Source organism: Pseudophryne corroboree, chromosome 1, assembly GCF_028390025.1.
Source record: "Pseudophryne corroboree isolate aPseCor3 chromosome 1, aPseCor3.hap2, whole genome shotgun sequence".
Taxonomy (NCBI): domain Eukaryota; kingdom Metazoa; phylum Chordata; class Amphibia; order Anura; family Myobatrachidae; genus Pseudophryne; species Pseudophryne corroboree.
The window spans coordinates 365,802,392-365,946,570 of NC_086444.1; the positions used below are offsets into that span (position 1 = coordinate 365,802,392).

Below are 144,179 nucleotides of genomic sequence, written 5' to 3' on the forward strand. Positions count from 1 at the left end.
TCTGGAGGTCCGCAGATTCGGGATTCAGGACTGGGTCCTTCTAACCACGGATGCGAGCCTCCGGGGCTGGAGCGCAGTCACTCAAGGGGAAACCTTCCAAGGAAGGTGGTCATGTCTGGAAGCCGGCCTGCCCATCAACATCCTGGAACTAAGAGCCGTCTACAACGGTCTTCTTCAGACGGCCCGTCTTCTAAGAAATAGGGCCATTCAAGTACAGTCGGACAATGTAACGACGGTGGCTTACATAAACCAACAGGGCGGAACAAAGAGCAGAGCTGCGATGTCAGGGGTGCCCAGAATCATCCTCTGGGCAGAAAGACACACGTTGGCGCTCTCTGCAATCTTCATTCCGGGGGACAACAACTGGGAAGCAGACTTCCTCAGAAGACACAATCTCCATCCGTGGGAGTGGGGTCTCCATCCAGAGGTGTTCAAGGAAATAACAGACCTTTGGGGGTTACCCCAAATAGACATGATGGCCTCTCGTCTCAACAAGAAACTTTGATGCTATTGTTCCAGGTCGAGGGACCCACAAGCAGTGGCAGTGGACGCCCTGGTGTCTCTGTGGGGTTCCAGTCAGTGTAGGTGTTTCCACCACTCCCACTCATTTCTAGAGTTCTAAAGCTCGTAAGGAGAACAAGAGTTCAGGCGATCATCATTGCTCCAGACTGGCCAAGGCGGGCTTGGTATGTGGACCTTCTGAATCTCTTGCAGGAAGAGTGAGGCCTCTTCCTCTTCGGGAGGACCTGCTGCAGCAGGGGCCGTTCGCCTATCAAGACTTACCATGGCTACGTTTGACGGCATGGAGGTTGAACGCCTGATTCTAGCTCGGAAGGGCATTCCGAAGAAGGTCATTCCTAACCTGATGCAGGCTAGGAAAGGGGTAACGTCTAAACATTACCATCGTATCTGGAAGAATTATGTCTCTTGGTGTGAGTCCAGGAAGTTTCCTGCGTGGAGTTTCAACTGGGACATTTTCTCCTCTTCCTGCAAGCAGGTGTGGATATGGGCTTTGAAAACCTATGTGAAGAGGACTGCTCGTCACAGGAAATCGGACTCTTTGTTTGTCCTGTATGATCCCAAGAAAATTGGGTGTCCTGCTTCTAAGCAGACTATATCTCGCTGGATTAGATTCACTATCCAGCATGCTTATTCTTTGGCAGGATTGCCGTGTCCAAAATCTGTTAAGGCCCACTCTACTCGTAAGGTGGGGTCTTCCTGGGAGGCTGCCCGAGGTGTCTCGGCGTTACAACTTTGCTGAGCGGCAACTTGGTCTGGGTCGACCACGTTTGCAAAGTTCTATAAGTTCGATACTTTAGCCTCTGATTATCTGAAGTTCAGTCAATCAGTTCTGTAGGATCCTCCGCGCACTCCCTCCCGTTCTGGGAGCTTTGGTATATCCCCATGGTACTAATGTGGACCCCAGCATCCTCTAGGACGTAAGAGAAAATAAGAATTTACTTACCGATAATTCTATTTCTCGGAGTCCGTAGTGGATGCTGGGGTTCCTGAAAGGACCATGGGGGAAATAGCGGCTCCGCAGGAGACAGGGCACAAAAAGTAAAGCTTTAGGATCAGGTGGTGTGCACTGGCTCCTCCCCCCATGACCCTCCTCCAAGCCTCAGTTAGGATACTGTGCCCGGACGAGCGTACACAATAAGGAAGGATTTTGAATCCCGGGTAAGACTCATACCAGCCACACCAATCACACTGTACAACCTGTGATCTGAACCCAGTTAACAGTATGATAACAGCGGAGCCTCTGAAAAGATGGCTCACGACAATAATAACCCGATTTTTGTAACTATGTACAAGTATTGCAGATAATCCGCACTTGGGATGGGCGCCCAGCATCCACTACGGACTCCGAGAAATAGAATTATCGGTAAGTAAATTCTTATTTTCTCTATCGTCCTAGTGGATGCTGGGGTTCCTGAAAGGACCATGGGGATAATACCAAAGCTCCCAAACGGGCGGGAGAGTGCGGATGACTCTGCAGCACCGAATGAGAGAACTCCAGGTCCTCCTTAGCCAGGGTATCAAATTTGTAGGATTTTACCAACGTGTTTGCCCCTGACTAAATAGCCGCTCGGCAAAGTTGTAAAGCCGAGACCCCTCGGGCAGCCGCCCAAGATAAGCCCACCTTCCTTGTGGAATGGGCATTTACATATTTTGGCTGTGGCAGGCCTGCCACAGAATGTGCAAGCTGAATTGTATTACACATCCAACTAGCAATAGTCTGCTTAGAAGCAAGAGCACCCAGTTTGTTGGGTGCATACAGGATAACAGCAAGTCAGTTTTCCTGACTCCAGCCGTCCTGGAACCTATATTTACAGGGCCCTGACAACATCTAGCAACCTGGAGTCCTCCAAGTCCCTAGTAGGCGCAAGGCACCAAAATAAGCTGGTTCAGGTGAAACACTGACACCACCTTAGGGAGAGAACTGGGGACGAGTCCGCAGCTCTGCCCTGTCCAAATGGACAACCAGATATGGGCTTTTTTGAGAAAAAAACCACCAATTTGACACTCGCCTGGTCCAGGCCAGGGCCAAGAGCATGGTCACTTTTCATGTGAGATGCTTCAAATCCACAGATTTGACTGGTTTTAAACCAATGTGATTTGAGGAATCCCAGAACTACGTTGAGATCCCACAGTGACACTGGAGGCACAAAAGGGGGTTGTATATGCAATACTCCCTTGACAAACTTCTGGACTTCAGGAACTGAAGCCACTTCTTTCTGGAAGAAAATCGACAGGGCCGAAATTTGAACCTTAATGGACCCCAATTTGAGGCCCATAGACACTCCTGTTTGCAGGAAATGCAGGAATCGACCGAGTTGAAATTTCTTCGTGGGGCCTTTCTGGCCTCACACCACGCAACATATTTTTGCCACATGTGGTGATAATGTTGTGCGGTCACCTCCTTTCTGGCTTTGACCAGGGTAGGAATGACCTCTTCCGGAATGCCTTTTTCCCTTAGGATCCGGCGTTCCACCGCCATGCCGTCAAACGCAGCTGCGGTAAGTCTTGGAACAGACATGGTACTTGCTGAAACAAGTCCCTTCTTAGCGGCAGAGGCCATAAGTCCTCTGTGAGCATCTCTTGAAGTTCCGGGTACCAAGTCCTTCTTGGCCAATCCGGAGCCATGAGTATAGTTCTTACTCCTCTACGTCTTATAAGTCTCAGTACCTTAGGTATGAGAAGCAGAGGATGGAACACATACACCGACTGGTACATCCATGGTGTTACCAGAACATCCACAGCTATTGCCTGAGGGTCTCTTAACCTGGCGCAATACCTGTCCCGTTTTTTGTTCAGACGGGACGCCATCATGTCCACCTTTGGTATTTCCCAACGGTTTACAATCATGTGGAAAACTTCCCGATGAAGTTTCCACTCTGCCGGGTGGAGGTCGTGCCTGCTGAGGAAGTCTGCTTCCCAGTTTCCATTCCCGGAATGAAACACTGCTGACAGTGCTATCACATGATTTTCCGCCCAGCGAAAAGTCCTTGCAGTTTTTGCCATTGCCCTCCTGCTTCTTGTGTCGCCCTGTCTATTTACGTGGGCGACTGCCGTGATGTTTTTCCCACTGGATCAATACCGGCTGACCTTGAAGCAGAGGTCTTGCTAAGCTTAGAGTATTATAAATTTACCCTTAGCTCCAGTATATTTATGTGGAGAAAAGTCTCCAGACTTGATCACACTCCCTGGAAATTTTTTCCTTGTGTGACTGCTCCCCAGCCTCTCGGGCTGGCCTCCGTGGTCACCAGCATCCAATCCTGAATGCCGAATCTGCGGCCCTCTAGAAGATGAGCACTCTGTAACCACCACAGGAGAGACACCCTTGTCCTTGGATATAGGGTTATCCGCTGATGCATCTGAAGATGCGATCCGGACCATTTGTCCAGCAGATCCCACTGAAAAATTCTTGCGTGAAATCTGCCGAATGGAATTGCTTCGTAGGAAGTCACCATCTTTACCAGGACCCTTGTGCAATGATGCACTGATTTTAGGAGGTTCCTGACTAGCTCGGATAACTCCCTGGCTTTCTCTTCCGGGAGAAACACCTTTTTCTGGACTGTGTCCAGAATCATCCCTAGGCACAGCAGACTTGTCGTCGGGATCAGCTGCGATTTTGGAGTATTTAGAATCCACCCGTGCTGTTGTAGCAGTATCCGAGATAGTGCTACTCCGACCTCCAACTGTTCCCTGGACTTTGCCCTTATCAGGAGATCGTCCAAGTAAGGGATAATTAAGACGCCTTTTCTTCGAAGAAGAATCATCATTTCGGCCATTACCTTGGTAAAGACCCGGGGTGCCGTGGACAATCCAAACGGCAGCGTCTGAAACTGATAGTGACAGTTCTGTACGTTCTGTACCACGAACCTGAGGTACCCTTAGTGAGAAGGGCAAATTTTGGACATGGAGGTAAGCATCCCTGATGTCTCGGGACACTATATAGTCCCCTTCTTCCTGGTTCGTTATCACTGCTCTGAGTGACTCCATCTTGATTTGAACCTTTGTAAGTGTTCAAATTTTTTTAGATTTAGAATAGGTCTCACCTAGCCTTCTGGCTTCAGTACCACAATATAATGTGGAATAATACCCCTTTTCTTGTTGTAGGAGGGGTAATTTGATTATCACCTGCTGGGAATACAGCTTGTGAATTGTTTCCCATACTGCCTCCTTGTCGGAGGGAGACCTTGGTAAACCAGACTTCAGGAGCCTGGGAAGGGGAAACGTCTCGACATTCCAATCTGTACCCCTGGGATACTACATGTAGGATCCAGGGGTCCTGTACGGTCCCAGCGTCATGCTGAGAGCTTGGCAGAAGCGGTGGAACGCTTCTGTTCCTGGGAATGGGCTGCCTGCTGCAGTCTTCTTCCCTTTCCTCTATCCCTGGGCAGATATGACTCTTATAGGGACGAAAGGACTGAGGCTGAAAAGACGGTGTCTTTTTCTGCAGAGATGTGACTTAGGGTAAAAACGGTGGATTTTCCAGCAGTTGCCGTGGCCACCAGGTCCGATGGACCGACCCCAAATAACTCCTCTTCCTTTATACGGCAATACACCTTTGTGCCGTTTGGAATCTGCATCACCTGACCACTGTCGTGTCCATAAACATCTTCTGGCAGATATGGACATCGCACTTACTCTTGATGCCAGAGTGCAAATATCCCTCTGTGCATCTCGCATATATAGAAAATGCATCCTTTAAATGCTCTATAGTCAATAAAATACTGTCCCTGTCAAGGGTATCAATATTTTTAGTCAGGGAATCCGACCAAGCCACCCCAGCTCTGCACATCCAGGCTGAGGCGATCGCTGGTCGCAGTATAACACCAGTATGTGTGTATATACTTTTTATGATATTTTCCAGCCTCCTGTCAGCTGGCTCCTTGAGGACGGCCCTATCTATAGACGGTACCGCCACTTGTTTTGATAAGCGTGTGAGCGCCTTATCCACCCTAAGGGGTGTTTCCCAACGCGCCCTAACTTCTGGCGGGAAAGGGTATACCGCCCATAATTTTCTATCGGGGGGAACCCACGCATCATCACACACTTCATTTAATTTATCTGATTCAGGAAAAACTACGGTAGTTTTTTCACATCCCACATAATACCCTCTTTTGTGGTACTTGTAGTATCAGAAATATGTAACACCTCCTTCATTGCCCTTAACGTGTGGCCCTAATAAGGAATACGTTTGTTTATTCACCGTCGACACTGGATTCAGTGTCCGTGTCTGTGTCTGTGTCGACCGACTAAAGTAAACGGGCGTTTTAAAACCCCTGACGGTGTTTCTGAGACGTCTGGACCGGTACTAATTGTTTGTCGGCCGTCTCATGTCGTCAACCGACCTTGCAGCGTGTTGACATTATCACGTAATTCCCTAAATAAGCCATCCATTCCGGTGTCGACTCCCTAGAGAGTGACATCACCATTACAGGCAATTGCTCCGCCTCCTCACCAACATCGTCCTCATACATGTCGACACACACGTACCGACACACAGCACACACACAGGGAATGCTCTGATAGAGGACAGGACCCACTAGCCCTTTGGAGAGACAGAGGGAGAGTTTGCCAGCACACACCAAAAACGTTATAATTATATAGGGACAACCTTATATAAGTGTTTTCCCTTATAGCATCTTTTATATATTTCTAACGCCAAATTAGTGCCCCCCCTCTCTGTTTTAACCCTGTTTCTGTAGTGCAGTGCAGGGGAGAGCCTGGGAGCCTTCCCTCCAGCCTTTCTGTGAGGGAAAATGGCGCTGTGTGCTGAGGAGATAGGCCCCGCCCCTTTTTCGGCGGGCTCGTCTCCCGCTCTTTAATGGATTCTGGCAGGGGTTAAATATCTCCATATAGCCCCCGGAGGCTATATGTGAGGTATTTTTAGCCAAAAAAGGTTTTCATTTGCCTCCCAGGGCGCCCCCCTCCCAGCGCCCTGCACCCTCAGTGACTGCCGTGTGAAGTGTGCTGAGAGGAAATGGCGCACAGCTGCAGTGCTGTGCGCTACCTTAAGAAGACTGAGGAGTCTTCTGCCGCCGATTCTGGACCTCTTCTCGTTTCAGCATCTGCAAGGGGGCCGGCGGCGAGGCTCCGGTGACCATCCAGGCTGTACCTGTGATCGTCCCTCTGGAGCTAATGTCCAGTAGCCAAAGAAGCCAATCCATCCTGCACGCAGGTGAGTTCACTTCTTCTCCCCTAAGTCCCTCGTTGCAGTGATCCTGTTGCCAGCAGGACTCACTGTAAAATAAAAAACCTAAGCTAAACTTTTCTAAGCAGCTCTTTAGGAGAGCCACCTAGATTGCACCCTTCTCGGCCGGGCACAAAAATCTAACTGAGGCTTGGAGGAGGGTCATGGGGGGAGGAGCCAGTGCACACCACCTGATCCTAAAGCTTTACTTTTTGTGCCCTGTCTCCTGCGGAGCCGCTATTTCCCCCATGGTCCTTTCAGGAACCCCAGCATCCACTAGGACGATAGAGAAAATAGGATTTTGGTTACCTACCGGTAAATTCTTTTCTTGTAGTCCATAGAGGATGCTGGGCGCCCGCCCAGCGCTTCGTTTTCCTGCAACCTTTATCTGGTTCAGTACAACTTTGTTTAGTTATGTACTGCATTGTTACTTGGTAAGTAATGTTTCAGCAGTTGCTGAGTTTTTCAAGCTAGTTAGCTTGATGTGCCTTGTATGTGTGAGCTGGTAGGAATCTCGCCACTATCTGTGTTAAATCCTTCTCTTGAAGATGTCCGTCTCCTCCGGTACAGTTTCTAGACTGAGTCTGGTAGGAGGGGCATAGAGGGAGGTGCCAGCCCACACTCTCAAACTCTTAAAGTGCCAATGGCTCCTGGTGGACCCGTCTATACCCATGGTACTAATGTGGACCCCAGCATCCTCTACGGACTACAAGAAAAGGATTTACCGGTAGGTAACCAAAATCCTATTTTCAGGGCTGCCTTGCGCAGCCCCACCTGTTAGCTGCCTGCTCTGCAGGCACCTACTTACAAACTGAGCTCCAGTACCTGGAGGCGTGGTTATAGAGAAGACTGTGCAATGCATCCTGGTAACAGTCAAAGCTTTAGCCTGTTTGTGCCTCGGATCAAGATCCAACTCTACACCCCGATGTTATTCCCTGAGGAATACCAGTGTACCCCGCTGCAGAAATAGGATTTTAATTACCTACCAGTAAATCCTTTTCTCGTAGTCCGTAGGGGATACTGGGCGCCTGCGCAGTGCTTCGTTCTTTCTGTACGGTTACTTGTTTAACTACTGTTGTTTGGTTCAGTTGTTGCTGTTCCTGTTTACAAGTTTTTGTTAGCATGGCTTCCTCTTGTTCTGGTTGTGCTGGTTCGTAATCTCACCACTTTCCTTATCTATTTCCTTCTCTCAAAGTATGTCTGTCTCCTCGGGCACAGTTTCCTAGACTGAGTCTGGTAGGAGGGGCATAGAGGGAGGAGCCAGCACACATAATCAAACTTCTATAGTGCCCATGGCTCCTAGTGGACCCGTCTATACCCCATGGTACTAAATGGATTCCCAGGATACCCTACGGACTACGAGAAAAGGATTTACCGGAAGGTAATTAAAATCCTATTTTCTGCAGCGGGGGGTACACTGTGATTCCACAGGGAATTACCATACCTCCCAACTGTCGCGATTTTGGCGGGACAGTCCCGTTTTTCACGGTCTGTCCCGCTGTCCCACCCGCGGGTCGCAGAGAGGGACAGGGGGCATGACTAGCAGCTCTCTGAGCGCTGTTCATGCCACCATAATGATGAAACGGGGGCGTGTCTTGCAGTTGCGACACTTGCCGCAAGGTCACCCCCCCTTTCCGATAGGCCACGCACCCTAATTTTGGCCGCACGCCAAAGGCACGCGCTAATGTCCCGCCCTGCCTCTCTGCAAAGTTGGGAGGTATGAATTACATCCGGGTGTAGAGTTGAATCTTGATCCGAGGCACCAACAGGCTAAAAGCTTTGACTGTTCCCAGGATGCATAGCGCAGCCTTCTCTATGGGGGTAATTCTGAGTTGATTGCAGCAGGATTTTTGTTAGCAGTTGGGCAAAACCATGGCCCTCATTCCGAGTTGTTCGCTCGCAAGCGGATTTTAGCAGATTTGCTCATGCTAAGCCGCCGCCTACTGGGAGTGAATCTTAGCATCTTAAAAATGCGAACAATGTATTCGCAATATTGCGATTACACACCTCGTAGCAGTTTCAGAGTAGCTTCAGACTTACTCGGCATCTGCGATCAGTTCAGTGCTTGTCGTTCCTGGTTTGACGTCACAAACACACCCAGCGTTCGCCCAGACACTCCTCCGTTTCTCCGGCCACTCCTGCGTTTTTTCCGGAAACGGTAGCGTTTTTTCCCACACGCCCATAAAACGGCCTGTTTCCGCCCAGTAACACCCATTTCCTGTCAATCACATTACGATCGCCAGAACGATGAAAAAGCCGTGAGTAAAAATCCTAACTGTATAGCAAATTTACTTGGCGCAGTCGCAGTGCGGACATTGCGCATGCGCATTAAGCGGAAAATCGCTGCGATGCGAAGATTTTTACCGAGCGAACAACTCGGAATGAGGGCCCATGTGCACTGCAGGGGAGGCAGATATAACATGTGCAGAGAGAGTTAGATTTGTGTGGGTTATTTTGTTTCTGTGCAGGGTAAATACTGGCTGCTTTATTTTACACTGCAACACCACACCCAAATCTAACTCTCTCTGCACGTTATATCTGCCTCCCCTGCAGTGCACATGGTTTTGCCCAACTGCTAACAAAGATCCTGCTGCGATCAACTCAGAATTACCCCCAATATCCCCACCTCCAGGCATTGGAGCTCCGTTTGTAAGTTGGTGCCTGCAGTGCAGGCAGCTAACAGGGAGGGCTGCACTAGGCAGCCCTGAAAAGAGCATTTTGAAGAAAAGAAGACTTCAAGGGCCGCAGCACAGGTACTTAGAAGTGCTATATGTCAGTCTCCGGAGATGGACCGTGCATTCTGGTGTGGACACTGTGGCCGTACAGGGACCCCACTAGAACACCAGGGCAAGGGGCACAGGTCGGATTTTTTAAAATCTGTTTCAAATAGGCCCCGCAGTATCCAGTGGTGAAGTCCAGCAAGGGGATAAGGCTCTGACCTGTAGCCCCAGCCGCCATTTACTGCAAATGTTCCCGCCTTGGAGCTGCTTCTCTCTCTCCCTCACTCCCTGTCAGTGTTTGGGCGCCATTACACACAAGCTGAGCTGATTCTGGGACTGCTGGGCAATGTCTCCTCTGTAAAGCCGCCTGCCTCATCAGCGCTGTGCATTTACAGGACACTAAAGTATTCTACATGTCATTTAGACAGTGTTAGTTAAGAACAAGTGCATAACTTCAGGGTTATTTACTACAAGTACCCTGTGATATACATCCAGTCTTTACTGTGCATTGTTATATCTGTGTATATATATATATATATATATATATATATACACAGGCCCGGCGCTACCCGCTCAGCGAAGGGATGCAGTGCAGGGAGGCGCTGGGACGGAGAGGCGCTCCCCCTGCTCTGCATTCCTTCCCTGCTGCGCCGTCCTGTCCCCACTGCTGCTGCCACTGTATGACAGTGCTGTGTCTGTCACTGTATGACAGTCACTGGCAGCGGGCACCTGCAGCATGAAAAGCTTCCTCCCTCCCTTCCCCTCCCCTCCCCTCACCTGTGACAGCGCCGAGTACGGGACACAAGGGGGCGGAGCTACACGGGCCGGAGCTACACGGACCAGGCTGCTGTACAGAGGGAGACTGGCTTAGGTAAGTGGAGGGTGAGAGAGAACTTGAAGTGTGTATGTGACGTGTGTGTATATGGTGGGTGTATATATGTGTGAATTGTGTGAGTGTGTGTGTGTGTGAGGTATGTCTGTGTGTGCGCTTTATGGACGCTACTACTGGGGGGGCATTACATGTAAGAACGCTACTACTACTGGGAGGGGCATTACATATAAGGACGCTATTACTACAGGGGTGCACTACGTATAAGGACGCTACTACTACTGTGGGGGGCATTACATATAAGAACGCTACTACTACTGGGGGGCATTACGTATAAGGACGCTACTACTACTGTGGGGGGCATTACGTATAAGGACGCTACTACTACTGGGGGGCATTACGTATAAGGACGCTACTACTACTGTGGGGGGCATTACGTATAAGAACGCTACTACTACTGGGGGGCATTACGTATAAGGACGCTACTACTACTGTGGGGGGCATTCCGTATAAGAACGCTACTACTACTGGGGGGCATTACGTATAAGGACGCTACTACTACTGGCGGGGCATTACGTATAAGGACGCTACTACTACTGTGGGGGGCATTACGTATAAGAACGCTACTACTATTGGGGGGCATTACGTATAAGGACGCTACTACTACTGTGGGGGGCATTACGTATAAGAACGCTACTACTACTGGGAGGGGCATTACATATAAGGACGCTATTACTACAGGGGTGCACTACGTATAAGGACGCTACTACTACTGGGGGTGCACTACGTATAAGGACGCTACTACTACTGTGGGGGGCATTACGTATAAGAACGCTACTACTACTGGGAGGGGCATTACATATAAGGACGCTATTACTACAGGGGTGCACTACGTATAAGGACGCTACTACTACTGGCGGGGCATTATGTATAAGGACGCTACTACTACTGTGGGGGGCATTACGTATAAGAACGCTACTACTACTGGCGGGGCATTACGTATAAGGACGCTACTACTACTGTGGGGGGCATTACGTATAAGAACGCTACTACTATTGGGGGGCATTACGTATAAGGACGCTACTACTACTGTGGGGGGCATTACGTATAAGAACGCTACTACTACTGGGAGGGGCATTACATATAAGGACGCTATTACTACAGGGGTGCACTACGTATAAGGACGCTACTACTACTGGGGGTGCACTACGTATAAGGACGCTACTACTACTGTGGGGGGCATTACGTATAAGAACGCTACTACTACTGGGAGGGGCATTACATATAAGGACGCTATTACTACAGGGGTGCACTACGTATAAGGACGCTACTACTACTGGCGGGGCATTATGTATAGGGACGCTACTACTACTGTGGGGGGCATTACGTATAAGAACGCTACTACTACTGGGGGGCATTACGTATAAGGACGCTACTACTACTGTGGGGGGCATTCCGTATAAGAACGCTACTACTACTGGGGGGCATTACGTATAAGGATGCTACTACTACTGTGGGGGGCATTACGTATAAGGACGCTATTACTACAGGGGTGCACTACGTATAAGGACGCTACTACTACTGGCGGGGCATTACGTATAAGGACGCTACTACTACTGTGGGGGGCATTACGTATAAGAACGCTACTACTACTGGGAGGGGCATTACGTATAAGGACGCTATTACTACAGGGGTGCACTACGTATAAGGACGCTACTACTACTGGCGGGGCATTACGTATAAGGACGCTACTACTACTGTGGGGGGCATTACGTATAAGAACGCTACTACTATTGGGGGGCATTACGTATAAGGACGCTACTACTACTGTGGGGGGCATTACGTATAAGAACGCTACTACTACTGGGAGTGGCATTACATATAAGGACGCTATTACTACAGGGGTGCACTACGTATAAGGACGCTACTACTACTGGCGGGGCATTACGTATAAGGACGCTACTACTACTGTGGGGGGCATTACGTATAAGAACGCTACTACTACTGGGGGGCATTACGTATAAGGACGCTACTACTACTGTGGGGGGCATTACGTATAAGGACGCTACTACTACTGGGGGTGCACTACGTATAAGGACGCTACTACTACTGTGGGGGGCATTACGTATAAGGACGCTACTACTACTGGGGGCATTACGTATAAGAACGCTACTACTACTGGGGGTGCACTACGTATAAGGACGCTACTACTACTGGGTGGCATTTTGTATAAGGATGCTACTATTACTGGGGTGCATTACATATAAGGACGCTACTACTACGGGTGGGGCATTACGTATAAGATTAATAAGATTGTACTACATTGTGGCGTAATTTTAAATGGGGGTACTACTGTGTGGCCATGCCCCTTACTTGTGAGACCACAACCCTTTTCCCGGCGCGCGCTAAAGGAATATTGGAGGGCGCAAATTTATAGTTTGCAGGGGGGCGCCGAACACCCTAGCACCGGCCCTGTATATACATAGCTTTACTTAGTAGTCCAGTTACTTAGTCCAGTGCAGTTTTATTGTTGTTTGTAATAATTTCTGCATTGTACATGTCACTGTGTGTGCCAATAGCTGCTGTGTGGTCTCTATTCCGTGTATCTCACACATATCGCTATCCCTATATTATGTACCCTGAAGGGGGCTAAGTGCATCAGGGTTCTCATATGATATTGGGGGTCATTCCGACCTGATCGCTCGCTGCAGTTTATCGCAGCGCAGCGATCGGGGCGGATCTGCACATGCGCCAGCGCCGCAGTGGACGGCCGAAGGTCGTTGTTTCCTAGGGATCGCCTCTGCCTGATTGACAGGCAGAGGTGGTTGCTGGGTGGGAGGGGGCTGAATGGCGGCGTTAAGCCGCCATTTAGGGGGCGCGGTCTGCCAAACGCAGGTGTGGCCGGACCGTTAGGGCGGGCCGCGGCGGCTGCATGACGTCACACGCAGCCACTGCGACTCAGGCAACGAAGAGGTTCTCCCAGCCAGCCACAGGAGCTGGCCGGGAGTTACTCCTCAAATGCAAAAGCATCGCCGGTGTGCGATGCTTTTGCATTTCTGCCGGTGGGGGGGGGGGGCACTGACATGCGGGGCGGACTAGTCCTGTGCTGGGCGTTCCCCTGCATATCTGAGTGCCTGATCGTAGCTGTGCTAAATTTAGCACAGCTACAATCAACTCGGAATGACCCCCATAGTGTCTCACAGGATATACTATTTTGGTATTTTTCTCTGTGTGTTTCAGTCACCATATACCTCTTAAATTCTCTGTTTGTGCTCTGCTTTGCAGTCACACTATACAGGTTTTTTTTTTGTCAGGTTCCTTGTCTGCTTTCATTGTACTATTACGCCCTAAGGTTACGCTTACAAAAAATGTCTGCTAAACAGGGCGGTAGATCCATGGCTGATCCTGCACCATGCAGTGCTGAAGCCACGGATAGCTCGGAGGCAAACATTGAAGCTGAGGGTTCACGTACCGGGGGCTCTATACCCCTCAGTCAGTCTGCAGCACCGGGGGCACACCAAGACCCACCTTGGCCTGCCTTTTCTAATTTACTGACTACGCTAGTAACTAGACTTGCACCTCCTGTGGGACCTCCTGTGCCATTACAGCCACATATTGTCCCTGCAGTTAATCAGCCATGGGCAGATAATCTGTCCACTCAGTTACAGCAATTAAATCAGTCTTTGGCTAAACAAAAACCTAACAATCGCCCGCCTAGGACCAAGGGGTCCTCTAAGCGGGCCATTACCTCCTCATAATCCACACGTTTCGGATACTTCAGCCAATGAAGATGGCGCATATACTGACCCCTCAGACACTGATGCAGATGCCTCTGATGGGGAATCTATTACACAGGTAGATGTTTCTGTCCTCTTGGAGGCTATCAGACTGATTCTTCAAATTAATGATGAGGCAGAACCTCCAGATACATCTAAGAAACCTGATAAGTTCAAGCATCAGAAGGTTACTTAATTAGTTTTACCCCATTCTGACCATTTGGTTGACATACATCAGGAATCCTGGGAGTATCCAGGAAAGAAATTATCCCTGTCTAAGAAGATGCTAGCTCGTTATCCCCTCGCTGCAGAGTTAAGTAAAATTTTGGAAACACCGCCGCTGGTGGACTCACAAGTCGCGCGTCTGGTGGTGTCATCTGCTCTGCCTGTCACTACCGTCACCTCCCAGAAGGAACCGACGGACAAGCGTGTGGAGGGTTGCTTTTAGTCTTTTTACACTCTTGCAGGAGCTGTGCATAGGCCCATTATTGCGGCTTCTTGGGCTGCAAAAGCTATTGAAGCCTGGGTTCAGGAAGTTGAAGCGGAACTACCGTCTGATTTTCCTGATAATGCTAGACAGTGTCTTTCATATATTATTACAGCCTCTTATTATATTCAGGAGGCGGCATCTGATGCTGGTGTCCTGGTGGCCAAAGTGTCTACTATGTCCATCCTGGCTTGCCGGATTCTCTGGTTGCGGTCCTGGTCTGTAGATCTGAACTCTAAGAAGACCTTGGAGGTGATCCCCTTTAAGGGAAACATCCTTTTTGGGGAAGATCTCAACAAGATTGTTGCTGACTTAGCATCCGCTAAGACTGCCTTTTTGCCTAGTACTAATCCTTCGTTCCGAAGGCTAAAAGTACTTTCTTTCGCTCCTTTCAACCTCCAAGTAAAGCAAAGGGTCAGGCGTACCCGAAACAGGCTCGCAATTCTAAATCCACTAAGCCCAAACCTAAATGTTCCTGGGCTGCCCGTCAGCCAGCTTCCAAAATAGATAAGCCTGCTGCATGATGGAGCGGGACTCCTCCTGGGAAACCCCAGGGTGGGAGGCCAACTTCTGCGGTTTGCTCAGGTATGGTTACAGACCACTTGAGACGCCTGGGTAAAGGAAATCATCACTCACGGATACGCCATCTCTTTCAAGAAACGTCCTCCTCGACAGTTTTGCTCAACAAACATCCCTTCGGATCCGGTAAAAGCAAAAACTCCATCTGGTGGTACAATCCCTCCTGGACACAGGGGTGATAGTGCTGGTGCCTCTGACTCAGAGAGGCAGGGGGTACTATTCAACGCTGTTCCTAGTTCCGAAACCGAATGGAACCTCACGGCCCATTCTCAACCTCAAGTCTTTGAATATATTTGTGAAGGTTTCCATATTCCGTATGGAAACTCTTCACTTTATTGTTCTGGCCTTGGATCCCATGGACTATATGGTATCCCTGGACATACAGGATGCTTACCTGCATATACCTATTGCCATATCGCATCAGCAATACCTGTGGTTTGCTATTGGCAACCTACATTTTCAATTCCAGGCCTTACCTTTTGGTCTGACCGTGGCTCCGAGAATCTTCACCAAGGTCATGACGGCTATGCTCTGCCATCAGGGTATCAGGATCCTGCCTTATCTGGACAAATTATTGATCCTGGCGAACTCTCCAGAGGTTCTCCTCCATCATCTGGAACTGACGGTCCAATTCCTGCAAGCCCACGGGTGGCTCATCAACTGGAAGAAATCCTCACTGGTCCCTGCTCAGAGCATGGTGCACCTGGGGGCATTATTGGACACCCACAACCTACGATTGTTCTTGTCTCCAGAGAAAGATGTGAAGCTTCATGACAAGATAAGATGCTTCCTATCTCGCCCACGTGTGTTGATACACTCGGCAATGCAAGTACTAGGCCTCATGGTGTCGGCTTTCGATATGGTGGACTACGCTCAATTTCATTCCCGCCCTCTGCAGAGGTTAATCCTTTTCAAATGGGATGGCCTGCCTCACCGGATCAGGACTCAAATGATCTCCTTAACTCCGGAGGTTCGCCTGTCACTGACCTGGTGGCTACAGGACCAGCAACTGAGCAGGGGTCGTCCCTTCTGGGTCTCCAACTGCGTCCTTCTAACGACGGATGCCAGTCTGCGGGGTTGGGGCGCGGTGTTCGAGCAACACTCTCTTCAGGGTCAATGGACCAGGGAGGAATCTCTCCTCCCGATAAACATTCTAGAGTTGCGGGCAGTGTTCAATGCTTTGAAACTGGCCCTGCCTCTGGTACAGAACAGGTTTGTTCAAGTACAGTCAGACGCCACAACAGTGGCGTACATAAATCATCAAGGCGGCACTCGAAGCCGCATGGCAATGATGGAAGTGTCAAAGATTCTTCTATGGGTGGAACGCCATCTGCCAGCCATATCGGCAGTGTTCATTCCGGGGGTCATCAACTGGGAAACGGACTTCCTCAGTCTTCAGGACGTACACGCCGGAGAGTGGAGCCTTCATCTAGAAGTATTTCAACTCCTAGTGGACAAGTGGGGCCTACCAGATGTAGACCTGATGGCATCTCGACACAATCACAAGGTTCTAGTCTTCGGAGCAATGACAAGGGAATCCTCATGCAGCGTTCGTGGATGCCCTGGCAATTCCATGGAACTTTCGGCTGCCATATGTGTTTCCTCCAGTGTCACTCCTGCCCAGGGTAATTCGGAAGTTCAAGTAAGAAGGAGGATTACTACTTCTAATTGCTCTAGCGTTGCCCAGACGGCATTGGTTCTCAGACCTGCAGGGTCTTTCGATAGAGTGTCCTCAACGCCCAGACCTCCTCGTTCAGGGCCCTTGCGTCTACCAGGATCTGGCCTGATTGGCTTTGACAGCGTGGCTCTTGAAGCTTCAGTTCTGAGGGCCAAGGGATTTTCTGAGGCGGTCATTCAAACTATGTTGAAAGCCAGTAAACCGGCTTCGGCTCGGATTTATTATAGGGTCTGGAATTCTTACTTCACCTGGTGTGCAGCTAAGAATTATGATGCGTACAAGTTCAGTACTGCCAAACTTTCTGCTTTTCTGCAATAGGTCCTGGACTTAGGCCTTCGTCTGGCCTCCCTCAAGGTTCATATTTCGGTCTTGTCGGTGTGGTTTCAGAGAAAAATTGCGACTCTGCCTGACGTTCATACTTTCACTCAGGGTGTTTTACGGATTCAACCTCCCTATGTTCCTCCTGTGGCTCCTTGGGATTTGTCGGTTGTTCTGGATGCCCTACAAGAGTCTCCATTTGAACCTCTTGAGTCTGTGGACCTTAAGTGGCTTACTCTTAAGGTCTTGTTTTTGCTGGCTATTGCCTCTGCTAGACGGGTTTCAGATTTGGGTGCCTTGTCCTGTCGGTCACCCTTTCTGATTTTTCACCGTGACCGTGCGGTTCTTAGAACTCGCCCTGGTTATCTGCCTAAGGTGGTGTTATCTTTCCACCTTAACCAAGAGCTTGTGGTTACGGCCTTTACCTCTCCTGGTTTGTCCTCCAAAGAGCGGTCTTTGAATGTGGTATGGGCTCTCCGTATTTATGTGAAGAGAACAGCTTTGCTTAGATCTGATTCTCTCTTTGTTCTTTTTTGGTTTTCACAAACGTGTCTGGCCTGCTAATAAGCAGACTTTGGCCAGATGGATTAGAATGGTGATTGCACATGCTTATGTACAGGCTGGACTTCAAAGCCCATTCTACTCGGTCTGTTGGACCTTCTTCGGCAGCCCGCCGTGGTGCGACCCTTGAACAATTGTGCAAGGCAGCTACGTGGTTCTCAGTGAACACGTTCATAAGGTTCTATGCCTTCGATACTTCCGCCTCCCAGGTTGCCTCCTTTGGACGCTGGGTTCTTGTGCCCGCTACAGTGCATCCCCTCCCATGAGGAACTGCTTTAGGACATCTCCGATGTAATTCCCTGTGGAATCACAGTGTACCCCGCTGCAGAAAAGGAGATTTATGGTAAGAACTTACCTTTGTTAAATCTCTTTCTGCGAGGTACACTGGATTCCACAGGGCGCCCACCCTGACGCACTTAGCTTCTTTGGGTTTGTATGGCTTTAGCCACTGGTACCTTCTCCTGTTGTAAGAATGTAGTTGTATGTGGCTACTAACTGTTGTCGTCTCTCTTACCTGCTATTGCATTGTACTGGTTAACAAAACTGAGCTCCAGTGCCTGGAGATGGGGATATAGAGGAGGCGGCGCTATGCATCCTGGGAAGTCCAAGCTTTTAGCCTGTTGGTGCCTCGGATCAAGATCCAACTCTACACCCTGATGTAATTCCCTGTGCAATCCAGTGTACCTCACAGAAAGAGATTTAACAAAGGTAAGTTCTTACCATAAATCTCCTTTTTTGTGCACATACTTCATATGTGCTCAAAAGACCATCATCCCATGAAAATAATAAAGGTATAGCCATTTTCATACTTAAAACATATAGTAAACAGTCCCAGGTGAACATAACTGCTCTCAAAACGCCATCATCCCAGGTACATTTAAATTGATTTTTATACAATTTATAATACACAATTTATTACCAAAGTCTAATATTAAACCCTAAGCAATGTTATATATGTACATATTAGATATACCCTGCTATTATATTAGTTACCAGCCCATCAAAATGACAGTACTGTCAGCGTCGGCAGCTGTGCGCATCCCAAACGGAGCAAAACTTGAATTGCTCAGTCGTCCACCATCTAGTGGCCACCAGCTTGCAAAGCACTTGAATTGCCAGCATAGAGGTGAGGCGTAGCATTAGCCTTTTATTATACAGGATATTATAAATTGGACAATGCACTTTTTACTGCAAACTACATGGATAATATAAGTTACTTAGAGGGTCTGACAAACCTTGTTTAACTGATGTTTTTTTTTTTTTTTTGTTAAACTTGAAATGCTGACAATAATACTGACATCCAGTGTCTTGGAGGTGAACTGCAGGCTGTGATCATCCTATAGCACAACCCTTTTTTTTTCTCAACACGTTTGTGGCTGATTTTTTTAGCTCGGACTGAACAGAAGCCGCCGATTCCCTTTCCTCCCACGGGTTTGTCAGCTGCTGCGAGTCCCGGGTTATGGGACCGTCATGTCCATGAAGCAGACCGGTGATACATGGAAGCCCGGCGGGGCCAGCGGAGGAGAAATGAGCAGGTAGGTGATCTCTCGGGGGTTCACATGAGCAAGACATAGCGGGCCCAGCGGTAGTCGGGGCGGGCGGCTAACTCGGCTACATAATGCATCCCGTGTGTGCAGCCTGCCTGCCGCTGTGTGTGTGTGTAAGGCAAACCGCAGTGCCGGGGTGCTTGGGCCCGTGGGTGAGCCGCTGCCTCCGTCCACATGGAAGCGTGGTGACGCATGGAGGTGCCCGGCTGCCATCCCCGCATCACGAGCAGGCTGGCTGGGGGGGGTATTACTGGTGCGTAGGGATCGCAATGCCCTGCACTAAGTGCATGTGTTGCGCAGGCGGAGCAGGGGTTACTTGCAGCGCTCTCTAATGGCAGGCACGGGGGCTCTTAATTAACAATTGATAAAACTCGTTGCGTATGATAAATGGTGCTCCAGCCAATCATAGCCTAACTGTCATGTGTTTGAAAATTAACAGTTATGAGTTGATTGGCTGGGGCACCATTTATCATATGCAACAAGTTTTATCACTTGTTAATAAATAGGCCCCATGATATGTTGTGCCGCTTCCTGCCACCCTCCGCTGTCTCAATGCTATCCCTTGCAGGAGAATGAAGCCATGTGCATAGGACACAGTGTTAATGGGTATCCCGGGTCAATGCAACCCAGCACCCGTTTACTGCATAGGAAGAGGCGGAACATGGAGATCATCTCCAAGGGGTGTAAGGCTATGTGCACACTAGGACGACAACACAAATGATGCAATGTCATCAGCATTTGCCGATGCCCGTAGCGACGAATGACGGCAGGGGAGGAGCAGGGCCATGCTGCCGAATGCTGGCAGGTCTGACGGGGGATGTTGTGAGTGCGCATCGTCAGTGACATAGTGCATACACACTGGACAATACCGAATCGGGCACATCGTACACAATATCGTATGGTGTGTACGCACCTTAAGTGACATTAGTGTTATCTCAACAGGAGGTGTATTGTTTTACTGTAATATATTTTCTCTGACGTCCTAGTGGATGCTGGGAACTCCGTAAGGACCATGGGGAATAGCGGCTCCGCAGGAGACTGGGCACAAAAGTAAAGCTTTAGGACTACCTGGTGTGCACTGGCTCCTCCCCCCATGACCCTCCTCCAAGCCTCAGTTAGATTTTTGTGCCCGGCCGAGAAGGGTGCCCACTAGGGGCTCTCCTGAGCTTCTTAGTGAAAGTTTAGTTTTAGGTTTTTTATTTTCAGTGAGACCTGCTGGCAACAGGCTCACTGCATCGAGGGACTAAGGGGAGAAGAAGCGAACCTGCCTGCTTGCAGCCAGCTTGGGCTTCTTAGGCTACTGGACACCATTAGCTCCAGAGGGACCGAACACAGGCCCAGCCTCGGAGCTCGGTCCCAGAGCCGCGCCGCCGGCCCCCTTACAGAGCCAGAAGCAAGAAGAGGTCCGGAAAAATCGGCGGAAGAAGACATCAGTCTTCAACAAGGTAGTGCACAGCACTGCAGCTGTGCGCCATTGTTACTCAGGCACACTTCGGTCACTGAGGGTGCAGGGCGCTAGGGGGGGGCGCCCTGAGCAGCAATGTAAACACCTTGGCTGGCATAAATACACCACATATAACCCCCAGGGCTATATGGATGTATTTTAACCCCTGCCAGAACTCACCAAAAAGCGGGAGAAAAGGCCGCAGAGAAGGGGGCGGAGCCTATCTCCTCAGCACACGGGCGCCATTTTCCATCACAGCTCCGCTGGAAGGACGTCTCCCTGACTCTCCCCTGCAGTCCTGCACTACAGAAAAGGGTAAAAAAGAGAGGGGGGCACTAATTTGGCGCAGTTTTAATACTAACAGCAGCTATAAAGGGAAAAGCACATTTTATAGTGGTATTCCTGTCTATATATAGCGCTCTGGTGTGTGCTGGCATACTCTCCCTCTGTCTCCCCAAAGGGCTAGTGGGGTCCTGTCCTCTATCAGAGCATTCCCTGTGTGTGTGCGGTGTGTCGGTACGATTGTGTCGACATGTTTGAGGAGGAAAATGAGATGGAGGCGGAGCAATTGCCTATTATAGAGTTGTCACCCCCTAGGGAGTCGACACCTGAGTGGATGAGCTTATGGAAGGAATTGCGTGACAGTGTCAGCTCTTTACGACAGACAGTTAACGACATGAGACAGCCGGCTACTCAGCTTGTGCCTGTCCAGGGGTCTCAAACGCCATCAGGGGCTTTAAAACGCCCGTTACCTCAAATGGCAGACACAGACACGGATACTGACTCCAGTGTCGATGATGAGGAGACGAACGTGACTTCCACTAGGGCCACACGTTACATGATTGAAGCAATGAAAAATGTATTGCATATCTCTGATAATACAAGTACCACTAAAAAGGGTATTATGTTTGGTGAGAAAAAACTGCCTGTAGTTTTTCCTGTATCCGAGGAATTAAATGAAGTGTGTGATGAGGCGTGGGTTTCCCCCGATAAAAAACTGATAATTCCTAAAAGGTTATTGGCATCGTACCCTTTCCCGCCAGAGGATAGGGCACGTTGGGAAACACCCCCTAGGGTGGATAAAGCGCTCACACGCTTGTCTAAACAGGTAGCACTACCCTCTCCTGATACGGCCGCCCTAAAGGAACCTGCCGATAGAAAGCTGGAGAATATCCTAAAATGTATATACACTCACACGGGTGTTATACTGCGACCAGCAATCGCCTCAGCCTGGATGTGCAGTGCGGGCCTGGCGTGGTCGGATTCCCTGACTGAAAATATTGATACCCTAGATAGGGACAGTATATTACTGACTATAGAGCATTTGAAGGATGCATTTCTATATATGCGTGATGCACAGAGGGATATTTGCCGACTGGCATCAAGAGTTAGCGCGCTGTCCATTTCTGCAAGAAGAGGTTTATGGACGCGGCAGTGGTCAGGTGATGCGGATTCTAAAAGGCACATGGAAGTATTGCCTTATAAGGGGGAGGAGTAATTTGGGGTAGGTCTATCAGACCTGGTAGCCACGGCAACTGCTGGAAAATCCACATTTTTACCCCAGGTAGCTTCTCAACCTAAGAAGACGCCGTATTATCAGGCGCAGTCCTTTCGGCCCCATAAGGGCAAGCGGGCAAAAGGCGCCTCATTTCTGCCCCGTGGCAGAGGGAGAGGAAAAAGGCTGCAACAAACAGCCAGTTCCCAGGAACAAAAGCCCTCTCCCGCCTCCGCAAAGTCCTCCAGCATGACGCTGGGGCTTTACAAGCGGACTCAGGCACGGTGGGGGCCCGTCTCAAGAAGTTCAGTGCGCAGTGGGCCCACTCGCAAGTGGACCCCTGGATCCTTCAGGTGGTATCTCAGGGGTACAAATTGGAATTCGAGACGTCTCCCCCTCGCCGTTTTCTAAAGTCTGCTTTACCGACGTCTCCCTCAGACAGGGAGGCAGTATTGGAAGCCATTCACAAGCTGTATTCCCAGCAGGTGATTATCAAGGTACCCCTCCTACAACAGGGAAAGGGGTACTATTCCACACTATTTGTGGTAGCGAAGCCGGACGGCTCGGTGAGACCAATTTTAAACCTAAAATCCTTGAACACTTACATACAAAGGTTCAAATTCAAGATGGAGTCACTCAGAGCAGTGATTGCAAACCTGGAAGAAGGGGACTATATGGTGTCTCTGGACATCAAAGATGCTTACCTACATGTCCCAATTTACCCTTCTCACCAAGGGTACCTCAGGTTTGTGGTACAGAACTGTCACTATCAGTTTCAGACGCTGCCGTTTGGATTGTCCACGGCACCCCGGGTCTTTACCAAGGTAATGGCCGAAATGATGATACTCCTTCGAAGGAAGGGAGTTTTAGTTATCCCTTACTTGGACGATCTCCTGATAAGGGCAAGATCCAGGGAACAGTTGGAAGTCGGGGTAGCACTATCTCAGATAGTGCTGCGCCAGCACGGTTGGATTCTCAATATTCCAAAATCGCAGCTGATCCCGACGACACGACTTCTATTCCTAGGGATGATCCTGGACACAGTCCAGAAAAAGGTGTTTCTCCCGGAGGAGAAAGCCAGGGAGTTATCCGAACTAGTCAGAAATCTCCTAAAACCAGGCCAAGTCTCAGTGCATCAATGCACAAGGGTCCTGGGAAAGATGGTGGCTTCTTACGAAGCAATCCCATTCGGCAGATTCCACGCAAGAACCTTCCAGTGGGATCTGCTAGACAAATGGTCCGGGTCGCATCTTCAGATGCATCAGCGGATAATCTTGTCACCAAGGACAAGGGTGTCTCTCCTGTGGTGGTTGCAGAGTGCTCATCTTCTAGAGGGCCGCAGATTCGGCATTCAGGACTGGGTCCTGGTGACCACGGATGCCAGCCTGAGAGGCTGGGGAGCAGTCACACAGGGAAGAAATTTCCAGGGCTTGTGGTCAAGCCTGGAGACATCACTTCACATAAATATCCTGGAGCTAAGGGCCATCTACAATGCTCTAAGCCTAGCAAGACCTCTGCTTCAAGGTCAGCCGGTGCTGATCCAGTCAGACAACATCACGGCAGTCGCCCACGTAAACAGACAGGGCGGCACAAGAAGCAGGAGGGCAATGGCAGAAGCTGCAAGGATTCTTCGCTGGGCGGAAAATCATGTGATAGCACTGTCAGCAGTGTTCATTCCGGGAGTGGACAACTGGGAAGCAGACTTCCTCAGCAGGCATGACCTCCACCCGGGAGAGTGGGGACTTCACCCAGAAGTCTTCCACATGATTGTGAACCATTGGGAAAAACCAAAGGTGGACATGATGGCGTCCCGCCTCAACAAAAAACTAGACGGGTATTGCGCCAGGTCAAGGGACCCTCAGGCAATAGCTGTGGACGCTCTGGTAACACCGTGGGTGTACCAGTCAGTGTATGTGTTCCCTCCTCTGCCTCTCATACCCAAGGTACTGAGAATCATAAGAAGGAGAGGAGTAAGGACTATACTCGTGGCTCCGGATTGGCCAAGAAGGATTTGGTACCCGGAACTTCAAGAGATGCTCACAGAGGACCCGTGGCCTCTACCTCTAAGAAGGGACCTGCTCCAGCAGGGACCCTGTCTGTTCCAAGACTTACCGCGGCTGCGTTTGACGGCATGGCGGTTGAACGCCGGATCCTGAAGGAAAAAGGCATTCCGGATGAAGTCATCCCTACCCTGATCAAAGCCAGGAAGGATGTAACCGTACAGCATTATCACCGTATTTGGCGTAAATATGTTGCGTGGTGCGAGGCCAGGAAGGCCCCTACAGAGGAATTTCAACTGGGTCGTTTCCTGCATTTCCTGCAAACAGGACTGTCTATGGGCCTAAAATTAGGGTCCATTAAGGTTCAAATTTCGGCCCTGTCGATTTTCTTCCAGAAAGAACTAGCTTCAGTTCCTGCAGTTCAGACGTTTGTCAAGGGGGTACTGCATATACAGCCTCCTTTTGTGCCTCCAGTGGCACCTTGGGATCTCAATGTAGTTTTGGGGTTCCTAAAATCACATTGGTTTGAACCACTCACCACTGTGGACTTAAAATATCTCACATGGAAAGTGGTAATGCTGTTGGCCCTGGCTTCAGCCAGGCGTGTCTCAGAATTGGCGGCTTTATCCTATAAAAGCCCTTACCTAATTTTTCATACGGACAGGGCAGAATTGAGGACTCGTCCTCAATTTCTCCCTAAGGTGGTTTCAGCGTTTCACTTGAACCAGCCTATTGTGGTACCTGCGGCTACTAGGGACTTGGAGGACTCCAAGTTGCTGGACGTAGTCAGGGCCCTGAAAATATGTTTCCAGGACGGCTGGAGTCAGAAAATCTGACTCGCTGTTTATCCTGTATGCACCCAACAAGCTGGGTGCTCCTGCTTCTAAGCAGACTATTGCTCGTTGGATTTGTAGTACAATTCAGCTTGCACATTCTGTGGCAGGCCTGCCACAGCCAAAATCTGTAAAAGCCCATTCCACAAGGAAGGTGGGCTCATCTTGGGCGGCTGCATGTCCTCGTGTCCTATTGCTTTTCTCCAAATGAAGAAAAGCAATAGGACACGAGGACATGCACTGAGACTGGAGGGGGGGAGGTTCAGGGGAAATTTGCGGAAAAATTATTTCACAGAAAGGGTAGTGGACAAGTGGAATAGCCTCCCATCAGAGGTGGTAGAGGCTAAGACAGTAGAGCAATTTAAACATGCATGGGATAGACATAAGGATATCCTTACAAAGAAATAAGGATCAAATAAGGTTAGTGTTAAAAAATAATATAAAAAAAAAATAAAAAAATAAGGGGCAGACTAGATGGGCCAAGTGGTTCTTATCTGCCGACAAATTCTATGTTTCTATGTCTCGGCTTTACAACTTTGCCGAGCAGCTACTTGGTCAGGGGCAAACACGTTTGCTAAATTCTACAAATTTGATACCCTGGCTGAGGAGGACCTGGAGTTCTCTCATTCGGTGCTGCAGAGTCATCCGCACTCTCCCGCCCGTTTGGGAGCTTTGGTATAATCCCCATGGTCCTTACGGAGTTCCCAGCATCCACTAGGACGTCAGAGAAAATAAGAATTTACTTACCGATAATTCTATTTCTCGTAGCCCATCCCAAGTGCGGATTGTCTGCAATACTTGTACATAGTTATTGTTACAAAAATCGGGTTATTATTGTTGTGAGCCATCTTTTCAGAGGCTCCTCTGTTATCATGCTGTTAACTGGGTTCAGATCACAGGTTGTACGGTGTGATTGGTGTGGCTGGTATGAGTCTTACCCGGGATTCAAAATCCTTCCTTATTGTGTACGCTCGTCCGGGCACAGTATCCTAACTGAGGCTTGGAGGAGGGTCATGGGGGGAGGAGCCAGTGCACACCAGGTAGTCCTAAAGCTTTACTTTTGTGCCCAGTCTCCTGCGGAGCCGCTATTCCCCATGGTCCTTACGGGGTTCCCAGCATCCACTACGGACTACGAGAAATAGAATTATCGGTAAGTAAATTCTTATTTTAAACACTATAGGGGGTATCCAATTGCAGGCGATCCATTTTCGGCAGGTGAAAAACAGCCGAGTATCGCTGTTTCTTTTTCATCCACTAGGGGTCACTGGAGTACTCTTGGGATATGGACGGGCTTCCGTAGGAACACAGCACTGAATATTTAAATTTAGTAACACTCCACCCCTCCATATCCCTGAGCACTTACTCAGTGTTTTTTCTGTGCTGAACGTGGCAACACATGCTTAGCTGAAGTCACGGTTTTGTTGAAGAAACTTTTATTTATTTTTATTTTTATTTTTTCTACTGTTTGACCACATCCCTGTCCCCCTTCCAAAAGGCAGGGTCAGGGATAGTGCAGCTGCTGATTGCAGCACGGGCGTGTCGGGCCTCTCTGAAAGAGCTCCCTCACAGCCCTCACATCCTCCTGCACTGGCTGGCCGGCGCTTACTGAAAAGCCCCGTCGGAGCCTCCGCACGTCTGCAGGAGTGAGGTATGTGAAACGGGGCGGTCAGCTCCCGCTGCCGCCCCGACGTGTGGAGACATAGTGCTGGGTGACGGCAAGGAGCGGCTCTCCCCTCTCAGCCTCCGGCATCTTCCCGCTCAGGCGCCCGCCCATTCCACCCCGCTCAGGCGGCCGCACGTTCGTCCACAGACCTCCGTGCAGGCACCGCGGCTCTCTCCACTCAGGCGCCCGCACGTTCGTCACAGACCTCCGTGCAGGCGCAGCGGCTCTCCCCTCTCAGGCGCCCGCACGTTCGGCCACAGACCTCCGTGCAGGCGCAGCGGCTCTATCCACTCAGGCGCCCACACGTTCGGCCACAGACCTCCGTGCAGGCGCCGCGGCTCTCCCCGCTCAGGTACCCGCCCGTTAGGCCACAGCCTCCGGCCAGGCACCTCGGAACAGCAGCGCTACCTTGGTAGCTGACACGCTATATATAGGAGCCCACCGCTGGGACACACGTAGCGCTCTACGATACCCGCTGGGGGCCCACACGCTGCGCTGCCGCTGTAATAAGATAAACAGCCATTACAGGGGGGACATATCAGTGAAATACTGCAGCAGCAGAGGGATTGTTACAGTATAATCAGTGAATGCACTGTGATTATGTGTATAAGTATAGCAGGGCAGCCATTTTTAACAGCTTCCTGTGTCTTCCTCTGTGATTCCAGAACGTTCCTGTCCTACATCTCTTCTCCACCGGAGGCGCAGGGGTGTTCGTGGGAATTTGGGATCAAATTTCATAGTACTGGCCACGTGTATTGCACTGGGCCAGATATATATACAGAGCCACCTTATTGCTATTTTACTGAGTCGTGCAGGTGTCTGTGTTTTGTGTATTGTATTGTCTGTCGCCATAATGAGTAAGGCACCAGCAAAAACTAAAAAGCATATTTGCAAAGTATGTGGCAGTGTGTTACCGGTTGGATCTACCACATGTAACGTATGTTTTGTGGATTCCGTTCAGAATACCATTTCTGCTCCGGTTTTGCAACCAATTTCATCACCGGACCCTCCGTGGGGTATGTTAGTAAATGTACTGGAGAAATTTCAGACTGAAATGACCGCTGCTCGTCTGGAGCGAGAAACGCTAAGATCTGAGTCTAGGGTGAGACCGCCAGAACTACCGGAGGCGTCTCAGCCTTGCGTAGGGTCCAAATCCATTTTGGGCAAACGGGATAATTTTCATATGTCTTATGATTTTCCAGTGTCTGCTATGTTGCAGTCTGACGATTCCATCCCAGACCTCACGGAACACGATGAGGGGGAGGAGGGCGAAGTGGAGTCAGACGGCGAGGATATTAACAGTTCCGGCATTGATGATCTCATCAGAGCGGTACGGCAGTCGCTAAGGTTTCCTGAAGCTGAGCAGCCTCTCACCAATGATCAGGTCATATTTACTAAACGACGGAAGACGCCAGTAAGTTTTCCTGTGTCGGATTCTCTAAATCAGATGTTAGTAGAATCCAGACAGAATCCAGATAAACGGTTTTCTATACCTCGCAGATTTAAGTCTAGTTATCCGTTTCCAGAATCGGTAACGGGTACATGGGAGAATCCACCAATAGTTGATTCTTCAGTGTCAAAGCTTACCAAGAAATTAACCATACCAGTGCCATCAGCTACTACGCTTAAAGATCCGTCAGATCGTAAGATAGAAACTATGCTTAAATCCATGTATGTAGCAGCAGGTGTGATGCTAAGACCTGGATTGGTTGGCATTTGGGTCACTAAGGCGCTCATAATATGGCTTACAGAACTCAAATCGGCTTTACATGACGAAAACCTGATAATTCAGGTGAATCAAATGATTGAGGCTGTAGAGTATCTCTGTACAGCGTCTACTGACGTCTGTCAGCTCACTTCTCGTATTTCATCTTCGCTAGTTACGGCACGAAGAGCACTCTACCTGCGTACTTATCAAGCGGAGGCAGAGGTCAAACGAAGTATAGAGGCGTTGCCTTACGATGGCAAGAAGTTGTTTGGTCCAGAATTGGACGCATGGATTAAGGAGGCTACGGGAGGTAAGTCTGTGTTCTTACCATTGCCTCCACCTGCGCCAAGAAGAAGGTACGCTGGACCTTCGTTCAAATCCTTTAGACCTCAGCCCTTTCGAGGACGTGGCAGAGGATCAGCCACGCCTGCTAGACGTGGTCGAGGACGTGGTTTCCATCAAACCAACACAACTCGCCAAGACGCTAAGGTTACCGACAAGCCAGTGGCATGACGGGTTACCAGCCCATCTCGGTTCTCCAATTGTGGGAGCACGCCTTCAGACGTTCCATGGGGCGTGGTTCCACACATCCGCGGAGGGCTGGATTCGCAATTTAGTGTTAAAAGGTTACAAAATAGAGTTCGACTGTCTGCCGCCTCTGCGGTTTTTCAAGACAGGATTGCCTCTGTCGGACGACAAGAGGAGAGTTTTGCAAATTGCCATTCAGTCCTTACTGGATTCGGCAGTGTTGATTCCGGTCCCTGTACACCAACAGGGTCAGGGTTATTATTCAAGCCTGTTTGTGGTCCCGAAGCCGGATGGCTCAGTCAGACCAATATTGAACTTAAAGGGCCTCAATCAGTACGTAACTTACTACAGATTCAAAATGGAGTCTCTACGGTCGGTGATTGCGGGGTTAGAGACCAAGGAATTTATGATTGCGCTAGACCTCAAGGATGCGTACTTACACATTCCAATTTGGCAGCCTCATCAGAAATTCTTACGATTTGCAATACGCCAGAACCATTACCAGTTTCAGGCTCTGCCGTTTGGCCTGTCATCAGCGCCTCGGGTATTCACCAAAGTAATGTCTGTGATGATAGCTCACCTCAGATCCCTGGGAGTGACGATAGTTCCGTATTTAGACGATCTGCTCATCAAAGCTCCGTCTCAACAGATACTTACCCAACATGCGCTGCTAACTTACAATGTATTGGTTCACCACGGTTGGATTGTCAATTTCAAGAAATCACATCTGATTCCGTCTCAACGCCTTCAGTTCCTAGGTATGATTCTCGATACGGTCAATCAAAGGATTTACCTACCACAACAGAAAGTACAAATGCTACGCCATCTAGTACAATTAGTACTCAAACCACGCACAGTGTCGGTACACTTGTGCATTCGCCTGTTAGGCACAATGGTGGCAGCTTTCGAGGCGCTTCAGTTCGGGAGATTTCACTCTCGTCCATTTCAGCTGAACGTGCTTGCCCAGTGGTCGGGCTCGCATCTGCAGATTCACCACAGAGTGAGGTTGTCACCAATAGCAAGAGTTTCTCTGCTATGGTGGCTCAAGGAACACAATTTAACCGCAGGAAGACGGTTCGGAGTTTGCAATTGGATAATTCTAACTACGGACGCCAGTCTCAGAGGTTGGGGAGCGGTAATTCAAAATTGTCAGCTCCAGGGTCTCTGGGCGGATCACGAAAAATTGCTGTCAATAAATGTTCTAGAACTCCGCGCGATTTTCAATGCGCTACGACAAGCGGTGCACATGGTTCGCTCTCAGCCTGTCCAAGTGCAGTCGGACAATGCGACAGCGGTCGCATACATCAACAAACAAGGAGGAACGAGAAGCCGCATGGCAATGCGGGAAGTAGCTCGAATCCTCAATTGGGCAGAATACCACCAGGTGATATTGTCGGCCGTGTTCATTCCGGGAGTGGACAACTGGGAAGCGGATTATCTCAGTCGTCGGGATCTTCACCCAGGCGAATGGTCATTAAATCCAGAAGTGTTTCACATGTTGGTTCAGCGATGGGGTTATCCTCAGGTGGACCTGATGGCATCTCGACACAATCATCAAACGCCCCAGTATGTGTCCAGAACAAGAGATCCAAAGGCAGTCGCGGTGGATGCTCTCACTGTCGCGTGGCCGTACAGTCTGGTGTATCTGTTTCCACCGTTTCCGCTGCTCCCTCTGGTGCTAAAACGGATCAAAGGAGAGTCGCTCACAGTCATACTAGTGGCGCCTCATTGGCCTCGGAGAGCTTGGTTCTCGGATCTTCGAGGATTACTCGCAGACGATCCGTGGCCGCTCCCGATACGTCCAGACCTGTTACAACAGGGTCCTTTTCTTTACCCCGATTTAGCGCGGCTGCGTTTGACGGGGTGGCTGTTGAGACCGCCCTCTTAAAAAGAGAGGGCATTCCAGATTCAGTTATACCAACCATGTTACGAGCTAGGAAGCCGGTTACGGCAGCTCATTATTACAGAATATGGCGTGCCTATATAGGTTGGTGTGAAGCTCGGAAATTTCCGACATCAGCTTTCAAGTTATGCCGCCTTTTGTTGTTTCTACAATCAGGCTTAGATGGAGGTTTGCGTTTATCTACACTAAAGGTGCAGGTATCTGCTTTGTCAATTTACTTTCAAAGACGATTGGCTCTATTGCCGTCTATACGCACCTTTCTCCAAGGTGTAATCAGGGTACAGCCTCCTTTCATTCCACCTACAGCGCCATGGGACTTGAATCTGGTTTTGGAGTTCTTACAGTCTTCATATTTTGAACCCTTACAACAAGTGGATATAAAGTTTCTCACTTGGAAAACAATTTTTCTCTTAGCCTTAGCTTCGGCAAGGCGTGTTTCGGATTTGGGTGCCTTGTCATGCAAGCCACCGTATTTGGTGTTTCATGATGACAGAGCGGAACTTCGGACGAATCCCGCCTTCTTACCAAAGGTAGTGTCATCTTTTCACATCAATCAACCAATAGTAGTTCCTGTGTTGACAGCACAGTCTGGAACTCTGGATGTGGTTCGTGCGTTACGCGTTTATGTAACCCGAACGTCTTCAGTTCGTAAGACGGATACGTTATTTGTTCTCTATGATGCTGCCAAGATGGGTTGGCCAGCATCTAAACAAACTTTATCCAGATGGATAAAACTGACCATACGCCAGGCTTACCTTCATGCTAGGTTACAACCGCCTACGTCAGTAACCGCTCATTCCACACGTTCTGTGGGAACTTCATGGGCAGCTGGTCGTGGGGCTTCTGCGACGCAGCTTTGCCGGGCGGCTACATGGTCTTCAGTGCACACGTTTGTGCGCTTTTACAAGTTTGATACTTTTGCGGCATCAGCATCTAGCTTTGGCCGCCTAGTGTTACAAGTGCCAAACTGCTCTCCCGCCCACGGGGGAAGCTTTGGTACGTCCCAAGAGTACTCCAGTGACCCCTAGTGGATGAAAAAGAAAATAGGATTTTGGTACTTACCAGGTAAATCCTTTTCTTTGAATCCATAGGGGTCACTGGACGCCCACCCAGAGCAGTTTACTTACTTGGGGTTAGTTCTGAGGATCTTATGGTAACACATTTTCACCGACTGGTTCAAGTTACAAGTGCTGGTTAGGGTGTCAACTGTTAGTTGTCAGTAACGTTATGGGTTAACTTCGTTATTGTCAGTTATGTTATATGTAATACTCCATTATTAACCTCTCTTAATTCCTGTTCGGCTCAGTAAAAAACACTGAGTAAGTGCTCAGGGATATGGAGGGGTGGAGTGTTACTAAATTTAAATATTCAGTGCTGTGTTCCTACGGAAGCCCGTCCATATCCCAAGAGTACTCCAGTGACCCCTATGGATTCAAAGAAAAGGATTTACCTGGTAAGTACCAAAATCCTATTTTTTGACCAATGGTTATTATCGCGGTATCCAATTAGGGTCCGTTTCCAACGCCTTAAAACGGACCCGCAATCGTATGAAAACACATGGGAATGGGGATAAGTCCCCGATCCCATGTGTTATCCCGGCTCCAGAAGCCGCTTACTGCATATTATGCTTTGGCTGCCTGAGGCACCTGAAGCATAATCTGCGATAAGTGCCAGCATCGGGGGGAGAAGCGAGCAGCATCGGGGATAATAGGATAGCCCCCGGCGATACAGTTACCAAATTGGATGCCCCCCTCTGTTACAGTTTATGGGGTTTAGTATTTTTCTCTGTTGCACACTGAAGATTCTTAAAGATATGGTTTTGTCTCTTGCTGTAATACATTTTCCATAAATGTTAAGTTTTTCTACATTCTTTCACTGGCTTCAAGTGGTGCCACCTGGCACTCAGTAGTAAGAGATAGTTTTACAGCTGGTTAGGACAGTTGTCACAAAGTAATCCGGTTTACAGGCTTCAGCACGCTCATTGGAAGTGGAGTCCTAAACTTATGGTGGGTACACACTGGGTAATTTTGTAAACAATATGTCTACAATATTGTCCAGTGTGTATGTTACCAGCGATGCCCGATGCGCACTCCCGACCCCCGCTTTCGATTGTACGGGTGTAGTATGTTGTTATGCTGGTTGCCAGGATTCCAGCATACCGGCGTCGGGATCTCGACCAATGGCATGCCGGCAGCTGGGCGAGCGCAAAATGAGCCCCTTGCGGGCTCACTGTGCTCGCCACGCTGCGGGCACGGTGCACGCTATTTATTCTCCCTCCAGGGAGGTCGTGGACCCCCAAGAGGGAGAATAGCTGTCGGTATGCTGGGTGTCGGGATTCCGGCGCCGGTATACTGAGTGCCAGGATCCCAACAGCCTGTATACTGAATACCACCCGGCTGTACATGCTGCTCAGTCTTACGATATCGTAAGATGATGCATGTTCAGGTCGGCTGCGCCATGACGTCACTGTGCGATATCGCATAGTGTGTATGCACTATGTTGGCGAGAGGGGAAACACTATGCGATAACGCTCATGGAGCGCTTCGCATAGTGTCTACCCACCATTAGGCTTCTAGATTCAATAGAAAAAAAATCTTTGAATTTAAGAAAACAACAAACTGCTGCCTTCAGGTGGGTTGTCCGCGATCAGCCTGGTTTGGAGATATCTCCATTATATGGGCGAAAAGAGCAATCGCATATTTGGGGATTCAAATGCTCAAGAAGCTTCATTTACATGCATACAATATGACTAACAGGAAATGATGGCTGTCCTACTAGGAAGAGTCAATTTGGAGATTACTCTATTTCCTAGACCCTCTTCCTTTTGTTGTCTAGACGTGAAATAGAGAAGGTCATTCACACCTATACAAATAGTAAGAGATCCCAGACAGGCCTAGTGAAATACAACATAAATCCAATGTTGTATCATACCCTCCAACATTTTACACATAAAAATCGGTATAAATTAGTAAAGAGGGCGTGGCCACACCCCTTTTCCTATACTTTCAATGGAGGTTTGGAGAGCCAAAAATCGGAACAGACCATAAAACAAGGTACTGTACCTGCTAAAAAGGTACAGTTGGAGGGTATGGTGTATTAACTTACCTGCCATTATAGCCTATAGCCATGTTGCTCATTTTTGCTATTTAAGAAATTGGCTCCGTGACAACAATACTTACACAATTATTCTACTAGAGCATTCCCATCCTCTGCCCTCAAGGCACAGTAACAGTCCAGGTGTTATAAGCCCTACACACTGGCCGATATTGCTCAAAGATATGAACGATCTCGTTCATTATTGAACGAGATACCATTCATATCTTTGAGTGTGGAGACTCCAGCGATGAACGATGTGCGGCACCGCGCTCGTTCATCGCTGGTGCCCCGTCTGCTGTGCATGCAGGCCAATATGGACGATCTCGTCCATATTTGCCTGCACTTCAATGGAGCCGGGTGACGGGGGGAGTGAAGAAACTTCACTGCCCCGCCGTCGGGTCGCCTGTCGGCTGTATCCGCTACCGGGCAGCTCGGCGGCGGATCGGCCAATGTGTAGGGCCCTTTAGTGATATCCATGCTGGAGTACAGATGACTTAATTTATTCCTAAATTATTTTGATGTAACCATCTGTGCTGAAGTCTGGATATCATTGAAATCTTGACTGTTTGGAGGGGGGGGGGGGGGGGGGATAGCACTATTTTAAAGATAACAGCGCTGATAATGAGTGCCCCTGTCATTTGCCACATATCTCCTTCATACATGGGGAGAAGTGATATCGCGCTGATACCACTTCTCCAATATAACACTGCATAATGCATCTACCCCTGAGTGGTTGATGTATGAAACTGTGGTAAGAGTGGAGAAGTTACCCACAGCATCCAACCTTCTATCATTTATCAAGTATATTCTAGAACATGTTATGTAGAAGCTGATTGGTTTCTATGGGCAACTGGTCCACTTCTAAACTTTTTTTTTTTACGACATAATTTTTATTGAAACACTTCTAAACTCTTCATACATCAACCAATGAGGGGTAGATATATCATGTGGGAGAAGTTGTATCAGCGCACCTTATGTGCACTGATATCGCTTCTCCCCCCATGTATGCTGGATACAACCCCTGGATTCTTTGATGGTGTTAATGTGACTTCATTCATCCGCCTAAATGACTGTGAGGTGTACACATTTGTTCAATCCAACCCATTGTTTATGAACAGTCACAAAGTGTGACACATTCTCCATCACACACATAAGCTGAACCTTTGCTGCGCAATCCACATGTTCAATCTGTAGAAGCAGGTTACCCTTTCAGTATGTGGTCCACTGCAGTTTTAACTAGATAAACAGATGGGGAAACCTTTGACATTTCTACAAGACTGAAAAATATACTGGGATTCCGCCATTTCCCTTAGCAATGCGTAAGTGCAGGCCCAACGCTATACAGTTAGTCTCCAGGATGATGTCCCCAAATGGTCATAGCAAATGGTTTGTCAATTATAAAGAACCCTGCACATTAAGAAATTACTATATACTACTCTTCCCCACTACCCCGATTAAAATGAACAGAGTACAGTGGAGGAATCACTTTCCTTCCCTGACCAAACCCATAATGTTGCAGCTGTTTGCTAATTCTGTTAAGCTACTTCCAATGGCATCACTCGTTGAGCTCTTTCTTAACATATTCCATACCGTAATCTCTTCCCTCATTGCAGATATTGACCAAGTCAGCAGAGGATCACACTTGTCCCAAATGTGGGTCTCCTAGGGCAGACTTGGTCCACTGTCTCTGGGCGAGTCATATGATAGCATGATTAGGGGCACAGGTGTGTCGTTATGTTAACTTCCACCAATACCCCTTTCACATTGCACAAATAACCCGGTATCGACACGGCATATTGCCGTGTCGAAACGGATCAGTGTGCGATGTGAAAGCACTTTGGCCGAATTAACGGGTCGCCTGAACCGGCAATTCAACCCGGTAAAAAAGGAGGGTTATTACCGGGTTGAATACCGGGTCAGGCGCAGTGTGAATGGGAGCCGTTTCGATGCGACACGGCTCCCATTCACAGCATAGGGAGAGGCGGTGCAGGAGATGAGCTCCGCCTCCACCCCCGCCCCTGCTGCGCCCCCCCTCCCCCTGCTGCAATGGCAACTGACCCGGTATATTGCCGGGTCAGAAAGCCACCAAAGCAGAGCAAATGCCGGATCCCACCCGGTAAGGACACGTTTCTCTTACCGGGTGTGATCCGGCATTTGCGATCTGAAAGCGGCATAAGTTTCTACCTCTTTTTCCAGAAGGTAGATTTGGCACACCTTCCCCTTTCCATTATACTTGGCCATAATTAACTATTGATGTTAGATGATTTTACTATTAATGGTGGAAAGTAATTGCTATTCTGTATTGTACATACACAGCTGTAGTGTTTGTTCATTTACACATGTGATGAATAAAAAACATTGACCATCCATGATTAACCTGTCTATGGACAATCCTATCCTTGAGTCATTGGGGTCATCAGCGGTAATTGCAATATTGCAGTCCAGACTGTATAATAAAAACTCTTTGCATGGGGAAGCATAGTGATTACAGCATTACGTTTAAAATAAGCAAATTCTGTGATTTATAATTAATAGTAAACGCTCCTTAATTAGTCATGCCAAGATGTAGGTCTCATTATGCTGCAAAAGGAGCACAACACTGAAACCACTGTTGCAGACTGGATACAACCTTACAATGTATGGGAGATTGCAGCACACATATTTCAATCCAGCAGGGGGCGATAGAGGTACATACAGTCTGAAGCCCACATATTGATGATGTAATTGGAGTGTAACTCTGCTTGCTGTGTTCCCACGTGATATACCTCTGGCTATTATTGTGATATAATCAGAATTGGGTGTTTGAGTTGCTATGTTGCCGTTTGTCATCAATAGGTGATGTCTGTAACCACCTATAGGTACATGCTTATGCTGCTTATCTCTGCCCCTTTCCAGCATCTGAGGCACCAGAGAAATTATTTAGGTATTTACTTTATTAAAACAAACATCTGAAGCTCCCTGTCACTTCTGCTGTTAGAGGCGCTACACAAGTGCAGCCTATAGCAGTGGTTCTCAAACTCTGTCCTCAGGACCGCAAACAGTTTGCGTTTTCCAGGTGACCCAGCACAGGTGTATTCACTACTCACCGTCACATTTTATAAGATTATTTCACTTGCAATTATGTGAGAAGACCAGGGGCGTATCTACCCATTGGCCAGGATGGCACTCGTCAGGGGCGCCAGGCAAGGAGGGGGCACGCACCTGTCAGTACCATCCACGTCCTGGGGGTAGAATCCAGTAGTACTGTCAGACTTGGTGACTGTCTGTTAGTGCCGGTGTCAGGTGGCAGCGCACCGCACCTCATTTGTAATCAGATTCAACATAAACTACAGCTCCCAGCATCCCCTGTTGCCGTGAGCTTCGGGAGCTGTAGTTTAGTTTGAGTCTGATTGATAACTAGTGCAGTGCTGTACCGCTGGACACCGGTGCCGGCAGTAACAGACAGTCACAAGGTACAATCCGGATTAAGTGAGGGGTGGGGTGGCACAGGACTGCACTGCACGGCATTGGCCTTCGGGAAGTGGGCGGAGTGGAAACAGGGGGCGGGGCTACACGGCACTCAGTCAGTGCCAGGCAAACCAGCAGCATGGGGGAGAGGACAAGGAGCGACTAAAGTACATGCATTGAGTGTACCCTGACTGTGAAGTGAGGGAGGTAAACACTATATAGTCTGTCTGTATGTGTGTCTGCATTTATATATGTGATTATATGTGTATGTATGTTTGTGTGTATAAGTATCTACTGTATTTATGTGTATTAGTGTGTAACTATATATGTATGTGACTATATATGTGTGTAACTATTTGTATATACTGCATGTGTGACTGTACTGTATATCATATGGTACTGTATGGGTTTTGTGTGTGACAGTATATATGTAAGTGTATATGTGTGTGCCTATGGGCAGGATCAGATGAACTAATGGCAGTGGGGGTTATTTTGTAAGGATTAAAAAGCAGAATCTGCAATCCTTTGTATTGCATGTAGGGGATGCTCATCAATCGCAGGGCGAGGCCGGCCAGCATGCTGAATGGCCTGCTCAGTGACAGCGACCGCAATTTCATTGTGGTCACAGCAACTGTGGACGACCCCCTGCAGCTGCAGCTAGGCTGCGTATGCAGGTGGTCTGCCGCCATTTTTTCCATAGGGGTGGCTGCGTGTGATGTCACCCAGCCGGCCCAAAAAAGCATACTGCCTGACCCCGTTTTTCCCACGCCGCTCCCGCAACGGTCCATCACTGCCCTCCGCCTCTGCCTATCAATCAGGCAGAGGCGGAGGGCATTGTGTGGGCATTGTGCTGCATTGTGGGTTCTTCACGAAGGATGCCAAAACCATTGTTGAGGTTGTCTCATCAGTAGCACTTTTTGGATGACCACTCCATGACTTGTCAGCCACATTCCCAGTTTCTCAGAATTTGGAAATTAGGCAACTGACAGTGTTATGTGAAATTGGAGATCTTTCTGGGTGCCAGTTGTTAAAATCTGCAGCTATGACACGGAAACTTAGTTCTCCAGACATTAAAATGACCTCAATTCTCTCCTCTTTTGTCAAAGCCGAAAAAAGTGTTGTAACTTTTGAACCATAACTGCTATTTCAAATCTGTTTGTAGCTATTAACTATTCAGCAAATTCTGATGTTTTTTGACATGTTACACGACCCCCTTTCCTTTTGAAAAAACTGACTTGGATTCAAGATGGCCGATTTCAAGATGACGCTCATGTTTGGAACATACCCTAAAACAGTGGTTCTCAACCTCGGTCCTCAAGTACCCACCAACAGTTCATGTTTTCCAGGTCACCTAGCTGGTGCACAGGTGTATTCATTACTTACTGACACATTTAAAAGATCCACAGGTGGAACAAATTATTTCACTTGCAATTCTGTGAGGAGACCTGAAAAATATGAACTGTTGGGGGTACTTGAGGACCGCGGTTGAGAACCACTACCCTAAAAGATGGGCCACCTCACCCATACCGTACTGGAGTACTCGGTCTTCCCATTTCCTGCACAGTTTTTGACACAAAAGGGTGTACTGCGACCAGTAGCGGATCTTGCCACGGGCAAGCAGGACTTTTGCCCGGGGCGCCGCCTTCCGGAGGGCGCTGCACCGTGGCAAGATCCGCCACTGCTGCCCGCTGTGTCCCCCGTCCGCCTCCGCTGCCGTCCCCGTTTGCCTCCTGTGAAGGGAACTAGACGCTATGCGTCTAGTTTCCCTTCGTGGAGAGTAACTTTGCTGAGCGGTGCGCGACGACGTCATCGCGCACCGCACAGCAAAGGTCGTCAATGCAATTCAGTGCTTTCCGTCAAAAAAACGGACTTTCAAAATTCGACTTTTTGAAATTCGACTTTTGTCAAATTCGACTTTTCTGCAATGATACAAGTGCTGCAATTCGACCAAAGTGTATTCAATTGAAGTTTGGAAATTCGACAACAGTGCTTTTAGACAGTAAATTCGACATTTTCAATCCGCCACACTTTGGTGGGTGAAACTAATAAAAAAAAATTTAAAACATGTTTTTTTTGTGTTTTTTTTATTTTTTTTATTGATAATAGCATATCTATTTATATTAGAAGGGATTAGGTACTTGGTTTGTCTTTTTTGGAGGCACAAGTATTATTTATATATTTTTTTAAATAATATATTTATTTATTTATTTATTTTTAAATGGAATGTTAAAATCCCGGAAAAAAAATGGCGTGGGGTCCCCCCTCCAAAGCATAACCAGCCTCGGGCTCATCAAACTGGTCCTGGTTCTAAAAATGCGGGGACAAAATTGACATGGGATCCCCCGTATTTTTAAAACCAGCACCGGGCTCTGCGCCTGATGCTGGTGCAAAAAATACGGGGGACAAAAAGAGTAGGGGTCCCCCGTATTTTATACATCAGCATCGGGCTCCACTAGCTGGACAGATAATGCCACAGCCGGGGGTCACTTTTATACAGTGTCTTGCGGCCGTGGCATTAAATATCCAACTAGTCACCCCTGGCCGGGGTACCCTGGGGGAGTGGGGACCCCTTCAATCAAGGGCCAGGGGTGAAGCCCGAGGCTGTCTCCCCCCCCCCCCCCCCCCCCATCCAAGGGCTGCGGATGGGAGGCTGATAGCCTTGAGGAAAATGACAAAGCCCGGTGCTGGTTTTAAAAATACGGGGGATCCCATGTCAATTTTGTCCCCGCATTTTTAGAACCAGGACCAGCTCGAAGAGCCCGAGGCTGGTTATGCTTTGGAGGGGGGACCCCACGCCATTTTTTTACGTGTTTTTCCCCGTTTTTTTAAATCGCAGCAAAATCCGGCAAATCGGCCGTTTTTCGCCCGCGGGACTGTCGAATCCGTTTTTCATTGAATATGGTGAATTCCGGAAGCCACCTGCCGGAATTCACCTGTCGAATTGTGTCGAATTAAAAAACGGCGATAATTTGCCGCAATTCGCCGCTAATTGCATATACCCCTAAGTTGTAAACCGTTATAAATAAGATCATTGTTCTTATTTTAGTTTACAATAGTATGTAATATTAGCACTTTCTACCACTTATATATCACTGGATAAAAGCATTTCTGTTTTGTTACAGTAATTTATTCGTACAAATAAGCTTACATTTTCTCTTTAGTATCCAAAACACAGACATTATTTCTTATGATGTCAGTGACGCCTCATGTATAATAGATTCCATTATGATTCAGTGTAAATCTTTTTCTCTTATCCACACACTTTAATTTATTAATGGGCCATTAACACTTTCATACTGTAGGTACCTTGGTGATGAGGTGGATCCATCAGAAGAACGTTCCAAAGCTTTGCTAGAGAAGTTACTTCAGCAGGCCAAAGAACGGCAGCAGCAGCTACATGGTAAGGTGCAGAAAGTAAAGAAGGCACCTAAGTCCAGCAATGAAGAGGAGGTAGGGGATATTGCTACAACTGAGCATCTTAAAGTGAAACCGAAGAAACGTAAGAAAATACAGTTTGATGAGATACCTGCTGAGGTGGAGAGTCCCACTGATGATGCTGACCCAGAGGATTATCAAGAGACCGTAAAGGTGAAAGCAAAGATACCACGTAAGAAGAAAATCAATAAAGAAGAGCAAGAAGAAAGCATTTGCTTAGAAGCAGCGCAAAGTGAGGATGGAAATGTGGAGCAGAAGAGTGTAAAAGATACTATTTCAGATCCCAACTCTATTCTTTTAGGTGGCTTTGAGACTAAACCTGTTCAGAAGGTAATGTCATTGTGTGTCCTCTTTTTCTCCTGTATGTCACATTTCCATGCATCTGCTGTGCAGTGAGCTTAGTATGTTTTACAATGATCCCATCTTACTTTTCTTGTGTAGGTTCTGCCTGTCCTACCCCAGTGGCTGGCAAATCCTAATCTAGTGCAAAAGGGTGTTAAAGATAATCTAGTCCCCATTCACGACTTTCCTGGTCTGCACCCAAAACTTCTTAAGAAATTGGAAGCCAACAAAGTGAAGTCTTTCTTTCCAGGTAGTAAAAATAATTTACATTCATCTTTCCTTTTATTTCTTACATTTACGTGGTTAGAGCTTCAACACACGCTCTGTATTTTCTTTTGTACTCGCCCACATTTATACTTTAGTTCAAACAGAAGTTATCCCAGCTATTTTGGACAGTTGCTCCCACAGTTTCCTTCTTGGGAGGAGTGGTTATCGCCCAAGGGACATTTGTGTTTCTGCACCCACTGGCAGTGGAAAGACTCTGTCGTTTGTTGTTCCCATAGTGCAGGTGAGTTTGCTGAAAGCAGTTACTGGTGCCGTGTGTTCTGCACCTGAGCTCTTACCGGGATATCTGTCTCTATTGACAGGCACTGCTGCAGCGCGTTGTATGTGAGGTGCGTGCTCTGGTCATGTTACCCACCAAAGAGCTAGCACAACAGGTAATTATACAATGTCTGACTGGCTCAACTGTGTACATCAACAACCACCAGCTAATATTTTCCCAAACCATCTCCATTATTTGTGAGTTATACGTTTTGGGTTTTTTTCCCCATCAGGTCTGCAAGGTTTTTAATATTTATGTGGATGGTACCGGCCTGAAGGTTGTTTTATTGGCGGGACAAAAATCTTTCTCGAATGAGCAAGAGTCTTTGGTGAATAAAAGGTGAGTTGTTGTTCTTGTTGTGTGTGCTTTTTTTTTTTTTTTATGCAAGTAATATTTATTAAAAATTTAGTATATCTGGACAAAAGAGAACAACTGTTCACCATTGCAATACAATAGAGTATGAATGAAATACTAATACAAATGTATGCTATAAAAAGTAGCAAAGTACAATAAAAAGGAAAACATAACATAAAAATAGCCGTGGTATGTCAACAGAATGAAAACTGTAAAGAATGTCCACCTAAAAAAGAACATAAATGTAGATTAACGAATGCAATAGAGAAGAAAGAAGGAGACCAAGCAAAAAGTGATCAACAAAGGAGGGGGCTAAGGAAGGGAAGTGTAATCGAACACGGCTGGAGCACAAATAACACATGTGGAACTAAGAACTAAGGTGTACCAGTAAGGGACTTGTTTCCATCAGATTCACAGAATTCCATCCATGGGAACCATATCGCAGAATTGGTTGGAAACATCCGGAGAGGACATTATAATATCATCCATAGATCTATATAATTCTATTCTTTGAAACAGGCCAGTAAGTGTCGGGGGAGGTAGATTTCCAATGCACAGGAATAACTGCCCCGTTGAAATATTTCAACAGTGATTTTTTTTGTAGATAGATAAGGGCAAGGAGTGCAAACTTTACAGCCAGAACTCGGGCCCATATGGCATCTCTGAGCCTAAAATTTTGCTTGCAGTTGAAATCGCCTCCTCCCAGAAATTCTGCAAAACTGGACAAGACCACCAAATATTAAGTGGGGACCCCAAATCGGTGCCAAATCTCCAACAACTGGCAGGTAAACCTGAATACATCTTTGATAAGCTGGATGGGCATTGGTACCATAGGGATAAATCCTTAACATGAGTCTCCAGCGTGAGTATATTGGTGGAGCTACTCCAAGACTTTTCAAAGATAGGCTGCCATTTAGGGATACTGATATCCATGCCAAGGTCCCTCTGTCAGCATTTAGTGAAGTTTGGTAGTGTAGAGAAATGGTTCTCCATTAGGAATTTGTATATAGTTGTTAATGTGTGAAGAAGAATTCTGTGGCACCACCAAATCCTCAAAAAACGTCAGGTCCCGAGTCCCTGCACAGTGAAGATCTCTGGACAGAAGGAAGTGTTTAACTTGGAGATACCTCCATATCTCATTATTCGAGATGGTCCACTTGGCATGGACATCAGGAAAAGGCATCACTCCAGAGGAGACATATAACCGTCCAATCTGCAAAATACCCACATGGCACCCTAGTCTAAAGGCATGCTTCGAGACCCCAGGCAGAAATGCGGAATTATCGAGTAGCTGGGTTAAATGAGAGTAAGTTGATGAAATATATTTCTTATCTCTAAGACGCTTCCATACCGTGAGAGTAAGGACCATGGTTGTATGTGGGACACCAGGCAAGATCGAGAGCCACGGTAAAGCAGTTGATGGGGATTTTAGAAAGGAACCCTTAGTGGTCACCCATTGTTTCATTGAACTTCGCCTAGATCAATAGTATATTCTGGTTAGCGTAACAGCATTATAATAGGTGCCAAAATGTGGGAGTTGGAGACCGTCCAAATGTCTTCTACTGAACAAAATTTCATGTTTAAATCGGGGAGTTCTCCCACCCCATACAAAATTTCTCACCATACGATGAAGTTCCACAATCTAACCATGTTGGACTACCACTGGTAATGCTTTTAATAGGTAGAGTATGCAGTGTTGTCCTTTTATTTATTATTATTATTATTATTTTTCTCTAACGTCCTAGAGGATGCTGGGACTCCGTAAGGACCATGGGGATAGACGGGCTCCGCAGGAGACATGGGCATTTTAAGAAAGACTTTAGGCTCTGGGTGAGCACTGGCTCCTCCCTCTATGACCCTCCTCCAGACCTCAGTTTGATGCTGTGCCCAGAGGAGATGGGTGCACTGCAGGGAGCTCTCCTGAGTTTCCTGTAAGAAAGTATTTTGGTTAGGTTTTTTATTTTCAGGGAGCCTGCTGGCAACAGACTCCCTTCATCGAGGGACTGAGGAGAGAGAAACAGCCCTACTTCTCTGAGTTTCAAGGTCCTGTTTCTTAGGCTACTGGACACCATTAGCTCCAGAGGAATTGGTACGCAGGTTTCATCCTCGCCGTCCGTCCCAGAGCCGTGCCGCCGTCCACCTCGCAGAGCCAGAAGATAGAAGCCGGGTGAGTATGAGAAGAAAGAAGACTTCAGAGGCGGCAGAAGACGTCTGATCTTCATAGAGGTAACGCACAGCGGTGAAGCTGTGCGCCATTGCTCCAGTTCACCTCACACACTCCGGTCACTGTAAGGGTGCAGGGCGCAGGGGGGGGCGCCCTGGGCAGCAGTATAAACCTCTCCTTTGGCAAAAGCATATATATACACATGTACAGCTGGGCACTGTACATGTATATAAAGAGCCCCCGCCATGTTTTGATAGATTTTGAGCGGGACAGAAGCCCGCCGCCGAGGGGGCGGGGCTTCTTCCTCAGCACTCACCAGCGCCATTTTCTCCACAGCACAGAGCTGAGAGGAAGCTCCCCGGACTCTCCCCTGCTAACTGACGGTGACAGAGGGTTTTTCAAGAGGGGGGGGGGCACATAATTGGCGTGTATAAAGTTATAACAGCGCTACTGGGTAAAACATTCTGTGTTTCTCTAACGTCCTAAGTGGATGCTGGGGACTCCGTAAGGACCATGGGGATTAGCGGCTCCGCAGGAGACTGGGCACAACTATAAAGAAAGCTTTTAGACTACTGGTGTGCACTGGCTCCTCCCACTAAGACCCTCCTCAAGACCTCAGTTAGATTCTTGTGCCCGGCCGAGCTGGATGCACACTAGGGGCTCTCCTGAGCACCTAGAAAGAAAGTATATTTAGGTTTTTTTATTTTCAGTGAGATCTGCTGGCAACAGACTCACTGCAGCGAGGGACTAAGGGGAGAAGAAGCGAACCTACCTAACAGGTGGTAGTTTGGGCTTCTTAGGCTACTGGACACCATTAGCTCCAGAGGGATCGACCGCAGGACCCGACCTTGGTGTTCGTTCCCGGAGCCGCGCCGCCGTCCCCCTTACAGAGCCAGAAGCACGAAGAAGGTCCGGAAAATCGGCGGCAGAAGACTTCAGTCTTCACCAAGGTAGCGCACAGCACTGCAGCTGTGCGCCATTGCTCCTCATGTACACCTCATACTTCGGTCACTGATGGGTGCAGGGCGCTGGGGGGGGGGTGCCCTGAGGGCAATAAATAACACCTTGGCTGGCAAAATATACATCATATATAGTCCCAGAGGCTATATAGATGTAAAATCACCCCTGCCAGTATCACAGAAAAAGCGGGAGAAAGTCCGCCGAAAAGGGGGCTTCTCCCTCAGCACACTGGCGCCATTTTTCCCTCACAGTCCCGCTGGAAGGAAGCTCCCTGGCTCTCCCCTGCAGTCTGAGAATACTACAGAAGGGTAAAAAAGAGAGGGAGGGGCACTAAATTTAGGCGCAGTATAGATATATATATGTAATATATATAAAAAAGCAGCTATAGGGAAATCACTCATTGATAGTGGGATCCCAGTGTTATATAGCGCTCTGGTGTGTGCTGGCATACTCTCTCTGTCTCCCCAAAGGGCTTTGTGGGGTCCTGTCCTCTGTCAGAGCATTCCCTGTGTGTTTGCGGTGTGTCGGTACGGCTGTGTCGACATGTTTGATGAGGAGGCTTATGTGGAGGCGGAGCAGATGCCTGAAAATGTGATGTCACCCCCTGCGGGGTCGACACCTGAGTGGATGGTGCTGTGGAAGGAATTACGTGATAGTGTCGACTCCTTACATAAAAGGTTTGACGACATACCTAATGTGGGACAGCCGGCTTCTCAGCCTGTGCCTGCCCAGGCGTCTCAAAAACCATCAGGGGCTCTAAAACGCCCGCTACCTCAGATGGTTGACACAGATGTCGACACGGATACTGACTCCAGTGTCGACGACGAAGAGACTAATGTAACTTCCAGTAGGGCCACACGTTACATGATTGAGGCAATGAAAAATGTGTTGCACATTTCTGATGTTAACCCCGGTACCACAAAAAAGGGTATAATGTTTGGAGAGAAAAAACTACCAGTAGCTTTTCCTCCATCTGAAGAGTTAAACAAAGTGTGTGAAGAAGCGTGGGCTTCCCCTGATAAAAAGATGGTAATTTCTAAGAGGTTACTAATGGCGTACCCTTTCCCGCCAGAGGATAGGTCACGCTGGGAAACATCCCCTAGGGTGGATAAAGCGCTCACACGCTTGTCGAAAAAGGTGGCACTACCGTCTCCGGATACGGCCGCCCTGAAGGAATCTGCTGATAGAAAGCAGGAGGCTATCCTGAAATCTATATATACACACACAGGTGTGATACTGAGACCGGCTATAGCTTCAGCCTGGAGGTGCAGCGCTGCTGCTGCGTGGTCAGATTCCCTGTCAGAAAATATAGATACCCTAGACAGGGACACTATTTTGCTGAACGTAGAGCATATAAAAGACGCACTTTTATACATGAGGGATGCACAGAGGGATATTTGCCGGCTGGCATCCAAAATTAGTGCTATGTCCATTTCTGCCAGGAGAGGGTTATGGACTCGGCAGTGGACAGGTGATGCAGATTCCAAACGACACATGGAAGTTCTGCCTTATAAGGGTGAGGAATTGTTCGGGGATGGTCTCTCGGACCTCGTTTCCACAGCAACAGCTGGGAAGTCTACATTTTTGCCCCATGTTCCCTCACAACCAAAGAAAGCACCGTATTATCAGGTACAGTCCTTTCGGCCCAATAGGGGCAAGCGGGTTAAAGGCGCGTCCTTTCTGCCCAGAGGCAGAGGTAGAGGGAAAAAGCTGCAGCATACAGCCAGTTCCCAGGAGCAAAAGTCCTCCCCCGCTTCCTCTAAGTCCACAGCATGACGCTGGGGCTCCACAGGCAGAGCCAGGTACGGTGGGGGCCCGTCTCAAGCATTTCAGCAATCAGTGGGCTCGCTCACGGGTGGATCCCTGGATCCTTCAAATAGTATCTCGGGTACAAACTGGAATTCGAGACGTCTCCCCCCCGCCGTTTCCTCAAATCTGCCTTGCCAACCACTCCCTCAGGCAGGGAGGCAGTGTTACAGGCAATTCAAAAGCTGTATTCACAACAAGCGATAGTAAAGGTGCCCCTACTTCAACAAGGAAGGGGTTACTATTCCACAATGTTTGTGGTACCGAAACCGGACGGTTCGGTGAGACCCATTTTAAATTTGAAATCCTTGAACACATATATCAAAAAATGCAAGTTCAAGATGGAATCGCTCAGGGCGGTTATTGCAAGCCTGGACGAGGGAGATTACATGGTATCGCTGGACATCAAGGATGCTTACCTACATGTCCCCATTTACCATCCTCACCAGGAGTACCTCAGGTTTGTGGTACAAGATTGTCATTACCAATTCCAGACGTTGCCGTTCGGTCTCTCCACGGCTCCGAGGGTCTTTACCAAGGTAATGGCGGAAATGATGATACTCCTTCGAAGGAAGGGAGTTTTAATTATCCCGTACTTGGACAATCTCCTGATAAAGGCGAGGTCCAGAGAGCAGTTGTTGGTAGGGGTAGCACTATCTCGGGAAGTGCTACAACAGCACGGCTGGATTCTAAACATTCCAAAGTCACAGCTGGTCCCTACGACACGCCTGCTGTTCCTAGGGATGGTTCTGGACACAGAACAGAGAAAAGTGTTTCTCCCGGAGGAGAAGGCCAAGGAGCTGTAATCTCTAGTCAGAGGCCTCCTAAAACCAAAACCGGTGTCGGTGCATCACTGCACGCGGATCCTGGGAAAAATGGTAGCTTCCTACGAAGCGATTCCATTCGGCAGGTTTCATGCTAGAACCTTTCAGTGGGACCTGTTGGACAAGTGGTCCGGATCGCATCTTCAGATGCATTGTCTGATAACCCTGTCTCCAAGGACAAGGGTGTCTCTGCTGTGGTGGCTGCAGAGTGCTCATCTTCAAGAGGGCCGCAGATTCGGCATACAGGACTGGGTCCTGGTGACCACGGATGCCAGCCTTCGAGGCTGGGGAGCAGTCACACAAAGAAGAAACTTCCAAGGACTATGGTCAAGTCAGGAGACTTCCCTGCACATAAATATTCTGGAACTAAGGGCCATTTACAATGCCCTAAGTCAGGCAAAACCCCTGCTTCAAAACCAGCCGGTACTGATCCAGTCAGATAACATCACGGCAGTCGCCCATGTAAATCGACAGGGCGGCGCGAGAAGCAGGACGGCGATGGCAGAAGCCACAAGGATTCTCCGATGGGCGGAAAATCACGTGTTAGCACTGTCAGCAGTGTTCATTCCGGGAGTGGACAACTGGGAAGCAGACTTCCTCAGCAGGCACGACCTCCACCCGGGAGAGTGGGGACTTCATCCAGAAGTCTTTCAAATGATTGTAAACCAGTGGGAAAAACCACAGGTGGACATGATGGCGTCCCGCCTAAACAAAAAGCTAGAAAAATATTGCGCCAGGTCAAGAGACCCGCAGGCGATAGCTGTGGACGCTCTGGTAACACCGTGGGTGTACCGATCGGTTTATGTGTTCCCTCCTCTTCCTCTCATACCAAAGGTACTGAGGATAATAAGGAGAAGAGGAGTAAGAACTATACTCATTGTTCCGGATTGGCCAAGAAGAGCGTGGTATCCGGAACTTCAAGAAATGATGTCAGAGGACCCATGGCCTCTACCGCTCAGACAGGACCTGCTGCAGCAGGGGCCCTGTCTGTTCCAAGACTTACCGCGGCTGCGTTTGACGGCATGGCGGTTGAACACCGGATCCTGAAGGAAAAGGGCATTCCGGAGGAAGTAATTCCTACGCTGATAAAAGCTAGGAAAGAAGTAACCGCAAACCATTATCACCGCATATGGCGAAAATATGTTGCGTGGTGTGAGGCCAGGAAGGCCCCAACGGAAGAATTTCAGCTGGGCCGGTTCCTGCACTTCCTACAGTCAGGGGTGACTATGGGCCTTAAATTGGGTTCCATTAAGGTCCAGATTTCGGCTCTATCGATTTTCTTCCAGAGAGAATTGGCTTCACTACCTGAAGTTCAGACTTTTGTTAAGGGAGTGCTGCATATTCAGCCCCCTTTTGTGCCTCCAGTGGCACCTTGGGATCTCAACGTGGTGTTGGATTTCCTAAAGTTACATTGGTTTGAGCCACTGAAAACCGTGGATCTAAAATATCTCACTTGGAAAGTGGTCATGTTGTTGGCCTTGGCTTCGGCCAGGCGTGTTTCAGAATTGGCGGCTTTGTCATGTAAAAGCCCTTATCTGATTTTCCATATGGATAGGGCAGAATTGAGGACTCGTCCCCAGTTTCTCCCCAAAGTGGTATCAGCTTTTCATCTGAACCAACCTATCGTGGTGCCTGCGGCTACGAATGACTTGGAGGCTTCCAAGTTGTTGGATGTAGTCAGGGCCCTAAAAATTTAGTTTCCAGGACAGCTGGAGTCAGGAAGACTGACTCGCTTTTTATCCTGTATGCGCCCAACAAGTTGGGTGCACCTGCTTCTAAGCAGACTATTGCTCGCTGGATCTGTAGTACGATTCAGCTTGCACATTCTGCGGCTGGACTGCCGCATCCTAAATCAGTAAAAGCCCATTCCACGAGGAAAGTGGGCTCTTCTTGGGCGGCTGCCCGAGGGTTCTCGGCTCTTCAACTTTGCCGAGCTGCTACTTGGTCGGGGGCAAACACGTTTGCTAAATTCTACAAATTTGATACCCTGGCTGAGGAGGACCTTGAGTTCTCTCATTCGGTGCTGCAGAGTCATCCGCACTCTCCCGCCCGTTTGGGAGCTTTGGTATAATCCCCATGGTCCTTACGGAGTCCCCAGCATCCACTAGGACGTCAGAGAAAATAAGATTTTACTCACCGGTAATTCTATTTCTCATAGTCCGTAGTGGATGCTGGGCGCCCATCCCAAGTGCGGATTGTCTGCAATACTTGTATATGGTTATTGCTTAACTAAAGGGTTATTGTTGAGCTATCTGTTGAGAGGCTCAGTTGTTATCATGCTGTTAACTGGGTATTGTATCACGAGTTATACGGTGTGATTGGTGTGGCTGGTATGAGTCTTACCCGGGATTCAAAATCCTTCCTAATTGTGTCAGCTCTTCCGGGCACAGTATCCTAACTGAGGTCTGGAGGAGGGTCTTAGTGGGAGGAGCCAGTGCACACCAGTAGTCTAAAAGCTTTCTTTATAGTTGTGCCCAGTCTCCTGCGGAGCCGCTAATCCCCATGGTCCTTACGGAGTCCCCAGCATCCACTACGGACTATGAGAAATAGAATTACCGGTGTGTAAATTCTTATTTTTTTCCTGGGTCATATAGTGCTGGGGTGTGTGCTGGCATACTCTCTCTGTCTCTCCAAAGGGCCTGGTGGGGAAACTGTCTTCAGAAAAGAGCTTCCCTGTGTGTGTGTGGGGTGTGTCTGTACACATGTGTCGACATGTATGAGGTTGAAGGCTCACCTAAGGAGGAGGGGGGGGAGTGTATGAATGCAAGGTCTCCGTCGGCAGCGCCGACACCTGACTGGATGGATATGTGGAATGTCTTAAGTGCTAATGTGAATTTATTGCACAAAAGATTAGACAAAGCTGAGGCTAGGGAACAGTCAGGAAGTCAAACCATGCCTGTCCCAAATGTCGCCGAGTCCTTCGGGGTCTCAGAAGCGCACACTATCCAAAATAGTTGACACAGATACCGACACGGATTCAGACCCCAGTGTCGACTACGATGATGCAAAATTACAGCCAAAAGTGGCTAAGGGTATTCGATATGATTATTGCAATAAAAGAGATTTTGCATATCACACGAGGGTACACATGTATAAAGAGAAAAAGCCTGAGGTCACCTTTCCATCCTCGTATGAGCTGAACGAATTATGCGAAAAGGCTTGGGAAACCCCAGACAAGAGACTGCAGGTTCCCAAAAGGATTCTTATGGCGTATCCTTTCCCGCAAAAGGATAGGATACGATGGGAATCCTTTCCTAAGGTGGACAAGGCATTGACACGCTTATCAAAAAAGATAGCGCTGCCATCCCAAGATACGGCTACCCTCAAGGATGCTGCTGATCGCAAGCAGGTGGTTACCATGAAGTCCATTTACACACATTCTGGTACAATACTTAGACCGGCAATGGCGTCGGCCTGGGTTTGTAGTGCTGTGGCTGCATGGACTGATTCCTTATCAGCGGAGATTGAGACCCTAGATAAGGATACCATTTTAATGACCCTAGGGCGTATAAAAGATGCTGTATTATATATGAGGGATGCACAAAGAGATGTTTGTTTACTAAGTTCCAGAATGAACGCTATGTCTGTTTCCGCTAGGCGAGTCTTATGGACCCGACAGTGGACGGGGGATGCCGACTCGAAGAGGTATATGGAGTTTTTGCCTTACAAAGGTGAGGAGTTATTTGGAGAAGGCCTCTCGGACCTAGTCTCCACAGCTACGGCAGGTAAATCGAATTTCTTGCCTTATGTTCCCTCACAGCCTAAGAAAGCGCCTCATTATCAAATGCAGTCCTTTCGTTCGAATAAAAGAAAAAAAGTACGTGGATCGTCCTTTCTTGCCAGAGGTAAGGGCAGAGGAAAAAAGCTGCACACAGCTAGTTCCCAGGAACAGAAGTCCTCCCCGGCCTCTGCAAAATCCACCGCATGACGCTGGGGCTCCCTCAGTGGGGGCACGTCTTCGACTTTTCAGCCACATCTGGGTTCTCTCACAGATGGATCCCTGGGCAATAGAAATTGTTTCTCAGGGATACAAGCTGGAATTCGAAGAGGTCCCCCCTCGCCGGTTTTTCAAATCAGCTCTGCCAGCTTCTCCCTCAGAGAGGGAGTTAGTGTTAAATGCAATTCAAAAAATTGTATCTTCAACAGGTGGTGGTCAAGGTTCCCCTACTGCCACAGGGGAGGGGATATTACTCAACCCTGTTTGTGGTCCCGAAACCGGACGGTTCGGTCAGACCCATTTTGAATTTAAAATCCCTGAACCTATACTTGAAAAAGTTCAAGTTCAAGATGGAGTCGCTCAGAGCGGTCATCGCCAGCCTGGAAGGGGGGGATTTTATGGTTTTCCTAGACATAAAGGATGCGTACCTTCATGTTCCAATATTTCAACCTCATCAGGCGTTCCTGAGATTTACTGTACAGGATTGTCATTACCAATTTCAGACGTTGCCGTTTGGGTTTTCCACGGCCCCGAGGATTTTCACCAAGGTACTGGCGGAAATGATGGTGCTCCTGCGCAAGCGAGGTGTCACAATTAGCCCATACTTGGACGATCTCCTCATAAAAGCGAGATCTCGGGAGAAGTTACTGGACAGCGTGTCACTTTCATTGAAGGTGTTACAGCAACACGGCTGGATTCTCAATATCCCGAAGTCGCAGCTGGTTCCTACGACGCGTCTGACCTTCTTGGGCTTGATTCTGGACACAGACCAGAAAAGGGTTTTTCTTCCGACGGCAAAAGCTCAGGAACTAATGACTCTGGTCAGGAACCTATTGAAGCCAAAACAGGTGTCAGTGCATCACTGCACTCGAGTCCTGGGGAAAATGGTGGCATCATACGAAGCCATTCCCTTCGGCAGGTTCCATGCGAGAACCTTCCAATGGGACCTGCTGGACAAGTGTCACATCTACATATGCATCGGCGGATCACCCTGTCCCCCAGAGCCAGGGTATATCTCCTGTGGTGGCTGCAGAGTGCTCACCTCATAGAGGGCCGCGGGTTCGGCATTCAGGACTGGATCCTGGTGACCACGGACGCAAGCCTCCGAGGTTGGGGAGCAGTCGCACAGGGAAGAAATTTCCAAGGTCTTTGGTCAAGTCTAGAGACTTGTCTCCACATCAACGTCCTGGAATTGAGGGCCATATACAATGCCCTACGTCAAGCGGAGGCATTACTTTGCGACAAACCAGTTCTGATTCAGTCAGACAATGTCACCGCAGTGGCTCATCTAAACCGCCAAGGCGGCACAAGGAGCAGGGTGGCAATGGCGGAAGCCACCAGGATTCTTCGCTGGGCGTAGAATCATGTCAGCACACTGTCAGCAGTGTTCATTCCGGGAGTGGACAATTGGGAAGCAGACTTCCTCAGCAGACACGATCTGCATCCGGGAGAGTGGGGGCTTCATCAGGAAGTCTTCGAGCAGATCGCAAGTCGGTGGGGACTGCCCCAAATAGACATGATGGCGTCCCGTCTCAACAAAAAGCTAAAAGGTATTGCGCTAGGTCAAGAGATCCTCAGGCGGTAGCTGTGGACGCCCTGGTGACACCGTGGGTGTACCGGTCGGTCTATGTATTTCCTCCTCTTCCTCTCATACCCAAGGTGTTGAGAATAATAAGACAAAGAGGAGTGAGAACAATCCTCATTGTTCCAGATTGGCCACGAAGGACCTGGTATCTGGAGCTGCAGGAGTTGCTCACAGAAGATCCGTGACCTCTTCCTCTAAGACAGGACCTGCTGCAACAGGGGCCCTGTCTGTTCCAGGACTTACCGCGGCTGCGCTTGACGGCATGGCGGTTGAACGCCGGATCCTAGCGAAAAAAGGTATTCCGGGTGAGGTCATTCCTACACTAATAAAGGCTAGGAAGGACGTGACATCAAAACATTATCACCGAATATGGCGAAAATATGTTTCTTGGTGTGAGGCCAGGAATGCTCCTACGGAAGAATTCCAGCTGGGCCGTCTCCTTCACTTCCTACAAACTGGAGTGAATTTGGGCCTAAAATTAGGCTCCATTAAGGTTCAGATTTCGTCCCTATCCATTTTCTTTCAGAAGGAATTGGCCTCTTTCCTGAAGTACAGACGTTTGTGAAGGGAGTACTGCATATTTAGCCTCCTTTTGTACCTCCGGTGGCGCCTTGGAATCTTAACGTGGTGTTAAGTTTCCTTAAGTCACATTGGTTTGAACCACTCAAAACGGTGGAGTTAAAATATCTCACTTGGAAGGTGGTCATGTTGTTAGCCTTCGCTTCGGCTAGGCGAGTGTCGGAATTAGCGGCTTTATCACATAAAAGCCCCGATCTGGTTTTTCATATGGATAGGGTGGAATTGCGGACTCGTCCTCAATTCCTACCTAAAGTGGTCTCATCCTTTCATATGAACCAGCCTATTGTCGTGCCTGTGGCTACACGTGACTTGGAGAATTCTGAGTCCCTTGATGTGGTCAGGGCTTTGAAGATTTACGTGGCCAGAACGGCTAGGATCAGAAAAACAGAGGCACTGTTTGTCCTGTATGCAGCCAACAAGGTTGGCGGCCCTGCTTCAAAGCAGACTATTGCTCGCTGGATCTGTAACACAATTCAGCAGGCGCATTCTACGGCAGGATTGCCGTTATCAAAATCGGTTAAGGCCCATTCCACTAGGAAGGTGGGCTCTTCTTGGGCGGCTGCCCGAGGGGTCTCGGCACTACAGCTGTGCCGAGCTGCTACTTGGTCGGGGTCAAACACCTTTGCAAAGTTCTATAAGTTTGATACCCTGGCTGAGGAGGACCTCCTGTTTGCTCAATCGGTGCTGCAGAGTCATCTGCACTCTCCCGCCTATTTGGGAGCTTTGGTATAATCCCCATGGTCCTTACGGAGTCCCAGCATCCTCTAGGACGTTAGAGAAAATAAGATTTTAAACCTACCGGTAAATCTTTTTCTCGTAGTCCGTAGAGGATGCTGGGCGCCCGTCCCAAGTGCGGACTACTTCTGCAAGGCTTGTATATAGTTATTGCGTACATAAGGGTTATGTTATAGTTTCATCGGTGGTGAACCGAGGCTATGTTGGTTTTTCATACTGTTAACTAGATAGTATATCACAAGTTATACGGTGTGATTGGTGTGGCTGGTATGAATCTTGCCCTTGGATTACCTAAAATCCTTTCCTTGTACTGTCCGTCTCCTCTGGGCACAGTTTCTCTAACTGAGGTCTGGAGGAGGGGCATAGAGGGAGGAGCCAGTGCACACCCAGAGCATAAAGTCTTTCTTACAGTGCCCATGTCTCCTGCGGAGCCTGTCTATCCCCATGGTCCTTACGGAGTCCCAGCATCCTCTACGGACTACGAGAAAAAGATTTACCGGTAGGTTTAAAATATTATTATTATTATTATTATTATTATATATTTTTTTTTAATTTTATTTTTTATATGATTTAATGGTCATTCTGACCTGGTGTGTCATTTTTACCTTATTCATTTGATCTTCTTTCATAGGATGTCTGGGTTCTCCAGCTTAGCTGACATACTCGTGTGCACGCCGGGGAGGCTTGTTGATCACATCCAGCAGACAGAAGGTTTCACCTTGAGGCATCTGCGCTTTTTGGTAAATTTGTCTTCACTAATTTAAAGTATTATGTCCATTAAGGAGTTATTGGGAGACATCTTATGTATTTGTCTTTAGCTATCCTATTTCTTATGCAGGTTATTGATGAGGCTGATCGTATGATTGATCGTATGAACCAGGACTGGTTATATCATGTTACTAAGGCAGTGTTCAAGATGGACACCGGTGCAAGTGGAATGCTTTTCACTCGGAGGGAGCCTATAGTGCCTACAGCAGCCAAGTAACTAACTTAGATTCTTATTTAATCACTGTTACTTCTACATATATCTTACGACTTTGCCTACACTACAGTAGATCTGGCATACATACTTTAACCACACTTCCTACGTGTCATTGTATTCATAGTATGTATACTCTTATCACGCAGTTATTATCAGTGTCAGGTCCCATTGCAGAAACTGCTTTTCTCTGCTACTTTGACACACAACCCAGAAAAACTTCAGCAGCTGGGTCTGTACCAGCCCCGGCTCTTCACATCCGTATACAGGCAGACAAAACTAGATACTGCTGATGCTACGCCTGAGCCACCATCTTCTGGAAACTATTCCCTACCAGATGGCCTTACGGTAAGCAGTGGAGATATGTATCAGAAATGTGCCAAGTGCATGTTAATTTCAGTGAGCGTTGTTTTCATAATGCGAATATGCAGTGTGAAAGGAGATCTCCATGTAAGTTACCAGTTGTAAAAAATAAAACCACTGTTTTTATTCTCTTCCTGCAGCATTATTACATCCCATGCACACTTAGCTCCAAGCCTCTCATCCTCCTCCACTTCTTGCTTACTCTGCGATTTTCCCGTGTCCTCTGCTTTACCAACTCCAGAGAGTCTTCCCACCGGTGAGTGACATCCCGCTTGACCTTTCAGCAGTATCTTGTCAGCTTTTACTTCAAAATTACATCTGGTTGGAGCTTTTTAAGTGATGTACTTCTGTGACCAGTGGCAAGGAAAGCCCCTTTCCTCCTTTGTATGAAGTTTCAAAGGGAATACATACTAATTACCGGCGGCCGGGATCCTGGCAGTCAGGATGCCGACAGCGGCTTCATGGCTGCCAGTATGCCGGCAGCTGGGCGACGGCTAGAAAGCCCCTTGCGGGCACGGTAGCTTGCTGTGCTTGTCAAAGGTTCTATTCTCCATCTATGGGTGTCATGGACACACAGAGGGAGAATAGTCTGGCTCGCTGGTATTCCGGTGGCGGCATTTTACCGCCTGTCGCGAGTCCGGCGTCGGCATTGCAACTGCCGAGATCCCGACAGGCGGTCTCCTGATTGCCTCACTTTCAAAGGTATCCAGTGGATAATTCGACCAGTATATTGGGTCAGCAGTCAATAGTTCGACCCCATATGGTCGACATGCATTAGATCGACACAAGTTTGTTTTTGTTTTCCATCCTGTACCATCCGCATGGACTACGATTGTGAATAGTAACCTGCCCGAAGCGTGACTAGCAAAGCGGTACACTAGTTGGGGTTACATGTGGCTTAACGTTGAAGGTGACACTTGAGAAAAAACAAAACAAATTTTTGTGGATCTTTTTTTTTTGTGTCGACCATTTCCATATCAACCTTTTTATTTGTGTCATCCTTTTGTATCTTTCAACCTTTTGAGGTGTCTACCTTTTACATGTTGACCTATTGACCCTGTCATCCAGCTGCGAGAGGCCCCAACTATAGAATCCTTCAAAAGTAGACTCAAGACTTTCCTGTTTACTCAAGCATTTCCATAGTGTCTCTTTTAGTATCTTCATGCTTCTGTATTTTATGAAAAATGTACTTCATTATTTTTCTGTACTATATTATGCTGTGTATCTGTTAAGCGCCTTGAGTCCTATTGGAGAAAGAGCGCTATATAAATAAAATTATTATTATTATTATTATTACCTTATTGGGTTTATCTATTGACGGACGACCTAATGCTGGTACACCCAATACCCACTTTCAGGGTCTGCTTTATATTGTTTTGTTCACTCGCATTTGTTTTCAAAACATTCATTGCGTTTCAGGCCAAAAACTAGAAATCACCTGTTACTCTCCGTATTTGAGTCTGCTCATTTAATTGTATAAGTAGAAACGACTGTCCCACAAGGAGACGCATTGCTGTTTATCACTTAGTTGGTGATTCCTTGTATTTTACAGCTTGTTCCTGCTCATAAAGCTATTTGGAGGAATCACGGTGGCAGAGTTTTCCTCCCGTCTTAGTCCCGGGGAGAGGCGGAAGACCCTGAAGGACTTTGAGCAGGGAAAGCTACAGCTGTGAGTTGGATCAATGTCTCCCGATTGAGCACATCCGTCTCACTTCATTTTATGTGTCATTTTCAGTATTTTGTTTTGCAATAAATACATATTGTTTGGAGGGAGAGACTTTGCTTAACTATTAATGTGCTAACAATTGAAGTGAATGTTACTATATATAAGTGTAAGTAGTGAGTCACTGTAGCTGTTATATTACAGGTCTGGTTTCCTTTATTTACACTGCACTTCTAGTTAGCTTTTACAGAGTAGACAGACATTATATAAATGAAATACAAATAATAAAAATAGAATCTATGGTTTGCTTTACAAGTGCTGAGTGACATTATTATGGGTACATCTTTTTATTAGTGTTTTTTCAATATAGCTCAGACACTAGTTACGACTTATAGTTTAAGGGCACCATACACTAGAGCGATAATGCCCGATTAGATCCGATTTCGGGCATTTGGCCTGATATATCGGATGAAATCAGGCATTTTTCTCTATCGTCCTAAGTGGATGCTGGGGTTCCTGAAAGGACCATGGGGAATAGCGGCTCCGCAGGAGACAGGGCACAAAAAAAGTAAAGCTTTACTAGGTCAGGTGGTGTGCACTGGCTCCTCCCCCTATGACCCTCCTCCAGACTCCAGTTAGATTTTGTGCCCGAACGAGAAGGGTGCAATCTAGGTGGCTCTCCTAAAGAGCTGCTTAGAGAAAGTTTAGTTTAGGTTTTTTTCTTTACAGTGAGTCCTGCTGGCAACAGGATCACTGCAACGTGGGACTTAGGGGGAAAGTAGTAAACTCACCTGCATGCAGAGTGGATTTGCTGCTTGGCTACTGGACACCATTAGCTCCAGAGGGATCGAACACAGGCCCAGCCGTGGAGTCCGGTCCCGGAGCCGCGCCGCCGACCCCCTTGCAGATGCTGAAGCGTGAAGAGGTCCGGAAACCGGCGGCTGAAGACTCCTCAGTCTTCATAAGGTAGCGCACAGCACTGCAGCTGTGCGCCATTTTCCTCTCAGCACACTTCACTGGGCAGTCACTGAGGGTGCAGAGCGCTGGGGGGGGGCGCTCTGAGAGGCAAATATAAACCTTATACAAGGCTAAAAATACCTCACATATAGCCCATAGGGGCTATATGGAGATATTTAACCCCTGCCTGACTGGAAAAATAGCGGGAGAAGAACCCGCCGAAAAAGGGGCGGGGCCTATCTCCTCAGCACACGGCGCCATTTTCTGTCACAGCTCCGCTGGTCAGAACGGCTCCCAGGTCTCTCCCCTGCACTGCACTACAGAAACAGGGTAAAACAGAGAGGGGGGGCACATTAATGGCTATATATATATATATTAAAGCAGCTATAAGGGAGCACTTAATATAAGGATATCCCTTGTATATATAGCGCTTTGTGGTGTGTGCTGGCAGACTCTCCCTCTGTCTCCCCAAAAGGGCTAGTGGGTCCTGTCTTCATTAGAGCATTCCCTGTGAGTTTGCGGTGTGTGTCGGTACGTGGTGTCGACATGTATGAGGACGATATTGGTGTGGAGGCGGAGCAATTGCCAAATATGCAGATGTCACCCCCCAGGGGGTCGACACCAGAATGGATGCCTTTATTTGTGGAATTACGTGATGGTTTATCTTCCCTTAAACAGTCAGTTGAGGACATGAGGCGGCCGGACAATCAATTAATGCCTGTCCAGGCGCCTCAAACACCGTCAGGGGCTGTAAAACGCCCTTTGCCTCAGTCGGTCGACACAGACCCAGACACGGGCACTGATTCCAGTGACGACGGTAGAAATTCAAACGTATTTTCCAGTAGGGCCACACGTTATATGATTTTGGCAATGAAGGAGACGTTACATTTAGCTGATACTACAGATACCGTAAAACAGGGTATTATGTATGGTGTGAAAAAACTACAAACAGTTTTTCCTGAATCAGAAGAATTAAATGACGTGTGTGATGAAGCGTGGGTTGCTCCTGATAAAAAGTTGATAATTTCAAAAAAGTTATTGGCATTATACCCTTTCCCGCCAGAGGTTAGGGCGCGCTGGGAAACACCCCCTAAGGTGGACAAGGCGCTCACACGCTTATCCAAACAAGTGGCGTTACCCTCTCCTGAGACGGCCGCACTTAAGGATCCATCAGATAGAAAGATGGAAGTTATTCAAAAGAATATATACACACATGCAGGTGTTATACTACGACCAGCTATAGCAACTGCCTGGATGTGCAGTGCTGGAGTAGTTTGGTCAGAATCCCTGATTGAAAATATTGATACCCTAGATAGGGACAATGTTTTACTGTCGTTAGAACAAATAAAGGATGCATTTATCTATATGCGTGATGCACAGAGGGATATTTGCACACTGGCATCTCGGGTGAGTGCTATGTCCATTTCAGCCAGAAGAGCCTTATGGACACGACAGTGGACAGGCGATGCGGATTCAAAACGTCACATGGAGGTTTTGCCGTATAAAGGGGAGGAGTTATTTGGAGTTGGTCTATCAGACTTGGTGGCCACGGCTACTGCCGGGAAATCCACTTTTTTACCTCAAGTCACTCCCCAACAGAGAAAGGCACCGACCTTTCAACCGCAGCCTTTTCGCTCCTACAAAAATAAGAGAGCAAAGGGCTTGTCGTACCTGCCACGAGGCAGAGGAAGAGGGAAGAGACACCAACAGGCAGCTCCTTCCCAGGAACAGAAGCCCTCCCCGGCTCCTGCAAAAACCTCAGCATGACGCTGGGGCCTCTCAAGCGGACTCGGGGACAGTGGGGGGCCGTCTCAAAAATTACAGCGCGCAGTGGGCTCACTCGCAGGTAGACCCCTGGATCCTGCAGATAATATCTCAGGGGTACAGGTTGGAATTAGAGACGGATCCTCCTCATCGTTTCCTGAAGTCTGCCTTACCAACCGTCTCTTCCGAAAGGGAGAGGGTGTTGGAAGCCATTCACAAGCTGTACGCTCAGCAGGTGATAGTCAAAGTACCCCTATTACAACAAGGAAAGGGGTATTATTCCACTCTATTTGTGGTACCGAAGCCGGATGGCTCGGTAAGGCCTATTCTAAATCTGAAGTCCTTGAACCTCTACATAAAAAAGTTCAAGTTCAAGATGGAGTCACTCAGAGCAGTGATAGCGAACCTGGAAGAAGGGGACTTTATGGTATCCTTGGACATCAAGGATGCGTATCTACACGTTCCGATTTACCCCGCACACCAGGGGTACCTCAGGTTCATTGTTCAAAACTGTCACTATCAGTTTCAGACGCTGCCGTTCGGATTGTCCACGGCGCCTCGGGTCTTTACCAAGGTAATGGCCGAGATGATGATTCTTCTTCGAAGAAAAGGCGTATTAGTTATCCCATACTTGGACGATCTCCTAATAAGGGCAAGGTCCAGAGAACAGCTGGAGACAGCTTTAGCACTATCTCAAGAGGTGCTAAGACAACACGGGTGGATTCTGAATATTCCAAAATCCCATTTAATCCCGACAACTCGTCTGCTGTTCCTAGGAATGATTCTGGACACGGTTCAGAAAAAGGTTTTCCTTCCAGAGGGAAAAGCCAAGGAGTTATCCGATCTGGTCAGGAACCTCCTAAAACCAGGAAAAGTGTCAGTACATCAATGCACAAGAGTCCTGGGAAAAATGGTGGCTTCTTACGAAGCAATTCCATTCGGCAGATTCCATGCAAGAATATTCCAAAGGGATCTGTTGGACAAATGGTCAGGGTCGCATCTGCAGATGCACCTGCGAATAACCCTGTCACCAAAGACAAGGGTGTCACTTCTGTGGTGGTTGCAGAAGGCTCACCTATTAGAAGGCCGCAGATTCGGCATTCAGGATTGGATCCTGGTGACCACGGACGCCAGCCTGAGAGGCTGGGGAGCAGTCACACAAGGAAGAAACTTCCAGGGAGTATGGACGAGTCTGGAAAAGTCTCTTCACATAAACATTCTGGAACTAAGAGCAATCTACAATGCTCTAAGCCAGGCGGAACTTCTCCTGCAAGGAAAGCCGGTGTTGATTCAGTCGGACAACATCACGGCGGTCGCCCATGTAAACAGGCAGGGCGGCACAAGAAGCAGGAGTGCAATGGCAGAAGCTGCCAAGATTCTTCGCTGGGCGGAGAATCACGTGATAGCACTGTCAGCAGTGTTCATCCCGGGCGTGGACAACTGGGAAGCAGACTTCCTCAGCAGACACGATCTTCATCCGGGAGAGTGGGGTCTACATCCAGAAGTCTTCAACATGTTAATAGACCGTTGGGAAAGACCAATTGTAGACATGATGGCGTCTCGCCTCCACAAGAAACTGGACAAATATTGCGCCAGGTCAAGAGATCCACAGGCAATAGCTGTGGACGCACTGGTAACTCCTTGGGTGTACCAGTCAGTGTATGTGTTTCCTCCTCTGCCGCTCATACCAAAGGTATTGAAGATCATACGGCAAAGAAGAGTAAGAACAATACTAGTGGTTCCGGATTGGCCGAGAAGGACTTGGTATCCGGAACTTCAAGAGATGCTCACGGACGAACCGTGGCCTCTACCTCTGAGAAGGGACCTGCTACAGCAGGGTCCCTGTCTTTTTCAAGACTTACCGCGGCTGCGTTTGACGGCATGGCGGTTGAACGCCAGATCCTAAAAGGGAAAGGCATTCCAGAAGAAGTCATTCCTACCTTGATTAAGGCACGGAAGGAAGTCACCGTGAAACATTATCACCGCATTTGGCGAAAATATGTAGCGTGGTGCGAGGATCGGAGGGTTCCGACGGAGGAATTCCAACTGGGTCGTTTCCTACATTTCCTGCAATCAGGATTATCTATGGGTCTCAAATTGGGATCCATTAAGGTTCAAATTTCGGCCCTGTCAATATTCTTCCAAAAAGAATTGGCCTCTGTCCCTGAGGTCCAGACTTTTGTCAAGGGAGTACTGCATATACAGCCTCCTGTGGTGCCTCCGGTGGCACCGTGGGATCTAAATGTAGTTTTAGATTTCCTCAAATCCCATTGGTTTGAACCATTGAAAAAGGTGGATTTGAAATATCTCACATTGAAAGTGACTATGTTACTAGCCCTGGCCTCTGCCAGGAGAGTATCTGAATTGGCGGCTTTATCTTATAAAAGTCCTTATCTAATCTTCCATTCGGATAGGGCAGAACTGCGGACTCGTCCGCATTTTCTCCCTAAAGTGGTATCAGCATTTCATCTGAACCAACCTATTGTGGTGCCTGCGGCCACTAGCGACTTGGAGGACTCCAAGTTGTTGGACGTTGTCAGAGCCTTAAAAATATACATTGCAAGGACGGCTGGAGTCAGAAAATCTGACTCGCTGTTTATATTGTATGCACCCAACAAGTTGGGCGCACCTGCTTCTAAGCAGTCGATTGCTCGTTGGATTTGTAACACAATTCAACTTGCACATTCTGTGGCAGGCCTGCCACAGCCTAAAACTGTAAAAGCCCACTCCACAAGGAAGGTGGGCTCATCTTGGGCGGCTGCCCGAGGGGTCTCGGCATTACAACTCTGCCGAGCAGCTACGTGGTCGGGGGAGAACACGTTTGTAAAATTTTACAAATTTGATACCCTGGCAAAGGAGGACCTGGAGTTCTCTCATTCGGTGCTGCAGAGTCATCCGCACTCTCCCGCCCGTTTGGGAGCTTTGGTATAATCCCCATGGTCCTTTCAGGAACCCCAGCATCCACTTAGGACGATAGAGAAAATAAGAATTTACTTACCGATAATTCTATTTCTCGGAGTCCGTAGTGGATGCTGGGCGCCCATCCCAAGTGCGGATTATCTGCAATACTTGTACATAGTTATTGTTAACTAATTCGGGTTATTGTTAAGGAGCCATCTTTAAGAGGCCCTTTCTGTTGTCATACTGTTAACTGGGTTTAGATCACAAGTTGTACGGTGTGATTGGTGTGGCTGGTATGAGTCTTACCCGGGATTCAAAATGCCTCCCTTATTGTGTATGCTCGTCCGGGCACAGTACCTAACTGGAGTCTGGAGGAGGGTCATAGGGGGAGGAGCCAGTGCACACCACCTGACCTAGTAAAGCTTTACTTTTTTTGTGCCCTGTCTCCTGCGGAGCCGCTATTCCCCATGGTCCTTTCAGGAACCCCAGCATCCACTACGGACTCCGAGAAATAGAATTATCGGTAAGTAAATTCTTATTTTTAGGTGTTTCCGATCCGATGCGCGTTCCCGTGAGCATCGGATCGGATCCTCCAGATTGAATGTGCTGCACATTCAATCAGGTCTGACCTGGGGGCATGGCTGGGATCGCCCAAGATACACTGTATGCAAAAGGACAGCATACAATGTATCTTGGGCGATCCTGCCCTCCGGGAGGCTGCCGGGGTGATCGCCTGCGCCATGCGGTCGGATAAGTGTATGGGGCCCTTTAGAATTTTCTTAGGAAAATACCCGACAAATGTGTGTTTGGTTTGCGCCCGCATATGCTAGCTTATGCTTGTTTGTACTTGCTGCCATCTCATACAGGTTAATAAGCACAGATGCCACTGCAAGAGGAATAGACACCAAAGAAGTGAAATGTGTGATAAACTATGACGCTCCACAGTACATCAGAGTATATATCCACAGGTATATCCGCATATAGAGGGGGTGGAATTGTCTGCGTGACTTACATCCATTCTGACATACTGGGTGGGATTCAATTCTTTTCACCCCTTTCCACACCCGTTCTGTTTCTGCTCTCAGGGGCGTGGTATCATTATTTCATCTCGCTACCCCCGAAGTAAGGAGGCACCCAACCCTTTACACAGCTAAACCTGATCAATGTGGGTGCAATAAGCACAATAACGGAGATAATTTTAGAAAGGAAATTGGGCGTGATATATCATTTGAATCCCACCCTTTTATATGTAGTTCTCATTTTAATGTTTCGTTAGTAACATTTTTGTTAATGGTGCATAATACGATTCTTTGAAAGTAAACAACTACAATAGTAACATACTCTAAGTAATACTTTAGTATTTTACCTTTTGAATTTGTCTTAAGTAAATATTAAGGGGCAGATGTATAAATACTTATAGAATCTAGTTTCTGTTGCCAGTAAGTCATCTCAGAGCTCTGCGTGGCACAGGCAGCTTGCAATCCTTATTGTTCATGTGTGAGTGCAGCTATCTGTCTGTCCGCATGTAGGGGGTCTTTCCGACCTGATCGCACGCTGCTGTTTTTCGCAGCGCAGCGATCGGGTCACTACTGCGCATGCGTATGCACTGCAATGCGCAGGTGCGTCGTACGGGTACAAAGCCGATTGTTGCTGTGCGATGGATTTAACGAAGAATCCATTCGCACAGCCGATCGCAAGAAGATTGACAGGAAGAAGGCGTTTATGGGTTTCAACTGGATGTTTTCTGGGAGTGGTTGGAAAAACGCAGGCGTGTCCAAGCGTTTGCAGGGCAGGTGTCTGACATCAATTCCGGGACCTTACAGGTGGAAGTGATCGCAGCAGCTGAGTAAGTTCATACCTACTCAGAAACTGCACAAACTGTTTTTGTACTGCTCGGCTGCACAAGCGTTCGCACCCTTGCACAGCTAAAATACACTACCCTGTGGGCGGCAACTATGCGTTCGCACAGATGCTAAAAGCAGCTAGCGTACGATCAACTCGGAATGACCCCCATAGGATTGTGTTATTATCCATCTTTGTGCCATGGTTTCTACTCTGTGACTCTCCACTCTGCCCTGCAATTGAGAGGGCCTTTACTAATTATGTATCCCGCATTACTAAACTACTGCAGTGATTAAAGGAATATAAGCCCCTGGGATCAGCCTTCGTTCACCGGTCACAGCTGGTTGTTTCTGTTTATGCAGGGTGGGAAGGACTGCCCGCGCAGGGAAGGCAGGTCTGGCATTCACAATGCTCCTGAACATTCAGGTAGGTCATTGTCTGCACTAATCCAGTAAATGTAATTATTCATTGCATTAAGCTTCAACTATATCTTCACTGTGTGAGCCCTGTTAATATACTGTAATACAGGTTGAGTATCCCATATCCATATATTCCGAAATACGGAATATTCCGAAATACGGAATTTTTTGAGTGAGAGTGAGATAGTGAAACTTTGTTTTCTGACTGCTCAATGTACACAAACTTTGTTTAATACACAGAGTTATTAAAAATATTGTATTAAATGACCTTCAGGCTGTGTGTGTAAGGTGTATATGAAACATAAATGAATTGTGTGAATGTACACACACTTTGTTTAATGCACAAAGTTATTAAAAATAATGGCTACAATGACCTTCAGGCTGTGTGTATAAGGTGTACATGTAACATAAATGCATTCTGTGCTTAGATTTAGGTCCCATCACCATGATATCTCTGTATGGTATGCAATTATTCCAAAATACGGAAAAATCCGATATCCAAAATACCTCTGGTCCCAAGCATTTTGGATAAGGGAGACTCAACCTGTATACTATAATAAATAATTTAAAAAAAGCGTGCCACAATGAAATCCTGTGTGACCACTTATACATGCTATGCCACTGTGCACTCCTCTTGGCAATGTAAGGTGGCATCCTTTACAGGTGGCAGTGTTTCACCCTGAATGATGGGCAGGTCAGGCATCCTAGGGGTGCTGTTATAGATTAAAATGAATATCCGTGTGCTAAAAATGGAGTATGTCCTGTTTAACAACTACTCTTTGCAAGCCAGGTAGGGCCAGATTCTAAACCTTTAGAAAATTTACTATGGAAATATTTATATAACATTTATGTATTATACTGTAGATAACAATGTTTGAGGGCAGATGAGTTCTTGTATGTGAAAAGTCAGTACACCGAGGTCCCACTTCATAGGACAATGTATAGGTTTGAAGTCCAGTTATCACTTGTTTCTCATGGTTTTATTTCCAGTTCTACAATGACTCAGCCGACCCTCCCCCTTACACACGCTCCCACACCCTTCCTCCCTACCTTGTCCCTTACCTGTCCTCTCCAGGGTGCTCTAGCAATCCGTTTACAGTATTCTGCAGCCGTCATTATGAAACAGAGTATATCCCTTTCTGAGCTCTTTGTCTTGCTTGGTTCACCGAATGGTTGTTAGATCCCTTTATTTACTTGATCTTGGGCCTGCATACCCTGAAACAGCCCCCCTGAAATGTCTCCTTGGGTTTTGTGAGCAGGGGGTAGATGGTCTGCGGAAATAAGAAAATCCATAAGAGTCCACTGCTCCAGATATTTCCCTCCTTCAGAATGAGCAATATGATAATGGGTGTAATCTATATGTCATGGGCGCTAACTGTCTGCAAGACACATGTTGGTGTATTTTAAAAAAAATTAAAACAACCCATCCCTTTCTCTTTAACCCTTCCAGCATCCAGTGCACATAGGCCATTACCTCCTGATGGATATAAATATTAATTTACTTTAAAACTTAGATTTAGAAGATACATTTAAAATGTCAGGTTATCATAGTGATCCTCACTTGAATGCTTCTCACTCTGGACACAGGAATAATCATCATTGTGGCACTGTATAACTAAAAGGTGTCGTCCTTTATAAAATGTGAGTTATTGGCACATGTTGGTAGCTAGCGTCTGTTGGTCCATGCTGGCTCATATAGGAGGCGCAGTGTGCTCAGGGAAAAAATATCCCAAGATGGCCCTTTACTCCCAGGTATCAATATAACATGGTAACATTTATGTGGATAATTCCATTCTAGTGGCCCCATGCCTGGTAGTATTTGCACTTGTGGCATTGTTCTTTCCTTCCTACCCCCAAGTGAACACATTAGGACCAGTGCATTGCATTTAACATGACACAAGCGGGTTATCAGCCTAACAGTTCTGTTCCATGGAAGAAACCCTCTGTGCAGGGGAAAACCGTGTTATTTCCCTGCTCACTCACATTTGCTATGACGCCTCTCTGCATTACATATCTAACATTGGCAGGTCAGTCTGTGCTACAGAAGGCATACTGGAAGCAGACCGGGCCCTAGTTATGGGAGCCTCTACCTACTGTCACTTTCCTTTTAATGCTATAGCAGTTTATCTGATCTTCCATTCCTACATGTATCTTCCACAGGAGCAGAGGTATCTAAACATGCTGAAGGACGCGGGCGTTTCACAGATACAGAAACAGCTGGTGAAGAGTGAGAACCTGAGGCATTTTGAGCAGAGATATGAGGAGGCACTATCTCAGCTACAGAGGGTTGTTAAGGTGATTACTTCCTCACTGCAGTCTTAAGGGCCCCATGCATTACTACAATTTCTTCTACGGGAGAAATCGCAGCCGATGCCCCTTGAGCCGCCTGGGAGCTTCCCAGGTGGCAGGATCACATGCAATATATCACATGCCGTCCTTTTGCATGTGACATATCACATGCGATCCCGTTCCGCGCTGCCAGAGGCTGCCCTGAGTCGGTGGTCGGATCTGCAGGACATCCGATCTACAACTCTGATCTGATGCGCACATGACCGCACATCGGATCGGATGTAAAACACATCCGCTTTGGACACTTTTCACCCGATTTCTTGGCCGGATCCGTCGGAATCGAGTGAAAAGAGACCATATCGGAAAAGTGTATGGCCAGCTTTACAAAGTAACCCTAAAACTGAAGTTAAATATAGAGATAAAGCTATAGATTGTAAAGTTCATATTCACCGACAGAACGTAGTATTGCATTTATATTTGCTATGTAGCCCCATTGTAGCTGTCTATTTTCATTGATTTAGCAGTATTGCTCATAGTACAATAAGTTCCTATCAACCGACAGAACGTAGTATTGTATTTATATTTGCTATGTAGCCCCATTGTAGCTGTCGTGTATTTTCATCGATTTAGTAGTATTGCTCATAGTACAATAAGTTCCTTGCAGCTTTATCTTAAATCTCTTACAGGCTCCTAAGACTTTTAGGAATGAATTGAGAATTTTACGGGTATTCCTATCATGTAAAGTGATTTGTGTCATATGTTTTCTGCTATTATACATTTGTCTTTTTCCTGTCACAGAATGAACATGCTCAGAAGCGTTGCTGATTTTTAATACCCATTGCCAGTGACTGAAAACAATTTAGTTCCATTGTTGGGAACTTACAATTACTGTTGCTCCACATGGACCATCATTGTCTGCAGTGCAGTGTGAAGTCTGGTTCTATACTGTACGTGACAATTGCTTGTGATGATCAGCATTCAGATTCGTCAGATGGATGAACAGTTTTCTATGAGGAATTGACTTAGCGAAAGCTCCAAAGTTTTCATTCTATGATTAAACCTCAATAGAAGCAGCACAGACTTCTAGCAATTTCTTCAGTGTACAGAATTACTTTTTTTTTTTTTTTTTTGTATTAACGGTAATATTATATTTGTTGACTCATTGAGTGATTAGCTGTGAAATCTAGCTAAGGGTTTGTTCATTTTCAAATTCCTGTTCCTTTACGTCCCCAATGTATAGCCCCTCACCCAGAGGTAAGATCCCACAATTCTTGTTTGGTCATGAAATTGTTGTCAAAATGACCTATAAGGGTAACTAGAACAAAGGGATATAATGTTCCTTTACAGAAGGCACCTATTTAATACAGAATACAAGCACAGCTTACTTAATTTAGCATTTTTGGTCAAACAGGTCTGAGTTTCAGAAATATTGCATGGAATGCCTTGTGCCATTTGCTTCCATAAGAAATCTTGATGTGTTTTCTCAGGTATACTGTATATCGCTTATTTGAATTACCTGTAGCTTAGCCCTGACTCTTTTAATCCCTTTATTTTCATACTAGAAGGCTCATATCTAACTACTGGCATACATGTGCAGGTCTTTTTATAAGCTCATTATCAAGTGTTGTTTACATAATATCCATTACTATTCAAATACGTAGTTCACAGGATATCTCTGTCTACTTTTTCCATGTTCAAATTACGTAATGGAGAGGGAAAGTCCTTTACAGAGGTTTGAGACTGGAACAAAAAAGCATCAGCCAAAAACTGTCAACATGTTGGGACTTTAGGGGTCATTCCGAGTTGATCGTAGCTGTGCTAAATTTAGCACAGCTACAATCAGGAACACAGACATGCGGGGAGACGCTCAGCACAGGGCTAGCCCGCCCCGCATATCAGTCCCTGCCCCGTCGCTGAAGTACAAAAGCATCGCCGCTTTTGTACTACAGGAGTAGCTCCCAGCCAGCGCAGCTTGTACGTACTACTCGTCGCTGCCTGGCTTGCAGTGGCTGCGTGTGACGTCACGCAGCTGCTGCGGCCCGCCCCCCGCACAGTCCGGCCACGTCTGCGTTGACCGGAACGCGTCCACAAAACAGCGGCCAAACGCCGCCGTGCCTCCCGCCCAGCGACCACCTCTGCCTGTCAATCAGGCAGATGCGATTGCTAGGCAACGACAGCCGTCGGCTGTCAGCCATGCGCCAGCGCATGTGCGGTTCTCACCTGATCACTGCGCTGTGATAAACTGCAGCAAGCGATCAAGTCAGAATGACCCCCTATATTTGTTGTGTAAAATTAAATGTTTGAAGTTTTCCATTTGTTTAATTGAAAAAAATAAGCACTTTTAATAAATGAACAACATATTATGATGTTGCTTTTCTTTACTATGTTAACCATAGAAGTGTTTAGTTTTTGTACTTCATGTACAAAGAATCTACTAGAATGACAGACTCTCAAGCTACTACTCAGTGTCTGGGCTTTCCATGTGTCCTATTTTCGCCATCCAGTCCTGGTAAAACGTTGTGACCATCTAGTACTACGTGCCTGAACTTGGAAATTATTTTCTTCCCTCTGCCCACAGAGAAGCATATGGCCGCCTTTTCAGACTAACGATTGCAACACATAGACATTATTCTTAAATAGTTAACACAAACGTACACTGTGAACCGTCAGCCTGTATAGCAAGAGACGTATGTAGCTGGCACGGTGAGATGCACCTGGTGTCTGAAGCCAACTCACGCTGCTTATACAATATAATGTGTCCCTATTAAGGAGTTATACATTGTAACTAATCTTTGGGACATATTGTAAGACACTGTGTAGGTGGGACAATGCACCTGTGCCTGCAGCCAGCTTACTCCGTTGAGACAATGGGCCTAATTCAGACCTGATCGCTCGCAAGGTTTTTTATGCAGCGCTGCAAACAGATAGTCGCTGCCCATAGGGGAGTGTATTTTAGCTTTGCAAGTGTACGAACGCATGTGTAGCAGAGATGTACAAACAAATCTTGTGCAGTCTCTGCACAGCCCAGGGCTTACTCAGCCACTGTGATAACTTCAGCCTGTTCAGGAGCGGAATTGACGTCCGGTACCCTCCCTGCAAACACTTGGACATGCCTGCATTTTTCCAACCACTCCCTGAAAACTGTAAGTTGACATTCACAAACGCCCTCTTCCTGTCAATCTCCTTGCGATCGGCTGTGCGAATGGATTCTTTGTAAAACCCATCGCACAGCAATGATCCACTTTGTACCCGTGCGAAACACTTTTGCATTGCAGTGCATATGCATGCGCAGTTCTGACCTGATCGCAGCGCTGCAAAAAATGCTAGCGAGCGATCAGGTGTGAATTATCCCAATGTACTATGAATCCACCATACAGTGATAGAATGTAACCTGCCTTTATGACAAACTAGCTTTCTCTTACGTCCTAGAGGATGCTGGGGTACACATTAGTACCATGGGGTATAGACGGGTCCACTAGGAGCATTTGGCACTTTGAGAGTGTGGGCTATGCCCCTCTTACCAGACTCAGTTTAGAAAATGTGCCTGGAGGAGCCGGTCACAGCTAGGGGAGCTGTACAGAGCTTATTATTATTATTTCTCTGACGTCCTAAGTGGATGCTGGGGACTCCGTAAGGACCATGGGGAATAGCGGCTCCGCAGGAGACAGGGCACAAAAGTAAAAGCTTTAGGATCAAGTGGTGTGCACCGGCTCCTCCCCCTATGACCCTCCTCCAAGCCTCAGTTAGGTTTTTGTGCCCGGCCGAGAAGGGTGCAATCTAGGTGGCTCTCCTAAAGAGCTGCTTAGAGTAAAAGTTTTATTAGGTTTTTTTATTTTCAGTGAGTCCTGCTGGCAACAGGCTCACTGCAACGAGGGACTTAGGGGAGAAGAAGTGAACTCACCTGCGTGCAGGATGGATTGGCTTCTTAGGCTACTGGACACTAGCTCCAGAGGGACGATCACAGGTACAGCCTGGATGGGTCACCGGAGCCGCGCCGCCGACCCCCTTGCAGATGCTGAAGAGAGAAGAGGTCCAGAAATCGGCGGCTGAAGACTTCCCAGTCTTCTTAAGGTAGCGCACAGCACTGCAGCTGTGCGCCATTGCTCTCCGCACACTTCACACCAACGGTCACTGAGGGTGCAGGGCGCTGGGGGGGGCGCCCTGGGCAGCAATGAAAGTACCTATGCTGGCTAAATATACATCACATATAGCCTCTGGGGCTATATGGATGTATTTAACCCCTGCCAGGTTGTCAGAAAAACGGGAGAAGAAGCCCGCCGAAAAGGGGGCGGGGCCTATTCTCCTCAGCACACAGCGCCATTTTCCCTCACAGAACTGCTGGTGGGAAGGCTCCCAGGCTCTCCCCTGCACTGCACTACAGAAACAGGGTTAAAACAGAGAGGGGGGGGCATTTTTGTGGCGATATTATTACATATTAAGATGCTATAAGGGAAAACACTTTTATATAAGGTTGTCCCTGTAAAATTATAGCGTTTTGGTGTGTGCTGGCAAACTCTCCCTCTGTCTCCCCAAAGGGCTAGTGGGGTCCTGTCCTCTATCAGAGCATTCCCTGTGTGTGTGCTGTGTGTCGGTACGTGTGTGTCGACATGTATGAGGACGATGTTGGTGAGGAGGCGGAGCAATTGCCTGTAATGGTGATGTCACTCTCTAGGGAGTCGACACCGGAATGGATGGCTTATTTAGGGAATTACGTGATAATGTCAACACGCTGCAAGGTCGGTTGACGACATGAGACGGCCGGCAAACCAATTAGTACCTGTCCAGGCGTCTCAAACACAGTCAGGGGCTTTAAAACGCCCATTACCTCAGTCGGTCGACACAGACACGGACACTGACTCCAGTGTCGACGGTGAAGAAACAAACGTATTTTCCATTAGGGCCACACGTTACATGTTAAGGGCAATGAAGGAGGTGTTACATATTTCTGATACTACAAGTACCACAAAAAAGGGTATTATGTGGGGTGTGAAAAAACTACCTGTAGTTTCTCTGACGTCCTAGTGGATGCTGGGACTCCGTCAGGACCATGGGGATTAGCGGCTCCGCAGGAGACAGGGCACAAAAATAAAGCTTTAGGATCAGGTGGTGTGCACTGGCTCCTCCCCCTATGACCCTCCTCCAAGCCTCAGTTAGGTTTTTGTGCCCGTCCGAGCAGGGTGCAATCTAGGTGGCTCTCCTAAAGAGCTGCTTAGAAAAAGTTTTTAGGTTTTTTATTTTCAGTGAGTCCTGCTGGCAACAGGCTCACTGCATCGAGGGACTTAGGGGAGAGAAGTGAACTCACCTGCGTGCAGGATGGATTGGCTTCTTAGGCTACTGGACACCATTAGCTCCAGAGGGATCGAACACAGGCCCAGCCATGGAGTCCGGTCCCGGAGCCGCGCCGCCGACCCCCCTTGCAGATGCCGAAGATTGAAGAGGTCCAGAAACAGGCGGCAGAAGACTTTTCAGTCTTCATGAGGTAGCGCACAGCACTGCAGCTGTGCGCCATTGTTGTCAGCACACTTCACACAGCGGTCACTGAGGGTGCAGGGCGCTGGGGGGGGCGCCCTGGGCAGCAATGTATAATACCTTTCTTATGGCTAAAAATACATCACATATAGTCCTTGAGGCTATATGGATGTATTTAACCCCTGCCAGATCTCACAAACTCCGGGAGAAGAGCCCGCCGAAATAGGGGGCGGGGCTTATTCTCCTCAGCACACAGCGCCATTTTCCTGCTCAGCTCCGCTGTGAGGAAGGCTCCCAGGACTCTCCCCTGCACTGCACTACAGAAACAGGGTAAAACAGAGAGGGGGGGGCACTTTTTTTGGCGATATTACTATATTTAAGCTGCTATAAGGATACAACACTTATATAGGGTTATTCCCATATATATTATAGCGCTTGGGTGTGTGCTGGCAAACTCTCCCTCTGTCTCCCCAAAGGGCTAGTGGGGTCCTGTCTTCAATAGAGCATTCCCTGTGTGTCTGCTGTGTGTCGGTACGTGTGTGTCGACATGTATGAGGACGATGTTGGTGTGGAGGCAGAGCAATTGCCGGTAATGGTGATGTCACCCCCCAGGGAGTCGACACCGGAATGGATGGCTTTGTTTATGGAATTACGTGATAATGTCAGCACATTACAAAAATCAGTTGACGACATGAGACGGCCGGCAAACCAGTTAGTACCTGCCCAGGCGTCTCAGACACCGTCAGGGGCTGTAAAACGCCCTTTACCTCAGTCGGTCGACACAGACCCAGACACGGACACTGAATCTAGTGTCGACGGTGAAGAAACAAACGTATTTTCCAGTAGGGCCACACGTTATATGATCACGGCAATGAAGGAGGCTTTACATATCTCTGATACTGCAAGTACCACAAAAAGGGGTATTATGTGGGGTGTGAAAAAACTACCTGTAGTTTTTCCTGAATCAGAGGAATTGAATGATGTATGTGATGAAGCGTGGGTTAACCCAGATAGAAAAGTGCTAATTTCAAAAAAGTTATTGGCATTATACCCTTTCCCGCCAGAGGTTAGGGCGCGCTGGGAAACACCCCCTAGGGTGGATAAGGCGCTCACACGCTTATCAAAACAAGTGGCGTTACCGTCTCCTGATACGGCCGCCCTCAAGGATCCAGCTGATAGGAGGCTGGAAACTACCCTAAAAAGTATATACACACATACTGGTGTTATACTGCGACCAGCCATCGCCTCAGCCTGGATGTGCAGTGCTGGGGTGGTCTGGTCGGATTCCCTGACTGAAAATATTGATACCCTGGATAGGGACAGTATTTTATTGACTTTAGAGCAATTAAAGGATGCTTTTCTTTATATGCGAGATGCTCAGAGGGATATTTGCACTCTGGCATCGAGAGTAAGTGCGATGTCCATATCTGCCAGAAGAAGTTTATGGACGCGACAGTGGTCAGGTGATGCTGATTCAAAACGGCATATGGAAGTATTGCCGTATAAAGGGGAGGAATTATTTGGCGTGGGTCTATCGGATCTGGTGGCCACGGCAACTGCCGGGAAATCCACCTTTTTACCTCAGACCCCCTCCCAACAGAAAAAGACACCGTCTTTTCAGCCGCAGTCCTTTCGGTCCTATAAGAACAAGCGGGCAAAAGGACAGTCATATCTGCCCCGAGGCAGAAGAAAGGGTAAGCGAGGGCAGCAAGCAGCTCCTTCCCAGGAACAGAAGCCCTCCCCGGGTTCTGCAAAGCCCTCAGCATGACGCTGGGGCTTTACAAGCGGACTCAGGAGCGGTGGGGGGTCGACTCAAGAATTTCAGCGCGCAGTGGGCTTGCTCACAGGTGGACCCCTGGATCCTGCAGGCAGTATCTCAGGGTTACAGGTTGGAATTCGAGAAGTCTCCCCCTCGCCGGTTCTTAAAGTCTGCTTTGCCAACGTCTCCCTCAGACAGGGCGACGGTATTGGAAGCCATTCACAAGCTGTTTTCTCAGCAGGTGATAGTCAAGGTACCCCTCCTACAACAGGGAAAGGGGTATTACTCCACGCTATTTGTGGTACCGAAGCCGGACGGCTCGGTAAGACCTATTCTAAATCTGAAATCTTTGAACCTGTACATACAAAAATTCAAGTTCAAGATGGAGTCACTCAGAGCAGTGATAGCGAATCTGGAAGAAGGGGACTTTATGGTGTCCCTGGACATCAAGGATGCTTACCTGCATGTCCCAATTTGCCCTTCACACCAAGGGTACCTCAGGTTCGTGGTGCAAAACTGTCATTATCAGTTTCAGACGCTGCCGTTTGGATTGTCCACGGCACCTCGGGTCTTTACCAAGGTAATGGCCGAGATGATGTTTCTTCTGCGAAGAAAAGGCGTATTAATTATCCCTTACTTGGACGATCTCCTGATAAGGGCAAGGTCCAGAGAACAGCTGGAAGACGTAGTAGCACTAACCCAAGTAGTGCTGCAACAGCACGGGTGGATTCTGAATTTTCCAAAATCTCAATTGAACCCGACGACACGTCTGCTGTTCCTGGGAATGATTCTGGACACGGTTCAGAAAAAGGTGTTTCTTCCGGAGGAGAAAGCCAGGGAGTTATCCGAACTTGTCAGGAACCTCCTAAAACCAGGAAAAGTGTCTGTGCATCAATGCACAAGAGTCCTGGGAAAGATGGTGGCTTCTTACGAAGCGATTCCATTCGGCAGATTCCACGCACGAACTTTTCAGTGGGATCTGCTGGACAAATGGTCCGGATCGCATCTGCAGATGCATCAGCGGATAACCTTATCGCCACGGACAAGGGTGTCTCTTCTGTGGTGGTTGCAGAGTGCTCATCTGTTAGAGGGCCGCAGATTCGGCATACAGGACTGGGTCCTGGTGACCACGGATGCCAGTCTGAGAGGCTGGGGAGCGGTCACACAGGGAAGAAACTTCCAGGGAGTATGGTCAAGCCTGGAGATGTCTCTTCACATAAATATACTGGAGCTAAGAGCGATTTACAATGCTCTAAGCCTGGCAAAACCCCTGCTTCAGGGTCAGCCGGTGTTGATCCAGTCGGACAACATCACGGCAGTCGCCCACGTAAACAGACAGGGCGGCACAAGAAGCAGGAGAGCAATGGCAGAAGCTGCAAGGATTCTTCGCTGGGCGGAAGATCATGTGATAGCACTGTCAGCAGTGTTCATTCCGGGAGTGGACAACTGGGAAGCAGACTTCCTCAGCAGACACGATCTACACCCGGGAGAGTGGGGACTTCATCCAGAAGTCTTCCACATGATTGTGAACCGTTGGGAAAAACCAAAGGTGGATATGATGGCGTCTCGCCTCAACAAAAAACTGGACAGGTATTGCGCCAGGTCAAGAGACCCTCAGGCAATAGCTGTGGACGCTCTGGTAACACCGTGGGTGTTCCAGTCAGTGTATGTGTTTCCTCCTCTGCCTCTCATACCAAAAGTACTGAGAATTATACGGCAAAGGGGAGTAAGAACGATACTCGTGGCTCCGGATTGGCCAAGAAGAACTTGGTACCCGGAACTTCAGGAGATGCTCACGGAAGATCCGTGGCCTCTACCTGTAAGACGGGACCTGCTTCAGCAGGGACCGTGTCTATTCCAAGACTTACCGCGGCTGCGTTTGACGGCATGGCGGTTGAACGCCGAATTCTAAGGGAAAAAGGCATTCCGGAAGAGGTCATTCCTACACTGGTAAAAGCCAGGAAGGAGGTGACTGCACAACATTATCACCGCATTTGGAGAAAATATGTTGCGTGGTGTGAGGCCAGGAAGGCCCCCACGGAGGAATTTCAACTGGGTCGATTCCTACATTTCCTGCAAACAGGATTGTCTATGGGCCTTAAATTGGGGTCCATTAAGGTTCAAATTTCGGCCCTGTCGATTTTCTTCCAGAAAGAATTGGCTTCAGTTCCTGAAGTCCAGACTTTTGTAAAAGGAGTACTACATATACAGCCCCCGGTTGTGCCCCCAGTGGCTCCGTGGGACCTTAATGTAGTTTTGGATTTTCTCAAATCCCATTGGTTTGAGCCACTCAAATCGGTGGATTTGAAATATCTTACGTGGAAAGTAACCATGCTACTGGCCCTGGCTTCAGCCAGGAGAGTATCAGAATTGGCGGCTTTATCGTATAAAAGCCCATATCTGATTTTCCATTCGGACAGGGCAGAACTGCGGACGCGTCCTCAGTTTCTGCCTAAGGTGGTGTCAGCGTTTCACCTGAACCAGCCTATTGTGGTGCCTGCGGCTACTAGCCATTTGGAGGATTCCAAGTTGCTGGACGTTGTCCGGGCATTGAAAATATATATTTCAAGGACGGCTGGAGTCAGAAAATCTGACTCGCTGTTTATACTGTATGCACCCAACAAGCTGGGTGCTCCTGCTTCTAAGCAGACGATTGCTCGTTGGATTTGTAGCACAATTCAACTTGCACATTCTGTGGCAGGCCTGCCACAGCCTAAATCTGTCAAGGCCCATTCCACAAGGAAGGTGGGCTCATCCTGGGCGGCTGCCCGAGGGGTCTCGGCATTACAACTCTGCCGAGCAGCTACGTGGTCGGGGGAGAACACGTTTGTAAAATTCTACAAATTTGATACCCTGGCTAAAGAGGACCTGGAGTTCTCTCATTCGGTGCTGCAGAGTCATCCGCACTCTCCCGCCCGTTTGGGAGCTTTGGTATAATCCCCATGGTCCTGACGGAGTCCCAGCATCCACTAGGACGTCAGAGAAAATAAGATTTTACTTACCGATAAATCTATTTCTCGTAGTCCGTAGTGGATGCTGGGCGCCCATCCCAAGTGCGGATTGTCTGCAATACTTGTACATAGTTATTGTTACAAAAAAATTGGGTTGTTATTGTTGTGAGCCGTCTGTTCAGAGGCTCCTACGTTTGTCATACTGTTAACTGGGTTCAGATCACAAGTTGTACGGTGTGATTGGTGTGGCTGGTATGAGTCTTACCCGGGATTCAAAATCCTTCCTTATTGTGTACGCTCGTCCGGGCACAGTATCCTAACTGAGGCTTGGAGGAGGGTCATAGGGGGAGGAGCCAGTGCACACCACCTGATCCTAAAGCTTTATTTTTGTGCCCTGTCTCCTGCGGAGCCGCTAATCCCCATGGTCCTGACGGAGTCCCAGCATCCACTACGGACTACGAGAAATAGATTTATCGGTAAGTAAAATCTTATTTTTTCCTGAATCAGATAAATTAAATGAAGTGTGTGATGATGCGTGGGTTTCCCCCGATAGAAAATTATTGGCGTTATACCCTTTTCCGCCAGAAGTTAGGGCGCGTTGGGAAACACCCCCTAGGGTGGATAAGGCGCTCACACGCTTATCAAAACAAGTGGCGTTACCGTCTCCAGATACGGCCGCCCTCAAGGAGCCAGCTAATAGGAGGCTGAAAAATATCCTAAAAAGTATATACACACATACTGGTGTTATACTGCGACCAGCGATCGCCTCAGCCTGGATGTGCAGCGCTGGGGTGGCTTGGTCGGATTCCCTGACTGAAAATATTGATACCCTTGACAGGGACAGTATTTTATTGACTATAGAGCATTTAAAGGATGCATTACTATATATGAGAGATGCACAGAGGGATATTTGCACTCTGGCATCAAGAGTAAATGCGATGTCCATGTCTGCCAGAAGATGTTTATGGACACGACAGTGGTCAGGTGATGCAGATTCCAAACGGCACATGGAAGTATTGCCGTATAAAGAAAAAGACACCGTCTTTCAGCCTCAGTCCTTTCGTCCCCATAAGGGCAAGCGGGCAAAAGGCCAGTCATATCTGCCCAGGGGTAGAGGAAAGGGAAGAAGACTGCAGCAGACAGCCCCTTCCCAGGAACAGAAGCCCTCCACCGCTTCTGCCAAGTCCTCAGCATGACGCTGGGGCCGTACAAGCGGACTCAAAGGCGGTGGGGGGTCGTCTCAAGAGTTTCAGCGCGCAGTGGGCTCACTCGCAAGTGGACCCCTGGATCCTACAAGTAGTATCCCAAGGGTACAGATTGGAAATTCGAGACGTCTCCCCCTCGCAGGTTCCTGAAGTCTGCTGTACCAACGTCTCCCTCCGACAGGGAGGCAGTATTGGAAACAATTCACAAGCTGTATTCCCAGCAGGTGATAATCAAAGTACCCCTCCTACAACAAGGAAAGGGGTATTATTTCACACTATTTGTGGTACTGAAGCCAGACGGCTCGTGAGATCTATTCTAAATCTGTAATCTTTGAACACTTACATACAAAGGTTCAAATCAAGATGGAGTCACTCAGAGCAGTGATAGCGAACCAGGAAGAAGGGGACTATATGGTGTCCCTGGACATCAAGGATGCTTACCTCCATGTCCCAAATTGCCCTTCTCACCAAGGGTACCTCAGGTTCGTGGTACAGAACTGTCACCATCAGTTTCAGACGCTGCCGTTTGGATTGTCCACGGCACCACGGGTCTTTACCAAGGTAATGGCCGAAATGATGATTCTTCTTCAAAGAAAAGGCGTCTTAATTATCCCTTACTTGGACGATCTCCTGATAAGGGCAAGGTCCAGAGAACGGTTGGAGGTCGGAGTAGCACTATCTCAAGTAGTTCTACGACAGCACGGATGGATTCTAAATATTCCAAAATCGCAGCTGATTCCGACGACACGTCTGCTGTTCCTAGGGATGATTCTGGACACAGTCCAGAAAAAGGTGTTTCTCCCGGAGGAGAAAGCCAGGGAGTTATCCGAGCTAGTTAGGAACCTCCTAGAACCAGGCCAAGTGTCAGTGCATCAATGCACAAGAGTCCTGGGAAAAATGGTGGCTTCTTACGAAGCGATTCCATTCGGCAGATTTCACGCAAGAATTTTTCAGTGGGATCTGCTGGACGAATGGTCCGGATCGCATCTGCAGATGCATCAGCGGATAATCCTGTCTCCAAGGACAAGGGTGTCTCTTCTGTGCTGGCTGCAGAGTGCTCATCTACTAGAGGGCAGCAGATTCGGCATTCAGGACTGGGTCCTAGTGACCACGGATGCCAGCCTGAGAGGCTGGGGAGCAGTCACACAGGGAAGAAATTTCCAAGGAGTGTGGTCAAGTCTGGAGACTTCTCTCCACATAAATATACTGGAGCTAAGGGCAAGTTACAATGCTCTGAGCCTAGGAAGACCTCTGCTTCAAAGTCAACTGGTGCTGATCCAGTCGGACAACATCACGGCAGTCGCCCACGTAAACAGACAGGGCGGCACAAGAAGCAGGAGGGCAATGGCAGCAAGGATTCTTCGCTGGGCGAAAAATCATGTGATAACACTGTCAGCGGTGTTCATTCCGGGAGTGGACAACTGGGAAGCAGACTTCCTCAGCAGGCACGACCTCCACCCGGGAGAGTGGGGACTTCATCTGGAAGTCTTCCACATGATTGTGAACCGTTGGGAAAGACCAAAGGTGGACATGATGGCGTCCCGTCTGAACAAAAAACTGGACAGGTATTGCGCCAGGTCAAGAGACCCTCAGGCAATAGCTGGGACGCTCTGGTAACACCGTGGGTGTACCAGTCGGTGTATGTGTTCCCTCCTCTGCCTCTCATACCCAAGGTACTGAGAATTATAAGACGGAGAGGAGTAAGAACTATACTCGTGGCTCCGGATTGGCCAAGAAGGACTTGGTACCCGGAACTTCAAGAGATACTAAAAAGGGACTTGCTTCAGCAAGGATCATGTCTGTTCCAAGACTTACCGCGGCTGCGTTTGACGGCATGGCGGTTGAACGCCGGATCCTAAGGGAAAAAGGCATTCCGGAAGAGGTCATCCCTACCCTGGTCAGAGCCAGGAAGGAGGTGACCGCACAATATTATCACCACATTTGGCGAAAATATGTTGCATGGTGTGAGGCCAGGAAGGCCCCCACGGAGGAATTTCAACTTGGTCGATTCCTGCATTTCCTGCAGACAGGACTGTCTATGGACCTCAAATTAGGGTCCATTAAGGTTCAAATTTCGGCCCTGTCGATTTTCTTCCAGAAAGAATTGGCTTCAGTTCCTGAAGTCCAGAAGTTTGTCAAGGGAGTACTGCATATACAACCCCCTTTTGTGCCTCCAGTGGCACTGTGGGATCTCAACGTAGTTCTGGGATTCCTCAAATCACATTGGTTTAAACCGCTCAAATCTGTGGATTTGAAATATCTCACATGGAAAGTGACCATGCTGTTGGCCCTGGCCTCGGCCAGGCGAGTGTCAGAATTGGCGGCTTTGTCTCACAAAAGCCCATATCTGATTGTCCATTCGGACAGGGCAGAGCTGCGGACTCGTCCCCAGTTTCTCCCTAAGGTGGTGTCAGCGTTTCACCTGAACCAGCTTATTGTGGTACCTGCGGCTACTAGGGACTTGGAGGTCTCCAAGTTGCTAGATGTTGTCAGGGCCCTGAAAATATATGTTTCCAGGACGGCTGGAGTCAGGAAAACTGACTTGCTGTTATCCTGTATGCACCCAACAAACGGGGTGCTCTTGCTTCTAAGCAGACGATTGCTAGTTGGATGTGTAGTACAATTCAGCTTGCACATTCTGTGGCAGGCCTGCCACAGCCAAAATATGTAAATGCCCATTCCACAAGGAAGGTGGGCTCATCTTGGGCGGCTGCCCGAGGGGTCTCGGCTTTACAACTTTGCCGAGCTGCTTATTGGTCAGGGGCAAACACGTTTGCAAAATTCTACAAATTTGATACCCTGGCTGAGGAGGACCTGGAGTTCTCTCATTCGGTGCTGCAGAGTCATCCGCACTCTCCCGCCCGTTTGGGAGCTTTGGTATAATCCCCATGGTCCTTACGGAGTCCCCAGCATCCACTTAGGACGTCAGAGAAAATAAGAATTTACTTACCGATAATTCTATTTCTCGTAGTCCGTAGTGGATGCTGGGCGCCCATCCCAAGTGCGGATTGTCTGCAATACTTGTACATAGTTATTGTTACAAAAATCGGGTTATTATTGTTGTGAGCTATCTTTTCAGAGGCTCCGCTGTTATCATGCTGTTAACTGGGTTCAGATCACAGGTTGTACAGTGTGATTGGTGTGGCTGGTATGAGTCTTACCCGGGATTCAAAATCCTTCCTTATTGTGTACGCTCGTCCGGGCACAGTATCCTAACTGAGGCTTGGAGGAGGGTCATAGGGGGAGGAGCCAGTGCACACCACCTGATCCTAAAGCTTTTACTTTTGTGCCCTGTCTCCTGCGGAGCCGCTATTCCCCATGGTCCTTACGGAGCCCCAGCATCCACTACGGACTACGAGAAATAGAATTATCGGTAAGTAAATTCTTATTTTTACAGGGAGGCTGCTGGCAATAAACAGCCTCCCTGCTTCGAGGGACTAAGGTGGGGGGGGGGGGGGGGGGGTGTAAGTGAGAGTAGTGTCCACCCTGCGGGGTCTGAGCCATCATCTCCGCTGACAGGACACTGAGCTCCTGAGGATATCGAACGTTCCCCGCCACTGGGGACCGCTCACCCCGGCAGCATGCTGCCACCCCCTTACAGAGCCAGAAGATCATTTATTAAGGTGATATATTATAAGGTCATATATTATACAAAGGTGTTACTGTGATCTCAGTAAAACCAATAGCCCAAATATTTGATTTCCAGTTTTTATTGTGGACTTGAAAACCACATGAATTGCACACAATACAGTGTTATATTTTCGCATAGCTATACTATCTTACGTACAATTTACTCCTACAATCATATTTTAATAATGAATTAATAAAATTATGTTTTATCAGAATTGATTAATATATATCCAATCCTCTGAATTGAGTGCTCCCACACAAGAGTCTACTTTCCAACTCTCTTTTGTTGGGTTTTCTTAGTAGAGCCAGAAGATCAGAAGAGGCGAGATAGGGGTGTCCTGAGCCAGCGTCTTAATACCCTAGACTGGTCACAGATGCTAACCGGAGACGGAATCCCCAGCCTAGTGTCAGAATCCTCCGTACTCAGACGCTCACAGGAGACGGAATCCCCCGACCTAGCGACGGAGTCCTCAGGCCAGTACAAAGAATTTGTGCGGGAAGACGCGCCATCTTGAAGGGGCGGAGCTTCTCAGAGCGGACCCAGCTGTGTTCAGCGCCATTTTCCTGCCTGCAGTTACTGTACACACGCTGACAGAGCTTTCCCTCTAAGCAACTCCAGCTATCCTGTGCGGTACCAGGGGGTTGTAGAAGGGGGTGTCTAATTTTATCTTATTATGGCATTCCTTAAAATATACTTTGTTGAAAATCAAGGTCAAAATAGGGATATTTCAGGACAGTTAGTGGTCTATATTGTCAGATCTCCATGTATCCGTTAATTACATTGTGTCCTATAATATGTCACTAAATGCAACAGAGGTGCAGCTTACTAAAACCCTGAGTAAATTCTCTATAGTATACTGTTGTTTAATATTGATTTTTAAACGGCAACATTTGTTTCTTGTTCCACTCATTGCATAAGTAACATTTAACAAGGAGTACTGAGTTGTGGAAATATCCCAGTATCCTAGGGTGAAATTTCTTACAATTATTGGAGCAGCAAGTATAAAGTTAGAAGGAAGAGGGGTAACAGAGTGTGTGCCCAGTTTCTGAAGAACCACCCCATCAAATCTAAAGGTTTCTATCGATGTGGCTCTTGCCAAATGTGCAGAAATTGCAAGTGAACCAGCTCTGCAATCACCAAATATATCTCCACTACTAACCATAAGGAATTCCCCATTAAAGACTTCATTACTTGCGACAGTAAGAATGTGGTCTACTTATTGGAATGCATCTGCAAAAAACAATACGTGGGTCGGACCACACGCAAATTAAAAAAGAGATCAAGTGAACATTTGAGGAACATCAGGAAGGGACTGATCACGCATGGTGTGTCAGCCCACTTCAAGAATTAACATGAATGTAACATCGCCCATTTAGTCTCCTTTTGTGGGGTTCATGCCATTCAAAACAACTGGAGAAAAAATGATTCCGAAGAAAGATTAGCGCGTAAAGAAATGCAAACCATTTTCAATTTGGGGACTTTGGTCCCCAAAGGTCTGAATCTAGACTTCGAAACCAAATGGTTTCTCTAAAGTGTGTTTAACTTTAGACTCCAACTTGATCGCCATGTCCTCCCCTGAACCTCCTCAGGCTCACTAGAAATTCAGAATACTTCTGATAGGTTTCCAGACCAATAAAATAAGGGGAAATATAATACGGTTTAGCCTACTTTCCCTCCTACCATCTCCATCTTTATTCTTTACTCTATATTCCTCGGAGTCCTCATTTCCACATATTCATAGAATGTAATTTTTGGGTTGGACATTTTATTTCTCATTTAATTTTTTATTTATATTTTATATATTATATTTTTTATTTCATATATGGTATATGTTATTGCCATATATTTTGCATACCTCTCAACGTTATCTCTGCCCCCATATTGTTGTGGAATGCAAGCACCACTACCATAGGGTATGCCCATGTAATGGGTACATCACCCTCTTTGCCGGACCAGATGGAATTATTTCTAGATCCCCATAGAGTAAAAATTCCTCTTTGATTCCCCTGTAAAAGTCCCCATGGTATCCTTTCATAGACCTTTTTTTTCCATTACTACCATCTATTCATGCGTATGGAACGCAAATACTCTCCCTCTTCCGGGTCCCTGGAGCGCATACGTCATTCCGCCCCGTAGCGCGCCTTACGTCATCAGGACGGGGCGCACGGGACGGAACATTAAATGTGTCCTTTGTCCTCGCTCACCATGTGCGTCACGCAGACGTGACGTAAACGAGGGCCATCCTGCTCCCCATTTGGAACGCAGGTTTCTTCCTGCATGAAATATAGTCTTCCTCCTCACATCCGGTTACTTCCGGGACCTTATAAGGTCAAGACCGGATATCCGCCGGAATTGGTCTGCGTTCCAAAGGGCCGGAACGCAAATCATTAATTAACGTTTTTATTATTGTAAGAATTTTTTTTTATTAATAGTATGTGTATATATATATATATATATATATATATATATATACATACAGTATTATTTACACCATTGACCTATCATATTTACACTTTGTATATCCCAATATAAGGGACATTTATATCTTTTATTGGAATTAATCACCCTTCTCCGCCCCCTAAGGGGATGGATCAGGGGTTTAAGGTATACAATAAGAATTTACTCACCGGTAATTCTATTTCTCGTAGTCCGTAGTGGATGCTGGGACTCCGAAAGGACCATGCATGGGGAATAGGAGACTGGGCAAAACTATAAAGAAAACTTTAGACTACTGGTGTGCACTGGCTCCTCCCACTATGACCCTCCTCCAGACTTCAGTTAGGATACTGTGCCCGGAAGAGCTGACACAATAAGGAAGGATTTTGAATCCCGGGTAAGACTCATACCAGCCACACCAATCACACCGTATAACTCGTGATACAATACCCAGTTAACAGTATGATAGTCATCTGTTGAGAGGCTCAGTTGTTCAACAATAACCCTTTAGTTAAACAATAACTATATACAAGTATAGCAGACAATCCGCACTTGGGATGGGCGCCCAGCATCCACTACGGACTACGAGAAATAGAATTACCGGTGAGTAAATTCATATTTTCTCTGACGTCCTAAGTGGATGCTGGGACTCCGTAAGGACCATGGGGATTATACCAAAGCTCCCAAACGGGCGGGAGAGTGCGGATGACTCTGCAGCACCGAATGGGCAAACTCTAGGTCCTTCTCAGCCAGGGTGTCAAACTTGTAGAATTTTGCAAATGTGTTTGACCCCGACCATGTAGCTGCTCGGCAAAGTTGTAGAGCCGAGACCCCTCAGGCAGCCGCCCAAGAAGAGCCCACCTTCCTCGTGGAATGGGCTTTCACTGATTTAGGATGCGGCAGTCCAGCCGCAGAATGTGCAAGCTGAATCGTACTACAGATCCAGCGAGCAATAGTCTGCTTTAAAGCAGGTGCACCCAACTTGTTGGGCGCATACAGGATAAATAGCGAGTCAGTCTTTCTGACTCCAGCTGTCCTGGAAACATAGACTTTCAGGGCCCTGACTACGTCCAACAACTTGGAAGCCTCCAAGTCTTTAGTAGCCGCAGGCACCACGATAGGTTGGTTCAGATGAAAAGCGGATACCACTTTAGGGAGAAACTGGGGACGAAACTTCTTGAAGTTCCGGGTACCAAGCTCTTCTTGGCCAATCCGGAACAATGAGTATAGTTCTTACTCCTCTTCTCCTTATTATCCTCAGTACCTTTGGTATGAGAGGAAGAGGAGGGAACACAAACCGACCGGTACACCCACGGTGTCACTAGAGCGTCCACAGCTATCGCCTGAGGGTCTCTCGACCTTTCTAGCTTTTTGTTTAGGCGGGACGCCATCATGTCCACCTGTGGCCTTTCCCAACGGTTTACAATCATTTGGAAGACTTCTGGATGAAGTCCCCACTCTCCCGGGTGGAGGTCGTGCCTGCTGAGGAAGTCTGCTTCCCAGTTGTCCACTCCCGGAATGAACACTGCTGACAGTGCTAACACGTGATTTTCCGCCCATCGGAGAATCCTTGTGGCTTCTGCCATCGCCGTCTTGCTTCTCGTGCCGCCCTGTCGGTTTACATGGGCGACCGCCGTGATGTTGTCTGACTGGATCAGTACCGGCTGGTTTTGAAGCAGGGGTTTTGCCTGACTTAGGGCATTGTAAATGGCCCTCAGTTCCAGAATATTTATGTGCAGGGAAGTCTCCTGACTTGACCATAGTCCTTGGAAGTTTCTTCCCTGTGTGACTGCCCCCCAGCCTCAAAGGCTGGCATCCGTGGTCACCAGGACCCAGTCCTGTATGCCGAATCTGCGGCCCTCTTGAAGATGAGCACTCTGCAGCCCCCACAGCAGAGACACCCTGGTCCTTGGAGACAGGGTTATCAGCCGATGCATCTGAAGATGCGATCCGGACCACTTGTCCAATAGGTCCCACTGAAAGGTTCTTGCATGGAACCTGCCGAATGGAATTGCTTCGTAGGAAGCTACCATCTTTCCCAGGATCCGCGTGCAGTGATGCACCGACACCTGTTTTGGTTTTAGGAGGCCTCTGATTAGAGATGACAGCTCCTTGGCCTTCTCCTCCGGGAGAAACACTTTTTTCTGTTCAGTGTCCAGAACCATCCCCAGGAACAGTAGACGTGTCGTAGGGATCAGCTGTGACTTTGGAATATTTAGAACCCAGCCGTGCTGTTGTAGCACCTCCCGAGATAGTGCTACCCCGACCAACAACTGCTCCCTGGACCTCGCCTTTATCAGGAGATCGTCCAAGTACGGGATAATTAAAACTCCCTTCTTTCGAAGGAGTATCATCATTTCGGCCATTACCTTGGTAAAGACCCTCAGAGCCGTGGATAGACCGAACGGCAACATCTGGAATTGGTAATGACAATCCTGTACCAGAAATCTGAGGTACTCCTGGTGAGGATGGTAAATGGGGACATGCAGGTAAGCATCCTTGATGTCCAGTGATGCCATGTAATCCCCCTCGTCCAGGCTTGCAATAATCGCCCTGAGCGATTCCATCTTGAACTTGAATTTTTTTATATATGTGTTCAAGGATTTCAAATTTAAAATGGGTCTCACCGAACCGTCCGGTTTCGGTACCACAAACATTATGGAATAGTAACCCCGTCCTTGTTGAAGTAGGGGCACCTTTACTATCACCTGTTGGGAATACAGCTTGTGAATTGCCTGTAACACTGCCTCCCTGCCTGAGGGAGTGGTTGGTAAGGCAGATTTGAGGAAACGGCGGGGGGAAGACGTCTCGAATTCCAGCTTGTACCCCTGAGATACTATTTGAAAGATCCAGGGATCCACCCGTTTGCGAGCCCACTGATTGCTGAAATATTTGAGACGGGCCCCCACCGTACCTGGCTCCGCCTGTGGAGCCCCAGCGTCATGCTGTGGACTTAGAGGAAGTGGGGGAGGACTTATGCTCCTGGGAACTGGCTGTATGCTGCAGCTTTTTCCCCCTACCTCTGCCTCTGGGCAGAAAGGACGCGCCCTTAACCCGCTTGCCCCTATTGGGCCGAAAGGACTGTACCTGATAATACGGTGCTTTCTTTGGCTGTGAGGGAACATGGGGTAAAAATGTAGACTTCCCAGCTGTTGCTGTGGAAACGAGGTCCGAGAGACCATCCCCGAACAACTCCTCACCCTTATAAGGCAGAACTTCCATGTGCCTTTTGGAATCTGCATCTCCTGTCCACTGCCGAGTCCATAACCCTCTCCTGGCAGAAATGGACATTGCACTAATTTTGGATGCCAGCCGGCAAATATCCCTCTGTGCATCCCTCATGTATAAAAGTGCGTCTTTAATATGCTCTACGGTTAGCAATATAGTGTCCCTGTCTAGGGTATCAATATTATCCGACAGGGAATCTGACCACGCAGCTGCAGCACTGCACATCCATGCTGACGCAATAGCTGGCCTCAGTATAACACCTGTGTGTGTGTGTGTATATATATATATATAGACTTCAGGATAGCCTCCTGCTTTCTATCAGCAGATTCCTTCAGGGCGGCCGTATCCGGAGACGGTAGTGCCACCTTCTTTGACAAGCGTGTGAGCGCTTTATCCACCCTAGGGGATGTTTCCCAACGTGACCTATCCTCTGGCGGGAAAGGGTACGCCATTAGTAACCTCTTAGAAATTACCAGTTTCTTATCAGGAGAAGCCCACGCTTCTTCACACACGTCATTTAATTCCTCAGATGGAGGAAAAGCTACTGGTAGTTTTTTCTCTCCAAACATAATACCCTTTTTTGTGGTACCGGGGGTAACATCAGAAGTGTGCAACACATTTTTCATTGCCTCAATCATGTAACGTGTGGCCCTATTGGAAGTTACATTAGTCTCATCGTCGTCGACACTGGAGTCAGTATCCGTGTCGACATCTGTGTCTGCCATCTGAGGTAGCGGGCATTTTAGAGCCCCTGATGGCTTTTGAGACGCCTGGGCAGGCACAGGCTGAGAAGCCGGCTGTCCCATAGTAGGTATGTCGTCAAACCTTTTATGCAAGGAGTCGACACTGTCGCGTAATTCCTTCCACAGAACCATCCACTCAGGTGTCGACCCCCAAGGGGGTGACATCACATTTACAGGCATTTGCTCCGCCTCCACATAAGCCTCCTCATCAAACATGTCGACACAGCCGTACCGACACCGCATACACACAGGAAATGCTCTGACAGAGGACAGGATCCCACAAAGCCCTTTGGGGAGACAGAGAGAGAGAGTATGCCAGCACACACCAGAGCGCTATATAATACAGGGACTAACTGAATTATATCCCCTTATAGCTGATATATAGAGATATATAGAGATATATATATATATATATTGCTAGTAGTGGTGGTAAATGGCGCTGAGTCCTTCTTATAACGACCTATCCTTTCCACAGTGATAAATTTCCAGTGTCTAAAGTACACTCCCCCAATATTCTATTTCGTGGGGTGGCAGCCCTTTTCTCCAGTGGTTAGCTGTTCAAGCCAACCAGTTGTAAGTCTGGAAAATAAAAGGTGAGAATAGGCGCCTCCTAGTGTAGTATTAAATATATGATATGACCATCACCCTTAGTCTCACCCTGTAAAGTGGAACTGTACCGTATGTGGTGGAATTCCAACCACCTTAAAAATAACATAGGGTCACAATCTGAGCGACGTCATCAGTAATGTTCTATTAGTGTTCCTCCTTGTTGTTACTCACATGGTCAGGAAAAAGTAAAAGAAAGGACCGATAGTGTAATACTTTTTACACAACAATATACATTTATTTGGAACTAGTCCGACAGTAAAAACATTGCCCGTACCATATAATAAATTAAAAACAGCTTATCTGTATTTTAAGTCGTCCATACGTGTAAACACTCAACGCGTTTCGTCCTCCGCAATCAGCCTGGACTTCCTCAGGAGTATATATATATATACTGCGCCTAAATTTAGTGCCCCACCTCTCTTTTTTACCCTTCTGTAGCTTGTAGACTGCAGGGGAGAGCCAGGGAGCTTCCTTCCAGCGGAGCTGTGAGGGAAAAATGGCGCTAGTGTGCTGAGGGAGTTAGCCCCGCCCCTTTTTCGGCGGACTTCTCCCGCGTTTTTGAAACTCTGGCAGGGGTATTAATTTACACCTATATAGCCTCTGGGACTATATATGGTGTATATTTGCCAGCCAAGGTGTGTAATATTGCCCTCAGGGCGCCCCCCCCCCCCCCCCCCCCCAGCGCCCTGCACCCATCAGTGACCGGAGTGTGAGGTGTACATGAGGAGCAATGGCGCACAGCTGCAGTGCTGTGCGCTACCTTGGTGAAGACCGAAGTCTTCTGCCGCCGATTTTCCGGACCTCTTCATGCTTCTGGCTCTGTAAGGGGGACGGCGGCGCGGCTCCGGGAACGAACATCAAGGTCGGGTCCTGCGGTCGATCCCTCTGGAGCTAATGGTGTCCAGTAGCCTAAGAAGCCCAAACTACCACCTGTTAGGTAGGTTCGCTTCTTCTCCCCTTAGTCCCTCGCTGCAGTGAGTTTGTTGCCAGCAGACCTCACTGTAAAATAAAAAACCTAAAATATACTTTCTTTCTAGGAGCTCAGGAGAGCCCCTAGTGTGCATCCAGCTCAGCCGGGCACAAGATTCTAACTGAAGTCTGGAGGAGGGTCATAGTGGGAGGAGCCAGTGCACACCAGTAGTCTAAAGTTTTCTTTATAGTTGTCCCCAGTCTCCTGCGGAGCCGCTATTCCCCATGGTCCTTACGGAGTCCCAGCATCCACTTAGGACGTCAGAGAAATGGACATTATGTACAATGGACACTTACCTTGACAAAGACTGTCGAAACGCGTTGGTTTTATTTGGAGGACACCTGCTTTCTTGGGGGTTAAGTTCCTAGGAGTGTGGAAGTCCAGACCTTACCACCACCCAGGTTCTGTTTTGTTGCATTTCATCTGCCCCCCGAGATACTTGTGCCTCCCTTTTACATACATCACTGTGTATGGTTTTTGTTTTTTTGTTTTACTATTAAAATCAGTTTTAGAATACGCTTTATTTGAAAAGGCTTGGGAAACTCCAGACAAGAGACTGCAGGTTCCCAAGAGAATTATTATGGCGTATCCTTTCCCCTCAAAGGACAGGGTACGGTGGGAATCCTCGCCCACGGTGGACAAGGCCTTGACGCGCTTGTCCAAAAAGGTGGCACTACCGTCCCCGGACATGGCGGCACTAAAGGATCCTGCGGATCGCAGGCAGGAAACTACCTTAAAATCAATTTATGCGACTACGGGAGCCCAGCTCAGACCTGCAGTAGCGTCGGCATGGGTGGGTAGCGCAGTTGCAGCTTGGCAGATAACTTGTCATCTGACATTGACACCCTAGATAAGGATAGTATTTTGTTGACCTTAGGTCACATCAAGGACGCAGCATTATATATGAGAGGGGCTGCGAGAGATATTGGGCTTTTGGGTTCAAGAGCCAATGCCACGGCAGTTTCTGCTAGAAGGTCCCTGTGGACCCGTCAATGGACAGGTGATGCTGACTCAAAGAGACATATGGAGGCTTTGCCTTACAAAAGGTGAAGTTTTATTTGGGGAGAGCCTCGCGGACCTGGTTTCCACAGCTACCGCGGGTAAGTCTTTTTTGCCTTACGTTCCCCCACAGCAGAAGAAAACACCTCAATACCAGATGCAGTCCTTTCGGTCTCATAAGTTCAGAAAGGGGCGTGGCTCTCCCTTCCTCGCCAGAGGTAGAGTTAGAGGGAAAAGAACACCAGCTACGGCTAGTTCCCAGGAACAAAAATCCTCCCTGGCCTCTACAAAATCCACAGCATGACGCTGGGGCTCCGCTGCGGGAGTCCGCACCGGTGGGGGCACGTCTTCGACTCTTCAACCAAGTCTGGGTTCAGTCGGATTTGGATCCTTGGGTGGTCGAAATTGTATCCCAAGGCTACAAGCTGGAGTTCGAAGATGTGCCTCCACACCGATTTTTCAAATCGGCCTTGCCAGCTTCTCCCCCAGAAAGGGTAATAGTTTCAGATGCCATACAAAAGCTGTCTCAACAGCAAGTGATTATCAGGGTTCCCCTAGTGCAACAGGGGAAAGGGTTTTATTCAACCCTATTTGTGGTCCCGAAGCTGGATGGTTCGGTCAGACCAATTCTGAATCTAAAATCCCTAAACCTATATTTGAAAAGGTTCAAATTCAAGATGGAATCGCTCCGGCCAGTGATCTCCAGCCTGGAAGGGGGGGATTTTATGATGTCACTAGACATAAAGGATGCATACCTTCATGTCCCCATATATCCTCCTCATCAGGCGTACCTGAGATTCGCTGTACAGGATTGTCATTACCAGTTTCAGACATTGCCGTTTGGGCTTTCCACGGCCCCGAGAACTTTCACCAAAGTAATGGCGGAAATGATGGTGCTCCTGCGCAAGCAGGGGGTCACAATTATCCCATACTTGGACGATCTCCTGATAAAGGCAAGATCAAGAGATCAGTTACTAAAAAGTGTGTCTTTCTCCCTGAGAGTACTACAACAACACGGCTGGATTCTAAATCTACCAAAGTCGCAGTTGGTTCAGACAACTCGGCTGTCATTTTTGGGCATGATTCTGGACACAGAAAAAAAGAGGGTTTTTCTCCCAATGGAAAAAGCCCAGGAACTCCAGAACATGGTCAAGGACCTGCTGAAACCAAAAAGAGTGTCAGTTCATCAATGCACTCGAGTATTGGGAAAGATGGTGGCGGCCTACGAGGCCATTCCGTTCGGCAGGTTCCATGCGAGAACTTTTCAGTGGGACCTTCTGGACAAGTGGTCAGGGTCCCATCTACAGATGCATCGGAGGATAAGCCTGTCCCCCAGGGACAGGGTCTCTCTCCTGTGGTGGCTCCAGAGTGCTCACCTTCTAGAGCATAGGTTCTCAAACTCGGTCCTCAGGAGCCCACACAGTGCATGTTTTGCAGGTCTCATCACAGAATCACAAGTGAAATAATAAGCTGCACCTGTGGGCCTTTTAAAATGTGTCAGTGAGTAATTAATACACCTGTGCCCCTGCTGGGTTACCTGCAAAACATGCACTGTGTGGGCTCCTGAGGACCGAGTTTGAGAACCTAAGTTCTAGAGGGTCACAGGTTCGGCATTCAAGATTGGGTTCTTGTGACCACGGACGCGAGCCTCCGAGGATGGGGAGCAGTCACACAGGGAAAAATTTTTCAGGGAATGTGGTCAAGCCAGGAGGCTTGTCTACACATCAATGTGCTGGAATTAAGGGCCATATACAACGGCCTGCAACAGGCGGAGAATCTTCTTCGCAACCTAACCGTTCTGATCCAGTCAGACAACGTCACAGCCGTGGCGCATATAAACCACCAGGGCGGGACAAGGAGCAGAACAACATTGGCAGAAGCCACCAGGATTCTTCGCTGGGCGGAAAATCATGTAAGCGCTCTGTCAGCAGTCTTCATTCCGGGGGCAGACAACTGGGAGGCAGACTTCCTCAGCGGGCACGATCTCCATCCAGGAGAGTGGGGACTTCATCAAGAGGTCTTTACAGAGGTAACAAGTCATTGGGGACTTCCTCAAATAGACATGATGGCGTCACGCCTCAACAGAAAGCTTCGGACGTATTGTTCCAGGTCGAGGGACCCTCAGGCAGTGGCGGTGGATGCCCTGGTGACACTGTGGGCGTTTCAGTCGGTCTATGTGTTCCCTCGGCTTCCACTTATCTCAAAAATATTGAGAATCATAAGATGAACAAGAGTGCAGACAATACTCATTGTCCCAGATTGGCCTCGAAGGGCCTGGTATTCAGATCTTCAGGAAATGATCACGGAAGATCCGTGGCCTCTTCCTCCCAGGGAGGACCTGTTGCAACAGGGGCCCTGTGTGTTCCAAGACTTACCGCAGTTACGTTTGACGGCATGGCGGTTGAACACCAAATCCTAGCTAGGAAAGGTATTCTGGGGGAAGTCATCCCTACTCTACTCAAAGCTAGGAAGGAGGTAACGGCGAAGCACTATCACCGTATCTGGAGGATATATGTATCTTGGTGTGAAGCCAAGAATGCTCCTACGGAAGATTTTCAACTGGGTCGTTTTCTCCTTTTTCTACAGACAGGAGTGGATATGGGCCTAAAGTTAGGCTCCATTAAGGTGCAGATTTCAGCCTTATCTATATTCTTTCAGAAGGAATTGGCTTCTCTACCAGAAGTCCAGACTTTTGTAAAGGGAGTGCTGCACATCCAACCTCCTTTTGTGCCCCCAGTGGCACCGTGGGACCTTAACGTGGTGTTACAGTTCCTTAAATCACACTGGTTTGAACCTCTTCAAACAGTTGATTTTAAAATTTCTCACTTGGAAAGTGGTCATGTTGTTGGCCTTGGCATCTGCGAGGCGGGTGTCCGAATTGGCGGCTTTGTCTCACAAGAGCCCCTATCTGCTTTTCCATGTGGATCGAGCAGAGTTTAGGACTCGTCCTCAATTTCTGCCTAAAGTGGTTTCGTCGTTTCATATGAACCAACCTATTGTGGTGCCTGTGGCTACGGGTGACGTGGAGGATTCCAAGTCACTTGATGTAGTCAGGGCCTTAAAAATGTATGTAGCCAGGACGGCTCGGGTTAGGAAAACAGAGGCTCTGTTTGTCCTGTATGCAGCCAACAAGGCTGGCGCTCTTGCATCTAAGCAGACTATTGCTCGCTGAACACGATTCAGCAGGCTCATTCTACGGCTGGTTTGCCGTTACCAAATTATGTAAAGGCCCATTCCACTAGGAAGGTGGGCGCTTCTTGAGCGGCTGCCCGAGGCGTCTCGGCATTACAGCTTTGCCGAGCAGCTACTTGGTCGGGTTCAAACACTTTTGCAAAATTCTACAAGTTTGATACCCTGGCTGATGAGGACCTCATGTTTGCTCAATCGGTGCTGCAGAGTCATCCGCACTCTCCCGCCCGGTCTGGAGCTTTGGTATAAACCCCATGGTCCTTACGGAGTCCCCAGCATCCTCTAGGACGTCAGAGAAAATAAGATTTTAAACCTACCAGTAAATCTTTTTCTCCTAGTCCGTAGAGGATGCTGGGCGCCCGTCCCAGTGCGGACAAATTCTGCAAGGCTTGTATATAGTTGTTGCTTACATAAGGGTTATGTTACAGTTGAGATCAGTCTCTGGCTGATGCTGTTTTGTTCATACTGTTAACTAGTTTAGTATGTACCATGTTGTACGGTGTGTATGGTGTGGCTGGTATGTATCTCGCCCTTAGATTAACAAAAATCCTTTCCTCGTCTCCTCTGGGCACAGTTCTGTAACTGAGGTCTGGAGGAGGGGCATAGAGGGAGGAGCCAGTTCACACCCATCTAAAGTCTTAGAGTGCCCATGTCTCCTGCGGAGCCTATCTATACCCCATGGTCCTTACGGAGTCCCAGCATCCTCTACGGACTAGGAGAAAAAGATTTACTGGTAGGTTTAAAATTATATATATATATATATATATATATATATAATATACATACACACACACACACACCTCTTAATGATATATTAAGTATAAAAATGAAATTCAATTCATATATAATCACCTCTATTTAAAATTTATTGCATATAGCGCCTTGTGACTGGGCCACCTAATATTCAGTTCCTAATCAGGTAAGTATAATGTACTGAGACACTATCAATGTAAATGTTAGAGTTAAGTCTCTTACTATAGCCATGTCCGGCATAACTTATCTTAAACAGGTGTCCGGTGTAATGCACCGGGGAGGCATGAACTCCGTTTCTCAGGGGCAGATGTATTAACCTGGAGAAGGCATAAGGAAGTGATAAACCAGTGATATGTGCAAGGTGATAAAGGCACCGGCCAATCAGATCCTAACTGTTAATTTACATATTGGAGCTGATTGGCTGGTGCCTTTATCACCTTGCACATATCACTGGTTTATCACTTCCTTATGCCTTCTCCAGGTTAATACATCAGTATGAACGCCGTCGGCGATGATCGGTGGCCGCGAGCACGTGCAACGTCCAACGTGCACATTTCGCTGGGGAAGCTTCGTCTGGGACTGTGATCCCTACCTGATGGTTGTATCATTTATCCTGCAGGTAAGGTCCTGCTAGCCAATCGCGGCTAAGTTCCGCTCATCTCCAATTAGGAGAGAGCGGGTTGGTGTGATGCACCATGGGAAATGTAGTTTTTAGGCACTGAACGGGAACAATGTTAGTAATGAAGACAAGTGTATAAAAGCCCGTCATGCATCTAAATGGAATCCTGATATAAAAAATAGCAAAGAGTAACAAAAACCTGGGATCTAGGTCATTCGGTCATTATATATGAATTGAATTTCATTTTTATACTTAATATGTCATTAAGAGGTGTGTGTGTATATACATATATGAGTTGGTACCCATTTCTGAAATATCTGGATGTCAGATTGAATGGCACATACAGAAGTGCTTGGAATTATAGTACTTAAATAATGTGTGCAATTAACTATTTTACAACTGTATCTGCTTTATGTGCAACAGATTAAATGATATCCACAGGAATGCTTAGAATTATAGTGCTTAATTAGTTTGTGCAATTAATCGTTTTATATCTGTATCCGTCCTATATGTGTCTAAGATTATTGCACACACCATAGAACTATTTATTACCATAGGAGCATGGCAGCCTGAATAGCACAGGACTATGCCCCTTTGAGTTGTGAGTATTCACATACACCAAACCCTGCTGTTAAATACAAGGAGGTTAAATCAGGTCTGGGACTCTTGGTCGACAACAAAAAGGTCGACACACCTTAGGTCGACGCCTGTTGGTCGACACACCTTAGGTCAACATGGACAAAAGGTCGACAGGAACAAGGTCGACATGGGAAAAGGTCGACATGAGTTTTTTAATGTTTTTTTGGTGTCGTTTTCTTCGTAGAGTGACCGGGAACCCCAATTAGTGCACTGCGTCCGCTCGCCATGCTTCGGGCATGGTGCCTTCGCTCCGCTACCGCTTCGCTCGGCACAGATTACCGTTCCAATCGTAGTCCACGTGGATCGTTAAGTATGAAAAGGTTCCAAAAAAGAAAAAAATCGTGAAAAACTCATGTCGACCTTTTTCCATGTCGACCTTGTTCCTGTCAACCTTTTGTCCATGTTGACCTAAGGTGTGTCAACCAATTGGCATTGACCTAAGGTGTGTTGACCTTTTTGTTGTCGACCTGGAGTCCGGATACCTTTAAATCAACTGGTGGACATGGCTATATGTGCCTGAAATATGGAATGTACTCTCTAGAAGTTTGTTGGTGTATGATTATCCTGAATTATGGTCTCCACTAATTTTGGTGTAGAGGAGCATATTGCTTTAAATTAGATCATAGTTGTCAGCTGTGGGAGACAGACAGGGCAGCAAAATTCTAATAAATTCAGGGTATTTACTTCCAATAAGGCACATGTTGTGCACATACATAAGGGTGAAGTATATCAGATAACATACCCATACAGGGATAAATTAGCACGCATAAGCACTTTTTTCTTCAGCACCCATTAAGAATCAGTGATAAGAAGGACAATTGGGTCTACACGACCTGTACCTATTACATTATTTTCTATCCTTTTCTGTACCCTCTCATCGGCAGCCTGGTTACCAGGATACCGACAGTAGAAGCACATATTTCCCTGGAGCAGCACCATATGGTTCTCTCATTAGCAATGCAATGTCACCTGATATGATTGCTGACAGTAAAAATCATTGATGCCACCTCCTTGTGAAACTTCCTTCCAGCATCTCCAGTAAAGGGGTACCTGTAGATGTATATGTACTTACTACCTAAGATAATCCTTTCCTTTGACCAACAATGATATGAATAATGGTTAAATTGGTTCGTTGGGTACCAATTTGAAAAATAATTCCTATTAGGGACCCCTATTAGGGACCTCTCCCCTGTACTCTCATCAACCCTTGTCAACCCAAGGATATATGGAAGGTTGAAAGCAGATACAGGCCTTGGGGAATACACATGTGCCAAATGCAGTTCTCTTATTGCAGATTCGATGCTTAATAGCAGATCTGCAAAAGCAGAAACTGGGCACACTCTGTTACCCCTCTTCCTTCTAACTTTATACTTTCTGCTCCAATAATCATGAGAAATTTCACCCTAGAATACTGGGATATTTCCACAACTCAGTACTCCTTGTTAAATGTTACTTATGCAATGAGTGGAAGAAGAAACAAATGTTGCCGTTTAAAAATCAATATTAAACAACAGTATACTACAGAGCAGCGGTGGCCAACCCGTGGCTCTTTCATCCTTCACATGCAGCGCAATCCGCTCCCGGCCACCGCTGTCTGACACACAGCAAGGTCTCTCCGGCGTGTGAGGAGAGGGGTGGAGAGCGCAGCGCACGCCTCTCCTGCCAATGCAGCTAAGGCTCCTGATTGGCTGCCGGACCGCGAGCTCTGATTGGCTCATGGGCTGGCGCTGAATTGAAGATAGACAGAGGAACAGGAGAGGCGTGCGCTGCGCTCCCCTCACAGCAGCAACACGGTGAGCAGCACTTTGGGGAGGGGAGCCATTGTGGGGATGTGTATCTGCACTGGGGGCATAGCTGGCACTGTGGGAGCATGTGTATCTGCACTGGGGGCATAGCTGGCACTGTGGGGGCATGTGTATCTGCACTGGGGGCATAGCTGGCACTGTGGGAGCATGTGTATCTGCACTGGGGGCATAGCTGGCACTGTGGGGGCATGTGTATCTGCACTGGGGGCATAGCTGGCACTGTGGGGGCATGTGTATCTGCACTGGGGGCATAGCTGGCACTGTGGGGGCATGTGTATCTGCACTTGGGGCATATCTGGCACTGTTAGGACATGTGTATCTGACACTGGGGGCATAGCTGTCACTGTGGGGGCATGTGTATCTGCACTGGGGGCATAGCTGGCACTGTGGGGGCATGTGTATCTGCACTTGGGGCATATCTGGCACTGTTAGGACATGTGTATCTGACACTGGGGGCATAGCTGGCACTGTGGGAGCATGTGTATCTGCACTGGGGGCATAGCTGGCACTGTGGGAGCATGTGTATCTGCACTGGGGGCATAGCTGGCACTGTGGGGATGTGTATCTGCACTGGGGGCATAGCTGGCACTGTGGGGATGTGTATCTGCACTGGGGGCATAGCTGGCACTGTGGGGATGTGTATCTGCACTGGGGGCATAGCTGGCACTGTGGGAGCATGTGTATCTGCACTGGGGGCATAGCTGGCACTGTGGGGGCATGTGTATCTGCACTGGGGGCATAGCTGTCACTGTGGGGGCATGTGTATCTGCACTGGGGGCATAGCTGGCACTGTGGGGGCATGTGTATCTGTCACTGGGGGCATAGCTGGCACTGTGGGGACATGTGTATCTGGTACTGTGGGGGCATGTGTATCTGGCACTGGGGGCATATATTTATCTGGCACTGTGTGCAGTGGCGTAACTAGAAATTTTTCTCCCCCAAGCCAAAAAATCCTTCGGCGCCCCCCCCCCCCCCCCATACACCCCTTAATTGCCTGCGGCGCGCGCTGGCAAAAAGGGTGTGTGGCTTTCTCGAAATGGGCGTGGCTTTGCGTGGAGGGCGTGGCATTGCAGGAAAAGACTACCTTATACCCCAGTTTTGCAACCTGCACGCCCAGACGTTGGCCACCACAGAAAAGAAAAATAATCCTGATTCATGCCCCTTACATTATTTGTCATTTTTCCTCCTTATAGTAATGCCCAGTATACATTATTCCACATACTGCAATGGCCCTTAGACATTATTCCACACACAATCAGTGATCACGCTGAGCCCAAAAAAAAGTGGGTCCCAGGGACCCTTCACTTTTAAAAATTGGGGTCCTACCGGTCTTTTTCTGGGTCCCATCGGAATGAAGGTTCTTATTAATTTTAATCTTGTTTGGACACTACAAAAGTGTTGCAAGATGGGGGGGATGGGGTGACAATGCTGCTGGGCTGTGTAGCATGCAGGACACCCTGCACCAGAGCTGTAACTAGACATTTTGGTGCCCTTAGGCAGAAAGTGAATTGGTGTTAGACCACTGAGACCACAAAGAACAGGTAGTGCGCGCCGTAGGCGCGTCGCAAAATTTTAGGGGCGTGGCTTCATAGGGAAGGGGCGTGGCCACATAATAGTGTCAATTCACATTACACCACACAGTAGTGGCGCTTATACACATTGCACCAGGTAGAACCTCCTATGCACACTGATCCAGGTAGATCACGTCATACACTTTGCTCCAGGTACAGCACGTCATACACTTTGCACCAGGTACAGCACGTCATACACTTTGCACCAGGTACAGCACGTCATACACTTTGCACCAGGTACAGCACGTTATCATACACATTGCCGCTAGGTAGAGCACGTTATCATACACAGTGCGCCAGGTAGAACACGTTATACACACTGCGCCAGGTAGAGCACGTTATCATACACATTGCGCCAGGTAGAGCATGTTATCATACACATTGCCGCTAGGTAGAGCAAGTTATCATACACATTGCATCAGGTAGAGCATGTTATCATACACATTGCGCCAGGTAGAGCATGTTATCATACACATTGCCGCTAGGTAGAGCAAGTTATCATACACATTGCATCAGGTAGAGCACGTTATTATACACAATGCGCCTGGTAGAGCACATTATCATACACATTGCGCCAGGTAGAACACGTTATTATACACAATGCGCCTGGTAGAGCACGTTATAATACACATTGCACTAGGTAGAGCACGTTATCATACACATTGCGCCAGGTAGAACACGTTATCATACACATTGCGCCAGGTAGAGCACGTTATCATACACATTGCGCCAGGTAGAACACGTTATTATACACAATGCGCCTGGTAGAGCACGTTATAATACACATTGCACTAGGTAGAACACGTTATTATACACAATGCGCCTGGTAGAGCACGTTATTATACACATTGCACTAGGTAGAGCACGTTATCATACACATTGCGCCTGGTAGAGCACGTTATTATACACATTGCACCAGGTAGAGCACGTTATCATACACATTGCGCCAGGTAGAACACGTTATCATACACATTGCGCCAGGTAGAACACGTTATCATACACATTGCGCCAGGTAGAATACGTTATCATACACATTGCGCCAGGTAGAGCACGTTATCATACACATTGCGCCAGGTAGAACACGTTATTATACACATTGCGCCAGGTAGAACACGTTATTATACACATTGCGCCAGGTAGAACACGTTATTATACACAATGCGCCTGGTAGAGCACTGAGGCACATTGCAGTAACCACTCACTTATCACCTCCAGTTGCACGAAGGGGCCGTTTGACACAAGTGGTTCCGCCCCCAGCAGCAACTCACTGACACTCACCATTTTTTCTGACAGCACAGTGCAGTGAGTGCACTGGCACAAGTAGCCAGCCTGCGCCTGTAGTAGCCGCAGCCTGGAGGAGCTCTATGTGAAATCGCAAGCAGAGGCTGTTCTCTGGCAAGAAGGAGCTCGTCCAATCGCTTCCCCTGACGGGCTGGCCACTGCTAAATATACCGATAATCAGTTCCAACTGTGTCAAAGTAGTGGAGCCCCAGGTGCAATGGGAAAGTCAGTGTCACTGCACAGTTGTACTGATATACTGGTATATTTAGCAGTGGCCAGCCCGTCAGGGGAAGCGATCGGAGGAGCTCCTTCTTGCCAGCCTCTGCTTGCGATTTCACAGATAGCTCCTTCATGCTGCGGCGCCGGCTGGCTACTTGTGCCAGTGCACTCACTGCACTGTGCTGTCAGAAAAATGGTGTCAGTGAGGCCCTGACACTCTGAGCGGCCTCACATTGCACACACGGAGCTTGCAGCCCCCGGACATCCCGCATCTGCACCAGCTACTCCAGGTGAAGCGGGGCGATGCAGCACTGTCTACTGCTTACCTACAGCGGGAGCTGCGCAGCCCGGACGGCTCCTGCTGGAAGGTAGTTGTCGGGTCTCGGTGGGGCGTTGAGCGGGTCCCGGGTAGGGGGGTGGCGGCGGGCAGATCCGGAGCTGTACTCCCAGTCGCAGAGGAGGGTGCTGGCGGCAGAGCGGCAGTGGAGCCGGATGAGCGAGGCCAGTCTGTCAGCCCTGCAGCACAGATTCATGTGCTGGCGGGGAGCAGGATTCAAAGCGGGAGATGCTGCAGGCTGTGATTGGATGGAGACTACAGGAGGTGATTGGCCGAGGAAACAGCCAGTCACCTCCTGCATTGCGCTGACAGGCTTAACACATGCAAACACATATTCAGATGAGCGCGTCCTGTGGGACCCGCTCATCTTCTAAATGTGAGTCCCGGGCGGCTGTTTCTGGGTAAAATACGCGCCATGGCGCGTTTTTTCGATCACTGACAATAATGCACATGACACAATATGCACACACCGTAATGCCCCCTACACATTATGCCACACACCGTAATGCCCCCGACACATTATGCCACACACCGTAATGCCTGTGACACATTATGACAGGAATCGCAATGCCAGTTATACATTATGCTACACACTGCAATGCCCCTGATACATTATAGCACACACAATGTCTGTGACACAGTATGACACACACCACAATGATCCTGAGACATTATACCACATACCACAATGCCCGTGATATAGTATACAACACACCGTAATGCCTGATACATTATGACACACACCGCAATGTCCGTGATACATTATGCCACACACCGTAATGCCCATTACACATTAAGTTCTACAGTAAGGCTTCCAATTACTTTTAAATTACCTCCTCGTTGCCAGGGGTTTCATGCTCTTGGTTCCATGCACGGTGCCAGGGGTTTCATGCACTGGGTGTCCTGCTCGTTGCTAGGGGGTAGTGCTTGTTGCTAGGGCCGTGCTCCCAGTGCCACATATGCTCCCAGTGCCAGATATTCCCCCACAGTGCCAGGTATATGCACCCAGTGCCAGATATTCCCCCACAGTGCCAGGTATATGCACCCAGTGCCAGATATTCCCCCACAGTGCCAGGTATATGCCCCCCCCCCAGTGCCAGATATTCCCCCACAGTGCCTGCTTCCCCCCCAGTGCCAGATATTCCCCCCCAGTGCCAGGTATATGCCCCCAGTGCCAGATATCCCCCCCCCTCCAGTGCCAGGTATATGCCCCCAGTGCCGGGTATATGACCCCCCAGTGCCAGATATTTCCCCCCCCCCCAGTGCCAGGTATATGCCCCCAGTGCCAGATATTCCCCCACAGTGCCAGGCATATGCCCCCAGTGCCAGATATTCCCTCCCAGTGCCTGCTTCCCCCCCCCAGTGCCAGGTATATGCCCCCCCAGTCACGGGTATATGCCCCCAGTGCCGGGTATATGCCCCCCCAGTGCCAGGTATATTCCCCCAGTGCCAGGTATATGCCCCCCCAGTGCCAGGTATATGCCCCCAGTGCCAGGTATATGCCCCCCCAGTGCCAGATATTCTCCCAGTGCCAGATATTCCCCCCCAGTGCCAGGTATATGCCCCCAGTGCCATGTATATGCCCCCAGTGCCAGGTACATGCCCCCCCAGTGCCAGTTATATGCCCCCAGTGCCAGGTATATGCCCCCAGTGCCAGATATTCCCCCCCAGTGCCTGCTTCCCCCCCAGTGCCAGGTATATGCCCCCAGTGCCGGGTATATGCCCCCCCAGTGCCAGGTATATGCCCCCAGTGCCGGGTATATGCCCCCCCAGTGCCGGGTATATGCCCCCAGTGCCAGGTACATGCCCCCAGTGCCAGATATTCCCCCCTAGTGCCTGCTTCCCCCCCAGTGCCAGGTATATGCCTCCAGTGCCGGGTATATGCCCCCCAGTGCCAGGTATATGCCCCCCAGTGCCGGGTATATGCCCCCAGTGCCAGGTACATGCCCCCAGTGCCGGGTATATGCCCCCCCAGTGCCAGGTATATGCCCCCAGTGCCAGGTATATGCCCCCAGTGCCAGGTATATGCCCCCAGTGCCAGGTACATGCCCTCAGTGCCAGGTATATGCCCCCCCAGTGCCAGGTATATGTCCCCAGTGCCGGGTATATGCCCCAGTGCCTGCTCCTCCGGCCCCCCCTATGTGTTGGAGGGACACGAGCGCATCGCGCGTCTCTCCTGTGTCCCTCCTGGCTCTCCCCCAGCTGTCTAATAAAGGAAGTGCCGTTCGTGAGCCAATCAGAGCTCACGAACGGCACTTGCTTCCTTAGACCGGCCGGGGGAGAGCCAGGAGGGACACAGGAGAGACGCGCGATGCGCTCGTGTCCCTCCAACACATGGGGGGGGGGGGGAGAGCCAGGGGAGCAGGCACCGCAGCAAGGAGGGAGAGGAGATCGCAGATTGACATGCGGACGCTCGTCCGCATGTCAATCTGTTCTAAATCAGTGGCGCCCCCGCAGCCCCTCGCCCCCAAGCCACCGCGAGGACTGCGGGGGCAGTAGTTACGCCACTGACTGTGTGGACATATGTGTATCTGGCACTGGGGGTGTATGTGTATCTGGCACTGTGGCGGCACCCATTTTTTGGCATTTTTATATGTATGTGGCACTGTACTGGGGCATTATATGTATGTGGCACTGTACAACATGACTAAAAACGGGGTTATGACACAAGGTCATACTCCTACAAATGTCATAACAAAAGGTGCGCGCGCAAAAATGGGGTGTGGCTTTGTGAAAACTAGGCCACGTCCCATTTTTGTGCGCGCCTACGGCGCACGCATGATAGTGGCTCTTGCCCTTTTCTACAGATCTTTTCTGGTTCTTTGCCTCTGACTGGTTGGCCACCCCTGCTATAGAGAATTTACTCAGGGTTTTAGTAAGCTGCACCTTGCTACTTTGTTGCACATTTAGTGACATATTATAGGACACAATGTTATCAACGGATACAGGGAGATCTGACAATATAGACCACTAACTGTCCTGAAATATCCCTTTATTTTGACCTTGATTTTCAACAAAGTATATTTTAAGGAATGCCTTATTAAGAAAAAATTAAAACTTTGATCATTCATACAGGAGAGAGTTTATTGTATAAGGCTTATTTTGTGATGCCTTAATATTTATGTTATATGTTGTTATGTTTATGTGAGTCATTTTGAAGTCATATTAAAAGTTAAGTTTTAATTTTAATTAAGGGTGCCCCAACATAGAGAGTTGTCTTTTCGTCTCTATAATTACATTTCACAACTCCTGGGAGCACCACTGGCTCAATTTAATATCCAATATTCAAATTTAATAGTTCATTCCAGAACTATAATCTGCTACTCAATACTAAGTACACGATACCGGTCTTTATAATTATTCAATTCCCTTTGAATAATTATTTTTCTTTTTCTTTTCTTTTTTTTAAATAAACTTTTTTATTGAGACATCATTGGTGTTGTATTACAAATTACAGATACACCTAGAAATCTATTTGCCTAAGCGTACAAGAATTGTAACCAAAAGTCGTACAGTGCATTCACATATGTCAATCGATAGTGAGTTTTGCATGATAGTCGATGGAGTCATCGGTACGTAAATGGCGTTATACATCACAAACGTGTCTGTGAGGGGAGCCGTCAAAGATTTCCATCCCTAAACCAAAGATATAGGCTGGTCCTGTGCCGCCAGCCTAGTTAGGTACCATGTAGTGTTCTTGAGGCTATTATGAATGTTTAACCGTGTATTAAGGGGTAGGGTGGTGACAATGCTAAATTCCTTTGTCGTATAAACAACCCTTAATGAAGTCTAAGAACACAGTACGCTGTTTACTTAAGAAGTACCGTAAGGGTACGCTAGTTGCGTAACGATCGCTTAGCCTTAGGCGAGACGCTCAAGCGTCACGTTCGCTCACGGCCCAGTGATCACAGGACAGCACGTTATTGGTGATGACTAGAGTAATGATTCGCTATGGCGTAGCGGACGCTCGAGACCACGAGGAGATCACCAGCGGCGCAGACGCTCACAACGCTATACCTTTATGTCTAAACCTTTTATCAATGAAATACACAGAATACCTTAATGTGAATACAGGGTGTAAGTGCAACCTTGTGTAACCTGACTAACTACAAAGCTGCTTGAGCGTCACCGACGCTCAAGTGAACACTTAAAACTATAGGAAATACACAGATACTGGTTTAGGGTCCAAAGCCTATTATCTGTATTATAACTATTATACTTGCAAAAAGAATCACAGTACAAATGATACACTACAATATAACAGAGACTTCCTAACCGAATAACTATACAAGAAATACAATACAATACTATGCTGATCTAATACAATACAATACTAGTCAATGGGAGATACGAGAGAAAGAGAAGGGAGAGAGAGAGAGAGAGAGAGAGACGGAGAGAGAGAGATTGGCTCACAGTAAGACAATATGATTACGGAGAAAAACTTACGCACAAAGGGTATGATCGCATGCGCCTCTGGACATCCAGCTTCCCGATTATCAGCAATGAGAACCGTTTGATGAGAAGTGAAAGCTGGATGCCACAGGCCCGTCTTTTATGCTACTCACACAATGCAATCTAATGGTCCCTACAACCTCATTGTCCATTGGACGCAGGAATTCGGCTTCGCATTATAACAAAAGGTCATAGGGTGATTCATACAGGTGGGCTGTGACGATTTCAAACAGCTCAGGTGGGTGGGAAACTAGGTTTCCCGCCGCATACCTGAGTATGAGTAAATAATAGAAATGGACATAAACTTCTTATGTCCATAACTATCCGCACGAGCGATTAGTACGCTCCAAACCAACACCGGAATATTGTTAATTAAATACTCTTCCGATGGGTACCAAACACTGCTGTATGATTCCTGTTAGACCCTTCGCATAATACAAAGAGGGATTCCTCCGTTCAGGGACATTCTATATTAACCAAACTTTCAGAATCTATCAAAGGGACCATGGTCTACAAACTACATTAATTGTGAAAATATGTAACGAATGAGTCGCACGCCACGGTTACATAAACTCTACCGTAAATACGCATACCGTGCGTCCGCGGGTGCACGCTATTGCGGGTATGCGCCTTCACGGGAGAGCGTACGCATGCGCAGCGCAGACCAGTGTGCGGTGCAAATATGGCAGAGTGTATGGGGATATTTTTCTGACTTTGACAGTCCACCCTTTGGCAGTCAATAATAACTGCCACCTTCAAAACATTTCAAAAAGGAGAAAAATATAAGTCAGGGGTTAATTCATTTCCATGGTTGGGTAAGGAAGAAGAGAGGAGTAGGTGTGAAGAGGGTATGACCTAGTGAGATAGCAGAAGTATGTGTGTATGAGTCCATGTTTGGAGGGTCATGTATCATCGTGCCGTACGTGTGGTAAATCAAGCTTCGAGGTATTGCGAAGTATACATTTGAATTCCTTCTTATCCCGTGGTACAGGTCTGTGGATGGGCTGTCAAACTTTACCGAGCTCTTTTCGGCTTTTGAACAAAATGGGGAGCACATTTTAGTTGATGATACATGAATGGGGGAATATGTGATTGCTGATATCTGTGCCTGTATTCCCTATACTATGTGTGTCATTACCTGAGGGTTGTAGAAATGAAGAAAAGACATAATTAGGGTAAATGCGGGGGTATTCTATGTCAGGGAAATGTACATCTGTTGTTGAAGTTTTGTTCGGTATCTGTTGAGAGTCGTCTTCTTTGCGCTGTATTGCTCCTTGGGCATGAGCAAATAGCTTTGTCAGTGCCATCAGATTTACAAAAAATGTTGGGCTAGCGTGAGTTTAAAAATACTAGGGAAACTGGGGATCCATGGCAAAGTTCATCAAATGTCCATTTCTCAAGTGGTCAAAACTTCATCTTTGGTGCTTGTCTGTTGTCTGTATAGCGTCTCGTCAACTTCCTCGTCCAAGGGGGTCTTTGTATCTTGGGGAAAAGCAGAAAAACAGGTGAAAGAAACGGACCGTATAATCGCATTTTTCATCACATCCTGGTTTCTATCATTGGGTCATAAATCAAATCCAGGTTAATTACAGTTTCCTCACTCCTCAAGCTCATCACTTTTGTACTTTGTTTGCACTTCATTAAAGCCTGCCCGCATCTAAATATCAATCCAATAGATATAACAACACCTAAGATACATAGGAGAAACTTTCCAACATCCATTATGACTCCTTGAGCCCAGTCTCCTAAACCGGAGAACCAATTTCGCGGGTTCAACCATGACACCCAACTAGTCAGCTCATTACCTACAGCGGCAAGGGTGAGATTGTGTTTTCGGCGAAATTCCCATTTTAATTGGAGAATATCGTCCATCTTTTAGGTCTATGACCTCTACCGGATCCTCGGTGCTATTTGTGATATACGTGCAACACTTTATGCCGTACTGTGTTGCCAATGTAACACAATATCCGCCTGTTACTGCTGTAAGATAATTAAGAACCATCCTATGCTGAACTAGTTCTGTTTTATAAGCTTGAAGTTCTCTTCCAGTGTATCTGAACGTGTCATCATACATTTCAGTGATATTATCTAACAAATTGGCGAGTGCGGAAATGTATCTATAATTCATCACTCCTCGAGCGGTGCGAGTGAAATCTAACGCTACCAGAACCTGAATCCCGGTGGATTCATGGATAAGATCAGAGGCCGGATGCTCTAACCTTTCTGACAGTTGTCTTTTAACTCGGTGCTCGTAATGAGTGTGAGTATAAGGAGCTTGGGCACCACGGTGTATGTCCTTCATTTTGTCATGTGTTATAGTCATCACTTCAGGCAATACTTTTCCAATATAACACAATCCTTCAGAGTTTGGGGCAAGCCACTTGTACGCCTTTCTCCCGCATATGAAATATGCATCATCGGGGAGAACATATGGGACGGAGAAGGACATTACCATATTACACACCTTCCAGGTGAACTCTCCTGACCCTAATTCTTCCATCTGCTTAATGCATGTATCAGTTTGTACGATATGTGCACAGTATCCTGGTGATACTTCTCCAACTCTCGTAATCCTATTTCCTAAGGTATATCGGTACCGGAAAGATTTTCCTCTACTGGCTATGTGGCGTACAAGCTCTGTATCTGTAGGCATTCTATCTGCTCTGTGTGAAAAGGTCATGGTAAGGTTGCTCCATGACACTTCCCAATTTCCCGGTTTACGGGGATTGGAGATATTGAAACATAAGAGGGACCTATCCACATGGTATTGGTGGAGCTTCAAACTAGGAGGGCTGGAGATGTTAAACCTCCGGTCCACCGGTCTCCCACCACTTAGCTCAAGTACCTCCCCTAACGTTAAAGGAAATGGTACTAGCCCTGATTTGCTATGACCCTGAGGTACTTGAGAGCATACCCAACAATCTGTTTGGTTTAATACGTTACCCACTAAGGAGTGATAGTCACTCAATGGATGCCGGTCCATATGGATATTAAAACTGGATTGGCATTTCTTTATGCACCCATCCTCAATCAAATTGTCACAGAGCCTACAGATACAGTTTTCTTCAGCTAACAATCCATCACAATTTCTTCTATCGGATCGTTTTCTGATACTCGCCTTTGCTTGTTGGTTTGGTTGATCTTGGAAAACTACGCCTCCATCATCATAATCGGAACCCATTCCAGAACCTCTCTCGACCTCTATGGTACTCTCGCCGGAACAGACTGCTCTGGTCAACATCATGGTTAACATCAAAATCCGGATCACAGTCTCTTGGGGCAAGTCCATCTTTGAGGAGGAAATAGAGAAGAATGAGAAGGGGGAAAAAGAAATTTTAAGGGAGAGGGGATGGGAAGTGGAGAAAAACAATAAAAGGGGGAAGGGAGTCAACAACTGCTTTCGGTCTTCAAGGCTCAGGTGCCGCCTCAGTCCTCCTGGAACAGACACTCCAGTGATACAACCTCTACCGTCTGTTCCTTATCACGGGACTTCTCTGGATCAGCAACCTTTTTGCAGTGGGATGAATGGACCCAAGTCTCTCTCTCAGCAACCTTCAATGCTGTGGTGCTAGTCAATAAGACCTGGTATGGTCCTTCCCATCTATCAATAAGACAACCTGAGCGTAGAAAATTTCGTATCATTACATAATCCCCAGGTTCAATGTCATGACAATTACTATCTGGTAAATCAGGAATCACCAACTTCAGATTATCATTTTGATTCCTCAACTGCTTACTCATGTTAATCAAGTATTTTACAGTTACTTCATTGTTACATTTCAAATCATCCTGAGGGTTAATCATGACATGCGGTTGTCGACCAAACAGAATTTCAAAAGGGGACAGGTTAAGAGGGGACCTGGGAGTGGTTCTGATGCTATACAAAACAATGGGTAAAGCTTCTGGCCACGTCAATCCTGTCTCTGCCATTACTTTACTCAATTTATTTTTAATAGTGCTGTTCACTCTTTCGACCTTCGCACTCGCCTGTGGACGGTACGGAGTGTGCAGCTTGCTATCAATACCCATTAATTTACACATTCCTTGAAAGACATCACCGGTAAAATGGGTACCCCTATCACTTTCAATGATTCTAGGGATACCATATCTACATACAAATTCCTGTACAATTTTTTTAGCTGTAAACATAGCGGTATTTGTAGCTGCTGGAAATGCTTCGACCCAATTCGAGAAAACATCTATACAAACAAGTACATATTTCAAATTTCGACATGGGGGTAATTGAATGAAGTCAATTTGTATTACCTGGAAAGGGCCGCCGGCAGGTGGGATATGGGATGGTTCTGTAGGTATTGCTTTTCCAATATTCTTTCTCAGACAGGTAAGGCATGACATTGCTCTTTTACCCGCATGAGAGGAGAATCCTGGGGCGCACCAGTATGCTCTTACCAATTTGCACATCCCCTCCTTGCCTAGATGAGTCAACCCATGAGCTGCTTCAGCCAGACATGGAAGATATGCTCTGGGGGCCACTGGTTTACCATGTCCATCCGTCCAGAGCCCTGAGGACTCCTGGCCATATCCCTTTGCCTTCCAGACTGCTCTTTCCTGTGTGGAACACAAATTCTGCATCTCACACAACTTCTGTGTGTTGATGGTATTAAATACCATCAGTTGTGTGGTGTCTGTCTGTATGGGGGTAGCAGCTACAAGCTTAGCTGCTTCGTCTGCTCGGCTGTTACCAAGTGACACTGGGTCTTGACTATATGTATGTGCTTTACATTTGATAACAGCCACTCTGTCGGGTTCCTGTATCGCTGTTAGAAGCCTTTTTATATAAGCTGCATGCGCTATCGGTGTACCAGCTGCCGTCATGAAATTTCTGAGGCGCCATAGGGCTCCGAAATCATGTACTACCCCGAAGGCGTATCTAGAATCGGTGTAGATATTGGCTGACTTACCCTTAGCCAATTCACATGCTCTGGTTAGGGCGACCAGTTCAGCAACCTGGGCTGAGTGAGGTGGACCTAGCGGTTCCGCTTCTATGGTGTCTTGGTCATCTACGACTGCGTATCCAGTACACAAGTCTCCCGAGTCTGACTGTCTATGACAACTACCGTCAGTGTAGAACGTGAGTTCTGCATCTTCCAGTGGATTGTCACTGATGTCAGGCCTTGCGGTAAAATTTTGGGTCAAATATTCCATACAATCATGTGCATCTTCCTTTGTATTGAATCCTCCTTCCCCATCACTCTCACCTTCCACCCTTTGTGTCTGACCAGGCACACCTGGGAGAAATGTTGCAGGATTTAATGCGCTGCATCTCCTTATGGTGATGTTTACTGGGGCCATTAATGCCAATTCCCATCTTGTAAACCTTGCTGATGAGACGTGTCTGGTTTGGGCAGAATTCAATAAGGCAGATACTGCATGTGGTGTATGGATTGTGAGGTTGTGGCCTAGCACGACATCTTCGCTTTTTGTCACTAGCAATGCTATCGCCGCAACGCTACGCAAGCATGTGGGAAGGGATCGCGCTACCGTGTCTAGCTGAGCGCTGTAGTATGCAACTGGCCTGCTGGCATCACCGTGTTTTTGGGTTAGTACACCTGCTGCGCAACCAGCACTTTCTGTTCCGTATAGTTCAAAGGGTTTCCTGTAGTCTGGCATACCTAGTGCTGGCGCCTGCGTTAGGCACTGTTTGAGTCTCTCAAATGCTGTTTCGGATTCGTCTGTATGCGAGATCCTATCAGGTTTGTTTGAGGAGACCATTTCCTGCAAAGGTAACGCCAATATGGAAAACCCTGGGATCCAATTACGGCAATACCCACACATTCCTAAAAACGTCCTGATCTGTTGCTGGGTTTGTGGCAGTGTCATGTCTCTAATGGCTTGGATTCTATCAGCGGTCAGGTGTCTCAGTCCTTGTGTTAGACAGTGTCCCAAATATTTTACCTTAGGTTGGCATAATTGCAACTTGTCTTTGGAAACCTTATGTCCTGTGTCTGAAAGATGAAACAGGAGCTGTTTCGTATCCTTCAGGGAAGCTTCCAGCGAATCTGAACACAGTAGTAAATCATCTACATACTGTATCAATACTGATCCACTCTCCGGTTGGAAAGACTGTAAACAATCATGCAAAGCCTGAGAAAATATACTTGGACTATCTATGAAACCTTGGGGTAACCGAGTCCACGTGTATTGGACTCCTCTGTATGTGAATGCAAACAAATATTGGCTGTCAGGGTGCAGAGGTACCGAAAAGAATGCGGAGCAGAGGTCAATAACAGTGAAAAATTTGGCAGTGGGAGGAATTTGCATTAGGATGACAGCTGGATTAGGCACTACGGGGAACTGACTCTCAACTATTTTATTAATCCCCCTTAGATCCTGCACTAGCCTGTAACCCCTCCCCCCACTCTTTTTAACAGGGAAGATGGGACTATTTGCTGTGCTGGACGTTCTTACTAGAATGCCCTGTTGTAGCAAGCGCTCTATTACTGGGAAAACTCCTAACTCCACCTCTGGCTTCAGAGGATACTGTGGGATTTTTGGAGCTATCCTACCATCTTTTACTTGTACAACTACTGGAGCTACGTTTGCCATTAATCCAGTGTCCTGTCCATCTTTTGTCCAAAGTGACTCTGGTATCTGAGATGTCATCTCTTCTATTTGGGATGGATTCCTATTTGTCATAATGGGATGTGACATTAATTTTGATGGGGAGTCTAACATGTCTCGTACTTCCTGAGCGTGATTCTCAGGAATGTCCAAGAATACACCTTCAGGAGTACAATAAATGACGCAACCCATTTTACATAGTAAGTCTCTTCCCAGGAGATTGGTTGGTGCCGATGCAGCTAGCAAAAACGAATGCTTGGTATGCAAAGGCCCTATTGTAATCTCGGCTGGTTTGCTAACAGGGTAGTGCTGGACTACTCCTGTTACTCCCATGGCTGGAACTGTCCTACCAGTGGTTCTCATGCCCACTGTCGAATTTATCACTGACTTGGCCGCCCCTGTGTCTACAAGAAAGTTTAAGGTTTTACCAGCTACATCGATTGCAATCTCTGGTTCATTTCCAAGACTGGCAATCAATTTCACTGGCTGCAGATTACAGGTATGGCCACACCCCTATTGGGTATGCTGACCTCCCTGAATCCCGTTGGCAGCAACTACTTGTGGGGGAGTTAGCTGGGAACTACCAGAGGCATGCCAATCTCTGTTCGGGGGGTATCTTTTTGTTTCCCCTGTATGTGGCTCAAAACTCCGCCTCTGTGGACCCTGCTCCCAATGTCGTGTGTCGTGTCGTTGTCTAGGGGGTTGAAAAGATCTTTGTACACTCTTTGTTCTACAGTCTCGTGCATAGTGTCCCTGTTTGTTACAAGAAAAACATGTTATTACACTTGACTTACCCACAGGATTCGGTGGTACATACGCAGGCTGCCTTGTGGTCAGCGCCTGTATACTTACTGACATCAACTTATCACTTTGCGACTCCCTGTGTCTAGTGATGTTTCTGTCGTGATCAATAGCAGCCTCTCTTAATGTGGACACCGACAGACCTCGCCAACATGGTTGCGTGGTCTGAACCCTAGTCTTTAATGTTTCCTTTAAACCATCCATCAGTACAGATACTGCTACTTCTTGGTGGTTTGGGTTGGTCCTAATGTCTTCTATTCCAGTGTACTTTGCCATTTCTAATAGTGCCCGATGAAAATATTCTGTTGCCGTTTCGGACTCTTTTTGTCTAATGGAGAATATTTTGTTCCATTTAACAACGGCTGGGAAATACTCCTTTAGCTGTAAATTTATCCTTTTTACATTATCCTTGTTGTACACGTCTGTAAGCGGTACATCTTTATCTAGTCCACAATCGGCTAAGAATTGAACTGAGTCGACATTTGAAGGTAAACAAGCTCTTAGCAGTATCTGCCAATCCTTGTTGTTGGGTTCTACAGTGTTACCTAGATCCCTGATGTATTTTTGGCTAGCAACTAAGTCTTTCCTGGGGTCAGGAAATTCGGACACTATTGTTCTTAATTCCATTCGGGAAAATGGAGTGTACATGGCAATGTTCCTTATGGGAGTGGCTCCTGATACATCTGTTTTCCCATTGGGAACTGCTATTACTCTAACAGGGTTAACTCTAACAACCTCATTCTGTGTAGATTCTACAACTTGTGGTGAAATTGTTTCAGTATAATGCATGGTGCCGTACTTACCCGTTGACACGACCTCACCTATCCCTCCGCTAGGGGCTTTCGCTAATCTCGTGGGTGTTGCCGTGCCTACTGTGGTCTCTGCTATGGTGGCCGCTAGAGAGAGAGCTGAAATTGTTGCTGGATCGTCTTCTTGATCACACTCCTGAGGAAAGTTCAAAACAGGGTACAACTTGCACGGGTTAATACTTGCATGAGTTACTTGGTTAACATCATTAACATTTACAGGGTTACTAAGTGTTTGTGTTTTACAACCCAGTGCGTTTCTCTCCGTAATCAACTTCTCTCCTGCTATGTATGGTGGTGGCGGGGCTGTGGCTATCAGTTTCCTGACTGCCCCAGATCCCGCCGCCAGAGCCAAACCTCTCTGTATCTCACCTTCCTGTTGCCACAACTGTAAATAATCATGATGCTGAATTCGTCTCTTTGTTGATTTTATGAGACATATCCTCCTCCTTAAATTTTGTAACACTTCTGGACTGAAGCTACCTATTCTTGGGAATTTCTCCCTGTCTTGTACAGTCATTCTCTCCCATTCATCACATAAAACCTCTGTGTGACTTCCGTATTTTTCACACATGATGTACCTTGCCGACCCGACTGGTCGGTTCTCTGAATCAACCCGAACCGAGGTTGATCGCCCCCTACCTGAACAATTGGCCCCCATAATCTGCAGGTGTTGCTTACTACTCCTTTGATCTTTATATCACGGTCTTCAGCGAACCCTTACAGCAAACCAAATTATTCAAAATAGGCCGGCGGTGGCGGTTTACCGAGTACCCCACTCACTCGCCCACCTCGACCAATACGACCTGATCACACCGATATGGTGCTGGCGTACTCGATACAGGGCCCTACCAGAAACCTTCTGTTTACTGGAACATATGAGGGTTACCCGCAGGACACTTACTCTTTCCAGTAAAGGTGGGGTTGTTAGATAGTTCCTGAGTGACCAGCGAACTTCCCTTTAAAAATAAAAAATTACACAAATCACGTCAGAATGTACAAATAGCGTTTGTGACCACTTTACTCTAATGGTATTAGGTCAGATTACTAACTACTGCACACAATTACGTGCGGTACAATCGTTCAGTACATAAGCACTACCTGTTATGTACTGAGAGATCAATGGAATCGAAAATTGCGGCTGCGGATTCCTTCAGCCAGAGCTTCCAATGGCCTATATGGGTTTTAGCACCAACCCCCGGGGTTGTGCTTCTTGTACCTTTATAGCGGACCTTCTTTGTCTCCTTATGACCTCCTGGTCTTGTTCTGTACGACCTCCTGGTCTGACCTCCTGGTCTTGTATACTGGTCCGCTATACTCTAATGCTCATATTTTATTTAACCAAGGATGCCTCCTTAGCCACCGTATATGTCACTTACACGTATGTCCTACCCGATTTCTTTTTGGTTCAACCTCTAAGTTATATAAACTTATGTAATAAAAACACACTCACTCAACACATGTACACTTTCGTTTCTATATCTATTTCTGCGCAGAAATTTTCTTTAGCCCAGCTGTGTTACCAATTAGGAGCAGGATCTGTTAAACTAAATTTCAAATTTTCCAAAAATAGATTTGCGTTATTTACCGCGTCGCGTTACTTATCGCCTTTTCACAACTTGAGCTACGTGGGCGTAACCGGACGCTACGTTGCGTAATGTACGCTGCGTGCGTCTGCCTTTGGATTGCGTACGCTAGTCTTTGTTAGAGACACGTGTACGCAAAACAAAAGATCCACCGTAACACAATTTCTTTTATCAATGTAAACGATCCCTGATCATCTACCGCGTACCCCACTGGCTTTGCCTTATCTCCCAGGCAAACCTGTGTGTTTGTCTACACTTTTAACTATTACCTCTATTCTTAAACTATGAAATAACAGCAAGTCTCTTTTAGTACTTTCTATCAACTATAAAAATTGGCAAACAGGAATAGTGATATACGAAATTGAAAAAGAAATGCAGATATATATGTATGCGTGCGTGTATACGCAAGACAGAAGAGAAATAAACAGTTTTAAAAGACACAAGCGTTTTGTTCTTACTTCCGGTTCCCGGATTCCTTCAGCACTCTTTATCTAAGTGAAGCAGACGCTTATCCCGTCAGCACTGCGAGACAACCTCCCACCCTTTGCTGGGGGATAATGTCTGCTGATCTACCTAGTGCAGATATGAGAAGGACAGGACGAGTCCCCCAATTGACAATGCTAAATTCCTTTGTCGTATAAACAACCCTTAATGAAGTCTAAGAACACAGTACGCTGTTTACTTAAGAAGTACCGTAAGGGTACGCTAGTTGCGTAACGATCGCTTAGCCGTAGGCGAGACGCTCAAGCATCACGTTCGCTCACGGCCCAGTGATCACAGGACAGCACGTTATTGGTGATGACTAGAGTAATGATTCGCTATGGCGTAGCGGACGCTCGAGACCACGAGGAGATCACCAGCGGCGCAGACGCTCACAACGCTATACCTTTATGTCTAAACCTTTTATCAATGAAATACACAGAATACCTTAATGTGAATACAGGGTGTAAGTGCAACCTTGTGTAACCTGACTAACTACAAAGCTGCTTGAGCGTCACCGACGCTCAAGTGAACACTTAAAACTATAGGAAATACACAGATACTGGTTTAGGGTCCAAAGCCTATTATCTGTATTATAACTATTATACTTGCAAAAAGAATCACAGTACAAATGATACACTACAATATAACAGAGACTTCCTAACCGAATAACTATACAAGAAATACAATACAATACTATGCTGATCTAATACAATACAATACTAGTCAATGGGAGATACGAGAGAAAGAGAAGGGAGAGAGAGAGAGAGAGAGAGAGAGACGGAGAGAGAGAGATTGGCTCACAGTAAGACAATAGGATTACGGAGAAAAACTTACGCACAAAGGGTATGATCGCATGCGCCTCTGGACATCCAGCTTCCCGATTATCAGCAATGAGAACCGTTTGATGAGAAGTGAAAGCTGGATGCCACAGGCCCGTCTTTTATGCTACTCACACAATGCAATCTAATGGTCCCTACAACCTCATTGTCCATTGGACGCAGGAATTCGGCTTCGCATTATAACAAAAGGTCATAGGGTGATTCATACAGGTGGGCTGTGACGATTTCAAACAGCTCAGGTGGGTGGGAAACTAGGTTTCCCGCCGCATACCTGAGTATGAGTAAATAATAGAAATGGACATAAACTTCTTATGTCCATAACTATCCGCACGAGCGATTAGTACGCTCCAAACCAACACCGGAATATTGTTAATTAAATACTCTTCCGATGGGTACCAAACACTGCTGTATGATTCCTGTTAGACCCTTCGCATAATACAAAGAGGGATTCCTCCGTTCAGGGACATTCTATATTAACCAAACTTTCAGAATCTATCAAAGGGACCATGGTCTACAAACTACATTAATTGTGAAAATATGTAACGAATGAGTCGCACGCCACGGTTACATAAACTCTACCGTAAATACGCATACCGTGCGTCCGCGGGTGCACGCTATTGCGGGTATGCGCCTTCACGGGAGAGCGTACGCATGCGCAGCGCAGACCAGTGTGCGGTGCAAATATGGCAGAGTGTATGGGGATATTTTTCTGACTTTGACAGTGGATATATAAGATTCCCAGAGAGTGAAAAACCTGTCTACCTGTTTACCTCTATCAACAATAGCCTCCACCCAGTCCATCCTGAATATATGATGTAGTTTACTCAAAAATAGTGGCATCCGTGGTGGCCCGCTGTCTATCCATCCTTGTAGAATCGTTTTTTTCCCCGGCCGCACTAAGGGCTATCAGTAGCTTTTTACATTCCGCTGGCATGCGGAGAGTGGGATCAATAATACCCAAGATAGCCCATTCGGGGGTGAAGGGCACATAAGTTATTAAATTAGCCTCCGCATATCTCTTAATGAGAAGCCAAAAGTACTGTATAATTGGGCATGCCCACAAACAATGGTATGTGTCAGCCTCACTTTGGTGGCATCTTGGGCAAGAATGTATTTCCGATGTTCCCATATGGTAGCGTCGTAACGGGGACAAATAGGTATTATGGTACACATTAAGAAACAATTCCGTGTACATACTTGCTGGGAGGACCTTTCGAGAGTATAGTAAAGCTTTTTCCATCGTTGGTATGGTCAGTCCGGGGAAGTGAGCCAACCACCTGGCCATGCCACCGGTCACAGTGGCATGGTCTAGTATCGTCCTCAAGAAGGTATATTGTATGGATATGGCCTTGTGTGTCGGCACCGGGTGCAGTAATAGGCTGTCCAGTGGGTTAGTCCAATCCCCCTCCGCAAAGTGTGTGAGAATATGCCTAACGTAAAACTGCGTTTGCAAAAACGGAAGGGGGGACGTGACGACCACCGCATGCCATGCCGAAATCTCTGAGAAGGTAAGCAAGCGGTGTTCCTCCACGGATACCAATGACCTAATTGAAGTTATACCAGCCTCCCTCCACATCAGGAAGGGGTGGGCAGCCATGCCATCCAAGAATTCTGGATTTTTAATTAAGGGCAAGTGCAGGGAGTAGTATTGGTTCAATTTTGCATTGTGGCGCAGTATGTGCCACATTTTTCTAGTAGACCACAGAAGTGGGTTAGATTTAATATGATCCGATATCTCCCAGTCATGTTGGTGAAGAAAACATGTCAGATCCATTTGTGCTAAGAAATTTTGTTCGAGGGATGTGTTCGTATATACAGAACTATTTTGTAGCCAATCTCTCAGATGTCTCAGAGGTGCAGCGTGGTTATAAACCACTATATCTGGAAAATTAATACCTCCATTAGACTTAGGTTGGGCAAGTTTACGCAGAGCAATACGTGCCCGGCCTCCCTTCCATATGAAGGTTCTGATTAGTTTGTTAATCGTTTGGACGTCTTGTTTAGTCAATAGTATGGGAAGTGTTTGCAATGGGTACAATATGCGCGGTATAGCCACCATTTTTAGCAGGTTAGCCCTGCCTAGATATGACAGTGGAAGACGGTCCCATCTCTTAACATCCTCAGTTAGAGTAACTATGGCCTTGCTTATGTTGAGTTTGTATAATTCGGATATATAACGTGGTACCATCACCCCCAAATATATAATATATGTGGACACCCAGTGTAAGGGAAAGTGTGAGGTCCAGCTCGGACATGTTACATTACCATACAACAGTAGCGCTTTAGACTTATCCATATTGATACTAAAACCTGATATGCGGCCAAATAATTGGATCTTGTCTAGGATCAAATGAAGGGTGTGCTTGGGGTCAGATATGTACAGATGAATATCATCAGCGAAAGCGGACAGCTTGATTTCCTGATCACCCACTTTTATGCCCCGAAAGACCGACCAATCCTGTAGTGTCCTAAGCAGCGGGTCGAGGACCAGATTGAATAGCAGCGGTGACAGAGGGCATCCCTGTCGGGTACCCCTTTCTAAAAGGAACCGTTGGCCCCTGATCCCATTTATTAATAAAGAGGCAGATGGATTGTCGTAGATGTATTGGACATAGTTAACAAAGTCTGGATCAAAGCCTCGTCTCTCCAACACGGTAAACAAATGTGGCCACAAGACCATGTCAAAGGCTTTATTGGCATCAAGGCTGAGAAGCATATTCGAGTCCACACATGGGGACTAAGATGTCGCTACCGCCGCCAGTGCCATGCGGATTGCTTTAACCGCATGTCTACCAGTTACAAAACCCATTTGCGTTGTAGTAAGTATATCAGGGAGGATAGATTGAAGCCTCACCGCCATTATCTTGGCCAATAGTTTATAGTCAACATTTAATAGACTAATTGGTCTGTAAGAGGAGAGAAAATTGGCGTCCCTACCAGCTTTGGGGATAAGTGTAATTAATGCCTCATTAAAGAGAGGAGATGGAGAGCTCTTTTCATGTACAGCTTGGAACAATTCCAGTAGGGTGGGAACAATGTGGGCCTGTAGCATGCGGTAGTAATCACCCGACAAGCCATCTGGGCCCGGGGATTTGCCATGAGGCAGTTTGGATATAACAGCATTAATTTCTTCCATCGTTATTTTTCCTACCAGGGCTTCCCTCTGGTCTTGAGTCAGAGCAGGCAGTACCTCGTCTGTGAGCAGCCGTGATTGTATGTCAGTATCTATATGTGTCGAGCTAAGTAAGGATTGAAAATAGGATTGAAATTGGTCCGCTATTTCTCGAGAGTTGGTAATAATACACCAGGGTGGTGTATAGAAGTTATAATGTGTCGTTTTTTAGGAGGCCGGGAGATGGTCGCCAATAGTCGACCCGCCTTGTTGCTCCATCTATAGTATTTATTTTTGGTAAAGTCTAGGGAGTGTTTCGCCTGGGTGGCTAGATAAGTTTCAAGCAGATGCCTGGTTTGCTTGTATTCAGTAAGGGTGAGCTCTGTTGGAGTAGAAGTGTAAGTTTGGATGGCTGTTGACATTGCAGCTTTTAACTCAGTGTATTCCCGTTTAGATTCCCTTTTTTTCCGGGTGACATAACTAATAATGTGTCCTCTCATTACTGCCTTGGAGGCGTTCCAAAAGATGTCAGGTCTATCCCAATAATCTATATTTTTCGTCCACATAGTTGGTCCAATGATACGTAAGATACAATTTAAAATCCTCCGAGTCAGCTAAGTATTGTGGGAATCTCCAAATACGGTCAGTCGGGTGCATATGGGGGTAAGTTAATGCCAGCGTGACAGGGGCATGATCAGAGATCATTATGTCAAGTATGTCCACGCCGGCAATCTGAGACACTAAGTCATCGGCAATCAGAAACCTATCAATACGCGACAGCGTTCCATGTGCCAATGATAAATGGGTGTGCGTTTTTTCAGTGGGATGCAGCAATCTCCACGGATCAGAAATGTCCAGGGAGTCTCTAAATGTCAGTAGGTGTCTGCTCTGGGAATCCGTGGTCCTTGGTATATTCGGTGACCTGTCAACTGTAGGGTCATCTACCATGTTAAAGTCTCCACCCACTATTAAAGAATAATTAGTTCTGCCTAAATGAATGTGAGTAATGTCTTGTAGGAATATGTGTGTATTAACATTCGGGGCGTATAGATTGACAAGGGTAAATTTGGAGTGAAAGAGCTCAATATCCATTATGATATATCTGCCTTCGGGGTCAACGATTTCTGTCAAAACAGTGACGGGGAGATTTATTCGAAAAAGTACTGCAACTCCTCTGGACTTCGAACGGAAAGGAGCAGCAATACAAGGACCAAGCCAGGGGGCTTTCAATACATTCTCCTCACCAGTCTTCCAGTGTGTTTCTTGTAAGAAAATCACATCCGGGTGAGAACGTTTAAGGTGTGTGATTACACGTCTCTTGACAGGGGAGTTAAGTCCTCCCACATTCCAAGAGAGGAACTGCAGTGGCTTCGGGGGTATTACCTCAGATGAGGAAGAATCTGTTGGCGGCATGGCTACCCAATCCCCTCAGGGCGTTGAACTATCAGACGGATAAACAACGTAAATAAGCGCAAATTGACGGCTTAGTAAAACAATTTAAACGGGAGAAAATACTTGTATAAGCGTTTAAAAATGGAAAAATGGATTATACATTCCTTTTATATCCACAATGATGTTCTTTATTCCTCTGACTTCAATATCGTGGTAGCAATTGTTTCCACTCCGGTCCCAATGTATAAAAAACAGAAAAAACACAAAATGTGTACAATTGTTTAAAGTCTATCCCGATGTATATAGCCCACTGGACCCGTGAGAAGAGAAATTTCAAGAATCTGGAATTCGTACCACGACTCACAATAGAGTGTTCTACACCGTGCACGTAGCAGGTTCTTTATCCTAGACCTCGTGTACCCTTCACCAGAGGATCCCAGACACACAATGCTATCTCCCAAGGTATGATTTGGATGATGATCTCACTTGGGACATTTACCTAACATGTTTATGAAAGAATGCGTACCCAACTCACTTGAGAGGGGGGCGGAGACAAGCCTCAAAAGGTTTCTTTACTCGGGCCCAATAGTGGCTCCACCAGTACTTCCTGCTTTTCAATCGCTCCTTCTATTCCTCCCAGAGTGCTTAGTTTTCATGAGTATGTGGGAAAAGAATTTGACATACAATGTGTAGCGTTGTTTTATGGCCGTATATCAATCAGCCCTCAGAAAATCCCACACAAAAATGAAGGAAGTATGTAGGGCGTACCCCGACTCACAGTGCTGATCCCCACCACGTGTGTGAAACGGTTTCTTTACAATTGAACCCAGTGTTACATCCACTAAATATATATGAGAGGTGTGCGTACCCAACTCACTTCTAAACAAGATATTTGCAATCCTAATAAAGGTTTCTTTTGTCTTGTTAAAGGTGATGCGTACCCTTACTCACACATGTAAATGGGGATATCCCTCTTATCTGGGTTTCTTTTCCTCTATGGATTCCACTGTTATAATCCCCAAGTGCACAAGCTCCAACCTTAAACCGTATGTAATATTCCTTTCCAAGGAAACCAATCCACAATGGTTAAAAAAAGTCTCTTTATAGTTGTTATTTATTTTTTTTTGAAAGAGGGATTTGTACACCTCCCATAAAAGTACACTTAATACAAACATCCAAATAGTGAACAAAACAGTATTCCAAAAATTGAAATGTAACGAAATAAAAACGGTTCCCCAAGAAGGAGAGATTAACCACCATCCAACACAAAAGGGGAAGTCCGGACCCCCAAATGTATAGACGGTGATAACAGTACCTTCTGGTCCCCGAGCTGAATAAAAAGATGTTCCAAAGTCACAGTACCAGGATCTGTCAACGCGTTTCGGCCCTCTATGGAGCCTTTGTCAAGACATGCTGGTACTGTGCACACAAGTAGTATTTAACTGGTGGGTGACCAATCGGGTCAGACCAGGAAGTGACCTAATTATCCTTCCCACCTTCAATTTTAATAATAAACCCACTAATAGCTCATCATATCGTTATATATTAACCAATAATCATGTCCCACATATAAACCCCTTGAAAAACATTATACATGCGATCAAAAGTTATTCCAAAGAGATCCCTGTTGACCCGGAAGTAGAACATACATATACTTCCGGCATCGAAAATGTAATGATTCACATCAATTTAACATATTGCTCTCCATATAAAATCAACTCCATATATAAGCCACGGCTTAAGTGTTTGGATTTTTTATTTTTTAGAGGGCTTAGGACGGTGTGGAACGGCTGGTGGGTTCCACCGCCGTCCGAATGCGCGTCACGGCATACTTCCTGTCTCACTCGCGTCACTTCTGGCATTACCGGAAGTGCGCATCCGTATTCGCCGGAACCCGAAATCCCCACTGCGGAAATAATGTGAAGAACCAGGACGTCCTGTCCTTGTGTTCTATACACAAAAGAGTAAGGAAAGTGTCATTATTGTGAAACTCCGCCCAGCTCCGCAATATTGACATCTGAAAAGGTCCAATCACTTAAGTCCGTGAACCACATCTAATGCAACTGTAATTTTTAAAAATTATTTCTCACAGAGCAACCTAAAAATGGATCTCACATACATAAAATGATATGATAACATATTTTTCACAACATGTTGGACATCAATGGTGAAACAGGTGTCCATAACAAAATACATGGAGTCTCTCCCACATTATAGGTCCTTTTCCAGGATCATGAGATTCAGGTGGTCCATAATGGATATTCATACCTATTCATACCTGCAAATAAACTGAAAAAATGTACATCAGAATAACATTTGAACATCTACACCAACATCTCCATCTATTTTACAAAAACCACTTAAGCTCAAAATCTTTATTGAGCCCGTGGGGATGGAAGGTTTGATATTGATGGATGTATTTCATTTCAGTTTTGGCTAACATTATGGCCACACTCCCTCCTCTTATATTGCTCTTAACTTGCCGAAGGCCCATGAAACTTTCTAAATGATTCAGAGAGCAACCATGAACTTCCTTAAAATGTAATGACAGAGCGTGTGTCTCGATGCCTTTTTTAATGTTCCTCAAATGCTCTCCTAAACGGACTTTCAAAGGCCTTGAAGTCCTACCGATATAGAATTTGTTGCATGAACACTGGATAGTGTAGATGACATTTTTTGAATTGCATGTCATAAAATCTTTAATTGACACGTCCTTTTCATTAATGGTAACCTTTTCAAATTTACTTATACCCTTATATGTGATATTCTTACACGCTTGGCAATTTCCACATCTATGGAAACCTCTTGTTTTGATGCTCCCTTCTCTGGTTTTTAAATGGAAAGTGCTGGACACCAACTTGGTTTTAAGGTTTGGTGCCCTTCTATAGATATGGATTGGTCTTTCAGGTAGTAGCTTCCCAATCACTGGGTCTTTTTTCAGTATATTCCAGTGTTTTCTAACAACTCCTTCTATTTTTTTGTAATTGTGTGTGTACTCAGTGACAAAAGCCCATTGAAACCTATTGTCATCATTTTTGACGGCTCCCCTCTTTACCCAAGATCTCCAGGGTAGTAAATAGGTTGACAGCAATAACATCAGTTGAACATGACATGCAATGCACAGTGCCAGCATTTGAGAATTCAATTGTGTACCATAATGTCTCATACCTCTATTATCTAACATTTTCCTAACAACCAAAACTATGGTGGGCACCAACTAGGCCTAGTGGTGCGCACACTGAATATAATCAGAAATAATCACTGAAGTAGAAATAATATATACTTTCAAGGTAACACAGAAACAACTAAAGAAAAAAAAAAGTAAAGTAAAAGAAGGAGAAAAAAAATAAATAAATAAAATTTGTAAAGGTAGGTTAACACACTTCTGCCCGAGGCGATGGTTCCCGAATCGGTGAACCATTTGCGCCCCACCGGGTGCTTTCCTAGCTAATCGATGACCTTTGCGGGGATCTATGGGTCAGGAAGCGAGCTCGGGCCACCTCTGGGTCAGTATAAAACACCTGATTTCCATTCTCTAAGACCCTCAATTTAGCCGGGTATAGCAGGGCAAATCGAATATTGTCACTGTGTAGGCGAGAGCAGACTTCAGAGAATTTCTTTCTTCTCTGAGCCACAGCCGCCGAGAAATCTTGGAATATCAAGATCTTATGGCCCTTCACCAACACTTCCCTGTTTTTACGGTAGGCTGCTAGGATTTGTTCCTTGGCCCTGTAGTCTAAGTAACGGGCAATAACCGGTCGAGAATGCCTTCGCGTCCCGTCCTGCACCGCTCCCAGCCTATGTGCTCTTTCGATATATGGGATCTCAATATCATCTACTATACCCAATGAGGTCGGGAGGTCTACACTAAGATAGGAGGAGAGAGCCGGGCCCGTCAAGGACTCTGGAATACCAATAAATCGGAGATTATTTCTATGAGATCTATTTTCCAGGTCTTCAACCTTATCCTGCAGCTGCTGAATACATTTGTCCTGGGCTGATATCGCCTCCCTACAAGACTGAGTCAAGTCCTCAGTGTCACTCAACCTCGTCTCCAATGCGGTTATGAGTGTTGCATGGGAATCTATGCGAGCTAAGCCCGCGTTCAAACGGGCTTGTAAATCATCAAATCTTTTATCAAGCAAGGGCATGAGAAAGTCGGAGATCTCTTTAGCTGTCAGGGGGGGGGGAGGTTTATCACCAGGTGACCCAGAGGATTCTGATCTATGTTCAGCTGGGGAGGGCGGTCCTGATTTAGGAAAAGCGTCCTTTCCCTTCCCCGCTTTACAAGAATTGGCAGATTGTTTCGGGGGCATGGTTTTGTCGAGGTATTTGTCCATACCCCAGGGAATGAGATATGGAATAATCAACGTCTCCTGTGGACAGCGATCCCACAGGTATAGGCTGTGATATCCAAGCTAAAGTGATTGTGTTTGGATCTCGAGCGGAAATGCGAAACCAACCAAATTATTCAGAACATGCTAAAACATAGTAATCTTCAAAATAACAAACGTCACAGATAGTACTCGGCAGGAGAAGACTAGAAATACATCACTTGAAACCCTGCGAGTGTGAAAAATAACAAACGTCACAGAGAGTAAGTGGTATATATAAAATGATAAAAGAAAAATAACAACGCTACATATAGGTTGCTCCAGGGGCCAGCAGGACTGAAAAGACGGCGAAGATAACCAAGGAGACACAGAATAGAGACGGAATAACTTTGTGAGTCTCCTAACACAATACCACTGGGTGGCACTATTCCTACTGTTGCCACACTACACAAGCTACATAACCCTTAAATCAGCTGCAGGTAAAATAATGTCTCTTACATAACAAGTAAAAGCTTAATCAGGGAACTGGTACACAGAGTCCTCCCCTGGAAGTGAAATGTCCCATTATAACACCGGTCGGTGCTATGCAGCTTTGGTTGAAACAATAGACACCGCAACAGGGACCATAGCATCTCAGTTCATGAGAAATGTCCATACATTCCTATTACAAAGAAGAGGCTCTTCAATGGAGGGGAGAGGAGAGAGAGGAACAAGTGAGGGTAGTTTTGGTCAGGGAGGAAAGGAAAGGTTTGCTAAAGAGGGAAAGTTTCACACATGAGGGGGGGCGGCATCAAGTAAGGGGTAAGGTAGAAAAGAAAAATGGGGATCGTTAGTAAAAGGCAGTAGGGGGGACAAACAAAATTAGTACCTGGGGTGGCCGCAATTAAGTGGTAATCGCGGCAGACAGCAGGTCAGCTTCAGAAACCGCAGATGACAGTGAGCCTTGAGAGTCGCAATCCGGGGGTCCCTTGGGTTTCAACAGAGTGGACGGGCAGTCTCAGCGGCACAAAGATAGATGAGACACCTTAACAGTCAGAGTCATGCCGGGACGGGCTCACGGCCGCTCAGCAGATACACCCCCCCGCCGGCCTCCACGGTCGACCACCGGGGCACGGGCGGGCGACAGCAGCCCCAGCCAGGGGGGCGTCCACGGCAGGGCAAGCGGTCAGCTGCGTATTACAAAGGTCCTGAAGGAAACCGCCGTCTCTGCAGGGCGGACGGCTCCACACAGACAGTCAGATCCCGGGGAAGCACTGCCAGCCCGCCACTCAGGATAGGGGAGCTCGGGCCGCCGTGGACTCCAGCAGACACACCAGGTAGGGGGGCGAGCAGTGCAGCACGGCAGGGGGACGGCACGTAGGGCCCAGCCATAAGGAAAGCAGCGAGGCACAGCTGCTAGGGGTCAGCACCACCGAGCGTCCAAAGAACCAGGGCAAGAAACAGGGCCACCACGGGCGGATCGCCAGAGGGGGACCCGGCACCCCCACGACCAACGAGACCGCTGTGGAGAGGCAGTGCAGCGCCTCCGCAGACACCAGGCGGTCAGATGTAGAGGAGAGGAGGCATCTGAAATGCGGGCAGCCCCCAGTTGTCAGGCCAGCAATGTAGCTCCAGCGATTGGCGCAGTTGGGCACACAGAGGACCTGTCGCCACGGGATCCCTGCAATGGAGTATGCCGGTAGACGGGGCCGCCGAGGGATAGCAGCAGTCAGTTTGCGGGTGGGCGGAGGGAGCCGCGGAAGCCAGAAGGACTACGAAGACCTCAGATCCCGTCACCCGCAGCCGTCGTCACTCCGCACTGGATCTCGTCGGCGGTCTGGAGGTAGGCATCAGATCAGCGGCTGCAGCAGGCAGATGACGAGGCAGGGAGTCCCGCGAGTCGCCGACCCAGGGATACCCCCAGCAGCCCGTTCGCAGCCGCCAGCGGGTCCACCCCAGGGGCCACCGATAGGAGAGGGGCTGATATAGGCAGCGAGGCCAAGTAGGTGTAGGGGCTGTCACCAGTCTATGTTGGTTCTCCACGCCAGTTTCGCGCCAAAGAAGAGGCGCTCACACAGGCCACTTACATCAGAGGCCAGATTCCGGGGGGTACAAGAGCTCCAGACAGGTATTTGGTACCAGGGGGATCCCCAACACTGTGGCTTCGCAATGGTGCAGTCGGAAATCCCAGAATCGGAGGTATAATGGTGGATAAAGGTTGATTTAGTGGGACCCTATCTGGAGAGAAGTTAAAATGCGGCCACACAAGGTGCCCCGCCCACCGGAAGTCAGTGTGCCATTTTTCTATCCCCACCAATCTGTTTTTGCTTTAACTATTACAGTACACAGTGGGCGCTGGTAAGGGGTGTCCTTTATCTAAAACAGCGCTGTGTGTGGGTTGGCTCCAAACTCTGTGTCTCTCTTGCCATTCTCAGGGGGGAAACTCTGTCTAGCCTACCCTGTGTGTGTGTGGAGTGTTTGGGGTCTCCAGTTAGCTATGTCCAGGGACTCTGTGTCATATGTGGCTGAGGATATGTCCTCTCAGGATGATCTCATTCTCATTCCATGTAATCAGGATTGCACTGTTGTAGCGCAGATACCAGCAAGGTAGCCTGAGTGGTTATCCTCTATCAAAACTATGATTTCTCAGATTTCTGCTAGGGTTGCTCAGAATGAATCTGCAACTCAGTTTTTACAGAATTCTATGGCAGATTGGTCCGGTTCTGTTACCTCAGGACTCCCCTCTGTATGTTTCCACAAACGTACTCTTGCCCAGATCATGCAAGATGACACGTATACCAACTCTGACATGGCAGACGGTGATGGGGACGTGCTCAGGGTGGCCGCATCTCTTGCTAAAGGGGTGCAGTTGATGATAGAGGCAATTAGAGATGTGTTGAATATTACTGACACAACACCTGTACAGGTTGAGGAGGCTTACTTCACTGACAATAAGAAAGCCTTGCTAACCTTCCCTGCATCCAAAGAATTAAATGCTATTTTTGAAAAAGCATGGGAAAACCCAGAGAAAAAATTCCAGATCCCTAGGAAGGTTCTGGTTGCTTTCCCCTTCCCTGAGGAGGATAGAAAGAAATGGGAAAACCCACCCATAGTGGACGCGTCTATATCAACACTCTCGAAAAAGGTGGTTTTACCTGTTCCAGAATCTAGCACCTTAAAGGAGCCGGCTGATCTCAAAATTGATGCTACGCTCAAATCCATATACATTGCTTCAGGGGCGATACTACGTCCTACTATTGCCTGTGCATGGATTTCCAAAGCTATAGTAAAGTGGTCAGGCACGTTACTTGAGGATTGGGATACGTTAGATAAGAGTGACATTGAACTGTTTCTCCGTAACATTCGGGATTCTGCAGGTTTTATGGTGGAATCCATGAAAGACCTGGGTTCAATGGCATGCAGGAATTTCTTCCATGTATGTCTCAGCTCATCAAGGACTGTGGCTGCACCAGTGGTCTGCCAATGCGGAATCCAGGAGAGGTGTGGAGACCCTACCCTACACAGGTCAGGCTCTCTTTGGGGAAGCGTTGGATGCGTGGATCATCAGTCACCTTTTCTTCCCTCAGCAGCTCTGGCTACGAAGAAACCCTTTTCTTCACCAGCATCACAGTCCTTTCGGGTTACTAAACAAAGAAAGGCCAAACCGTCCAACACCGTTAGAGGTGGACGACCAAAATCCAAGATACATGCTGCTGCGGGTTCCCAGGAACAAAAACCTGCTTCCGTTACGCCAAAGTCCTCAGCATGACGGTGGACCGCGCAGCCTGGAGGTTGGGCCGCTGGGGGCGAGACTCGGACATTTCAGTCACATCTGGATGTCGTCCGGCCTGGATCCCTGGGTACAAGATATTGTGTCCCAGGGGTACCGGCATTTGGAACCAACCAGGAAAAGTGCAGAGGGTGATTCTTCCAGGGGAAAAAGCGTTGGTGATACAAACAATGGTCCGGGACGTCCTGAAGCCAGCCCGGGTGTTGGTTTATCAGTGCATTCGCCTTCTGGGGAAGATGGTGGCCTCTTACGAGGCTCTGCAGTATGAGAGGTTTCATGCTCAGTCCTTCCAACTGGATCTCCTGGACAAGTGGTCGGGATCCCATCTACATATGCACCAGAGAATACGTCTGTAGCCAAAGGCCAGGATTTCACTCCTCTGGTGGCTGCAATTACCTCACCTTCTGGAGGGCCGCAGGTTCGGGATTCAGGAGTGGATCCTTCTAACCACGAATGCAAGTCTCCGGGGCTGGGGCACAGTCACTCAAGGGGAAACCTTTCAAGCTTGTCAAGTCTGGAAGCCGGCCTGCTGATAAACATTCTGGAACTAAGAGCAGTCTACAACGGTCTTCTCCAAGCGGCCCATCTTCTGAGAAATCGGGCCATTCAAGTGCAGGCGGACAATGTAACGACAGTGGCTTACATAAACCGACAGGGCGGAACGAAGAGCCGAGCTGCAATGTCAGAGGTAACAAGAATCATCCTCTGGGCAGAAATGCACGCATTGGCGCTGTCAGCGATCTTTATTCCGGGAGTAGACAACTTGGAAGCGGACTTCCTCAGCAGACACAATCTCCATCCAGGGGAGAGGGGTCTCCATCCGGAGGTGTTCAAGGAGGTAACAGATCTTTGGGGTGTACCCCAGATCGACATGATGGCCTCTCGTCTCAACAAGAAGCTTTGGCGATATTGTTCCAGGTCGAGGGACCCACAAGCAGTGGCGGTGGACGCCCTAGAGACTCTGTGGGTGCTCCAGTCGATGAACGTGTTTCCTCCACTCCCACTCATTCCAAGAGTTCTCAAACTCATAAGGAAAACAAGAGTTCAGGCAATCCTCATCGCTCTGGACTGGCCGAGAAGGGCTTGGTACGCGGATCTTCTGGATCTACTGCTAGAAGAGCTGAGGCCTCTGCTTCTTCAGGTGGACATGCTGCAGCAGGGGCCGTTCGCCTATCAAGACTTACCGCGGCTACGTTTGACTGCATGGAGGTTGAACACCAGATACTAGCTTGGAAGGGCATTCCTAACAAGGTTATTCCTACCCTGATACAGGCTAGGAAAGGAGTAACGTCAAAACATTACCATCGTAAATGGAAAAAATATGTCTCTTGGTGTGAGTCCAAGAAGTTTCCTGCGGTGGAGTTTCAACTGGGACGTTTTCTCCTCTTCCTGCAAGCAGGTGTGGATATGGGCCTGAGGTTAGGATCCGTTAAGGTCCAAATTTCGTCCCTATCCATTTTCTTCCAGAAACAGTTGGCTGCCTTTCCTGAGGTTCAGACTTTTTTGAAGGGAGTTCTGCACATCCAACCTCCCTTTGTACCGCCTACGGCGCCTTGGGATCTTAATGTGGTGTTGCAGTTCCTCCAGTCGGACTGGTTTGAACCTCTACAGGAGGTTGAGGTCAAGTTTCTCACGTGGAAGGCTGTCACATTGTTGGCCTTAGCTTCTGCTAGACGTGTGTCGGAGTTGGGGGCTTTGTCATTTAAAAGCCCATACTTGATCTTCTATGAAGACAGAGCTGAGCTTCGGACACGTCAGCAGTTTCTTCTGAAGGTTGTGTCGGCATTTCATATCAACCAACCTATTGTGGTGCCATTTGCAGCTGACTCCTCAATTTCATCAAAGTCCTTAGATGTTGTAAGGGCTCTAAATATCTATGGCCCTCATTCCGAGTTGTTCGCTCGTTATTTTCCTTCGCATCGGTGCGATTTTCCGCTAACTGCGCATGCGCAATGTTCGCACTGCGGCTGCGTCAAGTAAATTTGCTAAGAAGTTTGGTATTTTACTCACGGCATTACGAGGTTTTTTCTCCGTTCTGGTGATCGGAGTGTGATTGACAGGAAGTGGGTGTTTCTGGGCGGAAACTGGCCGTTTTATGGGTGTGTGTGAAAAAACGCTGCAGTTTCTGGGAAAAACGCAGGAGTGGCTGGAGAAACGGGGGAGTGTCTGGGCGAAAGCTGGGTGTGTTTGTGACGTCAAACCAGGAACGAAACTGACTGAACTGATCGCAGTGGCAGAGTAAGTCCCGAGCTACTCAGAAACTGCTAGGAAATGTCTATTCGCAATTTTGCTAATCTTTCGTTCACAATTCTGCTAAGCTAAGATACACTCCCAGAGGGCGGCGGCTTAGTGTGTGCACTGCTGCGAAAAGCGGCTAGCAAGCGAACAACTCTAAATGAGGGCCTATGTGAGGAGAACTGCTCGTCACAGAAAATCAGACATTCTGTTTGTCCTGTATTATCCCAAGAAAATTGGGTGTCCTGCTTCTAAGCAGACGATCTCTTGCTGGATCAGGTTCACTGTCCAGCATGCGTATTCTACGGCAGGCTTGCCGTGTCCTACGTCTGTTAAGGCCCACTCTACTCGTAAGGTGGGTTCTTCCTGGGCAGCTGCCCAGGGGGTCTTGGCTTTACAACTCTTCCTAGAGGCTACTTGGTCTGGGTCAAACACTTTTGCAAAATTCTACAAGTTCGATACTTTGGCCTCTGAGGACCTGAAGTTTGGTCAAGCAGTTCTGCAGGAACCTCCGCGCTCTCCCTCCCGTTCTGGGAGTTTTGGTACATCCCCATGGTACTAATGTGGACCCCAGCATCCTCTAGGAAGAGAAAATAGGATTTTAATTACCTACCGGTAAATCCTTTTCTTGTAGTCCGTAGAGGATGCTGGGCGCCCGCCCAGCGCGTCGTTATCCTGCAGTGGTTATTTAGTTCAGTACTGCTTAGTTCTGTGTAAGTACTGTTTTGTTACTTGGTAAGTAATCCTGTTCAGCCGTTGCTGATGTTTCAAACTAGTTAGCTTCGGTTGCCTTGTGTGTGAGCTGGTGTGAATCTCGCCACTATCTGTGTAATCCTTCTCTCGAAGATGTCCATCTCCTCGGGCACAGTTTCTAAACTGAGTCTGGTAGGAGGGGCATAGAGGGAGGAGCCAGCCCACACTCTCAAACTCTTAAAGTGCCAATGGCTCCTAGTGGACCCGTCTGTACCCCATGGTACTAATGTGGACCCTAGCATCCTCTACGTACTATGAGAAAAGGATTTACCAGTAGGTAATTAAAATCCTATTTTTTGCCTGCGGCTTCGCCTATGTGGAAATCTTAATGCAATAAGACTATTTTCATTGCGCCCATCTTCAAGTTTTTATTTTCACTACCCAATCCCTAAAAGAATTAGAGTGAAAAAACATAGCCTATATGATATGTTCCTTAGACTGTCCGTTACCAATTTTCAAAATGTGATCAGCAGTTCCTGAGTTTATCTCGTACAAAGATCCCAATTTCTTATTAGTCAGGAAAAGGAATGAATTCTATCTATAGTGTAAAATTGCAGTAATTTTATTTACAGGTAATTAAAAGTATAAGTACAGTATAAAAATGATAAAGTAATTTTTCACCCCTTCTCACCCCCCATGCTGATGGGGCTGAACTTGGACTGAAACGGCATCGGTAGTGTCACTATTCATCTAAGCGACCCTGAAAACTATGGATTTTTACATGTCATCCCCTTCACAGGCCCACACCTAGGGGTGTCTTACCCCCACAGTATTTTTTCCAGATTGTAAGTCCTATATGTACCAAGGGGGTAATTCCGAGTTGATCGTAGCTGTGCTAAATTTAGCACAGCTACGATCAGGCACTCAGACATGCGTGGGGACGCCCACACAGGGCTAGCCCGCCCTGCATGTTAGTGCCAGCCCCATCCGCAGAAATGCAAAAGCATCGCACAGCGGCGATGCTTTTGCATTTCAGGAGTAACTCCCGGCCAGCGCAGCTCCTGCGGCTGACGGGGAGAACCTCGCTGCTTGGGTCGCAGTGGCTACGTGTGATGTCAAGCAGCCGCCGCGGCCCGTCCCCCAACGGTCCAGCCACGCCTGCATTGGCCGGACCACGCCCCCTAAACAGCGGCTTAATGCCGCCGTCCAGCCCCCTCCCACCCAGCGACCTCCTCTGCCTGTCAATCAGGCAGAGGCGATCACTACAATACAACGGCCTTTGGCCGCCCAGCATGCGCCAGCGCACTGCAGCGCTGGCGCATGCGCAGATCCGACCTGATCGCTGCGATAAACTGCAGCGAGCGGTCGGGTCGGAATGACCCCCCAAGTTTGGTGTAAATTGCTCCAGGCATTCCAGAGTTATGCTGGAACATACATTAATTTATATATATATATATATATATATATATATATATATATAGATTGTATCAGAGTTATTAACTAACTGAATGCTGCATACATTTCCCAACTATTACAATAGTAACCTTAATATGTGCAACAGATGAGTTGCCCCTTTGGGAATAGTATTATATTTATCAAATAAGAATTATAATCTTACACTAGGACTCATCATATAAGTGTGTTAGGTGATTGGTCAATTTATATTCCAAACACATTTAAATAAACTTTATGTTAACTGCACCAAATTTTAAACTAACATTCCAAACTTGATTATAACGCTGATATGTATAATACCCACTGCATTCTCAAGGGTGTGTGGTAACCCTTATTAACCATTGGGAAATGGAAATTAATGATTAAAACACACAAATTTGGGATAATAAAGAAACAATTTATAATAGAAGTTCAGTACCCTCACTTATTCATGGAGATGGGATCCGGACAAGGAAGTCTGCAGCAGTGGCGTCACAACCGGGGTGCGGCCCGCACCCGGGTGTCACCCACTGAGGGGTGTCACCAAAGTGTCGGCTCCTGCTCAGTGACAGGAGCCGGGTACTGCACTGTAACATTACGTGCAGTGCCCGGCTTCTGTCACTGTGAAGAAGCCGACACTGCAGTCTCCGGGGTCAGCCAGCACCTCCCGCACCCCCTTAGTCACGGAAACGGGGGTCGGGAAGCATAGCCACGCCCATGTGCAGCCCAACCACGCCCCCATCTCGCAAAGCCATGCCCCTTCTGATGGCACCCGCGAAGCCATGCCCCTTTCTGAACAGGAGCTGCACCGGGTGTCAAACATGTAAGTGACGCCTCTGGTCTGCAGGTCCACCGTAGAAGTAAACCATGTGGGGGGTGGCTCAGGTTACGGCTGTGGGGGAAGGGTTATGTTCAGGTGTCACCACGGAGGGTTAGGCTGAGGAGGGGGCGGGGGAGGTTAGGGGGTCATGAGGGGAAGGTAAGTATACCAAACTAATTAAGGGCATGGAGACGCTGGAATAAGAGGAAAGGCTTGCAAGGCTAGGCTTGTTTACACTGGAAAAGAGGGGACTAAGAGGGTCAACATCTACAAATGACCATACACAGCTTGCGCGGGACCTGTTTTTGATAAGATCAGCACAGAGGACACGTGGACACTTGCTTAGGTTAGATGAGAGGAGATTCCGCACAATGCGCCAAAAAGGTTTTTTCACAGTAAGGACAATACGTGTTTGGAATACCCAGCCTGAAAAAGTAGTAATGGTGGACTTAGTCAACACCTTTAAGAATGGGTTAGATAAATTCCTTTTGGATAAAGATATTCAGGGTTATAGTGCGTAGTCACGGATCTATAGTTATTAAAACTAGAGATGAGCGCCTGAAATTTTTCGGGTTTTGTGTTTTGGTTTTGGGTTCGGTTCCGCGGCCGTGTTTTGGGTTCGAACGCGTTTTGGCAAAACCTCACCGAATTTTTTTTGTCGGATTCGGGTGTGTTTTGGATTCGGGTGTTTTTTTCAAAAAACACTAAAAAACAGCTTAAATCATAGAATTTGGGGGTCATTTTGATCCCAAAGTATTATTAACCTCAAAAACCATAATTTACACTCATTTTCAGTCTATTCTGAATACCTCACACCTCACAATATTATTTTTAGTCCTAAAATTTGCACCGAGGTCGCTGTGTGAGTAAGATAAGCGACCCTAGTGGCCGACACAAACACCGGGCCCATCTAGGAGTGGCACTGCAGTGTCACGCAGGATGTCCCTTCCAAAAAACCCTCCCCAAACAGCACATGACGCAAAGAAAAAAAGAGGCGCAATGAGGTAGCTGTGTGAGTAAGATTAGCGACCCTAGTGGCCGACACAAACACCGGGCCCATCTAGGAGTGGCACTGCAGTGTCACGCAGGATGTCCCTTCCAAAAAACCCTCCCCAAACAGCACATGACGCAAAGAAAAAAAGAGGCGCAATGAGGTAGCTGACTGTGTGAGTAAGATTAGCGACCCTAGTGGCCGACACAAACACCGGGCCCATCTAGGAGTGGCACTGCAGTGTCACGCAGGATGTCCCTTCCAAAAAACCCTCCCCAATCAGCACATGATGCAAAGAAAAAGAAAAGAAAAAAGAGGTGCAAGATGGAATTGTCCTTGGGCCCTCCCACCCACCCTTATGTTGTATAAACAAAACAGGACATGCACACTTTAACCAACCCATCATTTCAGTGACAGGGTCTGCCACACGACTGTGACTGATATGACGGGTTGGTTTGGACCCCCCCCAAAAAAGAAGCAATTAATCTCTCCTTGCACAAACTGGCTCTACAGAGGCAAGATGTCCACCTCATCTTCACCCTCCGATATATCACCGTGTACATCCCCCTCCTCACAGATTATCAATTCGTCCCCACTGGAATCCACCATCTCAGCTCCCTGTGTACTTTGTGGAGGCAATTGCTGCTGGTCAATGTCTCCGCGGAGGAATTGATTATAATTCATTTTAATGAACATCATCTTCTCCACATTTTCTGGATGTAACCTCGTATGCCGATTGCTGACAAGGTGAGCGGCGGCACTAAACACTCTTTCGGAGTACACACTTGTGGGAGGGCAACTTAGGTAGAATAAAGCCAGTTTGTGCAAGGGCCTCCAAATTGCCTCTTTTTCCTGCCAGTATAAGTACGGACTGTGTGACGTGCCTACTTGGATGCGGTCACTCATATAATCCTCCACCATTCTATCAATGTTGAGAGAATCATATGCAGTGACAGTAGACGACATGTCCGTAATCGTTGTCAGGTCCTTCAGTCCGGACCAGATGTCAGCATCAGCAGTCGCTCCAGACTGCCCTGCATCACCGCCAGCGGGTGGGCTCGGAATTCTGAGCCTTTTCCTCGCACCCCCAGTTGCGGGAGAATGTGAAGGAGGAGATGTTGACAGGTCGCGTTCCGCTTGACTTGACAATTTTGTCACCAGCAGGTCTTTCAACCCCAGCAGACCTGTGTCTGCCGGAAAGAGAGATCCAAGGTAGGCTTTAAATCTAGGATCGAGCACGGTGGCCAAAATGTAGTGCTCTGATTTCAACAGATTGACCACCCGTGAATCCTTGTTAAGCGAATTAAGGGCTGCATCCACAAGTCCCACATGCCTAGCGGAATCGCTCCCTTTTAGCTCCTTCTTCAATGCCTCCAGCTTCTTCTGCAAAAGCCTGATGAGGGGAATGACCTGACTCAGGCTGGCAGTGTCTGAACTGACTTCACGTGTGGCAAGTTCAAAGGGCATCAGAACCTTGCACAACGTTGAAATCATTCTCCACTGCACTTGAGACAGGTGCATTCCACCTACTATATCGTGCTCAATTGTATAGGCTTGAATGGCCTTTTGCTGCTCCTCCAACCTCTGAAGCATATAGAGGGTTGAATTCCACCTCGTTACCACTTCTTGCTTCAGATGATGGCAGGGCAGGTTCAGTAGTTTTTGGTGGTCCTCCAGTCTTCTGTACGTGGTGCCTGTACGCCGAAAGTGTCCCGCAATTTTTCTGGCCACCGACAGCATCTCTTGCACGCCCCTGTCGTTTTTTTAAAAATTCTGCACCACCAAATTCAAGGTATGTGCAAAACATGGGACGTGCTGGAATTTGCCCATATTTAATGCACACACAATATTGCTGGCGTTGTCCGATGCCACAAATCCACAGGAGAGTCCAATTGGGGTAAGCCATTCCGCGATGATCTTCCTCAGTTGCCGTAAGAGGTTTTCAGCTGTGTGCGTATTCTGAAAAGCGGTGATACAAAGCGTAGCCTGCCTAGGAAAGAGTTGGCGTTTGCGAGATGCTGCTACTGGTGCCGCCGCTGCTGTTCTTGCGGCGGGAGTCCATACATCTACCCAGTGGGCTGTCACAGTCATATAGTCCTGACCCTGCCCTGCTCCACTTGTCCACATGTCCGTGGTTAAGTGGACATTGGGTACAACTGCATTTTTTAGGACACTGGTGAGTCTTTTTCTGACGTCCGTGTACATTCTCGATATCGCCTGCCTAGAGAAGTGGAACCTAGATGGTATTTGGTAACGGGGGCACACTGCCTCAATAAATTGTCTAGTTCCCTGTGAACTAACGGCGGATACCGGACGCACGTCTAACACCAACATAGTTGTCAAGGACTCAGTTATCCGCTTTGCAGTAGGATGACTGCTGTGATATTTCATCTTCCTCGCAAAGGACTGTTGAACAGTCAATTGCTTACTGGAAGTAGTACAAGTGGGCTTACGACTTCCCCTCTGGGATGACCATCGACTCCCAGCGGCAACAACAGCAGCGCCAGCAGCAGTAGGCGTTACACGCAAGGATGCATCGGAGGAATCCCAGGCAGGAGAGGACTCGTCAGAATTGCCAGTGACATGGCCTGCAGGACTATTGGCATTCCTGGGGAAGGAGGAAATTGACACTGAGGGAGTTGGTGGGGTGGTTTGCGTGAGCTTGGTTACAAGAGGAAGGGATTTACTGGTCAGTGGACTGCTTCCGCTGTCACCCAAAGTTTTTGAACTTGTCACTGACTTATTATGAATGCGCTGCAGGTGACGTATAAGGGAGGATGTTCCGAGGTGGTTAACGTCCTTACCCCTACTTATTACAGCTTGACAAAGGGAACACACGGCTTGACACCTGTTGTCCGCATTTCTGGTGAAATACCTCCACACCGAAGAGCTGATTTTTTTGGTATTTTCACCTGGCATGTCAACGGCCATATTCCTCCCACGGACAACAGGTGTCTCCCCGGGTGCCTGACTTAAACAAACCACCTCACCATCAGAATCCTCCTGGTCAATTTCCTCCCCAGCGCCAGCAACACCCATATCCTCCTCATCCTGGTGTACTTCAACACTGACATCTTCAATCTGACTATCAGGAACTGGACTGCGGGTGCTCCTTCCAGCACTTGCAGGGGGCGTGCAAATGGTGGAAGGCGCATGCTCTTCACGTCCAGTGTTGGGAAGGTCAGGCATCGCAACCGACACAATTGGACTCTCCTTGTGGATTTGGGATTTCAAAGAACGCACAGTTCTTTGCGGTGCTTTTGCCAGCTTGAGTCTTTTCAGTTTTCTAGCGAGAGGCTGAGTGCTTCCATCCTCATGTGAAGCTGAACCACTAGCCATGAACATAGGCCAGGGCCTCAGCCGTTCCTTGCCACTCCGTGTGGTAAATGGCATATTGGCAAGTTTACGCTTCTCCTCCGACAATTTTATTTTAGGTTTTGGAGTCCTTTTTTTACTGATATTTGGTGTTTTGGTTTTGACATGCTCTGTACTATGCCATTGGGCATCGGCCTTGGCAGACGACGTTGCTGGCATTTCATCGTCTCGGCCATGACTAGTGGCAGCAGCTTCAGCACGAGGTGGAAGTGGATCTTGATCTTTCCCTAATTTTGGAACCTCAACATTTTTGTTCTCCATATTTTAATAGGCATAACTAAAAGGCACCTCAGGTAAACAATGGAGATGGATGGATTGGATACTAGTATACAATTATGGACGGGCTGCCGAGTGCCGACACAGAGGTAGCCACAGCCGTGAACTACCGCACTGTACTGTGTCTGCTGCTAATATATAGACTGGTTGATAAAGAGATAGTATACTCGTAACTAGTATGTATGTATAAAGAAAGAAAAAAAAACCACGGTTAGGTGGTATATACAATTATGGACGGGCTGCCGAGTGCCGACACAGAGGTAGCCACAGCCGTGAACTACCGCACTGTACTGTGTCTGCTGCTAATATATAGACTGGTTGATAAAGAGATAGTATACTCGTAACTAGTATGTATGTATAAAGAAAGAAAAAAAAACCACGGTTAGGTGGTATATACAATTATGGACGGGCTGCCGAGTGCCGACACAGAGGTAGCCACAGCCGTGAACTACCGCACTGTACTGTGTCTGCTGCTAATATATAGACTGGTTGATAAAGAGATAGTATACTCGTAACTAGTATGTATGTGTAAAGAAAGAAAAAAAAACCACGGTTAGGTGGTATATACAATTATGGACGGGCTGCCGAGTGCCGACACAGAGGTAGCCACAGCCGTGAACTACCGCACTGTACTGTGTCTGCTGCTAATATATAGACTGGTTGATAAAGAGATAGTATACTCGTAACTAGTATGTATGTATAAAGAAAGAAAAAAAAACCACGGTTAGGTGGTATATACAATTATGGACGGGCTGCCGAGTGCCGACACAGAGGTAGCCACAGCCGTGAACTACCGCACTGTACTGTGTCTGCTGCTAATATATAGACTGGTTGATAAAGAGATAGTATACTCGTAACTAGTATGTATGTATAAAGAAAGAAAAAAAAACCACGGTTAGGTGGTATATACAATTATGGACGGGCTGCCGAGTGCCGACACAGAGGTAGCCACAGCCGTGAACTACCGCACTGTACTGTGTCTGCTGCTAATATATAGACTGGTTGATAAAGAGATAGTATACTCGTAACTAGTATGTATGTATAAAGAAAGAAAAAAAAACCACGGTTAGGTGGTATATACAATTATGGACGGGCTGCCGAGTGCCGACACAGAGGTAGCCACAGCCGTGAACTACCGCACTGTACTGTGTCTGCTGCTAATATATAGACTGGTTGATAAAGAGATAGTATACTCGTAACTAGTATGTATGTATAAGGGCCCTCATTCCGAGTTGTTCGCTCGCAAGGCGAATGTAGCAGAGTTACACACGCTAAGCCGCCGCCTACTGGGAGTGAATCTTAGCTTCTTAAAATTGCGACCGACGTACGCGCAATATTGCGATTACAAACGAGTTAGCAGTTTCAGAGTAGCTCCAGACTTACTCTGCCTGTGCGATCATTTCAGTGCTTGTCGTTCCTGGTTGACGTCACAAACACACCCAGCGTTCGCCCAGGCACTCCCACCGTTTCTCCGGCCACTCCTGCGTTTTTTCCGGAAACGGTAGCGTTTTCAGCCACACGCCCCTGAAACGCCGTGTTTCCGCCCAGTAACACCCATTTCCTGTCAATCACATTACGATCGCCGGAGCGAAGAAAAAGCCGTGAGTAAAAATACTTTCATCATAGTAAAGTTACTTGGCGCAGTCGCAGTGCGAACATTGCGCATGCGTACTAAGCGGATTTTCACTGCGATGCGATGAAAAATACCGAGCGAACAACTCGGAATGAGGGCCAAAGAAAGAAAAAAAAAACCACGGTTAGGTGGTATATACAATTATGGACGGGCTGCCGAGTGCCGACACAGAGGTAGCCACAGCCGTGAACTACCGCACTGTACTGTGTCTGCTGCTAATATATAGACTGGTTGATAAAGAGATAGTATACTCGTAACTAGTATGTATGTATAAAGAAAGAAAAAAAAACCACGGTTAGGTGGTATATACAATTATGGACGGGCTGCCGAGTGCCGACACAGAGGTAGCCACAGCCGTGAACTACCGCACTGTACTGTGTCTGCTGCTAATATATAGACTGGTTGATAAAGAGATAGTATACTCGTAACTAGTATGTATGTATAAAGAAAGAAAAAAAAACCACGGTTAGGTGGTATATACAATTATGGACGGGCTGCCGAGTGCCGACACAGAGGTAGCCACAGCCGTGAACTACCGCACTGTACTGTGTCTGCTGCTAATATATAGACTGGTTGATAAAGAGATAGTATACTCGTAACTAGTATGTATGTATAAAGAAAGAAAAAAAAACCACGGTTAGGTGGTATATACAATTATGGACGGGCTGCCGAGTGCCGACACAGAGGTAGCCACAGCCGTGAACTACCGCACTGTACTGTGTCTGCTGCTAATATATAGACTGGTTGATAAAGAGATAGTATACTCGTAACTAGTATGTATGTATAAAGAAAGAAAAAAAAAACCACGGTTAGGTGGTATATACAATTATGGACGGGCTGCCGAGTGCCGACACAGAGGTAGCCACAGCCGTGAACTACCGCACTGTACTGTGTCTGCTGCTAATATATAGACTGGTTGATAAAGAGATAGTATACTCGTAACTAGTATGTATGTATAAAGAAAGAAAAAAAAACCACGGTTAGGTGGTATATACAATTATGGACGGGCTGCCGAGTGCCGACACAGAGGTAGCCACAGCCGTGAACTACCGCACTGTACTGTGTCTGCTGCTAATATATAGACTGGTTGATAAAGAGATAGTATACTCGTAACTAGTATGTATGTATAAAGAAAGAAAAAAAAAACACGGTTAGGTGGTATATACAATTATGGACGGGCTGCCGAGTGCCGACACAGAGGTAGCCACAGCCGTGAACTACCGCACTGTACTGTGTCTGCTGCTAATATAGACTGGTTGATAAAGAGATAGTATACTACTAATATTATATATACTGGTGGTCAGGTCACTGGTCACTAGTCACACTGGCAGTGGCACTCCTGCAGCAAAAGTGTGCACTGTTTTAATATAATATTATGTACTCCTGGCTCCTGCTATAACCTATAACTGGCACTGCAGTAGTGCTCCCCAGTCTCCCCCACAATTATAAGCTGTGTGAGCTGAGCAGTCAGACAGATATATAATATATATAGATGATGCAGCACACTGGCCTGAGCCTGAGCAGTGCACACAGATATGGTATGTGACTGACTGAGTCACTGTGTGTATCGCTTTTTTCAGGCAGAGAACGGATATATTAAATAAACTGCACTGTGTGTCTGGTGGTCACTCACTATATAATATATTATGTACTCCTGGCTCCTGCTATAACCTATAACTGGCACTGCAGTAGTGCTCCCCAGTCTCCCCCACAATTATAAGCTGTGTGAGCTGAGCAGTCAGACAGATATATATAATATTATATATAGATAATAGATGATGCAGCACACTGGCCTGAGCCTGAGCAGTGCACACAGATATGGTATGTGACTGAGTCACTGTGTGCTGTGTATCGCTTTTTTCAGGCAGAGAACGGATTATAAATAAAACTGGTGGTCACTATCAGCAAAACTCTGCACTGTACTGAGTACTCCTAATGCTCCCCAAAATTAGTAAATCAAGTGTCTCTCTAATCTATTCTAAACGGAGAGGACGCCAGCCACGTCCTCTCCCTATCAATCTCAATGCACGTGTGAAAATGGCGGCGACGCGCGGCTCCTTATATAGAATCCGAGTCTCGCGATAGAATCCGAGCCTTGCGAGAATCCGACAGCGTCATGATGACGTTCGGGCGCGCTCGGGTTAACCGAGCAAGGCGGGAAGATCCGAGTCGCTCGGACCCGTGAAAAAAAACATGAAGTTCTGGCGGGTTCGGATTCAGAGAAACCGAACCCGCTCATCTCTAATTAAAACACAACGGCTGACATTGAAGCACAATGGCTGACATTAGCATCAGGCAAAATTAGTCCTAAATTAAAACTGCATAGGAGACCACAAATAGGTTGAACTCGATGGACAAATTGTATTTTTTCAACCTTAGATACTATGGGGGTCATA

The 144,179-nt window shown here is 47.5% G+C and overlaps 1 protein-coding gene across 1 annotated transcript; it reads left to right on the forward strand.

The window, feature by feature from the left end:
- Nucleotides 1-18,985: 18,985 nt before the first annotated feature.
- DDX51 (DEAD-box helicase 51) lies at nt 18,986-70,120 on the forward strand. Its single transcript, XM_063913001.1, has 15 exons — nt 18,986-19,186; nt 40,618-41,080; nt 41,192-41,342; nt 41,455-41,600; nt 41,680-41,751; nt 41,869-41,975; nt 55,212-55,320; nt 55,419-55,561; nt 55,709-55,907; nt 56,063-56,178; nt 57,475-57,591; nt 64,074-64,175; nt 65,412-65,475; nt 67,629-67,763; nt 68,556-70,120. The coding sequence occupies exons 1-15, from the start codon at nt 19,122-19,124 to the stop codon at nt 68,580-68,582; spliced, it is 2,016 nt and encodes a 671-aa protein (XP_063769071.1). The 5' UTR covers nt 18,986-19,121; the 3' UTR covers nt 68,583-70,120.
- Nucleotides 70,121-144,179: the final 74,059 nt, after the last annotated feature.

Excerpts from the sequence above, each read along its gene's own strand:
- DDX51 (XM_063913001.1), top strand. The coding sequence starts at position 19,122 with ATGTCCATGAAGCAGACCGGTGATACATGGAAGCCCGGCGGGGCCAGC. Across the intron at positions 55,562-55,708 it reads ATAGTGCCTACAGCAGCCAA|TTATTATCAGTGTCAGGTCC; the intron begins GTAACTAACTTA and ends CTTATCACGCAG. Across the intron at positions 67,764-68,555 it reads AGCTACAGAGGGTTGTTAAG|AATGAACATGCTCAGAAGCG; the intron begins GTGATTACTTCC and ends TTCCTGTCACAG.